The 123,205-nt window shown below is 46.4% G+C and overlaps 2 protein-coding genes across 6 annotated transcripts; one reads left to right on the plus strand and one right to left on the minus strand.

Moving 5' to 3' along the window:
- Nucleotides 1-13,849: 13,849 nt before the first annotated feature.
- On the plus strand, nucleotides 13,850-31,433 carry Plac9 (placenta associated 9). 2 transcript variants are annotated; one of them, XM_075988801.1, is made up of 4 exons: nucleotides 13,850-14,090; nucleotides 26,503-26,600; nucleotides 29,112-29,235; nucleotides 29,588-31,433. In XM_075988801.1, exons 1-4 carry the CDS (start codon nucleotides 13,994-13,996, stop codon nucleotides 29,596-29,598), a joined length of 330 nt encoding a protein of 109 aa, XP_075844916.1. In that variant the 5' UTR covers nucleotides 13,850-13,993; the 3' UTR covers nucleotides 29,599-31,433. The 2 variants fall into 2 exon arrangements, with proteins under 2 accessions (XP_075844916.1, XP_075844917.1); XM_075988802.1 differs by having other exon boundaries at nucleotides 13,859-14,048.
- Anxa11 (annexin A11) lies at nucleotides 31,217-74,884 on the minus strand. 4 transcript variants are annotated; one of them, XR_012912094.1, is made up of 17 exons: nucleotides 74,614-74,755; nucleotides 56,701-56,804; nucleotides 48,063-48,125; nucleotides 46,964-47,079; nucleotides 44,364-44,750; nucleotides 43,206-43,293; nucleotides 42,919-43,013; nucleotides 42,327-42,440; nucleotides 40,590-40,680; nucleotides 40,134-40,213; nucleotides 39,930-39,986; nucleotides 38,223-38,316; nucleotides 34,714-34,809; nucleotides 33,745-33,803; nucleotides 33,452-33,574; nucleotides 31,595-32,135; nucleotides 31,217-31,433 (listed from the first exon to the last, which is right to left on the minus strand). XR_012912094.1 is itself a non-coding variant. In XM_075988800.1 (16 exons), exons 3-16 carry the CDS (start codon nucleotides 48,115-48,117, stop codon nucleotides 32,076-32,078), a joined length of 1,515 nt encoding a protein of 504 aa, XP_075844915.1. In that variant the 5' UTR covers nucleotides 48,118-48,125; nucleotides 56,701-56,804; nucleotides 74,614-74,755; the 3' UTR covers nucleotides 31,217-32,075. The 4 variants fall into 4 exon arrangements, 2 of the variants coding, with proteins under 2 accessions (XP_075844915.1, XP_075844914.1); XR_012912093.1 differs by lacking the exon at nucleotides 56,701-56,804 and having other exon boundaries at nucleotides 74,614-74,760; XM_075988800.1 differs by having other exon boundaries at nucleotides 31,217-32,135.
- Nucleotides 74,885-123,205: the final 48,321 nt, after the last annotated feature.

The raw sequence follows: 123,205 nt of genomic DNA on the forward strand, positions 1-123,205 counted from the left end.
TGGTGCCCCTCGCCCCCCATGAAGGAACTGTGGGAAGTTAATGGATGGATGCTGGTAGAGGGAGTATCATGCTCTTCAGTGGGATAGCCACCGACAAGACACATATTCTAGTAATTAGCCCCACTGATGCTCATTCAAGCCATCATTATTACATTCAGCGGGCCTCCCACCCACCCACAAATACAAAGACTTGAAAATAGGAGATAGTTTAGAACGATGGTGGAAGACACAAAATAATCCCACACTAGTTCAGAATGACGTATAATAAAAGGTTGTTTATTTAAGGAAGACTCAGATCACTGTCCTAGATTACAGCCCTCTGCACAAACAGGAAAGAGAGTCTAGTAGCTGGAAGCAAGAGAGAGAAAGAGCGTGTGCACTCACACACACACACACACACACACACACACACACATGCTTTACAGTTACATTTATAGTGTAAGAGACTGCACTCAAGTGGGATGGTATCTTAAAGGCTATTGGCTGAAGGAGCTGAAGGAGCTCCCATAGCATTAGAAGACAGTTTTCAGTGAAAGGAGGAAGAGGAAGACTAATGAAAGGCTGAACACAACCAAAATTCATTAGGTTCATGTATGAAATTGACAAATATTTTAACAATATCTTTACTGATTCTTTGATAATTTCATACAATGTATCTTGAACACTTTCTTTCCTTTCCCCCAATTCTTCCTATAAGCACCACCTTCACCCTCCCATTCTTTCCCACTCAACTTTGAATTTTCTTTTTTTTTTTTTTATTTTTCGAGACAGGGTTTCTCTGTGGTTTTGGAGCCTGTCCTGGAACTAGCTCTTGTAGACCAGGCTGGTCTCAAACTCACAGAGATCCGCCTGCCTCTGCCTCCCAAGTGCTGGGATTAAAGGCGTGCGCCACCACCGCCCGGCTAACTTTGAATTTTCTAATCCTCTAACCCCCATCAACCCCATTATTTTTGCCCAGCTTGTCTTGGCCTGCCCCAATGTGTGGTTGACCTGCCAGGGGTCACCCAGTAAAGGAAACTGCCTCTCCCTCTCCACGAAGCTATCAAATGCCAACAGCTTCCTTGGCCACTGGTAGGATTTTGTGCCCACATCCTGTGCTGAGATTCTGCCCTGCTTGAGTTTGTGCAGGTCTCGTGCATGCTGTGACAGTCACTGTGCGGTCACGTGTGCAAATGCCCTTCCGTAACCAGGAAAGAGTCTCCTTGCTGCTTCCCATCACCTCTGCCTCTGGCAATCTCGTCCACACCACCCCGCTCTAGAAGATCCCTGAGCCTGTGTGGAAGGGCATATGATATGAACATCCAGTTTAGAGCTCAACACTCTATGGTCTCTTATTTGATCTATGGTGACCATTTCAGGGGTCTCGAAGATATTTTTAGATTGTCTTGTTTTGTTTTTGTTTTTGAGATATGGTTTCCTTGGCTGTTCTGGAAATAACCTCTGAAGACCAGGCTGTAGATTGGCCTTGAACTCGCAGAGATCCACCTGCCTCTGCCTTCTGAGTGCTGGGATTAAAGGCGTGCGCCACCACCATCCGGCTGTTTTGTTTTGTTTTGTTTTTTGAGACAGGGTTTTTCTGTGTGACCCTGACTGTCATGGAACTTTCTCTAGAGACCAGGTGGGCCTCGAACTATAGAAATCCACCTGCCTCTGCTTCCCAAGTGCTGGGACCAAAAGTGTGTACCACCACTGCCCTGCTAAGAGTATTTTAAAAGAACCATATCTTCAAGAACTTCCTGCTTCAACTCCTGAGAATTCTTTACTGGTTCATTGAGCTGGGATTATTTGCCCCAGGACAATCATGGTTCATTTCCTTTCCCTTTGATGCTACTGGGAATGAAATGAGTCAATCAAGAAGAAGTAGAGCTCCTCAAAAGGGAAGACAAATGCATGAATCTGTTCTTTCCAAGGAAAAAGTGACAACAGCCGGGCGATGGTGGCGCACGCCTTTAATCCCAGCACTCGGGAGGCAGAGGCAGGCGGATCTCTGTGAGTTCGAGACCAGCCTGGTCTACAAGAGCTAGTTCCAGGACAGACTCCAACGCCACAGAGAAACCCTGTCTCGAAAAACCAAAAAAAAGAAAAAGAAAAAGTGACAACAGTAGCAGTAACCTCTGAGAGTGGGTGATGAACAGAACACTGCTTTCTTTCCGTTTTCAGGTTAGCATGCAAAGCAATGGCTTTCTTACACAGGTGTCTTTATACAGTAAGGTCCTGCTCAGTCTTTTATTTATTTATTTATTTATGTATGTATTTATTTATTTATTTATTTTTGAGGTGGAGTTTCTCTGTAGCTTTGGAGCCTGTCTTGGAACCTGGTCTGCAGACCAGGCTGGCTTCAAACTCACAGAGATCCCCCTGCCTCTGCCACACCTCCCGAATGCTGGGATAAAGGTGTGCATGCACCGCCACCGCCAGCACCCTGCTCAGTCTTTGATTGCTGCCCTTGTTTGCTCTTGAGAGCACCAGGCCACAAGCAGGGGTTTGCTCCTTTGAGTGACAGCTCTGTTCAGCTCAGCTCCACTTAACAGCTGTGTCTCCAGGGAGCATGACGTCATCTCTTTGAGTCTTCTCTTGCTTGTTTTCCTTTTATCCCCATTCCTCGCTGTCCTCAGTCCCAGGCAACAATTCCTATGCATTAAATATGCAAGTCATATAAACATACATTATTATTGTGTGCATATTTTTAATTTAAATAAAGAGTAATGTATTTGTAACAGAAAGGCCCTATTGTGTTGCCACATGTCAGCCGCCATTTAACACTGGCATCTCAGAAAGCACTCTAAGTACCTGTCTGGTTTTCATTTAATACTTGACAGTTTGCCAAGAAGACCTAAGCTGTTCACATCCCATGCTGCTCCCTTAGAGGGGGAACAATCTATCTTGAAGACAGTACAAGAGCCAACTGATAGCCACTTGTGAAGGGCAAGTAAGAAAAAAAAAGCCATAGCTGGGTGTGGTGGTGCACACCTTTAATCCCAGCACTTGGAGACAGAGGCAGGTGGGATTCTGAGTTCACGGCCAGCATGGTCTACAAAGTGAGTTCCAGGACAGCTGGAGCTACATGGAGAAACCCTGTCTTGAAGAAGAAAAAAAGAAGGAAGGAAGGAAGGAAGGAAGGAAGGAAGGAAGGAAGGAAGGAAGGAAGGAAGGAAGAAAGAAAGAAAGAAAGAAAGAAAGAAAGGCTTAACTGAGCTAGTTAACACAGTTCATCATAGACACCTCCAAATTCTATTTTGATCAATTTAGCTAGGATGGATTTGAAGTACACAGTACAGGGGTTGGTGAAATGGCTCAGCATGTAAGGTGCTTACCCCCACGCTTAATGGCCTGAGTTTGATCCCAGCACACACACACACACGCACACACGCACGCACGCACGCACGCACGCCATGGCACATGTACCTCTCAACTTTTTCCCAAGCTGCCTGTCAGGAGTGTGGAATGACCCACCCAAAGTCATGTTCTCAGCAGTGTGCCTCACGCCCCAAATATTTTGCAAAAGTTTTCCAGGAATAATACATTCAGAGAGAATGGTCCCTGTCGTTAGCTGCCTTAAATCCTACATCCTGTCCATGTCACTGGCACCTGCCTTTGTGCTGTATCCATAGCAATGCACAAATAATATAAGCCCTCTGCAGACCTGGGGCTTCTTAACCAGCCCAGGGTGATCGCAACAGCATTTAGGAAGCTTTAACGTCTGCACAGCCAGGATTCCCAGGCTTATGGTCAGAGTATTAGCCTGTTTCCTAGGAAACTGAAATAAACACATCATGAAGTTTCAGTGATTGAGGTGTCACAACTGTTACCCTGGCACCTTGCCAGTTAGTGAGACATCCCTCCCCAGAGGAGGGTCCTTAGGCAGTATCATCACGTCCTTGGAATCAGCAGGATCCCACAGAATGGCTTCCATGTTAATAAAATGAAATGATCACTCACTGCATGCCAGGTATTGTGCTAATAGCCCTGTTTGCCTTTCATGCAATACTCCTTTAACCCCTGCACACCCTGATGTCCTTATATTTTCACCAAGCTACCTCGGTGGATACTTTGCAAATATTAGCCAAGAAATATTGCTGCTAGTCCAGTTTTTGCAACTTAGAAAACTCCAGCATTTGGGAGTTAGAAACAAGAGGGTCATGAAATCATGTTACACTGTGAGTTCTGAGGAGCCGGGTAGTTTGACACCCTTTCTCAAGAAATCAGAAGCAAGGAAGACAGCGGGAGCTGAATGAATAAGTAGCTTCTTTACAATCAGGACTAACAAATGAGGAAATGAAGGATCACACCTAGACGCCCATGGCTCCAAAGTCTGTAATGTGTTCAGGACTAATTGCCAGACACAAAAGTAAGCGTAGCAAAGTCTTTCCCCAATAGCTGTATATTCACAGTGAAAAGCATTTCCTGTGAAATTCATATCTGAAATAGACTCCACAATTGAGTTCCTTTCATGGAAATGATTCCATTTCTTTGAACAAAGGACCACTTGAGATGCCTCTTTGAAGTGACATCCAGTAGGGAAGTACCAATTTGAGTATTGAGTGACCACTGCACAGTGTCCCTGTGACCTTGTAAATGAATGATCCAATGTGGCTCCTGATTTTTTACCTTAGGAAGAAGGCCTAGGTCAGATATGCAGGGACTAGGCTGATGAGATTCTCAGGCACCAGTCCAAGTTCACTTTAGTAACTCTGAGGACTCCTGGGGTGAAAGGGAGATGGCCAGGCCCCTCCCCTGCATATCCACATAATGTTCTGAACCCCCAGGCCTCACTGTAAGGGGAATAACCCCTAGCAATTCAGCTGTAACTAGCCACCAGGTGCCCTCTGCTGTGAAAGTATCCATACTCGAAGAAACAGACCAGTCACTGCACATTGGCCTCCAGGGACTGTCAACCAAAGACTAGCCATCCTCAATCTGGGTCAAAGTGCACATCAAGAGTCCACTTGGCAGGCCAGGGGTAGCTGGCTGGCTGCGGGGAAATGACTCAGCGTGAAGATCATGTATGAGGACCCAAGTGTGGCTACCAGCACTCAAATCAGGTGTCTTGCAACCACCTTAACTCCAGCCCTGGGGAGATTCATTGCCTCAGGCTTCTGTGGGCATTTACTATACATATTGCTCTCGCATGTGCGCGCTCTCTCTCTCTCTCTCTCTCTCTCTCTCTCTCTCTCTCTCTCTCTCTCTGTGTGTGTGTGTGTGTGTGTGTGAGAGAGAGAGAGAGAGAGAGAGAGAGAGAGAGAGAGAGAGAGAGAGGTACACATAATTAAAAGTGATAAAAACCTTTTTTTCTTTTTTAGAAAACTCACTGGGCCGCAAGTGAAACAGTTGTTGGTTGAAGTATAGGCAGTGCACATGGGTCCTAGTGACCATTCAGATACTGATGTACAGGGATTGCCAACCACGTAAGGCAGAGAATTAAATGTTCCTGACTGGAGGTCCTCTTGCTTATAATGGATTAGTTCTCATCTCATGCATTGGTGAAAGATTTTTATTTTCTTTTTGAGAGTTTAGCCATACAGCCCAGGCTGGCCACAAATTTGTGGTCGTTTGGTTTCTGCTTCTGGGAGCTGGTGAGGTAGGCGAGCATAGGAAACAGTTCAGTACTCTTGGACACCAATTAAGACGATCCTCCAGTGTATACCAAGATCCAGGCTCTTAAAAAAAGGTGTTTGTGTATAATCATCCTACTTCATAGTTTCAAGTCAGTAGAAAACATGGACTTAAAATTAAGTAAACGCTTTTAAAAAATTCTTAGAAATCTGGAAAAGCCTGGTGTGGTATGGTAACATCTATAGCCCCAGCTATAAGGAAGGCTGAGACAGAGTGTTCTCTTGAGACCATAAGCGTGCGTGTGTGTGTTGTCTTAAACGCTATGTGCAGACAAGAATCACTTTGAACTCTTCCAGTGTGCAGAGATTAGAGGCACATGCCACTGTCCCAGTGAGTCTAGTATTTTAAGGCCAGCTTTGATGGCACAGTAAGTCCTCATCTCAAACAAAATAACAATTTAGATGAGGGAGTTTGCACTGGATATAAATGGCCAACACCTATAGTCCCAGGACTGAGGTGGTGGAGGCATGAGGATCAAGGTTATACTGGTTTCAGAGCAAGTCCAAGGCTAGCCTTGGCTGAAAGAGATCCTATCTCAAAACAAAATCAAACAAAAGCAAAGGTATGGAAGAGAAATGATAAATATTTGCTTAGGTCACCTTGATTTGAACATTCCACAACGTCTGTGCACACACTGATGCCGGTAAATATGACAGCTATGTGTTGACTTTGTGTGCAGAGTACATAAAACTATGTACTCTTCTTGCCGGAAGAAAAAGAATGAGATTTTGTTGTGACTGTGTCGCTGGCTCAGTTAAACCCTGCCCGGCCTCCACTATTATCAATTTTCCTTGAACGTCCTGAAGATCTGGCATTGCTCACACCTTTCTCCCCCGAGGAAAGTTGGAATCAGCAAGGCCCTGACTGAACAGCTTTAGGCTCAGAAAAACTTGGGAGAGCAATTCAGAGATGGGTAGAGTTCTACTGTGTTGCCCAGGCTGGCCTTGAACTGCCAACCCTCCCATCTCTTCCTCTAAAGGACTGAGAATACAGGCAAGTGCCCACACCCTGCTTTACTTGAGATGTTTTTATGACTCCATTTTCTAGTGTGGGCTAAAGATGGGGGTGGGGGTGCTGCCTAAGGCTACAACCAGTAAAGATAACCAGGTTTTGAACCAACTCCATAACCAGCAGAAACTAACTCAGATTCTTCAAGTGGTCATCCACACATTGTCTGCAGACAGCTAACATTTTTATGGTGACATAAATGAGATCATCTCTCCAGAGAGTGCTGCAGAGAACATTCCCTCAGGGTTAGGGGTGGGGGATGCCAGCTGCCACCAGTCTCTACAGGGGATCCTAGAACATCTGGGAAAAGCCATGTTTGTGGTGTTAACTGAACTCAGCACTGTGAAGGCACTGCGTGGAGCACCCCATGTGTGAGCACCCCATGTGTGAACATCCCTTGAGAGCACCCCAGAGCTGAGCTGGCAGGGAACACACCACTGTTAGCATTCATCTCATCCCTCACCCCTGCATTTCTGTCTCCCTGCACTAAGGAGATTGCCTCATCCTCCTATACCTCCTCCCTCCTGGGAGTGTTTGGGACAGAGGAACACCTGGGCTGTCGCTCAATAAGTAGAGTGCTTGCTTAGCATTTACAAAGTCCTGGATTCAGTACCCAACACCTCATAGACCAGGCATGGTAGAGCACTTCTGTAATCCCAGAACTGAAGGCAGAAGGATCAGAAGTTCAAGGTCATTCTCAGCTACGTAGTGAGTTCAAGGCTAGCCCGGGCTACGCAAGACCCCGTCTCAAAATAAAATAAATAACTATTTTTAAAACCACTGAATGTCAACATTCTAAGTCTTCTACCTCCTTTTCTTAACCCAATGGAGGCGCCCGTGCCAAACTAGTGACACATTTCCTGACTGTTGATTCTGTGAGCCTTGGACCATCAACTGCCCTCCTTTTGTGCACAGAAAAGCTGGCCTTTTTCAATGCTTCAAGGGGGGCTTTCCTAGTTCAGTCTTCCCTGTGGCTTTGGAAATCTTTGTTTGGTGCCAAAAACAGAGGACAAGAAGGCGTTGTGCATTCCAACCCCCCGCCCACCCCAGCCACTGAGGCTCTTCCAAAGTTGGACAGACCCTCTTGTCCAATCTCTATGCCCAGAAGTCTAGCCAGCCTCTATTTCCTGCTTCCCTTGGCTCCGTGCCTTTGACCATGAGCAAGAAGAACAAGTCCCTGCCAGATTCCCTGACATGTGTCCCCCAGCAGCCCAGGCTGAGGAATTCCCAAAATAGATTGTAGCATGCATGCATGGCCTGAAGCAACACTGGAGCAAACTGCTTGGGTCCCTAGAATGGCATACCTTGGCCACCTCCTATTCCACTGTATGTGGGTTTCTGTGCAACCTGGCAGGGAAATAGGAACTTTCCGGGATGGGGTAGCTCTTCTGGAAAGAGCACTTCCCTCTGTGGGTGGTCTCGAGACCCAGACTGCACAAGGCTCACCACTGCCAGACACCAAATAACCCCACTTGCTTGTCGCCTCCTACACATCCCTGGCTGCTGACTTTCCTGGGGCCTGAGAGTTCAGAGGACGAGGCAGGCTGCACAGATCTCTGCCTCCAACATGCGATCACTTAATCCCTTTTGTATCTGAAACATAATCGCTGATTGCCTCACTGGTGCTAAGAACAGTGCAGCCTCAGCTGAACTCCGTGCTCAAAGAAGACTGTGAGAAAACAGAGTAACAGCGAACAATGGCACTTACTGCCACCACCCAGCCAGCTTGCCCATGTGCTCCACTGCCTGGCAGCGGCCTGGCATATCCCACTAGCTCTATCAGTTGACGCCCACCTCCATTTTCAACGTCAGTGCTCATTTCTGGAGAATGCTGAAGGTGGACTTTGGAGATTGGTGTGTACTGCTATCCTGTTAGTGTTCCTTCGTGTGTCTCGGCTGGCTTCTGTAGGTGAGCACATAAATTTCTTTCCAAACGCTGCAGTTCTGCCAATGTATGGGGTGATTCATGTCCTTCTCGTTCTGGTGGATTTTGTATGGAAACAAGCAAACCTTCTACCACTAGCAATATTTGTCTCTTTCTTTTTGTCTTCTTCTTGGGGAGCTGGGGAGGTGGCTCAGTGGTTAAGAGCACTGGCTGCTCTTCTAGAGGTCCTGAATTCAACTCTTAGCAACCACATGGTGGCTCACAACATCTGTAATGAGTTCTGGTGTCCTCTTCTGGCCTGCAGACATACATGCAGGCAGAACACTATATACATAAGTAAGTAAATCTTTTAAAAAAGAAGAAAGGAAGGAAAGAAGGAAGGAAGGAAGGACTTGCTGCTCTTGCGAGGACCTAGGATCAGTTCCTAGCATCCATATCTAGTTCCAGGGTATTCGATACCCTCTTCTGTCCTGCATGGGCATTGCACATACAAATCCCTGCACCACATCAGGCAACTACAATCGTCTGCAACCCCAGCTCCAGCGGATCTGACAGGTCTGCCTCTGGAGGAAACTGCAGTCATGTGCATATACCCACACACAGACACATAGTTTGTTTTGTTTTGTTTTGTTTTTTTCGAGACAGGGTTTCTCTGTGGTTTTGGAGCCTGTCCTGGAACTAGCTCTTGTAGACCAGGCTGGTCTCGAACTCACAGAGATCCGCCTGCCTCTGCCTCCCGAGTGCTGGGATTAAAGGCGTGCGCCACCATCGCCCGGCCACATAGTTAAAAATAACTTCAAAAGTTAAAAAATTTTAGCTGGGCAGTAATGGTGCATGCCTTTAATCCCAGCACTTGGGAGGCAGAGGCAGGCAAGTCTTAGTGAGTTCCAGGTCGGCCTGGGCTATGTAGACAGATCCTGTCTCAAAAAATCAAAAAACAGGGGCTGGAGAGATGGCTCAGTGGTTAAGAGCATTGCCTGCTCTTCCAAAGGTCCTGAGTTCAATTCCCAGCGACCACATGGTGGCTCACAACCATCTGTAAAGAGGTCTGGCGCCCTCTTCTGGCCTTCAGGCATACAGACAGAATATTGTATACATAATAAATAAATAAAAAAAATCAAAAAACAAACAACAACAAAAATCTTTCCTCTCAGACATAGCATACCTATGGAATGTGAGCATAACACACACACACACACACACACACACACACACACACTGGGGATGGGCTGGGGGTTCGAGGCTTCCCTAGCTCTTTGGTGCCATTGCCACCTCTATCTTTGTGAGACAAAGCCTGTATTTCCAACTACAGAAAAGTACCCCGGAAGCAAATGAATATTAAACAACTGGAAAGAGCGCGCCCTCTAGTGGATCGTGGAAAAAACCCTCTTCATTGCTAGCTAGCCTGGACCGCTGGTAAATAAACATTAAAATATTGATTGGCAAATTCCCCTTCAGCATCTGGTACTGAAGTTGGATATTGATCAAACATGTGTCATTGGCTGGAGAGGTGACTCGGTGGACAAGAGCACCTGCTGCTCTCCCAGAGGGCTTGAACTCTATTCTCAGCACCCACGTGAGGTGGCTCACAACTGACTAACCCCAGCTTGGTGAGGTGAGGAATCCAATTCCCTCTTCTGACTTCTGCCATCAACCTCACACACGCAGCATACACTCACAACACACACACACACACATTGTGTGTATATATATTTTATATAGATATTTTTTTCTTTTCACTTTTTTGGGTGGGGGTGTTTAAGTAACAGGGTTTCTCCTGACTGTCCAGGTTGACTTCAAACTCACAGAGATCCACCTGCCTTTGCTTCCCAAGTGCTAGGATTAAAGGCGTGTGCCATCACCGTTTGGCTATATTTTTAAAACTAGTATTTCATATTGTGGGAAGCCCATGACTACACGTCTATTAGTAAAGGACACCAGATAAACAGTGGCACCTACTGGGATCACTTGTGATGCTTTCCTTTTCATTTTATTGCTTTCTTTTTAATGATTTTAGTTTTATTTTCTGTGTACAGGTGTTTTGCCTGCATGTATGTGTGTGCACCTGGTACACACTATCCCTGGAAGCCAGAAGAAGGTATCCCCTGGGACTGGAGTTGCAGACTGTTGGAAGCTGCCATGTGTGCTAGGAATGCAGACCATCTGGAAGAGCAAACAACACATGTGCCTAATCACTAATCCATATCTCTTTTTGCTGCTCTCAGAAGGAATTAAATGGGTGTTATTTTGTTCATTTCTATGAACTTTCTCAAGTCTTCAATGACCTTCCAAGATCTAATGATATGATGGAGGTAAATATAAATGTAAAAGCAAAATATCCTTTTCATCCCATGTCTAAATATATATTGAATAAGTACAGAATTTGTGGATGAAGAGGAAGAGGCCACCAAGCTGAGGGGACTGGGCAAAGGTAGGAGCAGCTAGTAACAGTGCTTTCAATGTTTTTACATTATATATTTCATTACTTTGGGGTTTTGTTTTCTTGGTTTTTTCTTTGTTCATTCTTTTTTTTTCTTTTCTTTCTTTTTTTTTTATTTCGAGACAGGCTTTCTCTGTGTATCTCTGGTCTTTGGCTATCCTGGAACTCGCTTTGTAGAACAAGCCGGCCTCAAACTCACAGAGATCCACCTGCCTCTGCCTCCCTAAGTGCTGGGATTAAAGGCGTATACTACCACTGCCCAGCATTACTTTGCTTCTTTAATTAATTCTTTTGAAACTAGATTTCATTATGTAGCCCTAGCTGTCTTGGAACTTGCTATGTAGACTAGGCTCACATCAAATTCACAGAAATCCTCCTGCCTCTGCCTTCTGAGTGCCGGCATTAAAAGCTGTGTGTCATCACACTCACCAAATTAATTGATTTTTTAAATTTAATTACTTTTATTCCTGTGTGAGTGAGTGAGTGTGTGTGTGAGAGTGAGTGTGTGTGTGAGTGTGTGTGTGTGTGAGTGTGTATGTGTACATACCACACACTGCTTATGAAGGTCAGGATCTTCCCCAGTGTGGATACAAACCTAGGTGAGCAGGCATCTTTACCCACTGAGTTGTTACATGGGCCCATACTTTGTAATTTAACAATGATGAAGTACCTAATTCGTGTTATTTATTTATTTAGAGTATGGATCTCACTATGTAATTCAGTTTAACCTTGACCAACTACCCTCCTGCCTAAGTCATCTCAGTTCTGGATTACAGACGCGTGTCACCACGCCAGGCTTTGTGTTTTCTTATCTTAAATTCAAAAAATTAGGTGGCCCACTGGCTCTAAGATGAAAAAAAAATCCTTATGGGTTTAGGTTTTTTTTGTTTTACAATTTCATGCCCGTCTAAGCTAAACTAAAGCAGAATGCCCTATACAAATATAGACAATTCTTGGCATTATTGAGACAAATCCTTCCCCCTAAACCTGCTCATCTGGGCATTCTAATCCTAGAGGGGGGCAAGTAAGGTAAGAATTAGATCCAAGTCTTGATGACAGACCTGACAACTCCAAGTGTGTCCTGGAGCGGGGAGATGAGCAGGAAGAGCTCCTGATGTGTCCTGGAGCGGGGAGATGAGCAGGAAGAGCTCCTGATGTGTCCTGGAGCGGGGAGATGAGCAGGAAGAGCTCCTGATGTGTCCTGGAGTGGGAAGATGAGCAGGAAGAGCTCCTGATGTGTCCTGGAGTGGGGAGATGAGCAGGAAGAGCTCCTGATGTGTCCTGGAGCGGGGAGATGAGCAGGAAGAGCTCCTGATGAACACAGGGACCGTGATGTGCAGCATCTACCTGAGGGCGCAGTGACCGAGAGAACACTCACTGCACTTGCAGAGCGCCCAGGTCTGGTCTCTAGCACCCACATCAGGGGGCTCACAACTGCCTGTAACTCCAGCTCTAGGGCATCTAACACCCTCGTCGGGCCTCTGTACTCACTGTAAACACCCACATGGAGACACAAACACATACTTTGACAGCCATGACCCTCAGACGCTCTCTTGACTCTCAATGGGTGAAGCCATTCTCCTGCAAAGGTGCCACCTGCAGCTAGGAGCTCTGTGCTTGGACTCTGCAGATTTTTTTAGAATCAGTGTTCTCGTTTTATGGTTTTGTTGTCATCTGCTTTTGCACTTGTTGGATGGGTGTGTTCCACAAGTGATGCATCAACCATTCACGTTCTAAACTGCAGGAGGTTTGAGATGGTTTCAAGCTCAGTGAAAACAAAAACAAAAAAACAAAACAAAAAAAAAAAACCCAGCCAGCTCTTGATTGAAGATATGCACCCTCCCTCCTTCCATCCTACCCTTCACCCAGCAGCTTGCTCAGCATAGAAACAGAGCTAAGGGTAGCGGTAGTTATCTAAAACATTGGTTGCAGGCAGAGGCAGCAAAGCTAAATTTGAAGCCTGATTCCACATGGCCCAACTGTGTGGCCATCAGCAAGTTTCTTACCCTCTCTGAATATCAGGTTTTTTTAATCTTCGGAATGGCTATATGACAACAGGTCCCTAGTGAGGTTATACTGGGGATGAGAGATGGTATGGCCGAAGAGAACACCAGGGTTTAGCTCCAGTTTATACAGTCTAGAAGTCTCTGACTCTGGCTGTGCTCTCCCTTTTATCTACAATAAACTTTCTCCTCCACCGTACTAGGAACAGTCATGTCCTTTCTTTTTATTTCTTTTATTTTTTTCCTCCATTCACCAAATACTACCTAGTGCACGGTTAACATATTTGCTAACTGCTATGGCTTCAGTTCTGTTTCATCTCTGGGACATCCCTTGCCCTAAAACTGCATTGCGAGTTGTAACTTGTAAGTGATAAAGGTGCGACATAACTCTCTAGATTTGTAAATTCCACCTGAGATGAGTTCACCTACTGCTGGTTTCGTCACTTACTGTGTGATAGGCCAGGCGCCCTCACCGGCACAGACAGGTCGATACCCCGGGTCTGAGTAGTTGTTTGGACACCTTGTAGTATCTCATTCTTTTACTCTTTAGTCTCTTTAGTAAGGAGTTAAATGGTCGTTATCAGTGAGTTTCTGTGGACGGCAGCGCTAGGTCTTCAGTTTCCTCTGTCCAATACCCTGAGCCTTCATTTTCTGGTTCAGAGATAGTGCTTTCAGATCCTGCGCGATCCTGGGAGGGACACAGAGGAAAATCCTCATTTCTGGCCTCAGTCTGGTTGTCTGTGGAATAGGCTTATTCAGAGTAGTGGCCCCAGAAGCAGCCTCCTCCCCCACTTCTCTGTGGGGGTCCAAGGCTGGAGGTGGGCTCCGGGGCTGGAAGGTCTGTCCCGGAGGAGAGGTGGCCTTGGGATGGGATCCTGGGCTGGGCCTTCTCGGTGGGGCTTCTGAAGGGGGCGGGTTCTTTGGAGCCAGAAACCCGGAGCCGCCCAGGAATTTTGGCTGGAACTGCATTTCCTTGGGCCGGGCGGGCGTGATCCCGGGGAGGCGGCTACGGACACACAAGCTGTGCTCGGTTGGCTCCTCGTCATGCAGCCGCTACTCTGCGCCCTGGCCGGGCTCGCTCTGCTCGGCGTCGAGGCGGGTGAGTGGGATCAGGGACCCAGGGACACCCCAGGACGACGAGGTAGGAATGAGAGAGGAACCGGAGACAGAGATACCGGTAGAAGGGGAGGGAAGGAAAGGTGATGGTGACAGAAGATAGAAACACTGTACAGAAAAGGGAAGAGATCGAGTAAAGAGGTGAATAAGAGAGGAGGGACTGAGAGCGGAAGAGGCTTTGAGAATAACGCGTCTGGACGAGAGCTAGAGCAGGGAGTTTGAGAAAAACACAAACAAGAAGGAAAGAAATGGGAATGCAGGAAGAAACCGGGAAAGAAAAATTGGGGCAAATGTGACAACCGGATGCCTAGGAGAGCGCGGGCAGCCTGGGCGGAGGTCCGGTTGCAGGGTGTGGCTGCCCTCGGGCCGGAGCATCCAGGGAAGGACCTCAAAGGGCGTCGTGAAGGAAGAGGAGTCAAAAGGGTCAGTGATCCAAGTAGGGTCAGCACCACCATTGAGGAGATAAATGGAATAAAGGTACCATCTCACCTTCCAGGAGGCTGGAGGGGTTTATAGTGAGGTGAGGGGGCCATCTTCCAGTTTTCCAGAACGATCCAAGGGCTGTGGCTCATCTAGTGGTCTAGGCAAGGAGTGGGCTCGGGCCTTATAGTGCCAGGGCAGACCCAGCACCAAACCTCAGGCCTCTGGCTCTCTTGGGTTCTTGCTCCAGTCAGGCAGAAATGCCTGGCACTAAGGGTGAAGCTCTGACTGTTTTTTCGATGCCCACACAGAGAAGGGAGACTAACTCCCTTCCATAGGAAGTAATTCCTATGGGGCGAATCGCTTTACATGTCACGGCATGGCTTCCGGGAGTGTAAGAAAGACCGTGCCCACCACCAGGGAACAAACACTAATTCTATCAGATCATCAACCCCTCTAGCCCCAGTTTCCCTATCTGTTAAGGAGTGACTGGCATTCTGTGTAACTCAGAGTCTACTCACAAGGCACAAGCTCCTTTCTCCTCCCCTCTCTTAGACTTCTTCTGTCAGCTCTGCATGGGTGGTAAAGATGGGGAGCAGGATTTAGCTGGTGCCTCCCAGAGAAAGGAGCTGTCCCTGCTATGAATCGCTTTTCTTGCCCCTTTGAGCCACAACCGTTTTAAACATTGCTTTCCTTTCTGATATGCATGTTCATTCCAACAGATTAAGAAGAAAGGATAGATGTACCAATGGAGTTTTCCAAGAAACTCTCTCAATCTTCAGACACTATCCCAGCACTTAACTTTCTGAAGATATTTCCAATACTTTCCTTGTACATACTGTAGGGTACAGTTTTTCCATGACTTTTGACTATGAAAATGATTTGGATACAAAAAATAGAGTTTAAAATGACATAAAAATGGATTACTAAAATGTAATTATACTATAAGTATTAATTAAGCAACCTCACCTCTGCTGTCATCCTGGGGTTATTTTAAAGGAAAGTCCAAGCACTGCGTTTATTTTTTAAGTTTATGTGTTTGACAATTTCATGCATGTGATGAATTTTGTCGTTCTCACACTCCTCCCCCATCCGTTCCCTCACTGAAACTTTCTTCTGAGCAAGTCCCTCCACCACTTGCCTGCTTTCTTTTTTATGAGCTTAGTTAGTTCCTCTTTTTAAAATATTTACTTTTTATGTGTGCACGTCTAAGATTATGTACGTGCACCACATCTGTGTGCAAGCCTGTGGAACTCAGAGAGGGCACTGGATCCCCGCGAACTCGAGTTACAGATGATTGTGAACCACCACATGGGTGCTGGGGAATGAACTCAGGTACTCTGCAAGAACAGTAAGCACTAGTTATTTAGCTAGTTAGTTAGCTAGTTAATTAATTAGTTAGTTAGTTAGTTAGCTAGTTAGTTTTTCTTCAAGACAGGCTTTCTCTGTGAAACAGTCCTGGCACTTGTTCTGTAGACCAGACTGGCCTAGAACTCAAAGAAATCCACCTACCTCTGCCTCCCAAGGCATTGCTGGGATTGCGTGCACCACCACCACCAGGCCAACAGTAAGTACTCTTTTTTTGGTGTTTTGTTTATGTTTTCTTCACCCTGTCTGCACGGCCAGCCTTCCCCCTGCACTGAACCACAGCAAGGGTGGAACCTCCTGACAGATTTTTTGTTTTGTTTTGTTTTGTTTTTGAGTTATACATTTTCCCCACTCCCTTTCCTTCCTCCTTTCTCCCTTTCCACCCTTTCCCCCACTCCCAATTTACTCAAGAGATCTTGTCTTTTTCTCCTTCCTAGGTGGATTCATGTAAGTCTCTCTTAGGGTCCTCTTTGTTGCTTAGGTTCTCTGGAGTTGTGGACTATAGACTGATTAGCCTTTCCTTTATGTCTAATATCTGCTTTATAAGTGAATACATACTGTATTTTTCTTTCTGGGTCTGGGTTAACTCACTCAGTATCGTTTTTTTTTCTCGTTTTGTCTATTTACCTACAAGTTTCAAGATGTCATTATTTGTTACTACTGAGCAGTACTCCATTGTGCAAATGTACCACATTTTCCTTATCCATTCTTCGGTTGAGGGGCATCGGTTATTTCCAGGTTCTGGCTATTATGAATAATGTTGCTATGAACATAGTTGAGCACATGTCCTTGTAGCACGATTGAGCATCCTTTGGGCATATACCCAAAAGTGATATTGCTGGGTCTTGAGGTAGATTGATTACTAGTTTTCTGAGAACCGGCATACTGATTTCCAAAGTGGCTGTACAAGTTTACACTCCCACCAGCAATGGAGGAGTGTTCCCCTTACTCCACATCCTCTCCATCATAGACTGTCATCAGTGTTTTTGATCTTACCTGTTCTGATAGGTATAAGATAGTATCTCAGAGTTGTTTTGATTTGCCTTTCTCTGATGTCTAAAGAAACTGAGCATTTCCTTAAGTGTCTTTCAGTCATTTGAGATTCCTCTGTTGAAAGTTCTCTGTTTAGGTCTGTACCCCATTTTTTATTGGATTATTTGTTCTTTTGATGTCTAGTTTCTTGAGTTCTTTGTATATTTTGGAGACCAGTCCTCTGTCAGATGTGGGATTGATGAAGATCTTTTCCCATTCTGTAGGCTGTTGTTTTGTTTTATGCTTTACAGAAACTTCTCAGTTTCAGAAGGTCCCATTTATTAATTGTTTCTCTCAGTGTCTGAGAGTTATATTTAGGAAGTAGTCTCTTGTGTCAATGCAATCAAGGCTACTTCCCATTTTCTCTTCTATGGGGTTCAATGTGGCTGGTTTTATGTTGAGGTCGTTGATCCATTTGAACTTGAATTTTCTGCATGGTGATAGATATGGATCTATTTGCATTCTTCTACATGTTGACATCTAGTTATTCCAGCACCATTTATTGAAGATGTTTTCTTTTTTCCATTGTATGAATTCCTCATCAGCTAAGTTCTTTAGGGAAGTACAACCTTCCTGGTGTCTAGTATCACTACCTCTCCAGATTCCCCAATCTATTTGTTCAGGATTCAAAGCCTTATCTGATGTTCAAAGATGAACCTGAAATTCAAGATGCTCTCCCTTCTGATAGAGGGGCTCAGTCACATAGCTTATTCTGTAACTTTTCAACTCTAAGATAAACTAAAAAGCTCCCAAGAAGCAGGCACTAGCTGTGAGCTAAGGGAGACAAGGACCTGTGCATGCATGCATGCATGCGTGCGTGGATGCCTGTGAGCATGGAGTCTAAGGGAGACACAGACAGGGAGATAGAGAGAGACTCACTATGCCGCCCTGGCTTGTCTGGAATCCACTCTGTAGACTAGGCTGGCCTTGAACTCATAGAGATCAGCACATCTCTGCCTTTTGAGTGCTGGAATTGAAGGTGTGTGCTATCATCACTGAATTCAAAATGCTCTGGAAATTAAACATGATTATTTATTTCTTACAAGGGGAGACAGTGGAGAGCCCCAGTGTAGAACTTCCTTTACACAGTCACACCACCAACAGGGACAGAAGTGCCAGGTGGTTGGGTGCCAATCCCGTCACCACCACCTTTCCGCCATGCAATCTTTCGTATGTCACTTAAACTTTTGATTTTGTAAAGTAATAATAATAATAATTTGGGGTTTTGCTTTGTTTTTAAGACAAATACTTGCTATGTAGCCCAGGCTGGCCTCACACTTGAAATTCTCTTGCCTCAGACTCTCAGGTTTTGGGATTACAGGAACACCTCGAACTCCATGTAGAAAAACAGAACAAAACAAAAAAGGTTTATTTTTTAAGGTGGAGGAGTATATATAATCCAGCACACGGAAGGCTGAGGTGCCAGAGGATTAAGAAACAAAAAAAGAGTGACTATTTAATACCAAATGGTCAGCCCTGACAACATACATAAAAGTAACATTATATAGACTGAACAGGTTACATTTAGGAATATATGGTATATGCACATATGCATATAATAAAATTAATGGGGAAAGGCCATGAATTTGAAATAGGGCAAAGAGGGGTATAAGAGAGGGTTTGGAGGAAGTAAAGGGGAGGGGAAATGTTGTAATTATATTATACCCTGAAAACTAAAAAAGGAAAAAAACTAGAATTAAATGCCATATACATATATGCATTCAGCAAAAAGCTTGGCATGATAAAGGACCACCAAGCAATAGTAACTTAGAAGACAGAGTATGGTTATGTCCATCTTAAGAATAGCAAAAGCCAGGATCCAACAAATGGAACTGGTATGCAGCAGATGATCTAGTCAGGTCAGGGATGCCCCAGCGTCCTTGTTGGAAAAGCCCCTCTAGAACACGGTACCTTCTGACTTTCTGCATAGATTTAGCTCTAGAGAGATGTCCTTCTATCCTAGAACCTGATCCAAGTGATCTTGACTAAATTCTAGGCTCCACACGAGGCAGAGCAAGGGGTTCCCTGACAAACGTGCTCCATCATCCTGAGCCTATATTTGTTTGTCTGGTCAATGCTTTCTGTTATTGTGATAAACTGTGGCCAAAAGCAGTTTGGAGAGGAGTTTATTTCATCTTACAGTCCGTTAAGGGAAGCCAGGGCAGGAATTCAAGGCAGGAACCTAGAGGCAGGAACTGAAGCAGAGGCTGTGAAGGAACACTTCTTACTGGCTTGTTCTCCTTGACTTGCTCAGCCTGCTTTCTTATAGAACCTGGGACCACCTGCCCAGGGGTAGGACTGCCCATAGAGAGCCAAACCCTCCTATATCATCATTAATCAAGAAAATGCCCAGTGGCACATGCCTTTAATCCCAGCACTTGAGAGGGAGAGAGGCAGGCAGATCTTTATGAGTTCAAAGCCAGCCTGGTCTACAGAGCGAGTTCCAGACAGCCAAGACTGTTTCACAGAGAAACCCTGTCTCAAAAAAACAAAGAAAAAGATAATAAATGTCAATCAAACTCTCCCACAGGCTAACCCGAAAGGGTCAGTTCCTCAACTGAGGTTCCTCTCCGTAGGTGACTGTAGTGTGTATCAAGTTGGCAAAGACTAACCTTACCCTAGCTCATTTGTGGCATCCTCCCTGTGGTTCACAAGCACCTTTAGGTGTGGCGTCACAGCAACTCAGCAAAGAAGACAGGGCAGAACAGACAGATCTCTTACTTAACGTGAAGTTGAGTGAGAAGTAAAGAACACCCCATAGACTGTGCCTCTGAGTTCCGATTATAGGCTGGTGAGGTTTAAGTTGGGTGGGTTTGAGGCCTCAGCTTCCTGGGATTTGGAGAGGGTTAGTTTATTATAATTAGTAGTTTAAAAACATATGGGGTAGCTAGACAGAATCTGGGCTCATGTCTAGCCTTAGGAATAGAGCTGCCTCAGAGCCTGCCCTTCAGCCAGTCTGGTTTTGAATGGACACAGGAGAGAGAGATAGTCAGGGGGTGGCGATTGATTGACAGGGGCTCTTCATAGGCTGCAGCTTTACTTGCATCCCAAGGAAAACACTAACTGAGCCCCAAAGAGAAAGCATGGGAAGGACACAGACACGTTTCCCAGTGTCCCAGGAGTCTCAAATTCATTTCCGGAAGAAGACTCCAAACAAAAGAGGGAGATAGAGCACGCCTCTCCCTAAACAAAAACAAAACAAAAGGTATCTTGAAATCTAGCTCTCTTAAAGGGCTTAGGGATCCTTGGCCTTTTTCAGCCAGAGCAGTTCCATGCAGACTTCTTCATACAATCCTTTTAAAATATCATTCCACTTCTTTTTAAGAATCATAATCCACCGGTGGTTTTGAACGCATCACAAATATTTATACAAGTACTGGATGTGGTAACGTTTATTATCCTATTATACTGAATGTGGTCAAATATCATTAACCCCAAGTGGCCAGTGTTGCTGGTAAAAATAGAATATAGCTTTGATGGTAAGTGTGGATACTTCCTCACTGCGTGAGTCCTGGGTGCCTGCCGTGGAAGGGCCGTGACTGGGTGGGGCCATATAGAAGACCAAACTGGTGGCCAAGCCTCTTTAGTTAGTTCAGCCAGTCCAGCACCTCTCCTGATCTCTGGGCTCCCCTCGTCACAGGATGCTGCTTCACCCATGGTCACCATCCAGGGTACAAACAAGGCTTTAATCAGAGCCAGGCTAAAGAAAACAACCCTATACCCTAGGAAATCCATTTCCAACTAACAGAGTAGGGAGGGCAGAAGGAGGGAGGAAGGGGGCTCCCAAGGCCCAAGGAGGAAGGGACCTTGGCTCAGGGTCCAGTGAGTTAACAGCGTTCTGGCCTTTCTGTAGTCGAACTTCCTGACAGTCAGAGAGAGAGAGAGAGAGAGAGAGAGAGAGAGAGAGAGAGAGAGAGAGAGAGAGAGAGAGAGAGCCCGATTTTTGCCTTGCCTAAGTTTTTTTTTTTTCACCAAAGAAGACTCCCCTCCCCCTGCTTACTCAACCTAACTTGGTCCTCTGAGGCCTCAGGCAAATTCTGAATATTGACAAGCTCCAGCCTCTTTCTGGGACACAGAGCCTCAATCCAACCCCAGCCAGCATGGTAGAGGAGACTACAGAGGCCAGAAAGTTAATGGCTGAGGGTGTAGGCTGAGAAGGATCTTCATGGTGTCTCCAAGCAGAGCTATATTGAGGCTCTCTTCAGGGAGGGAGCTCTTTGTGCAGGACAGTTTTTAGGGTTGTGCTCCAAGCTTTCTGTCAGACTAGTCTCCAGGAGGCCTGGATGAGCTCAGATCACAGCTCCATCCAGATGTGAGGGATTAGGGCGGAGGGGAGCGACCTCACTCCAGCCTCTTCCCCTGAGGGATTCTGAAGCCAAGTTAGACCTCATCACAGCTCTGGAGAACAGTGCCTGAGGCCAGTAGAGAGAAGCAGATGCTTGCTGCTCAAGACACCCACAGGCACAGCCTTCACTGGGTAAAGGATCTCAGCAAGCTCAAGTAACCTGGCTGGAGGCCCCTAGCAGAGCATACAGAGACGGTGTCTATGCAGACTCCCACCAGAACAGGCTCATCTTCCCAAAACAGCCTACCCTCGAGTAAGAAGAGCCCTCCCTGCCTTTTCTAACTAACTCTTTCCAGGCTGAGCCCCTGGCTTCAGCTGAAGCAAAATGTGGAGTCCCTTCACTAAGGCTAGTCTGGACCTCTTCTCCTGTCTCTCAAAGGCCATCGCAGATCACGGAGCGCAGCCTTCCAGAAGGGAGGTCTGGACTGAGGATCTCTTCCTCATCCCCACCATTGTATATCTGTCCATTCAGCCCATCATGGCTTCTGTTTTTAGCTAACAATCCCACCAGGCAACTGAGTTATAGTGTAAAAACCGCAAGGGGCAGGGAACATGGCTCAGCATCTAAGAGTGTGTATCACCCATCTGGAAGACCTTAATTCAGTCCCCAGCACCCATATTAGGTGGCTGACAACTGCCTGTGACTTCAGCTCCAGAGGATCAGATGCCCGCTTCTGGCTTCTATGGGTACTTGAACTCACATGCACGTATCCAGCACACAGATGCAGCCACATACATGTAATTTAAGTGTCTGGGTCCGAGGGCTGGTTCAGCAGTTAAAAGCACTTTCTGCTCTTCCAGATGACCTGAGTTCAATTTCTAGCTCCCACAAGGAGGCCCACAACTGTCTTTTCAGAAGCCCCAGAACCAGAGGATCTGATGCCCTGTTCTGACCGTCTCAGACACTGCATGTATATACTGCGCTTACAAACATCACATAAACTAAAAATGAGTTAAATAAACAAATAAAGCTATATACATAAAAGCATATATATACACTCCCAGGACCTTTGCTGTGAATGCCCCGTCATGCTTCTTGCTGTCCCACCAGGCCTGGGTGATTTTGAAATAAGTCTAAGGCTAACATTTTAGCAGGGAATATTCTAATATGGGTCTCTCAAAGACCCATTTTTTTTTTAAATGTATTTGTTGTGTATAATATGCCAGAAGAGGGCACCAGATCTCATTATAGATAGTTGTTAGCCACTGTGTGGGTGTTGAGAATTGAACTCTACTCCCCTGGAAGAACAGCCAGTGCTCTTAACTTCTGAACCATCTCTCCAGCCCCCGAAGATCCATTTCTACAAACGTAGCCAGCACACCACTTATCCTAGCTGCTTTCCTGTTTGGTGTAGGAGGTCCTTCTGTTTATGTGTTGCTTTTGAAGTCAGCTTGGGTGCCTGCCCTATGGAACGTCACTGAGCACTATTGGCAGACAAAGAGGAAGGCTTGCCGCACGACTCAATTAACTGCGCCATCTTTCTGCGAAGCAGTTCGATGGACTTTATTTTGGTTGTTCAGTTATTCCACTTAATACCCTCTGGCACATTTTTGGATCCAGAGCTCAAAGAAAATACTGACAAAATGATTGGACCCTCAAATGTATTACCGGTCTTTTCAAATTCTTCAGCTGCTCAGGCTGATAGGCTGTTGGGGACCTCAGTTTATCTTCCCCAGTGATGTTTACCTGTAAGTACTCTTTTTTCTATGCAGAGGAAGCCTGGCCTGTATTTCCCACTGCCTTGTTTTCTGCCTGTTTGTCTTCCAGCTTCCTGTCAGAGGGAACCATTGTTTCAGGACAACTAGTCCGATTCCTGGCTTCTAAGTCACTTTCACCTATATAGGCAGAATGCCCTTATCTCCAGAGAAGGTTGCTCTTGTACCAGCTGTTCTAAAGCCTGCAGCTTTTCTTCTGTTAGAGGCCACTGTTTAACCCATATTGGTTTCTCAGGTAACCATTTTAAAGGCAGGGCCTTTAGTACCTCTGAAGGTTTGTCAATTTTTTTGTGTTTTTGTACAGCCTAAATGGCTGGTGACCTTTGCTATAATATCTTCTAATATCTTCCCCAGAAACATAAGTTTTGGGGGCTGCAGGAATGTTAATCTGGGTATTCTATTGCTGCAATAGGTCACGACCCCACAAATTCACTGTAATATTAGCTACATATGGCCTTAGTCTCCCTCTCTGTCCTTTTGGCCCTCTGCATTAGACCCATCTCATGCTTTGTTTTACTTGAGATAGGGTTCCAGTTTCTAGGAACTGAACATCTACCTCTTGAAGAGGCATCCGTGTCTAGTAAGCCTTCAATAAAAATGCCATTTATATACACTCTTAGCTTTGGTCTTTGATCACTTACAGAAGTCTGCCAGAATATAGGTTTCCTATGTCCTACTGAAGTGTTTGGTTCATCCTCCACATCCATTCCGTCATCTAGACCAGTATGGGTTTTTACAATAGGCACTGGATTTTTAGATACGTTCTCCACAGTAACTGGGAATGATTGGACCACGTTCATCATGGGGGTCTGCAAGAGGCCCCCCAAGGAGTTTCCCAATGGTGTTGGGTTGTCTTGTCTGTCTTTTGTTGACCTAGATTCAAGTCCAATGTTGGCCTTGCAGCACCTCCTACATATACCTGAAGGCTGAGTCCTCCTATTTTTGCCATTTCCAGAGGAGACATTATTCCTAGGAATTCCTTGTCTATAATCCCTTTTCAGATGTCCTTTTCTACCATAATTAAAACATTTGGTATTTTGATGTCTCCTCATACCATTGGAAGTTGCTTCTTCTACCCAAGCTTTAGTACTATAGTCAAGTATCTCAACATACATTGTATGCAAGATTCATTCATCCATTGGTGCTGATCTGACCTTTAAAGACCCAAGAATCCTTTTGCATTCTAAGCTGGCATTCTTAAAAAAAAAAAACAAACAAAGATTTAATTAGTACAGGTCTAGCTTCTGTGTCTGTTACCCCTATTTGTACAGGCTTAGTTAATCTTTGGAAAACATCACTAAAGGGTTCTCTCTGACCCTGATTAACCCTAATATATGATCTCTTTTCTGGTTTCTGAATCCTGTCCCAAGCATTTAAAGCTGCTGTGCTACATAGAGATAAGGTGTGTTCATTGTAAAGGGCCTGATCCTGAGGATCAGAGTAAAGTCCCTTGCCCAGAATTTGATCTTGGGAAATCTCAAGTCCTTTTGCTTTTCTCTGTTGCTCTAAAATTGAATCGAGTCTTGTGGCATTGCTTTGTTGCTTGAAGCCCACATTTTGACCATTACCCTAATGAAGAATGAATGTATTTCATAAGATACAAATTGCATGTTTAATTTCCTTTAAATCAGTCATACATATAGACTCCCATGTATATTCTTTGGCTACTTTAGGGTATTTGGTGTCAGATGCTCTTTCTGATGATATCACGGGAAAAGCAGGTAAAACTCTGGGTAAGTTTCCTGGAGTTTGGTACATACTGATGAGGCTAAATTTTGTCTTTGTATGTATCTTTTGTCCCTGGTCAAAGAACACTGTATACATAATAAATACATAAATTTTTTTTTAAAAAAAGAAATGATACAGTCTTTACAGACTGAGAGTGTCCAACTAAAAGGGACATTCAGGACTCTGGAGAAGGATACAACCAATTTGACAAATAAAACCCAGTCAATGACAGAGAGTACTGAGACATTGTCTAAGAGAATTTGTACTGTTGAGTGTATTAAGCAAACTCTGTTGAAGGGTTATGATAGATTGACTGACTGAATGTCTCTCCAGGAAGGTAATATGCATGCTATAAAAATTATGTTCAAGGATGAGACATTATCTTCACTGGACAGACTTCACACCTTGGAATCCTCATTGAGGGCATTAAAACAGAACACTGGACAGGAGATCCAAACTCTACAAAAGGCGCCAGTAAAAAAGATTTGAAAAGATTGAAGAAATTATTGAATTTAATGACCAGGGACAAAAGGTACATACAAAGACAAAATTTTGCCTCATCAGTACGTACCAAACTCCAGGATAGTTTACCCAGAGTTTTACCCACTTTTCTGGTGATATCATCAGAAAGAGCATCTGACACCAATTGTAATAATTAGCTCGATTTGGGAAATAACCAGGCTAACTAAAAGATAAACAATTATATTTTTATTTATTATAAGGGGGGAAACTTAAGAAACAGGAACGAGAAGTCCAAGCTCAGCTGTGACGCAAGGGAACCACAGAGAGAGCACCTGGGCCGTGCACCCATTTTTCTCTGGGTCCCAGAAAGCCACACCCTAACTTGGTTCCACCTCTTGAAAATAATTGGTTAACAAAGCTTCCCCATCAGAGGTACATAGGCAGAAGTGTGTCAGGATATATGTTTGCCCCCAACTTGATGAAGGCAGAATTGTAGGCTCTGCTTTTATAAGCACTTAACATAATTTGGCACCATACTCAGGGAATACCTGGTAGGGACCTGATCAGTGTCCATCGTCCTGGCCAGTATTTAATAAAGCTTACTTCAAATTTGTCTCAAAAATTGTGGTAGTGGTAACCAGGTGGGATTAACAGCCCCTACAGTAGGTTACATATCTGGTCCTCTCTCACTAGCAGTGTGGCTTTGGGCATGACCTCTCACCCTCTGTGCATGAGTTTCCTGGAGTACAAAATGAGGCTCATGTCAGGACATCCTCAGCATGCCTCATGGTGTACAGCAGCTCAGACTGACTGGTTCCCAGTGCCGAGGCCGCTCAGTCTCCTCTCTGGATTCTACCTGATACTGTCTGACTTATTCCTTCAACATGGACTCCTGTCGTCACTGCCTTTCTCTAAAGTTGCATCCCTCCACATTCTCTAGATCTGAAATTCAAAGCACTCCCTCCAAATATTCACGGAGGCTCATGGAGGCCTTGGGTCCATGTGCTACCTTTGGTTTTGATCCCAAGACCCTGTGCTGGTTGAATCGCCCACCCACCTGGTTCTTTGCAGGCATTCCAGTTCCCTGGATGGTTTGTCCAAGGAATATTTACATCTCTCCATGTCTTTTGCAAGCAGCCAAACCTTCCCTGTCTTGACTTTACCCAGCCTAAACACTGCCTACTTGATGGCGCCCTCCTGGTTCTGGAGACAGTAGTTAGGGTGGTGGGTCATCTTCGTCCTCCCTCTGCATGTCCTTGTGTCTGACTTCAGCACCGACGTCACTCAAGCCTGGTGTTGTACAGGACTCTCTAGTGCCACAAGGAAACCAATGGCCCCACAGTGACAAGGCTTGTTTTCTCTACAGCTGCTGAGTCCCCTGGTTCCTCCAGAGAAGATCTAGCCTGGAGCCCAGGCTGTGACAGACATGTGGCTATACAAGGCCGTTTAGACATCATGGAAGAGGTAATAAGGGCATGGGAGGGATTGTGAACTTCATGGCCATCTGCCAGCCTTTGTGCAGTACGATCGTCAGGAAACGCAGGCCAGTGCCTGTTTCTCAGCCGCTCTAACTAGGATGTTCAGCTGAGCGATGTGTTATACACCCTACCTCTCAGCATCACTTACACCCAGCCTGATATTTTTTCCAAGTTGGAGAAGGTATAAGTTCCACCATCAAATTTTGTGGAATAACCATGAACCATAAATTGGAGTTCATAAATTTATGTGGGGGAAAGTTTTATCTTCATTCCTGGAAACTTTTAAATTCTTTCCTGTAGTCGGAGGCATACTCATTTATTTCCCAGCCGCTCAGACCAGAAATAAACACACAGAAACTATATCAATTGCAATACTGTTTGGCCGATAGTTTTAGCATATTTATAGCTAGATCTTATATCCTAATCTAACCCATCTCCATTAATCTGTGCATCACCATGAGGTTGTAGCCTACCGGCAAAGTTTTGGCAGGCTTCAGCAGAATCATCTGTCTCCTGCAGCAGCTACATGGATTCTCACTGATTCCACCTACTTTCTCCTCTATCTCTGCTTGGAATTCCTCCCTTACTCTATTCTGCTAAGCCACTGGCCTAAACAGCTTTATTCATTAACCAATAAAAGCAACACATATACAGGACTTCCCATACTACTTTCCTTTTGTCATGTGTGTCCCAGGGATTTAACTTACATGTTAGAGTTTGTGGCAGGTGCCACACATTGCCTGCCTTTTTAAAAAAAATATTATTAATTTTATTTGGTGACACAGGGTCTTACCATGTAGCCATGGCTGGTTTAGAACTCACTATTAAACCAGTCTGGCCTGAAACTCATGGCAGTCGTCCTGGCTCTGCCCTTGAGCGCTAGGACCACAGGCACGGATCTCCCCCCCCCCTTCAGCGTGTCCCTATACGCGCTGGTCTTGTCAGGATGGCAGCAATCACTGGGCCTGATGGTAGACTGTTTCTTAGTGAGTTAATAAGTACATATCCTAAGATATTGAAATTTTGCTTTTTGCGGGGGATAACTCAGTCTGTACAGCACCTGCCATGTAAGCATGAGGACCCAGGTTTCATCGCCAGGACCCACAAAAAAAGTGAGACATAGTGGCATGCCAGCACAGTAGGGAAAGGAAGAGACAGGAGGGTCTCGGGCTCACTAGCCACTCAACCTAATCTAATCATTGCCATAAGAACTCCTGCCTCCAGGCCAAGGTAAGGCCTGTGCGGTGGCTGACCAGGTGCTGGTTGTCAAGCCTGATAACCCAAGTTTGAGCCTCAGGCCTCTCTCTCTTCCCCTTCTTCTTTTTTTTTTTTTTTTGTTTTTGGAGACAGGGTTTCTCTGTGTAGCTTTGACTGTCCTGGGACTGGCACTGGCTCTTTAGACCAGGCTGGCTTCCAACTCAGAGATCTTCCTGTCACTATTGCCTCGCCTAATCCCCAGAATTTTCAAAATGGAGAGAGAACAGACCTCTACTCACTCCCATAGTGAGTGTGCCTCTACACACACACACACACACACACACACACACACACACACACACACACAGCACCGCTAAGACGGACATTTGGCCTTTCTGCTCCCTTACTCACACACACACACACACACACACACACACACACACACACACACACAGCACCGCTAAGACTGACATTTGGCCTTTCTGCTCCCTTACTCTCTCTCTCTCTCTCTCTCTCACACACACACACACACACACACACACACACACACACTGCTAAGACTGACATTTGGCCTTTCTGCTCCCTTACTCCCATAATGATAAAACAATTATTAGAGAGACAAACCATACTCTGTACCCCAAGCTGGCCTGGAACTTGTGGTGATCCTCCTGTCTCAGTCTACTGACTTTTGACCTTACAAACATCAACCACCAAAATAACATGTAGTTTTTAACCTTTGAATGCTATTGTAATGTACTTGATATTCTGTTCTGAAGTTGGGCAGTGGTGGCGCAGGTCTTCAATCCAGCACTCGGGAGGCAGAGGCAGGTGGATCTCTGAGTTTGAGGCCAACCTGGTCTACAGAGACAAGGCTACACAGAGAAACTGTCTCCGGGGGGGAGGGGGAAGAACTTTTATTAGGTTGCCAGCAGGACCTGCAGCAACACACGTCCTTTTAAGCAATCCCTAGGAAAACTTTAAAATCCCAAACCTGTCTTGTAACGAAGATGCCACGAGGGGGCAGTGTGACAAAAGGAATGTGCACTATTGCTGCCAAGTCCCAAACAAAGAAAAAGGTGTTCCCTTTGCATGCCAGGGCAGGGGGTCCTTCAGGGGCTGAAGGGGGCAGCCTGTGATGGTGCTGACTGGGTGAGGGCCAGGATTCCCCAGCACCCAGTTCCCTCTCCACTGCATTACGCTGGGACCTGGGGCACAGTGGAATTTCTTTAGGATATCACTAAGCTAAGCTAAAGGTGGCCCAAACCCCTGTGCTTGACTTTGCCCCGTCCTCCCACTGCAGATGGTGGAGAAGACAGCGGAGCACCTGGAGACAGAAGTGACGGGCCTGCTGGGCCTGCTGGAGGAACTGGCTTCGAATCTACCCCCAGGGCCCTTCAGCCCAGAACCGGACCTGCTAGGAGGTGGTGAGTGGCTCAGGTGGCAGAGGGTCACCTGCTGGGTCTGTCCTCTAGGGCCACTGGCAGCTCCATCACACTGGTGGAGCCAGAACTCAGGGGATGCTATGCACCCCCAGGGACGGAATGGGTAGCACACCGTCTTCAAGTATTCTGGTCCGTGCTCCTCTGTCTATTGTCACCCTGGGCCCTGGCATCCTACTGATGCTCTGAGCAGCCCCCAGATTCTTTCTTGAGTCCTGTGTTTTGGTACTGTTATCCCAAGGGACTGGGAAGCTGGAGGGAGGAAGTTGTTGGGCACAGCAAGGATACCTCTTCAGCATCCTCTGCTGCTCACTCGGGGCACCCCCTTTTCTTACAGATCACTTCTGACCATCAGGGGTAGTGGAACCTGGCAACTGAAGAACCAAGTCAGGCTTCTTGCCTTCCTGCCCCACCTGTGTGAAATAAATGCTACTACTTGGGGCCCATGATTGCTAACAATGACCTCTGTAACCACAGTCCCAACTCCTTCTGCCTTACACCCTGAACCCCACATGTCGTTCTGGCCCACAGACCTGGATAACCTGGCCATCTTTATAGGGACAGACCGCAGAAACGGATTCACACCAAGTGAGACACCTGAGGCCCAGGATGGTAACAGGACACAGAAGGCCCTTTATGTAGCATTGCTGTTCAAACTGTGGCCACAAAACATCAGTAGTGCCACCCAGAAATACACAATCATCTGGGTCCCATCCAGCCATCCCCCGCATCAGAATCTGTTTTCATGTGATCCCCCACTCTGCCCTCCTGGTGGTGACAGGTTGTGTGCCCATTAAGAATCCTGTTCCCTGACTGGGAATCCAAACATACTTCCAGCCTTTTTTTTTTTTTTTTTTAGAAAAAAATCTATTTCGGTAAACAAAGTTCACATTACATAGAATTCACCTTTTGCAGTGGGAAAGGGGGATGCACCATGCAAACTAAGCTGGGACCACGGGTGTACACCCAGCAAAACTTGCTCTTGTCACCAGCACCAACTCTGTGCTTCCTAGTGCTCACTGGGTGACAAAGTCATCACCAGTAATTCCAGGTCATTTTCAGCACCCCAGAACTCACTTCCCCCTCCACCTCTCCCCACTCCCAGCACACCAGAAACCTTTTACCTTCCTGGACTTGCCTCCTGTGGGCAGCTTCTGCGAGTGAAATCAGATTTTCACTGGACATTGCAGAACGTGTCAGTCCTTCGAGTGGCTAAATAATACTCCATTGTATCACCTGTCTGTTCAAGGGTCTTTGGGGTGTGTGCACATTTGGGCGATTAATGCAATTCACAACCCTGGTGCTTAGCTCAGACACTTTGTCATTCTTCCTCCCACTGTGGGGGAGAAGCGAGGATTGGTGCCCCAGCAGCTGCCACTCAGCTGAGGCTTCTCTGGGGTTCTAGCCAGGGCCCAGGAGTCCAGAGAGACACTTGTCTTTCCGGAGTGTCATTATCCCAAGCTTTCTAACATAGGGGAAGTGAGGGGAGACCTCCAGTCAGCAAGCGGAAAACTCTATGCTCCTGGATATGACAAAGAATCCAAGAAATTATCTCTGCTAGTTCCCTGCTCTGAACACCAACGAGCAGAGAACCTGCAGGGTTGGAGCCAAGTGCCCTTCTGACTGGCGTTTCCAAGGGAACACGAGGCTGGGGCACCTCCCTGGGTTGCTCCTGTTCTCATCACTAGTCTCCCTGAGACCACCCCCAGGACCTAGGTGACCAGCCATTCTTTCCACCTCACTCAGGGAACTAACTCTACCACCTCCATCTGGCTTGGGCATCTGTGCCTTGTGTGGATCTGGAGAGCATCTTTTGCAAGTCCTTCAAACACAATCCCTGCCAGTAGCTTATGCTTGGGATTTCCACAGTGTTATGTTTCTAGTTCAACACATCCATTTGCACTAACTAACAGGGCCGGAATCTCTGAGTCATAAAGCGGAAGAAAACAAGCTGGCACCAGAAGAGTTATTTCCAGAATGTTCCAGAGCTAGCTGACTTTAATTTGGAAACAGCTTTTGGCTACAGACGTTCAGGTTTAAGGCACAGTACAAACTACAAGGGTCCCAGTCACTTGCAGGGGACTGGCTTTATTGGGCACGGTTTTGCATGGAAGATGGAACAAATGATTTCTTGGCCTTTTTCTAAAAAAAAAAAAAAAGAGTGAATTTGGCAAAAAACAAAACTCATGCGGCACACGCCTTTAATCCCAGCACTCGGGAGGCAGAGGCAGGCGGATCTCTGTGAGTTCGAGGCCAGCTTGGTCTACAAGAGCTAGTTCCAGGACAGGAACCAAAAGCTACAGAGAAACCCTGTCTCGAAAAATCAAAAAAAACAAAAAAAAACCTCATGACACATTCTTACCAAACACAGTAGTACCTTGACAAGACCTCCCTTTCTCCAAGCAAGGACGGGATATCCACCCGCTGACCACTCCTAGAAACATGTATATAGTAAACACACTCATATGCATCTGCCTGGCAAAGATGGTTTTAAAAAAGCTTACCAATAAAAATACAAAATCACATGTCTACAACAAAGCCACAGCGATGAGGAATGACTGTAGGAGCCAGGAGAGCAAAAACATCTATTCTGAACAGCAAAAAGCTGTGAGGGTCAGGGACATGGCTTGCCTGAGAACTCTGGCCCAGCTGGGCCTTTTCGGCACAGTATGTGGATGAGGAGGGACCAGAAGGAAAGGGCTGTGATTCTAGGGAAGAAATGGTGTGTCTGGGGATACTGGAGAGAATATGAAAAACTGAAGGACACTCTGTGGGCCTTTCCCTGCCAATGCCAGCAGGAGGCAGAGGAGAGCCACTGTCACTGCTCAGTCGTTGCCACCGCAGATCTTCAGCAGAATCTTCCTATAGTCCCCAGAAGTGTCTCCCTGGTGGCAGAAACAAGAGTGAAAGTTAAGGGAGGCAAAGCCACCAGAAGGCCCAAGTGTCCTCGTGGAGAGGCAGGCCTGTCCTCACTTGCTCGAACAAGTTATATCCAGTGATCCCCACATTCTATGTAAAATGAAAGCCAAAAGCCAGGCATGATGGCATATGTTTCTAATCCCTGCACTGGGCAGGTGTAGACAGGCAGATCCCTCAGGTCCCAGTGAGACCCTCAAAACAAACAAACAAACCCCCAGCATTTATGTAGCTCCCGAGAAATGATGCTCAGTGCTGACCCCGCCTCCACATGTATGTGTGTGCGCGCACACATGCATATCCACATTATCTCTCACCTATTACTGAATCAAATAAACACCCAGAGCATTTTAATCGGCCTACGGACCACCACCCAGGCTCCTCAGCACGCTCTTTCCCTAGAGCAGCCACACTGGGGCTCTACTGTAAAGCAATGCTGTGTCCCTGGGGACGTCATCTTTGTGAACACCCATGGTGACACCACTATTGTCGCACCCAATCTCTGCCCAATACCACTGTGCCTTCTCCACCAGTGTTGTTGCTCAGGCTTAGCTAATTTCAGACCATTGTCTGCCACCCTAAGCTCTCTGAAGGCAAGGTTTGTGGCTTCTTTAGCTGTCAGAGCCTACTAGTACCCTGGCCACAATCTGACAGTAATGACAAGTTCTCCCCTACCCACAGCCTCAATCCCACAGCACAGGGATGGAGATCAGCAAGCCCAACGATATCAAATGCCAAGTCTGAAATCCGGCACACAGTGTTTCCTCCAGCATTTGTGGAGACTGCCACCACCACCTGTGGAGGAATCCTTAAAGATGCTGGTCATCGCTTGGGTGGTGTGCAGACAATGTTCAGGTTCATGAGGTTAACCAAGTAAGAACAGCCAGGATCAGACCCTAGGCTGACCCAAGGGCTGAGCTACCTATGTGGTCTCCACTGTAAAGTGAACGGGGAAAAAGCCTCATGCAGCAAACAAGACCTGAGCTTCACAGGTATGAGCTCTCCTTGGTGGACCAAACCTTCACAGAGTGGTAGGGATTCTGAAGGTTAGGGACAGGAAGAAGTAAGGCCTGAGATTTCTCTATGCCATTGGCAGACAAGCCTGTCCAGTTATTAAGTACTGGGGTCCTAGAGGGTGGAAACATGGGGTCACAGGGTTGTGACCTGCCCTTTCCTCAGGATCTTGTGATCTGTTTGGAGGTGACTGGATGAAGAAGCCCAGTAGGCCAAACATAGGGAGAGGGGAAGGAGACAGGGAGGGCCTTGTTGGCCCCCGAGCCCGTACCGTGATATCGTGGTACAGTGACTTGCCATACATCCGCTTATACTCTGCTCGGATATCCAGGAGGTCAATCTCGCTTCGAGACACCATGATGCGAATCAGAGTCCGGTCTTTTGTTCCTGCTCCCTGAAGAGTCACAGAGATAAGAGTATGCAATGGAGCTTCCCACCCTCCCACTTTCCGAGGCCCCAGTCCCTCCCACGAATCTTCTACACTCAGCCCCCTGTGAGCCCCTTAGACCCAGAATACTCTAAGATGTCTTAGATCAGGGATCCCTAGACACAAGCACTACATACCCGCATAGCCTTGTTGAGTCTTTCAGCAAAGAAGGCGGGGGTGTTCTTCAGGCATTTCACTACAAAAGGAACACAGTATGAGGTCTGCAGGACCAAGGAGGGCACACACTGGACATCAAATCTGGCACAACCTACCTACTTCTCTTTCCTGCTGGCTCTGATCCCATGAATATGGCTCCACACGAACCAGGACCATCAACCTAACCCCTTTCTTGGCATCACTGGGCAAAAACCACCAGGACTGGGCAGAGTGGGGGCTTAATGATGAAAAGAGGCACCAACTTCATGGGTGCCTAGGCATGAGGGGGTCAAACAGAAAGACCCTCATGGAAAAAAAGGAAGGCTAAGGGGACGTGGTGTTTTTCTCAGACCATGCAGGGAAATGAGGATCTATTGCCTGTTCTAGTCAGAAAGAGCCAAGAAAAACATACTAAAAGAAATGGGCAAACTGATGTCTCCTAGCGAGTATAAAGAGAGCTGGCGAGGGCTGATGGGCAAGAACCCAACTCCACATTAGGGGGAGGTTCCCAGAGCCTTCTGTAGAGGGCACAGCGCTGTGAGAGGCACTCCCATGCTGGAAGCTCGGCCAGCATTCCCTAGAACGGGCCCTGTTTTGCTGTTGCAAGTAAAAAAAAAAAAATCTTTCCATGTGTTTCTATCAGACAGCTGACAATTGCCTGCACGGATGTATTTTTGGAGGAAACTTGGCAGGATATGAGTCACCTTCCTCCAGGAGAGCAGTTGGACAGGCCCCCACTAATGCCCACACTGTAGCTCCGTTCTGCAGAGCAGCACTGCAAACACAGACTCCTCTGTCCCAGAGGCCGGGGACTCATGGATTCCCACCAGACAGATGGTTCGGATTAACGAGCTCAGATTCCGTGGTTCTCTCGCTACACCACCTTCAACCACAGGACACTGAGCACCCAGTGGGCGGGCAGGCAGGCAAATGAAGCTCCAGACACCTACCCACAGCCAGCATTCCCTGCTCCAGGTCCCCAGACATCTCCCGGCAGATGCTCTTCTCAATGTCTCGGCCCGTCATCCTCTGATACTCGTTGAAAACTAGGAGGAAAGTAGAAGGAACATGTCATATTCTGAATCATGTTCTCTCGAATTTCCATGTTGCAGTCCTGACCCTCAGCACCCCAGGATAAACGCCACGATGGCAGGACCTGAGCCTAGCTAATCAGTGGCATCCACAAACAGGAGGTCAGGTATGTATGTGGACCAACAAATCTCGGTCTGAGATGGCTTGACTCAGGGCCTCTGCCTTTTACTTTTCACACACAACCACAGCCCTCTCCAAGTCCCACTAAGTACTACGGACTTTGTAACCAACAAGGATCTGTGGTAGAGGACTCCACGCTCCTGTATGTCAATGTGTTTTGAGTTTATTTAAGTCACACAGGGCCGACCTACGCCTTTCACTACACTGGCATAACAAATGCATTTCTGTTTTTTGTGTGTGATGGAGTCACATCATATAAACCCTCTGGCTTTAAGGGACCCCCGTCTCAGCCTCTCAGGTAGCTAGGACTACACATGTCACTACCTAGTTTATTTATTTATTTATTTATTTATTTATTTATTTATTTATTTATTTATTATATATACAATATTCTGTTTTGCTTGTATGCCTGCAGGCCAGAAGAGGGCACCAGACCTCATTACAGATGGTTGTGAGCCACCATGTGGTTGCTGGGAATTGAACTCAGAACCTTTGGAAGAGCAGTCAGTGCTCTTAACCTCTGAGCCATCTCTCCAGCCCCTAGTATATTTTTTTGACAATGATATTTACACAGGAGCTTGTTGGACAGCATGTCATCACAAACTATGAACATCTATGTAGGAGGAGACCAGGTGGGGACACAGGAACAAGAGACTCACCCAGAGAGAGAAGCCTCAGAAGAAAACAATCCTAACAAGCTTACTGGCATCCAAAAACTCTAAGAAAACACATTCTCGTTGCTTAGGCCCAGCCCAGTACTGTTGCACGAGAAGTCCTGCCTCCTTCACCTCTGCCCTGGGTCTGCTCTAGTGCAGCTCACAGGAAGCCACACCCTCTGCCTTAAGTTTTATGCTATCAGGGCAGTCGGTCTGCTTACCCATCTTGACACCCTCTGTTCTCTTCCGCAAATCTCCACATTCCCAGCCTGCTCTACCCCACTGTGAGCCATGACCCACTCAGACACAACAACCCACATTGTTCTGTCATGCTGAAAACCCTTCATTATAAACCCAAGAGCTGTTGAGTGCCACGGAACAAGCTGCTGGCTCCAACAAGAAGAAGCAACGCTAGAGCCCACTGACGGATGCTGGAGAGTCAGGTTTAAGAATGTGGCCTCGGAGAAGCTGCCTATGCTCCAGTAGAGGGCACTACATCAATGGACAGAGCAATGTACTGGTGACACTAAGTGGTATAGATGAGAGAGAGAGAGAGAGAGAGAGAGAGAGAGACAGACAGAGACAGAGACAGAGAGAGACAGAGAGAGAATAACATAGCTGGGTGTGGTGGCACATGCCTTTAATTCCAGCTCTCAGAAAGCAGAGCAAGCAGATTAGAGTTTGAGGCCAGCCTGGTCTACACAGCCAGTTTGAGGCCAGCCTGGTCTACACAGCCAGTTTGAGGCCAGCCTGGTCTACATAGCCAGTTTGAGGCCAGCCTGGTCTACACAGCCAGTTTGAGGCCAGCCTGGTCTACATAGCCAGCTTGAGGCCAGCCAGGGTTACCTAGAGATGCTGTTTCAAAAACCAAAACAAACAAAAGAGAGCACATAAACTTGGGAAGAAAAAGTGGAGCATGGATAGGGGAGGGGATAGAGGTCAACTTGATCAAAACATATTACATGAGAATAAGAAATCCTCAAACAATAAAAAAAGACAACAAATACATGTTGATTGAGTACATCTGTGTTCATCCACACTCCATTACCGCATGCCCTGAGCCGGGCAACACCTTTAATTCCAGCACTCGGGAGGCAGAGGCAGGCAGATGGATCTCTATAGGTGTGAGGACAGCCTGGTCTACAGAGCGAGTTCCAGGATAGGCTCCAAAGCTATACAGAGAAACCCTGTCTTAAAAAAAAAAAAAAAAAAAAAAAAAAACCATGCCCTGGGACAGGGCTCAAGCCCAAACTTAACAAACTCGCTCATTGGCCTCGTGTCAACCCTGAGACTGAGGACCTCTCCCGTCCTGTGTGTCCAGGTGGGAGGCCCTGGGACACAAGCTGCAGTGCTATGATCCTTACCTCACCCCTCCCCTGCAGCTCCTACAACCTTAGCTGTCCTATACTCTGCTGATCCTTCACCTGTCTGCTGGCAGGGCCTCTCTCTAGTCTTCCTCCCAAGAAGACCTTCTCATAATCCCAAGGCCTCAGATACTTGAGCCCCCACAGCCCCCAACCTTCCAAGCCCAAGACCTCTCCTGACATCCGGGCTCATCAGCTCATCAGCATTACCTTTCTGTTGTCCTACGCTCTATTCCGCCCACAGCTCCTAATCTCAGCTGAGGGCCACTGCCTTCCCACTTACTCAGCTGATGGAATCCTCGTCCTCCTAAGCCGCCTGATTCCAACACACCATGACCAGCTTACCCACAAGCAGGCTGGACTCTAGTCCCTTCTACCCCAACTCTCTATCCAGGCTACCACTGTCTCCTGCTCAACTGTGAATCCTTCACCCTCTTTTCTTCACACCTGATGCCCAAGGTCACCTAGGGAATCTGGCAGCATGTTGTCGTCTGCAAGCTGAGGGCCCCCCTGTGACTCCTGGCCTTCTCAGGATGAACCCCTAACTCCCTGAACTGCAGCAGGGCTGTCCACCACCTGATCCTGCTCCTGCTACCATCATTCTATCTGCTCCAGATACGCGAAGCCCCTTGGCTGCTCCTGGGCCATGCTGGAAAATCTTTGCACCTATCTTGCTCAGGACTTTGAATCTCACAGTCTTATACCAGAGAGGACTGAGCCAACCCTCCCTGAACTCTATCCCTTCACCTTCTACCTGGTTCCAGTCCGTTCTTTTTCTGTTCCAGGCTGTACTGAATACTTGTCTCCTGACATGAAGCTGAACCCATGAAAACAGACTACACCTGATAGAAACCTACTTTTACATATTCAATAAGTAAATGTTACCCAGCAGTGCGGGAATGTTTTTTCTTTTTGTTTTGTGTTTATTTGTTGCTACTGAGGGGAAAGGCACATGCCCTGTGTGTGAAGGTCAGAGGAGAACTGTGCTTCTGCCCGCTGGACCACTGCTTTCCCCACGCTGACATCCCTCATTTCAGTGCGCGGCAACCCACTTCCTCGTCTTTTCCTTTGTCCTACAAGCAACGTTTGCAGGAAATGTTCTCAGTGTCTTTTAGTGAAAATCCTTTAGTGAAAATCCATGCAGAGACACCAGCCGAATATTCCGTAGGCTTTTTCTCCATGTACTGTCCTGTCTGCCCTCCCCTGGCTGACCCAGGGCTGTCTTACCTGCCACCAGGTGCGCCCGGCTCCTTGCGCACAGAATTGCATTGAACTTGGACTCATCTGTTCCTAGGCGGTTCTCCCCAGCTGCATACAACTCCTGGATAGGGAGGAAGATGCATGTATACAGCAAGTAGGTCCCAGGCTCAGATCACCTAGGCAGCATTTAGCTCTGCAGAGCCCATGGAAGGGCAGGGCCCTCAAGTGGGAGCACAGGTCTTCTGAACCCTGCAAGCTGCGCTTGCTGCAGACCCAGACTTGGCTATCCACATCCTCTCATCTGCCCATGTGGAGCAGAGAGGATTCTGAGACCAGAGCCCAGCGCCACAAAGGAGGGAAGAGAAGCCTGGACTCAAGTCCTAGCTCGGAAGCAGCTTGCTAGATGCGGCTCTGGCTCCTGGGCCTCGATCTTCTTATACAGAAAATATAAGAATTAGATCTGACTTGAGATCATGACTCTGAAGCCCAAGGGGTCTTATGGAGAAAAAGATGAGCGGGAAAACTAGAAGGGACCCTAGCCAGCTCCTTAGAGCAGCACTTCTTAGCAACAGGAAGGAGTGCAGGTCCTTGGCTGACAGGCCAACGTTTCAGGAGAAGCCAGTTGCCAGATTTCTATGTGATATTCATTTCCCAATCACGAAAAGCAGCTTCCCCCTCTTTAAGAAATACTCGGGATGATGATAACTATCATACTTAAAAACCAATTACGAGCCAGGCAGTGGTGGCACACGCCTTTATTACCAGCACTCGAGAGGCAGAGGCAGGCGGATCTCTGTGAGCTCGAGGCCAGCCTGGTCTACAGAGTGAGTTCTAAGATAGCCAGAGCTACACAGAGAACCCATCTCAGAAAAAAACAAAACCAACACAAACAAAAAACTAAACAAAACCAGTCCCCGGAATGGAGATAGCTCAGCAGTGAACCCAACACCTTCTTCTGACCCCACACCACAGGCACCAGGCATACATATAATTCACAGACATGCATGTAGGCAAGACATTCATCAACATAAAAACAAATCTTTAAAAAACAAAAAAAACAGATGTGGGGCTTCCCCCAGCCCTTTCTCCATGGTTTAATACATGTATCATGTTTGTTGAATTGGGCATCAGAGCTTTTTAAGACCTATGAAGGTTTGAACCACAACTATTTGCCAATCAGCAAGCAACCTTACCCCAGACAGTCATGAAGTTAAGGGCACTGATGCCCTAGGACACTGTCAGGTTGAGATCTGAGCAGGTCAAGAAGGGAGAAGAGAGGGCAGAAGCCAGCCTTTCCCAGAAGGCTGGGGGAGGTCCGGCCACCTGCTCAGAAGGCAGGACAGACTGAACTGCCCAGCAGGTAGGAATTCAGATATGCCTCTTCCGCCTTCAACTCATAAAGCAATAATGATGAAGTTTAAGGATTTAGGGCTAAGGTGATAGCTCATTTCTAAGTCCGCAAACTCAGGAGCTGGATAGACAGGCACCTTCACACACCTAACAGTACCTATATGGGAAAGTACCCTATTGCGTTAAGTTCCACACCCCTGTGATCTGCTGCAGCATTTATTACCCTGGGAAACCCAGAGGGCTGGGGGCCTGTTCAAGTATCTGAGCCCCTCAGAAACACGAAACCGACCAGTGTCTACCGCTCTTCCCACCACTGAAAGCAGGAAGTGTGGCCCAACTCTGGTTTAGAGCCCACAGTGGCACCTTGTTGGCCACCATACGTACCTGGACATCTCTCTGCACAAGGGACATGTCCACGTTTGTGCTCTCATCACGGTTTCCCTGAAAGGAAGGAGGCTGTAAGGTCAAGCCACTTTTAGGAAGACCACACCCTTCCCTCCTCATTCATCTGCCAGTGCTTTGATGCACCCCCCCTCTCCTCTCCCGCCTTCCAGTTTCCTCTCCAACATCCCATTGTGAGGAAGGTACCTGAGAGAGAGAGATGAGGAGCCGCTGGAAGTGTCCTGATGTGTCACTTCGAATGGCCTCCTCCAGAGTCTTTTTAAATTCTGAAAGACACACACCAGGCCTGCTATCTCTAAAGATATAGTTAGCAGGGGGAGGGGGGATTGGTATGACAAGGGTCCATGGGTCTCACTCAGACTGGAGGCGACAGGTGCCCCATCGAACCTTCTAGGATCATATAAGTTTATGACTCCAGGCTGATCTGACCTCTGGTCAGGCCTGGCCCAAAGCCCACAAGATTTTCCCTGCCCTTCCCAACCACAGGCACCTGCCCTGTATGTAAACAGCGTGCAGGGCTAGGCTTTGGATCAAAGCCCAGAGAGTTGGGCATGAAAGGAAATAGGGGACAAAGAGGCCAAGGACACTGAGGCTTCGGAAGCAAAACCATCTGTAAAGAGCAGAGGCCAAGGAGCTTCCAACCTGTTTTGTAGGCTCTGTTTAGTTCCTGGATGTGTTCATTACTTCGGGAAGCGAGGATTTCGATCAGGCAGGCCTCATCAGTACCAGCTCCCTATGGTAGCAGAGAATGTAACAGACCTCTTGCTGGTGACTGGGCCCTCACTAGCATCCAGAAGGGCATCAGCAACAGAGGCCCCCCAACACAGACACACATACCGCACTCATGCCTGAGAAGCCAGCTTCCCTCCCAGCCCTAGAAAATGAGATAGGACACAGTAAGCGCCACATGTGGGGTCATCCCCATGCATCAGGAAACTGAATGAGAAAAGGGGAAGTGTACAGGGACTATCCCATGCCACACCCAGCTGAGTCAGGCTGAGGTGCACATCAAAGTGTTTCTGCCAAGTTCTAGCCCTGAGTGAGATAGTGAACGGCTGCAGAAAAAGTCGAAAAGTACGATTGTAACGGATACGAAAAAGCTAGAGTCCCGAGTGAACTGTCTGGAGACATCTAGGGAAAGAAGCCAGAAGGGACAAAAGGAATGGCTGTGCCCCGGACGGCAGGAAGGTTAGAAAACAGGATGGAGGCCTGGCTTTTGCATCAGCCTGAATCTTAGCTCTGCAGCTCACTGTGTAACCTCGAGCAAGTTTCTTGTCTATAAAGGGAGTATATGTGTGCCTACCTCCCAAGGAGTCCTCAGTGGGACTGAATGGGCTAATCTGTGAAGAACATCTAGCTGACGTGGTGTTTCATGATACCATGGCTGGCATGCTACTGACTTACAAAGGATGGGCACGTTTGCACCTTACCCAAATCTCCCTGTATGTCCTGAAAGAATATCCACTGTCTCCTCTCACGGTGCTCAGGGACACAACAGCTATTCAGCACACCTGTGATGTTCTAGCATTTCGCCAACTTCTCCTAAAACTGGAGGTGGGTTCTGAACACTCCCAGGCCAAGGCCATTGTCACCCTGTCTGTCCTTAGCACCCTCTAGTCTACAACAGGCACTGGATTTCAGTGGTCTTCTCTCCCTTCCAGACCACATACAAAGCTCTCAACCTCTAGCGGAGGTGGAATCTGTTGTGCCCAGCATGCCTCTGAGCGAGTAGCTCCATCAGGGTACCATGTAGGGACCCACCTCTACTCACAGGACACACAGCCAAGTGGCTGGAGAGCCCACACAGACCTAGGAAGACAGACAGTCAAGTTAAGTCGCAGGAAAAGGCCCCGTGAGGAATTTGGGTTCTTCTAGAGTTGGATGTCTGGGAGGGGGCAGATGTGGGGACAGACATCTCTGATACTGCACAGGACAGACCAGCAGCCAGGAGAGTGAGGTGGTGCTCAGAAAGCAGTGGAGACAAAGGCAGAAGTCTCTGTCTGTGTTCCAGCCCTACCTCTCCCACCCCTAACTGGGAGGTGTTCTTCTCTGCTGCTCTGGCTCCTCAGACACGCTGTTATTTGCCGGCAAGGGTTCTACTGAGTGAGAATAATCAACAACAGCCTTAAACCCCTTCTGTCACCTGTATCCTCCATAACCCCAGCCTGGTCCTCTCCTGCGATGGAGACAGAGAGTCCCTGTGAGGAATAACATGTTACCTGCCTCTCTAAAAAACTACTATGCGCTCCTTCTAAATCTCATGGGCTGTAGCCAGGAATGCCCAGAAGTCAGGGTAGCCAGCACCTAGTGAGTAGGTAACACATCACTCAGTCCTATGCACACACGTGACGGCAGGCACCCACAAGCACAAGGACACACCTTGATGGCTTCCTTTATCTCACAGACATCAAACAGGACCGGGGTCTTCATCAGGGCCAGGACAGTCTTCTCAAAGTTTCCTGACAACTCTGATTTTAGGTCTTTGATCAAATCCTGATTGGACACACAAACAAAATACACAGATGCAGAACACTGCAGAGGAAGGGGCTGACAGTATCAGTCCAGCCATGGGAAGAAGCCTGAGCAAGAGCACTAACATATTCCGTATTAATGTACTTTACCTAAGACTCAAAACCCAGGGAGCTCAAAACGCAAGCCCCTTAAGCCTTTTCCACCAAAGCTCTTCCATTAACTAAACCTCCTGGGTCCCCTGCAAGCAGAGGAGGGGAAATGGAGGCTGGGTAGGAGGAAAAATGACCGATCTACAGACTTGACTAGGCAAAGCCAAAGCTAGACCCTGAAACAACCCTAACTAAGCCTGCTGTCCATCCTGGAGATCTAGTCCTATGAGGTCCCAGTTCCCGGAAAAGCAGAGTGAGTGGGCCTGTAGCTATGCTGGTTGTAGGCCCTGGAGCTGGGCTTAGGAGAACCAGGCCTCAGTAGTCTTCCTGCATTCCCCTCTGCCCCTCACCTTGCCATAGGCTGTCTTGAAGGACAGAAGGATCTGCTGCCGCTGCTTGTTAGAACGGCTCCCTAGGCAATCGATGATGGCTTGTTCATCCGTTCCTAAGACAGAGGAAGGAGCAGGCATGCTGCGGGTTAAGAGGATGCTCTACGGTGTGGCCATGGGCTCTCCAGTCATTCTCCTGGACATCTAAGACAGCTCTTCTTTCATCTCCGTGGCCAGGCTTGCCTGCCCCTCCCACACAGTGAACTGCCCAGGGATCTGCCTGCCTCTGCCTCAGTCTAGTCTCTTACCAAAGCCCTTCATGGCCTTCCGAAGGACCTCAGCATCTCGCAAGGGGTCAAATCCAGAAGCATCTGTGATGGTGCCTCGGTTTCCATACTACTCAAACAAATAGCCACAGGTAAGATGACCCACCCATACCACCCTAAGGTGCAAGACTCTTCCACCTCCTCCTACGCCCCAGATAATGCCCCCTTCTCTAAGAGCTGAGGTATCTAAAGGAAACTCGACGTCAAAAGTAGTAGACATAAATACCCCAAGGCTCATGTGTCGATGGTTCTGTTTAGAAACCAGTTACTGTTAGAAGTGGTTACTGGGAAGACAGTAGGTCACTAGGAGTGGAACAGGTCCTTGAAGGAGATATTGGGGCCCATGCCCCTTTCATTCTTTGCTTCCCGTCTGCTAGGAGGTATAGACAGCTTTGATTCACCAACAGCTCCTTACAATGATGTTCTGCCCCACACAGGCCCACAGTGACAAGGCCCAAGCAGCCAAAGTCAACCTTCCTCCTTTTAAGGTGTGTTTCCTTCAGGTATTTATACACAGGCTTACTGTTGCCTAGTGAGTGATCTTTTTAGTGGCTAATATGTGCTGGTCATCAAGGCAGTAAGGACATGCTCAGAGAAGAGATAAGGGAGTGGGTACCAGTGCAGAGGAGGAGAGAGTGGGCAGTAGTACAAGGGGAGGAATGGAAGGAAGGAGAGGTAATGGACCCTGTCTAAAAGTAGTAAGCCAGCACACACCACTAGCCCCGTGTTTGGCTGGTTTGGTCATGTAACCATGACAATGAATTCTAGGCATCGCAAACATGCACTGCTCTCCAGAATGAGCCCAGATAAACCCTGGCAGAACTGCTAATCTTCTCTACTCAGAGAGGATTCTGAGAATCCTTTACATTTGTCTAGGGGGCCACATAATGGGCCTGTTGGGCATGAGGCCACGAGACTGACGCCTTAGGAGTCATCTCACACTACGAACAACTAGGGCAGTGCTTCCTGACCTTAAGGAGTATGCCCTGGGGTGGGGAGCACAAGAGAAATCAGCATGGTTTTGCTAAAACAGTCTGCTGTAACTAGACGCCTGAGCTTCTCCTTTGTGCCTTCAATCCCCCAAGGCCTTGCTGGCTGGACCAGAGTCCATCCTTTGAACTCAATTTGGACAGCACTCACCTGGGCTGGAGGAACAGCAGGAGTAACAGTACCGGATCCTGAGTATCCTGGATAACTTGGCACTGGCTGCTGCCCAGGGGATGGCATCGGTGACTGTCCAGGATAGGTCATTGGAGGCTGTCCAGGATAGGCCCCTGGGGTTTGCTGCCCAGGGGGTGGCATGGGTTGGCCTGGCACAGGGGCCCCTGGGTATGATGGATATGAGGGCATCCCAGAAGGTGGGTTTCCCCCTGGGGGTGGGTACATTCCATAAGGAGGGACAGGCTGCTGGGCAGGAGGGGGCTGCCCAAAGCCACCAGGGGGGACTGGAGGATAGCCACTCCCAGGAGCTCCAGGATACAGATTTGGCATGTTGGCACCTCCAAATGTCCCAGACATGTTGCTTGCCTGCCAAGTACACAAAGTAGAGCCTGAGACTCATAGGCCCAGAAAGGCCAGGACCCTGCCTCTCTACCCTTATGGAGTTTAGCAATGGCTCCAGGTAAGGAGCCCCCTACCAGAACCGCCCCTCCCACAGCACTATGTACACCTAGCAATGAATGCAGGCACCATTCCGCTTGCTCAGTCCTATCACCACCCCACTGGGAAAAGAAAGGCAGTCCCACCATGGATGATGGGTACACTTGCTCAGTGAGCAGAGCAACTGGACTCTGACATGGATGGCTCTATATGTAAACCAGACTCTCCAACCCTTCTGGATATGGAAACATGGAAGATGAGGCTGCTTCTTTCAACTAAGACTAATTGGGCAGAGGACCCAGAAAGTAGAGGGGCCCCTTCTGTAGGCATGGGGTGGCCCCATCACACGAGTTTGCTAATAGTCAATTGAGGTAGGTGGGGCTTGGGTAGGCTTGCATGTGCCCAGAACAAAAGACTGAATCTTCACCTCAGCCTCTGATGCCCAATGCAGAATGGGTCTCACCATCTTCATCCCTCACTTCCCTTCGTCAACCACAAAGACCTATTCTTCACTGTCCCCAAGCTCAGCAGGCCCATGGCCATCTCAAGGACTGGCTGTTCCTAGACACTGACATAGCACATTTCTCTACCATGTCGGATCTTGGTTCAAAGTCCCTTTTCATCTCCCACTTTAAGGTCTTCAGTCTACACTGCCCTGCCAGCACCTCTGACCCTTTACCATATTCTATCCCCTCCTCCCTGTACTAGGGATTACATCCATGGCTTCATGCATTCTAGGCAAATGCTCTATCACTAACCATTATATCCCTATCTCTTTTCACTTCTTACTTTGAGACAATGACTCACTATGTTGCCCAGGCTGGCCTTGAACTCACCCTGTAGCCCAAATGGACCACGAACTTGAGATCCTCCTACTTTAGCCTTCCAAGAAGCTAGGATCATAGGCCCATGCCATCAGGGCCATGTTTCTATTTCCTATCTTCCTTACTCTTTTCTCCCCTTCTCTTACCCACCCTCTCTGTTCTTCCTTTTGATTCTTCTCCTTTGAGGCAGGGTTTTTCTACGTTGCCCATGCTGGGCTGGAACTTTTAGTCCTCATGAATTTACTTACAGAATGCTAAGTTCATGCCACAATGCTCAGAAACACCTGTCACTTTCCAATATCGCCATCTGGTAACACACGTTATTTTCTGTCTCCTTTCCAGAGATGCTAAGCATGTGTGCAGATACTCATGGAGGTCAAGGTTATATGCTGTTTACCTTGTTAGAAACAGAATCTATCACTGGCCCTGGGATCACCATGTAGGCTAGTCTGGCTAGTCAGCAAGCCCAGTGGATCTGCCTGTCTTCACTTCCCTAGCACTAGGATTACAAGGACTACCACACCTGGCTTTTCTCAGGAATTGAACTCTGGGCCTAAGGCTGATAAAATAAGCACTTGACTGCCTGGGCTATCTCCCAGCCTAGAGATTTTGTTTGCTGTATTTGGGTGTCTACTAGTTGCACTGTTCCCATTAAGGGCACATTTGTTTTCTGATTATAAGATGCACTCTTCTAGGGTTAGAGAGATGGCTCAGAGATTAAGAGTGCTGGTTGCTCTCCCAGAGGTCCTGAGTTCAATTCCTAGCAACTACATGGAGGCTTACAACCATCTATAGCAAGAACCGGTACCCTCTTTTGGCACACAAACATACAGGCAGACAGAATATTGTGTACACAATAAATAAATCTTTAAAAAAAAATACACTCTTCTAAAAGCAAAACAACAAATAAAAACAAGTACAGCCTAACCTACCTGCGACATGACCGCCAAGTCCCAACCGAAACAGAATCTGTAAGTCTAACACCCCCATACCTCTCCACAACCACCCTCTCTTCCCTCCAGGATTTGTGCTCAGCTCATGAGACATTCTCAAGAAATTTCCCACAGGTACCACAGCCTTACCCAACCTCCCAGAACCAAAGAGACCTGAGAAGATCATCAGCTCAAAGAATCTCTACCCCACATATAGATGGAAAATTGACGCCTGGAGAGGGGCGGTAAGCAGGTGACCCTCATATTCTAAGTTTCTGCTCAGAACTCTGTGCTCACATAGACAGGCATGAGGTATCTCTGGAGCCTTGATCTCTATAGCCCTGCAGCCACTAGCCCAGGGTACCTTGACAGGGGCCTGACTCACCACGTCTGAGAGGTAGTCCTGATTGAACTGCCCTGCATAGTTGGCCACATTATCCAGTCCGATGGGGGGCATGCTGGGAGGAGGAGGATAGGCAGCACCTCCCCAGGGACCGCCACCTGAAAGCAACACCAAACTCATCAGCTCACATGCCTGGCCCAAACAAAGGACAGAAAGGGCTGCAGAGGAACATGCTGCGGTAGTCAAGCAGGGATTCACGCCAATGTTATAAATACCCAGAAAGACTGGAGCAAGAGGGTCAGGGGAAGGAGAGGAATTTCCCCTATTCCAGGGAAAAAGGCAGTTTCAGCCCTCTGTGGGGATCCAAGTAAGCTTTGTCCTCTCAAAACCAGCACCATGGGGCGAGAGAACAGATACAGCTTTGGGCTCTGTGCTGAGCATGTGACAGCAGGGAGCTCCACAAATGCTAAGGATTCTCAGACTGTCAGAGGGCACAGACACCATAAAAGACAGTAGCAAGGAGCTGGCTGGCTGTGCATCCTGGGCAAGGCGCTCAACCACTCTCATTCGTGTTCCCAGACAACTGGAGACGACGACAAGCGTGATGTCAGGCTGCTGAGGTAAGGGCTGAGCCAGAAACGTGGTCTCACCCAGGGCTTTCTAGTCTCGGGAGCATGCCGTCACAACAGCAGAATGTCTGCTGGAGAAGGGACGGTTTCAGGAGGAAGATAAGGCCTGCAGCCTCCCTACGTGAGTAGTCTCCCCTTATCACCACGGCTCTCGGTAGCTACAGGGAGGGACAGACAGGAAGGGACAGTGAAGCAACCCTTGGTATTGGCCTCAGCAGAAGAGAATCCAAAACCATACTCCTTGAAACAGGGTAGGTGATTAGAAGCAGTACTTTGGTAGGCGCTCCTACAGGCTGTCAGTACAGCTAGGGGAGGAAAAGAACCTTGAAACTACCTTGCAAAGGAGAAAGAGTCTCAGAGTGTGGCAGGCCTTTTTCAGCTAATAAGGCCCTCCCAGAACCAGCCAAATCCAAATTGGAGAGCCAGCCCCTGTCCCAATGGGTGACCCCTCTGGGGCCTAAGCGAACCAAACTCCATCTTTTTGCACAAAGGATCCACCCAGGCCCTCTTACCTGGAGCAGCTGGAGGGTAACCACCTGCAGGTGGGGGGTAGCCTGGGTAGCTCATGGTTATACCTGGAAAAGAAGGGAAAGTGTATTCAGATTACAATGAGCATGCTCCTCACCAGGCCTGCTGGGATCTGCTTCTTGGAACACAATGCCCTGCCAGGCCCCTACAGGAGGGATTAACTCCCCCCTGCACCAGTGCAATCCAGTCCACACTTCTCTGCTGGACCTCCAGTTAGGTCAGGCCCACCCCAAGGATACAGGAGGGTACAACCCCACAAGCCAGCGAAGTTCCTTGACAGCTGCTCCCCCAGGCCTGGTCTGCTCTGATAATCATATTCTAGATAGAGCACTGCCTCAGGCTCCATGTCTTCCTGTCTCATCTTTCTTGTCCTTATCACTATCCTTCCCACAGCAGGGGAGAACCCCATCTACAACTCTCAAGCTTGCCACAGCAAACACCCCCACTCCCCAGCCCCAGGATCAGACCCAAACCGCAAGTACAGAGCAGCTGCTGCACAGTCTGTAAATGGCTGATCAATGCTTCTCCTGGGCATTTCATTCTCAAACAAAAACAACACGATTATATAGGAGTCATCATTCAGAACCAAGAGATATGCTCAGGAAAGCCTGTCTGCTACAGAGCACTGAATCAGAGCAAGTATCAAAGCCCAAAGAGAGTTACATGGAGATGAGGCAGTTAGAAGCAGATGGGACACCTGCTCCCACAGTCCTCTGTACACAGATCTTCAGCATCGCCCCATGTCAATTAAAATGCCCAGGAGGAACAGAGATCAGCACAGCCCCACAACCTGCCTGCTCTTGCCACACAACAGCTGCTGCTGCAAGAAGCTCAAAGGTTCAGGGCAAGGTCATGTGAGGAAATTCACGGCCTCGACAGTCATGTCCACAGGTTCTAGGATAGCCACTCTGTTCTCATACATTGGCATCTGAATTATGCCAAGGGATTGTAAAATATCATGGGTTCTACCATCAATTTCTATTCTGAGTAAATTCCCAGGTGATGGTATTGGATCTGGGATTCCTACCTTAATAACTGTCTATAGAGACTGTTCACTTAAAATAGTCTAGTTAATGGGCTGGAGAGATGGCTCAGAGGTTAAGAGCATTGCCTGCTCTTCCAAAGGTCCTGAGTTCAATTCCCAGCAACCACATGGTGGCTCACAACCATCTGTAATGAGGTCTGGTGCCCTCTTCTGACCTGCAGGCATACACACAGACAGAATATTGTATACATAATAAATAAATAAATATTTAAAAAAATAGTCTAGTTACCCAGCATGTCTACCTTGAAGAACTGAGTATGTTGTCCCAAGGACGTTACAGAATTTCTCTACGGTACCACTAGCCCCCACAAAGTGGACCTGGCTTTCAGCCCACTTACTTTGGTCACTGGGTCCAGAGGGGAGAGTAGACAATACAATAGGAAATGAGGTGATACCTTCATGGCCATGGATGGAACTAGAACTGGTAGCCTGTCCTTTACACAGCTAGTCTACTCAGGCCCTCTACAAGAGCAGCTAGTGATCTTAACCACGGAGCCATCTCTCCAGCATACAATCTTTTTCATTTTTAAAGTAGAAACATGCAAACCAAGAGGTGTGGGTACACACATGCACAGACCACCCTTGGCACTGTACACAAGGCACCGAGGAATGCTAGTTGCCTCTGAAAGAAAAACAGGATGGAGGTGAAGCTCACTTTCCATGGGCAGACCCTACGCATTCATGGTTGCCTAATAAAAGCAACTTGAAGAAAAGGTTCAATTCAGACAGACATTTATGTCTAACCACACACGAAGCTACTCCCGGTGGCTCTTTCAAAATAAAAATAATGCACACAGGGTTCATTCAGCTCAGACATCCAGGACATGGGAGGATAGCCCTCCCCCTCCTGGAAGAGCTGTCGGGGAGTTTCCTGGCAGGAGTAGCATCTGTCGCCTGGAAAGAAGCCTACCCTCAAGGCCCATTCTATCTATGATTAATTCCACTGCAGAACTCAGTCCTGCCATGACCCTGGCCCCTTCCCTCCCACAAAACTCTGCAGTCTTTCTTCTCCAAAGATTCATTTTTCACCTGGAATTGTTTGAGCATGCTCCTTCTTCTCTTTCCCTCTGAGGCTTGTCAGGACTTAAAACCACGGACTAGTCCAGAGATCACAGGACAGGATTGCTGCCTGCAATTGGAGTTTCCTGCTCACTGGATGGGAACATGTGGGTTTTCTGGGTGATCGAGCCATCAGGGATTCCTACGAAATTTCTCGTGGGTCTGCCCGTTTTCCCATCCTTCCTCAATCTCTGGCTGTGGTGACTCACAGTGGCCATCTTAGTTCTCTCTCTCAGCTGTTTCATAACCACTGATCTGGTGTACATGGCATTATGTTCCTCTAAGTAAGTGATAAAAATGTGCCAACAGCAGAGACAATCTTGAACTATCATACTGAATTTTCTGCTGATACCTGTTGCTACCACTAGGCCCACATCCCCACCATGTTCAAATGCCAGCTATTATGCTGTTATGGCTTGAATCTGAAATGTCCCCTCCAGGCTCAGAATTTGAATACCTGTTCTCAAGATAGCGTGATATTTCTGAAGGCTGTAGAAACCAGGAGGTAGAGCTGCTGAAGGAAGTAGGCCAATAGGGACAGTCTTTGGGTTAGCTAGCTCCATGCAATTTCCTGTCCTGCTTTCTTGACTTCCTAGTCTACAGTGATGTGAGGAACCCCTGCACCCAACGTCAATATTGCCATGCCTTCTCCACCATGACAGCCTAAACATTCCCTCTCTCAGATATTGTACTCACTCCAGTGAGTAATTAACACACGTGTGTAACACCCTGCAGCTCACCCACCTACTAATTCCCAGGCAGGAGTCACCTGCTCAGAGGCAAGACCCTCGGGCTCTAGTGAGTTCCCAAGGGAACTCAGCATCTAGGGACCGTACCACCCTTCTCAGCTCTAGCTCTCCAAGACAAACAGGAACGCGGTGAGCTACCTGCTACCTTCCACCTGACCGAGGTCTTTCTTCTACTGTATCCTTCAACAGAGAAGAAGACTGCATGGGTGGGAGATACTTCCCACGGCTGAAGTGATTTGGACAGCCAGTCATGTCCTGTCCCATATGCCTGCTTCTGAACATAGCACTCAAAATGGGACACCTCCTGCCTTCTGCGAAGGACAGACACCTGGCCCTGATTCTAATAACCCTGCCTACAGAGAACGTGTAGCCTCTGGTTCTGACTCTCTCAGGGATGTTACAGCAAAAACATCACCCTTCCTTCCTCACTGGAACCATGTAAATCCAGCTGCAGCCCTCTCCAGCTTAAATACATGTGTCTTAGCTAGAGTTTCTACTGCTGTGATAAACACCATGACGAGTAACTCAGGAGGAGGAAAGGGTTTATTTTGGCTATTCGTCATCAAAGGAAATCAGGATAGGAACGCATACGGGACAGAAACCTAGAGGCAAGGGTTGATGCAGAGGCCATGGAGGGGTGCTGCTTACTGACTTGCTACCCATGGCTTGCTCAGCCTGCTTTCTTGTAGAACCCAGGACCACTAGCGCAGGGATGGCCCCACCCACAATGGGCTAGGCCCTCACCCATCAGTCACTAATCAAGAAAATGCCCCGCAGGCTTGCCTACGCCCAACCTTATTGAGGCATTTTCTCAATTGAGGCTCCTCTCTGATGACTCCAGCTTGTGTCAAGTAGACATAAAACTAACCAGCACAATGTGTTTCCAAAACAGACCTTTGTGGAACACGTTAAAACTTAAGACTGCTGGGCCCCCGCTGAGTGCAGGGCTGCTCCTTCACACATGAGCACCCCAGGGGGAACCTGGATCCTGGGAACCAGCAACCCTTAGAACCAAGCCAATAAAGAAACTGGGGGGAGGGCTTCTTTGGGACTGTGAAAGGGCTTATTCCCTAAAGTCATGAATACTCACCCCAGTGGACCCTTAAATTTCAAGGGTCCCCACCACATAGGCAGAAATCTGGAGAGAGGACAAAAGGGAAAGTGTTCCAGAACAGAGTTCCTCTCCCCAGACTCAGTCTCCACCCCACCACAATGCAGAGCCTTGTGCTTTCCACACTAAAAAGAAGAGGTGGATACAGGCCTCCAGCCTGCAGTGAAGCTATTCACACCCTCCAGTGGCCAGCCTGGTTTCTAGGGACAGTGAAAAGGAGCGGTAGTGGTACCAGGCCTAAAGCACCGGTCCAGAAGTAGCCTCTCCTCATGTAGAACAGAAACCACCCCTGGCTGATGCTCACAGGCAGAGTTTGGAGAAGTACTCCAGGGCCTAACAGCCCTTGGCACTCAGAAGCAGACAAGTCAGGCCTGATGTTCCGAGGCGAGGGTCTGCCACTGTACTTTCTCAGGCTGTTGGTTAAAGGGTCTCTTGCTCTCACACAACACAAATAAACAGTTTAAACCACACAGCTCTGACCATCTTTGCTGACTTTTTTTCCTAAAGGAAGAAAGCCAGACATGGTGATACACCCTGTAATCTCAACTGCTCAGGAGGTTGAGGCAGTAGGATGAATCCCTTATGGACAAGGATTTAAGGCCAGTCTGGGCAAACAAACTAACAAGAGCCTGTTTCAGATAAAGAAGGAAAAAAAAAAAACCCCTACAGAATGACTGAATGTATTCCTAAAAGATACATCCGATCAAGGGACTTATAAAAACATAGCAAAAGACCTCAGAAGGCAGCTCACCAAAGGGTATGCAGAGATGACAGTACATGGAAAGGCCCTCAATTTGCCACTGTATATGGAAACAACAAACTGCACAGCTATTAGAATGGCCAGGTCCAGAACAGTGACCCACCAAACACAGGGGTATGGACAACAGCTTCCACACTGCTGTGGGGAATGCTAAATAGTACAACAACTTTGAAAGAGATCTTAGCAGTTTCTTACAAAACTAAACCTATTTTATGAAACCAACAACCGCCACGATCTTGGTATTGGTCCACGTGAGATGAAAAATTACAGGATGGTTGTGTGAGCCAGTCTTTTGTCACTGTAACAAAAATCTGAGTTAAACAACTTAGAAGGAAGAAAGGTTCATTGGACATGCTGTTTCAGGAGATCCAGTGAGAAAGAGTGATGGGGACAGGAGAAAAAGAGGAAGGGTTAGATTTCCAATACACCTTTCAAGGGTGCCACACCAATGTATATCCCACCTACCTCCTGTACACTGGGGGAGGTTGTGTCTCAGAGCTAAATGCAGCAGTGTTACTCCCGACTACCCAACCTCACAGGAACCAAAATGTGGTTCAGCAGATGAATGGATAAACCCCAGTCTCACATCATGAGAACTGAGTATTACTGACATCAAAACAGCAATGAGCCGGGCTGGGACTGTAGCTCAGCTGGCAAAGTGCTTGCTTCTGTGACAGTAGCACTGTATAAACTGGATGTGCTGGTGCCTGCTTGTAATCCTACCACTTGGGAGAAGCAGGGATGCTGCAGGAGGATGATCATGAGTTTACGGCCAGCCTAGGCAAAAGAGGAAGAAACGGTTTCAAAAAAAACCAAAATTGCATAAATTTTATTTCAATACACAGGCGATGGGGGCGCACACCTTTAATCCCAGTTCAAGGCCAGCCCAGTCTACAAGAACCAGTTCCAGGACAGACTCCAAAGCTACAGAGAAACCTTGTCTCAAAAAAAAAAAAAAAAAAAAAAAAAAAAAAAAAGAAGAAGAAGAAGAATACAAGCAGGTTGAAGAAGAAAATCAGAACAAATAGAAGGCCACTATCCCCTCCCCTAACAGTAACCACCAAGCATTCTAACATACAACCTAAGACATACACAATACATGTGTACATATATTTACAAAGCATCTGCATACATAGATGAAAATATATACACACATGTATTTGATTCACATATACAAATGATATACAAATGTTTGAAAATAAGTAAACATTCAGGTGGTATAGTGGCACGTGGCCCACACACAGGAAGCAGAGGCAGGGGATCTCAGAGTTAGAGGCCACCCTGGTCTACAGAGTGAATTCCAGGACAGCCAGAGCTACAGAGACAAACCCCGTCTTGAAAAAAAACCCACAAACATACCAAAAGAAAACAGGTAAAATATTTTCTTTCTTTCATATTCTCTCTCTCTCTCACACACACACACACACACACACACACACACACACGATCTTGTTATGTAGCCCAGACTGACCTCATACACTTTTTTCCCTTTCTTTATAAAATTTTATTTACATATTTAATTTTTATTATTTATTCATGCATATGTGTGTGCACACACCCTGGCACTCATCTGTCCCAGGTGACTAGACAGAGGTGGATACTTTTCTAGCTCCCACTGCCCTGGGTTTTGTCACTAGAGCACCTCACTAGGGAGCCAGGATATGGCCTCAGGTGGCTTTGTCATTGATAACCTGCTTTAAGAGCTTTCTTCCAACAGGCAGAAGAGACCGCACAAGGAACAGGTTTTGAACTGGAGTCAGAGGTTCCCGGATCTTTTAATGTCTCAGAACTTCCTTCCCTCTACTGAACCCAGTTTTCAGGTCAAGGCTGTTGGCTGTGAGGGAAGAGGGAAGCCCCACATGACTAATCCCTACCATCACGCACTAAGAGTCAGCAGAGCCGGCCTAGCACACCATGTAAACAACCCAAATCCAAGGAATGACTCATAAGATGGAGGCACTGATGATCAATGATTGACAGGGAGAGTTTACATAAGCAGAATACGGCTGTAAACCTTCAACTCTCAGCTTCATCAAAGCACTGCTTCAAGGTCAATCTTAATTCATCTGGACCAGGGATTCTTAGCCTGTGGGTCACAGCCCTTTTGGATCAATTTGTAACAATGAAAATACATCCTGCCTATCAGATGTATCAGATATATTAATATTATGATTCGTAATAGCAACAAAATTACAGTTATGAAGTAGCAAAGAAAATGATTTTATGGTTTGAGGTCACCATACATGAGGAATCTGTATTAAAGGGTCACAGCATAAGGAAGGTTGAGAACCGCTGATATAGACCCTATCCACTCCGTTTGTTTCTTTAAGAAAACTCCAGACATTATAAACTATTTCCTGTCTAATTTTTAAGTGCTATCAACTTCAAATGTATGATATATCTCTCTCTCCACTCACTCGCTATAAAACTACATGTTAACCCTGGGTTCCTATGCCAAACACAGAACTTGGGTGCTGGATCATCTTATGGAAAGTGGGAGCACGTGACACTTGAAGGCACCTGTCTGGGAAGGGGACCAGGGACCCAGATCAAGCAGCCCAAGGTAAAACTTAAGAAACAGATACACAGGGCTGGAAGGATGGCTCAAGTAGTGAAGAACACTGGGACAGAATTCAGATTCCAGCATCACAACTATCTATAACACATACCCTTAGGGACTCTGGGCACCTGAACATACATGTGTACACACACACACACACACACACACACACACACACACACACACACACACATGGTGGGGAGTCATACATATTCTCCCACACCAAAATGGAGTTGTGTTTGTGAGTACAGTGTACAGGTCTTTGCTTTTGTGCCACCACTTCCCATGATCAGTTATACCCCGGGTCTGAAACAGTGTCTTACCAGGACTCTAGGGAGCATGGTCAAAGGTGTTTGGTGGGAAGCATCACCTCAGCTCCCTAACACGCCTTTATTCAAAAAGTCTAGATTATTTGCCTGGGGGCTTCACCCCAGCTCCTGGCATAAGCTCCCTCCCCTGGGAGTTGCCTCAGTCCAAACTCCACTTCCGAGAAAGCCTGCCAAACGGTGACCCCTCCCCAGGGAAGGTCAAGACCACTCCCACAGGCTATTTAAACTGCCCCCCAGAGAATGAACACATGGCCTCCGGGTTTCATGTGGTCTCCCCTTCTCTCTCTCTTCCCCTTTCCATGTTTTCCCGGGGCCACCCGGGAGCACTCCATTAAACATGGGCATCTTTTAATTTGGTCTGATTCGGTCTGACTGGGATTATTTGTGTCGGCGGAGAGGCTTGTCTAAGAGAAAATCCCTAACCAAAGGGACTAGCTGGTCATCATGGACCGATGACAATATTTGAGCCCCCCAAGGTCACTCTAGCCTGGGGAAAGCCCCTTGAGCTTGAGATGCTTCTGCACACCAAACCCTGCAGTGCCCAGTTACTGCCTCTGTGCCATGCAATCCTTCTAACAACTTAGGAGGGACGGGACCATGGGAATCTCTGCTTGACCCCACATTCAGCAAGAGCTAACCTGAGCAGACTGAGATCAGCCCCCTTAGTACTGGTGTGACCACAGAAGATAGGCTATGACAGACAGGCAAGGATTAAAGGATCAAAACGCTTAAGCTCACCAAACTTCTATATGCACCTATTTATCAGCTGACCCTGACAGTGATGGGAGGACTGATCAGCCTTCAGGGTCACAGGCCCTTAGGACACCACTGCTCAGTCAAAGGAGTACAGAAAACAGCATTCCAAAGCCTGAGACAAGGCCATCATCATCCTCCAAAAATGTCCCAGATACAGTACCCAGCCCCAATGTCTCAGAACTGCCTATGGAAAGAGCTGGTCCAATATGACTGAGATTACCAGCCAGATGAATGCAGTACTCTGATGGATTACCTGGGCGAGATCAATCCAACTGCAGGCACTTGAAATTAGACGCTCTTTCCCTTCTACGACAGAGTAAAAACAGGAAGACAACACCAAGCAGACAACTGTTCCACCTGTAGAGGAATGGGCCACAAAGAACATGGACAGCCACCAGGGCCAGAGACGACAAGCAAACAGATCACCCCCAGTTAAGGCACAGCCCTGTGTACACCTTGAGTGTCCCTCCATGACAGCTGTAATACTAGACTAAGCCTCCCGTTCACTCCTGCTTCACCCAGAAAGCCCCATTCCTCTCTGTCCAAACCCCACCCTCAGAGAATCTCCAACTAAGAAAGGGAGCCAAAAAGCCCAGTTCCGCATTCTTGGCAGCCATGCAGCTCCTCGCCTGAGGCTGCCAGCAGCCCAAGATCCCACCTAAAGTGGTCAGCTTTTGATCATACTTGGCCACAAACCCAGCTTGTGGCAGACACATCATCACCACCTTGCCTACAGGCTATATAACCTCCCCGCTTTAGTTCAGGTGTATGACTTCTCCAGCCCGATCTCTGGGACTGGAGGGCTCACCCAGGAGTGGCTTTGCTCAGATAAACCTGTTCTTTTATTTTTTTTTCAATTCTGTCTGATCTGGCTTACTGCATCAGTGGAGAAACCTATTATCATGTTATAGAAAACCTATTAGCTCCTAAAAAGAAAAGAAAACCCAAAAATCGAAACAGAGAACTACCATAGGAGCCAGCAAACAAAAGCAAGACCCTGCACAGTTATTTAGGATGCACTCTCATCTAGCAGCGTTATCCACAAGTCTAGGCGCAAAGGTGGGGACCACTCAAGTGTCACAGATGAGCAGATAAAGAAAATGTGCCACTCACTCTGAAAGGACATCCTGGCGCATGCTACAACATGGATAAACTTAAACTCAGCACGTTAAGTGAAGTAAAGTCAGCCACAGAAAGATAAATATTGCCTGATTCCACTCAAAAGAAGGATATTGCTGTCCACAGGTGCTGGGGCAAGAGGGAAATGGGATGCTCCGTTAAATGGGGAGTTATCTTGGGCGATGAGAAATTTGGGTAGTGGTTTCACACAAAGTGAATATTCCATGCTACTGAACTACACAGCTAATCTTAGTAAAAACAGTCAATTTCATGTCGGGTATAGTACCACAAATGCACGCTGAAGTCTGTGGTGATCTGCAAGAGCAGGAATAGCATAATCTATCCAGTAGCCACCCCTCCCTTCCCCTAGACCCCTTCCTGTCTGAGGTCTACGACCAGCCCATACAGCCTGACCAGTGTCTTTGACAGGAGAAGCATCAACCCCCTAAGACTACAACAACAAAACCACCAGGTGCTTACTGTTCCCTCCTGTCTGGAAGAAGGAGCCCAGATAAGGCTTGCTCACTTGTTTTATAGGTCAACACAGTCACCATAGCCACAGTGAGTCACCATAATAAGAGTTGGGGTAGGTTCTCTGGGGCCAGGCAACACACCCAGTCAGCAAAGCAAACTTTGGGGGAGGGGAATGCTAAGGACCTGATTTATGCATGTAGGTAACAGAGCATGCGGTCCAGCTGGTAAGCCATTATGGCCCTAAGAGGTGACTCAGTTTACTCCTACCCACCACACCTCTTCTTTCCAGTTACGGATGGAGAAACTGACAACCAGGGGAAGTGGCATGCCACCATGACACAGCAAGGGACCCAGCCCAGACCCTCTTGCTTCAGTGACAAGTGCTATGATGCAAAGGGTGTGGCATCAGCACAGGTTCAGGGCTCCCTGAGGGACCCTCTTCACCTGGATGCTTCCTTTTACCAAAGGCTCTGAAGGAGTAAGAGTTCTAGCTGGGCTCCATGCCTGAGGCAAGGGTAGATGAGGTGGAGAAGACAGACCAGCACTACAAAAGATGATTTCACACAAGGGCAAAGAGGTGGTCTAACAGAGCCCAAGGACTGAGCACTGCTTACGTAAGTAGACAAAAGATCACAGGACATCTGAAGAAGATCTCCAATAAGAGCAGGAGAGACCAAAACAAGAGACGGCTCAGAGGGGAGCGAGCCATGGAGAAGTAAAGGGAGAGAGGACTATTAGTATGCTCAGAGACACAGAGAGGCATCTACCCATAACACAAAACCAAAAGAAAACTCTGTACACACGGAACAGTAAGAAAGCAATAAGGTGTGTTCAGAAACTGAAAACAGAAGAGATTAAAGTCTCAAAATTCAATAGATCAGTAGCAAATACATGTGTGTATAAAGGGAATGAAAAACAAACAAACCACGACATTTAACAGAAAGGTTAGAAAAGCAAGTCTGGAGAAATTCAGAGATAAAGAGCAACAAAAAGCTGGCTGTACTGAGCCACGCTTGTAATCCCAGCTCTCAGCAGCAGAGGCAGGGGGTTCTGGAGGCCAAGGGCCTAGGTACATAGTGACTCTGAGGTGCCATCTTATCCTGAAAATAAGCAAGCAAGCAAACAACAGTAGCCAGGGAGAGGTTTTAGCCAATAAAGTGCTTTCTGCAAAAGCATTAAGTCCAGAACTTAATGCCCAGAGCTAACATTAACTGGCTAGGCACAGTGGCATATGCTTAGAATTCTAATGTTGGGGAGGCAGAGGCAAGTGGCTCCCTGGGGATCGCTACTCAGCCAGCCAGCCGAGCCTAGATAGGGAACACCAGACTTCACCGAGAGATCCTGAGCGACACCTGAGGCTGACTTCTGGTCTCCACATACATGTGCATGTACTCAATCACACATGTGAAAAACATTAACAACCACAAACAAGTATAAAAAGATGTGGGAATATCAGGATCTAAACAGTGTTTCTCAATTTGGGGGCCATGACCCTTGGGTTCAACAACTTTTTTACGGAGTCACATATTAGACATCCCGCATGTCAGATATTTACATTATGACTCATGACAACAGCAAAAGTAGAGTTACAGAATAGCAACTGTTAGGATTCAGGCACTATGCTGGCCTGGCCTGTCATCCGGCAGGATGCACCCAGGCAGAACCCAGGGGCCTAGTCTGTCCACAGGTACAAAAGGTCCCTTTCAGAGACAAGTCCTGTCTACTCCTGCTCTCTTCCTTTCTGCCATTTCTTTGAGGAGGCAGCATTCTGTCCTTCTCTGTCTTCTTTCTCCCCCCACCCCGTTCTCTTGTTCCTCCCCCATTCCCTTTATCGCAACTCTACACTTAAGCTCACCCACCAAGGCCCCAACTTGCATCGTATTCATAAAAGCAACAAAAATAATTTTGTGGTTGGGGGTCATCACAACAAAGGAACTATATTAAAGAGTCGCAACATTGGAAATGTTGAAAAACAGTGATCTAAAATGATCCCAAGGGGGAGGGCAGGAAAAGCTGAGGCAAGAAAATTATCAGTTATAGCACAAGAACTCTGTGAGGGTTGGGGATGGCTCAGTGGGTAAGGATGCTGGCTGTACAAGCATGGACACACAAGTTCAAATCCCCAACCTCCATGTAGAAAGCTGGCCATGGTACGTATATGCCTGTAAGCCCAGTGCTGGGAGGCAGGCTGGAGACAAGGGGATCCCTGGAACCCAGTGGCTACCAGTCTAGCTCCAAATTCAGTCAGTGATGGAATAGAACACTCTAGAGTTCTCTTCTGGCTTCTGTGTGCACACACACAGGCAAACATGTTTATATACCACACACACACACACACACACACACAAATAAAAATAACATCTATGATGATGATGATCTAAGAACACTGACTAGCACCCGAAGAGCTACTTTAAGTCGAAAGGACCACCTAGTGGCAATCCAATGTCTAAAAAAAAACCATGAGCAAAGCTTATCAACCTGACATAAGAACTCAGAGGCAGAGAAAAAATACTACAAACTTTCAGAAAAAGAAAGGAGCCGAGGTTCTTCGGGGGAAAATGGAATAATACTGAGCTCCTCAACCACTACTTGGAACTATAAGGCAATAGCTTGATGTGGGGTGTCCTTCTATATATGTGTTGCTTTTATTGGTTAATGAATAAAGCTGCTTTGGCCTTTGGCAGGGCAGAATATGGCCAGGTTGGAAGAGATATAGAGAGAATAGGTGGAGTCAAAGAGATGCCATGTAGCTGCCAAAGATGACAGATGCCAGAACCTAACTGGTAGGCCACAGCCTTGTGATGATACATAGATTAATAGAAATGGGTTCATTTAAGCTAGGAATACACCTAACCTATTAACCAAACAGTGTTGTAATTAATATAGTTTCTGTGTGACTATTCAGGTCTGGGCAGCCGGAAAACAAACAAGCAGCTTCTGACTGCAAAGTGGTGCCCAACATTATGGATCCACATAAGACCTAAAAAAGCTTAAGAAAAGAAGGGGGGGCAGCCTCTGATTACAGTAGCCCCTCTTCAACCTCACAATGGATAATAAACTGTTTTCAGCTTTATGTTCCTACAGCTAGCTAACTTGCCCACTACCAACAGGATGCTGGTTGTTTCCAAAGGACTCAAAAATGAAAAGCACCCACCTCCCACTTACTTTTACTAGGAATTTCTAAATTCTGACAAAATGAGAAAGTAAATAAAGAAATAAAAAAAAATCCCACAGTGCAAGGGGAATATAACACAGAAAACTTAAAAAAGAAGACCCAAAATGATAGCTGAGTGACAGATGTGGGGTCAATTTGTCCTGCTCAGAACAACTGGTGTGCAAAAACTCAAGCCCAAGGGGAGGGGTGACTCACTGCAGGAACAGGAAGCTTGGTAGCATGCGTAACCACACAAGTTGCTAGGACAGCAGTGAGCAATACATTCTATAGTCATAATAATGCAATTAACACTGATATACGTATTGATTCCTTATCTAACCAAGCAGCACGTCAGCAAGATAAATTAACGAACAGAACTATAAGCCCATCATTTAAATAAAGACATTCGTTAGGAAAAAGTTATCTACACAGAAGTAGACAAAGGGGAGGGTGTATTGGGAGACAGCGGGTTTCATTTTAAGCCCTTCAGATCAAGATAGCTGACTTTTCTCATTCTGTAAACCACATGTTTTAGAATGTGGCAGTAAGTGCTACATATGAAGGGGACCCTGACACCTAACTCAAAAATGGACTATTTCAGCACAGTTGCAGTACCGTATTCAACAATTCTCTGAAAAACAAAAACTTTTTAGCTAAAAGCTGAAACACCATTTGTCCTCAGTGTTGTACCCTTGCACCTGTCCCTGGTTTTTTGTTTTGTTTCTTTGTTTCTCACCATCTGTAGGCACAGGTAGAAGTCTGGTGGCACACAAGACTTACAGGATTTTAAGGGCCCTCTTAAGGAAAGGATACCAAACACCTTCCTTTATGCCAATGCTATCATGCGGTATGGCTTCTACAGCCCTCCCAGAGCCCAGTAGAGTAGAGATGGGAGGATGAGAGGGATTGGTGATAATCTGATTCTGCCCCCTGCACTGGAAGAGGGCCCACTAGACTCCCCACGACAGGGGGCTGAACACACAGGCAATCCTGCCTTCTCCCATGGGGGGCGGGGAGAGCCTGAGAGGATGGGAGGTAGTCCTAGGGCTACACAAGGACGTGAGGAGACCCACTTCTCTCTAGTGGATGCAAGCAGATCCAGACTCTCTGGGGTCCCTGGAACCCAGCTATCCAGTCAACTGGTGCTTCATGAAGGTTTTGTAGCCCCACCTTCAGGAAGGTTCTATAGCTCAAAGTTGCTTCCTTGGGGAAACAGAAGGGCTGCAAAGAGGATCTGTGACTTAAATATTTTTAGAAATGGAACAAGAAGGCTGGGCCCTCTGCTAATCCATGTTTAACCTCTCAGAGGCTCTCTCCTCTGAAAGGCACCTCCATACTTGCTTGCAGCAGCGAGGGACAGAGGCTGAAATCAAGGCCTACAGGGGCCCTGATCCAATACCACTGTCACATACTCATTGTCCATTATCGGCTCAGGAGCTTTAGTGCCTTCACACCCAGAAGACAGCGTGTTGGACTTTTCTGTAGTGCAGCGGCCAGCCATGCTGTCAGAAATGGAAAGGAAGTCCCTGGAGAACATACAGATCAATCGGGTGTAAGATTCTCTGTCAGGCTGAGTTACACTGGGCCACTAATAAACAGCAAAAAGGCAGGCAGTCCAAAGAACACCCAAGGTACATATGTGATACAAGAAGTCAGGAAACATGTCTCTCACTCAACCAAGCTTAGCAATTTCCATCTTAGACAACTGCTCAGTTGTTCCTATGGTTGGCCATCCTGCTGTCTCCTAGGCTTCCCTGGGGCCACAGGGGGTCCTCACCTCTTTCAGGAAGCTATCTTGACCTTCCCACTCACAATGATGGCTCTTTCTGGAACTCAGTCTAACATGTTCTATCTAGTCACCCCCTTTCTTCTAGTTCCTAGGATGAGCATGTGCATTTCCTCACTAAACAGCTCAGCAATCTCATGGGTGTGTACCATACTGCCACCCCCATTTAACACGCCAGGGAACAGGGCTCTGAGGTCAAGGGCCAGTGTTAGATCACTTCTCCTGGCCTCCCGGGGAGATGATGGCTCCTGTAGACTGTTGGCCTCCTTGCTGCTTCCCACCACTGCCCAGTAGAGTTGGCACTGGGATCCTTCAACATAGCTGCATCCCGCCAGGACCACAAGTACCTGACTCATCTCTCCTCACTCTGGCTGGCACCCGTCCTGACAGTCTGTCAGTAGGCAGGACTCTGGAAATCTGAGGGGCAACCAGTACCCTTCTAGAAGAATCCCTTCTCTGTTCCATCCCAAACAGGATGTGAGAAGATATAGGAACACCCTAGCTCTTCCACGACTATAGAGTCCCACACCCTGGGATCATAGGGCACTAACCTCACCTATGTGGGTCATGGGTGCCATTAAGTGACTGATACAAGCCAGAGAGCCTGCGGCAGCATTCACCAACCCTGACTGCATTTTCTCAGGCACTACACAAAAGGCCCATAGAAGGTGGAGGCAGGCATTCTGCTCCCCACCCACACAGGAGGAATTAAAAATAGCAGAGCTGACATCCATCATTCTCCGGGCTGTGTAGCAGACGCTGCCATCCAAGACTGTCTCCTGGGCTTCATTCTGGGCAAAGCTGGCAGGACAGTAGTCATAGCAATCATTAGAGCCTCGCCACGGGGTTGAGCCTGAGCAAGCAAATCTGAAAGAACCTTCTTAGAAACAAAAAGCCAGTCCTCGGTGGCATTTGGATTGCTCCAGGATTCTGAACCACTGACATTAATTATTTCAGTCAATGGCTTAAAGGCCCAGGGAGCACGAGAGACCTGCCTGAGTTCTCAGGGCTGGCTGGGGACAACAGGACAAGGCCTACAACTCTATCTCTTGCCGTCTTGTCCAAAGCATTTCATCCCAAGATGCCAGTTGTACACTCCAGGCTCTCAATCCCACTCTCCCAGACTGGAGGTCAAGTTGGGAGACATGAAGGTTAACCTGAGAAAAGCAAAGTGAGAAAGTGATGGTGATCTCCTAACAACTGGCACATTAACTGAGTCAGACACAAGGTACCATTTGTTCCAGTGATCTGAGTGGCGACAGAGAAACTGGGGCGGGCTGCCACAAACCTCATCTCTCATGAATGCGAGGAGCCCCAGAGCCCCAGCAAACATCAGCCAGGGCTTACGGGGCTGTTACCACGACAAGAATATAGATCCCAGCGTGTTAACAGACCTGACCTCTGCGAAGAGGCTGAAGACTCTCAAGCATCAACAAGGAAGCAAAGGCCTGCCAGCATGTTCCCAGACCCAAGGGACAGAACTGCCCTGCTGGCTTCTGGCTGCTACAATATACAGCGAGGTTCCCATTCCCTAACCTGTGCAGTGCCAGCTCAGTCAATGGCAGGAGGATAAATGTATTAGTTTCAAATTAAGGAGAGAAGTGGGTGGTGTTCCCGAACCTTCTGACTGTCATCTGTCAACCATCTGCCCTGTCTTGCTTTAGGAACAAAAGACTCACTATAACCTGGCACACAGAAACTCCAAGAACCATGTTCCCAGCTCAGCAGTACCTGTCAGAGAGTATTAGAGTAGGCTGACCTGGTCAATGCAGATAATGAAAGCACAGAGACGTCAGTTCCCAAGCGTGACCCTGGGGCTAGACACACCAGCCCATCCTGGGCACCTGTCAGAATTACAACACTCAGGTGTGTATGCATACACAGAGACACAGTACATGCCCCGGTCAGACCCAGGGTCTAGAACTGTGTTTTATAAGTCTTACACATGCACAAGCTTGAAAACCACAGCCCTAGAAGAGGCTTGAAGCAACATAATGTTGGGAGGCTGGTACCTGGACCACCACTTAGGAAAGTTTCTGATGTCAGAAGAGAGGGAGAGAGGTAAGCCCTCTGTGATAAATGAATAAGCCAGAATCCTAACTGCGGGGATGGAGAAAGAGAAATCAACCAAAGTAGCAAGAAATAAGAAGAAAATAACCTCCAAGTGTAATAAAGCAACAAAGATAACACAGAATAAAATGACAGACAGCCACAACAGCAAGAATGTGAATTCCTCTATCAAAGATAGAAGCCTCCAAGCTGCCATGGCCTCCTGCCACCCCCTTTCTCTCCAAGACCAGACATGTGCTGATTATAAGAAAAACAAATTCTTAAACATAAATGATTTGAAATTCAGAGCAAGACAAAGACATAAAAACTAAGCAAAAATGAGACAGGGAATATTAATATTAAAAATATGCTGATGGTTGATACATTTCAACAGATAAAGTACTTTGCTATGCACACGTGAGGGCCTAAGTTCAAATCCTTAGAACCCACATAAGATGCCAGGTGTGGTGGCACGCGCACCTAGAAATGGAGAAAACGGGCTTGCTGAGTGCTCAAGTTCCGGAGGCAGCGTGAGACCCATCTCAAACATAAGGTACCAAGGACAATACCTGACACCAACATTTAAATCCCCATGTGTGCACAGCACAGATGCACACACATCAAACATACCTGCACACAAGCATGCACACATGCTCAAGGTATCTTAAGGACTTTTTCATAATCCTAGACCACAAACCAAGGACTTTTCCAGCTGTCTTTGTAGTTGTATGTCTTGTCTGAAAACACTGGCCTTAGAAAATGTCTAAGATCAGTTTAAGGGCAAGTAAACCAGGACACTCTAGTCCAGTCCACTGAGACAGAAAAAAGCAGAGTTAACTAGAGGACAGAATCTTCTGCCATTTGGTCCTCTATACCTTTGTGTATTACTACATTGTCATTTCCCTTGGAGGACACGGAAAGTTCAATCTTGTTGCCTCACGTGAGGAAGGAAATGTGGTTGGTCAAGTTGAACCGGTCATACATCCCTGGACACATAGGAAGGGGGCCCAACTGCAAGGGGGGTAGGGCAAGAGGTCCTGCCCCCGTGATGGTATAGTCGGTTCTGCTATGGTTCTGCACAGTTTGTCCGCTAAAGGCCCACCTGGTGGAAGCCTGACCCTCTGTGGAATGGCACTGAGCTGAAAAGTGACAAAACCTTTAAGAGGCGAGCTGGGTGGGATGTGGAAACCGGATACTGTAACACCAGCGGCCTCATCCTTCTTACTTCTCCTTCCTACTCTGTCATTCTATGATGCAGCAACACCGCCAGAACACTGGGCTTCATTTGTCACTGGTTTATCAATTCTCTGTATTTGTTATCCACCTTCAGATGTTCTACTGTAGCATCAGAACACAGACTAAGACTTCCAGGTCCCTTCCCTAAAGTTTACAGGTGAGTCTCATTTTATCCATGCTTCCGAAAGGCCTGGCTGTGTTGAGGACAGGGTCCGCTGGGCCACTGGCAGGAGAGGGCACTCGTAGTATCGGCAGGTTGAGAATCAAGACACAGCTCCCAACTAGACAGAAAGCACAAGAGTATAGCTAGAAGTCTGCCCGGGACATTGCCTCTAAATGCCTGAGTCTAGCTGTTTTGTCAAGTGTGTTTTATTGTCAGGTGGTGGTGGTGGCACACACCTTTAATGCCAGCACTCAGGAGGCAGAAGCAGGCAGATCTCTGTGAACTTCGAGGCCAGCCTGGTCTACAGTGCAAGTTCCAGGACAGGCTCCAAAGTTACACAGAGAAACCCTGTCTCAGAAAGAAAAAAAAAATGTGTTTTTATTAATTTTAGGGCTGTAAGGAAAGAGATTACCCCTACCTCTTGGTTATTTCTTCTCCTAAAATATAAATAATATAACCCCGAACATCAAAGACCACACAGTACGATCCATGAAGCAGCCCTGAAACACCTGTCAACTCCAAACATGATAAATTACAGTGAAAATTATTTTGGTCTGTTTTTTGTTTTGTTAAGATAAAGACTCACTATGTAATCTAGGCTAACCTTAAAGATATGGTCCAAGTCGGTCTTGAACTCATCAACCTCCTGCCTCAATCTCTCAAATACTGGGATTACTGGCCCATGCCACCACAATCAGTTGTACAGTGAGAATTTCCATATACCTCTTAGTGATAAGAAAAAGTCAAGTTGAATTTGTAGGTACACTTTAACACAAGGTAGTCAACCACAGAGGATTTAATGCAGTCTGAGATATTTGCTTGCTCACTAATCACAGCCCACTAAAACCAGGACCCAGTCACAGCCCACTAAACCCAGGACCCAAATATGAAGCAGTCAGTCTCTCCATGACACTACATTGTAAACGGAGAAGGAGCTTTTCTGTCCTGATCACCTGGTCTCAAATAAACACACAAAAGCTTATATTAATCACAAAATACTTGACTTATAGCTCAGGCTTATTACTAACTAGCTCTTACAATTTAAACTAACCCATTTCTATTCATCTATATTTTGTCACAAGGCTTATGGCTTTACCTGTCCCCTAGCATTTTGTTTCTCTGGCAGCTGGCTCACATCTGTCTCTCTCCCTGACTCCACCCTTCATCCTCCCTTTATTTTCAGTTTGGCTTTCCGGCCTACACTTATTCTGCCTTACTAAAGGCAAAATCAGATTTATTATTAACCAATGAGAGCGATACATATTCATAGCATACTGAAGGATTACCCCACAGCACTACATGACCAACGTGGAAATTCAGGACAGTTTTTCTAAATAATTCCCAGATTACAGCCGATTTACAGAGACCAAAGGACACCAAAGGACAATGAAAGGTGGGCACTTTGTATGTGTGGTGGTTTAAATGAAAATGATACCCATAGGGAGTGGCATTATTAGGAAGTGTGGCCTTGATGGAGGAAGTGTGTCACTGGGGGTGAACTTTTAGATTTCAGATGTTCAAGTCAGGCCCAGTGTCTCTCTCTCTCTTCTTGCTGTCTGCTGTCCAGATATAGAATTCTCAGCTACCCTTCTAAGCACCACATCTTCCCAAGCACTATCACCATGATGATAACGAACTAAGCCTATGAACTGTAAGTCAGCCCCAATTAAATGTTTTCCTTTATAAGAGTTGGGAGGATAAAAAAGAAAAACCAAACAAGCAAACAACAATAACAAAGAGTTGTGGTTGCGGTGTCTTCACAGCAATAGAAACCCTAATTAAGAAAGTACGGAAATCCATCTGCTAGCATTATACCCAAAGGGCAGTGTTGGGCATGATGGGCTTCTCAATGACAAGAAAACAAAATAAACTAAAGAAGGAACGGATAAAAGTTGAAATGGCTCTTGAACAGAAAAAAATAATAAATGTATAATTAAAATTCTATTGAAAGTAGCTAAAATCCCATTTCTTGATTGAGAGAACTTAAATATATTCTGGAGCATTCAAAGTAGACAGTTTCTTTGCCCCAACTCTACCTCAAGTCAATAAAAACAGGAAAAGAATTCATTGTGCCCTAATGAGGAAAAGACTGAATAAATTATGGCAATTCTGTACTGAGAACATTCCACAGCTGCTGACCTACAGCAACAGTATCCCAGACACTGTCACAATAACCAAGTCATACACAGAAGCTAAGGGATGAGGTACAGGGACTGAGGCCATCCACAGTCCACTCTCCTCAGGTGAAAAAGAACCAACACGGGTGAGCTGAGGAAACAGGACCCCGCACTCTCTCGTCCTTTCACACAGTGGCTCTCATGAGGCTCTGCACACATCTGCTCCAGCTGTTCCTTCCTGTCACTGGCCATTGCAGCAACGCCGCCGGTGACCCCTCAAGTCTACCGAAGCAAGACAACCCTGGTTCCTGTGACTAGCTCCTCATTTTCCTTTACTCAGTTATTCCAGGGAGTTCTTAAACATCACCATGCCCTTGGCTTCAAATATAAATATAACCTAGACAAAATTGCCCAGGTTACATCGTCTCTAGCCTAGACATTTCCCCCAACTCCTAGATTCTCAAAACAACTGAAATGCAACTTGCATGAAAGAACTAGAAGTTAATGACCTTCCCATGACCTTCCCAAACTGGTTCTCAACTGGGATATCCGGGGGCAAATCTAGTGCTGTGGTAGGCTTGGAGGCCCCTGAAGATGGCTATCAGGGCTCTGCAGAAGCCCATTAAAGGAAAGCATTCTTCCAGATAAAAGATGGATTCTACCTCTGGCCCTGGGCAAACAGATGACATTTTAATCTGCTCCAAAGATTAGATCACTAAATGCTATAGTGGGCCTGTCAATCACCTGGCCAAGAGACCATGCCTCAGGAAAGCTAATTCACCCTAAGTCATGATTAGGAGGTGGGAGGAATTCCCTTAGTGGAGGGTACTTATCCCCTGTGCAGTCACCCACAGAGCTTCCATCAGGTAGCCCTGTGACCTTCCACCTTTCTCCATTACTCAGAAAAGCACAACTTTCCCCCTTGTTTCCTCTCCTTTTCTCTCAGATATTGGCCAAAGCCTGGGCATGCTCTTCCAGATTCTCGAGCTTTCTCACCCTTTTTCTCTAAAGCCTCCCTCCCCTCCTGCCATGCGGCTGCTTGTCTGCCATGAGGCAATTTGCTGACCCGTTACTGAACCTGTTTTCTTAAAAGCATGACTTCTCTCTTCCTCATCTCCATCCCTTCCTCCTAGCAACTACTGAGATTCAGTTTTCCTGATCTGTTGTTTTTCTTTCCAACTCTAATAAGGATGTCCTTGAGCACCCTTCCAAGTCCCTTCCTAAATTCTTTTATTAACGAACTGGCTGGACAAGCAGTGGGCACTCAGTAGATTTCAACAGAAACATGCCTTGTCACCTAATTCCTAAAAATAACTGTGCCCTTTGTGGTGGACGCAGAAAGCTCTCGTCCCTTAACACTAGCCCTGCCCCCCTTATACATCCCTTTCCCCCCAAAATGCTTCCCACACCAGGCTTCATGTGTCTGCTTGCCTGTGAAGAGTTTCCAGTTTCTTCTCTACGCCCACCCTGAATTCTCATCCCTCTGTCTTGCAAGCCAGCCTCCGCCTGTGGGCTCAGATCCCTGAGCCCCTCAAATGTCTTCTTTGCTGCCAAGACAGTGGGACCTTCAAGAGCACAATCTCAAAACAACTACCACTAATGATCAAAGAGCCAGCCATGACTGCGGCACGCTTCACTTTCAGCTTCCTGGTTCCTCGGCGACATGGCGACAAGCCCACAATATCAATAAGATCATCACAGCTCTCGCTGATCTCCAAACCCTTCCACAAACATCTTGTCATATGACTCTCTGTTGGAGGCAACCATTCGCCAGCCAGAAAACCGGGGCCATGTGGCTACATGGTTCATTCCTGGTTAGCCGGCAGATAAGACCTGCCCTTTAATCCTCCAATTCTTTTCTATTACCTTACACGCGTGGGTGCTATGCCTGCATCTATGTATGTTCACACTAACATGACTGGTGCCCGCCAAAGTGGGAAGAGGACATCAGATTCCCTAGATGTCATAGATAGCTGGAAGTGGCCATGTGGGTGCTGGAAATCAAACCTGGGACCTGGTTTGAATAGAGAACTGTTCCCATAGGCTCACATTTGAATAGCTGGCTTCCAGTGGGTGGTTGTTTAGAAGGATTAGGCGTGGCCCTGCTGGAGGAAATATGTCACAAGGGGCAGGCTCTGAGGGTTCAACATCATTCTCTCCGCCTCCTACTTGTAGGTCAGAAGACTGAGATGTGAGCAGTAAGCCGATTCCGCTGCTGTTTGACTTTGCTGTACCATCATAACTCTAACGCTCAGAAAACATAAACGCTTTTTTATAAATCACCTTAATTGTGGTTTTTCTTCCCAGAAATAAAAAAAATAACTAATATCTGGGTTTGGTTTTTTTTAGTGATTTACCTATTTTTATCTTATGTACACTCGTGTCTGTATGAGGGTGTCAAATCCCCATGAGCTGGACTACATACAGACAGTGGTGAGCTGCCATGTGGATCCTCTGGAAGAGCAGTCAGTGCTCTTAACTGCTGAGCCATCTCTCCACCCCCCTAATACCTACTCTTAACCACTGAACCAACTCTCCAGCCCCTGTCCCCTGATTGTTCAGCTGTCCTCACCCTATCCTTTCTCACATCAGTGTAGGCAGAATTATCAGAAGCTGACCACTCCACTGTACCAGTCTTCTCCCCATGACCCTGGGACCTTTATTTCATGAGTGACATCAACATGCCTGATGTGGGCTAATTGGTTTTAGAGGTTAACAGAAGGTTTCATTCCAAAGCTCAACAACTCTTCTTACAAAGGCCAACTCCCGCCAGGGAAACCTAGATCTCCCGGATCTTCAGAGCTGTCCTATCTGAGCACTACTCAAATTCCCGATGGTCTGGAGGGACAGTGGGTTCGTGAAGAAAGAATCATGGAAACTGGAATATGTTCCCTCGACTGTGTCTTCAAAGCACAGCCACACCCAGACTCTCCCATGCTCATGGGACCAAATGCCAGGAACTGCTTTGGACTCAAGAGGGAGAAAAACAGCTAGGAAGGGAAGAAGAGAAAGCCTCAGGCCTTCTGGGAACAAGCATGCAATCCCACTCAGCCTGGGTTTCTCTTCTGTCTTCCGGGAGAGTTCCCTCTCCCTGTCATCCCAAACTACTTTCCTGGGTCACAAGACCCAAGCAATCACTGATCAATCAAACCCTTTGAAGCAACTGAACTGAGATGGCCCTTCCTCTTTTCCCTGTCATGGCTACAAAAAGGGCTCAAACAGCTGACTTGCTTGTTTTTGTTTTAAACAAATGTTTCAATTCTATCTGTTTGTGTGCCTGTGTGTGCACAGGCATAGGTAAGCCACAATTTAGAGGAGTCAGTTCCCTCTTTCTACTATGAGAAAACACAAGATCAAACTCAAATTGGAAGGCTCAGTGGCAGGTGCCTTAGCCACGGTCTCATGTAGCCCAGACTGCGCTCAAATTCACTATGCATCCCCAGGAGGATGCTCAGTGGTAATTACATTTCCTAATTTTGTGTGCATGTGTGCACTGGGGTAGGGGAGTGCAAACCAGCTTTCCACTTATGGAATCATCTCTCTAGCCCCAAATTCATTCTGTATCTGAAACTGGCTCTGAACTCCTGATCTTCCTGCCTCAATCTCCCGAGTTCTGGGATCACAGGTGTGAAACTCCACACCCAGGTCTTCCAGCCTCTCTCCGTCCCCCAGTCTGGATGCATTTCTCCTTCACTTCCCCCCATTCTCTGCCCATCCTACAGCTCCAATACTCAGGCCACAAAGACATGACTTTCTTGCCTGCCTCTCACCCAGCTGAAATTTCCTGAACGTTTCAAAGGGAAGGCTCATCATAGGCACTTTGAAAGACCAAGCGATAATCCAGAAATAGTCTCTGTGCTCCAAAGACTGAGAACGGCACAGGGGACAAGACACCTGGTCACAAATCCCTTGAAGCCAATGACAGAGTGAAGGAAAGAACGCATGTCTTGTCCTTCCTACTGGGAAGCAGAAGCCATTGGAATGGCACGTGAATAACAAATGGGCAAAAGAGAGGAAAAATGGCAAAGCAGTGTGGGCCAAGACAGGGCGGTTCAAGCTGGCTGCACTTCCGCTCTTGCTGTCACTGGCTGCATTTGATCACTAACATGCCAGACCTTGCCTAGTGTGTGATATGCCTAACCTGAGCACCATCCAACTGGGATGCACCAGTTGCGACCTGTTCTAATGGTCAGTACCTGAGCACTGTAGAACTGTTAAAAAAAAAAAAACATTAACATGCTGGGCATGGTGGCACAAGCCTTTAATCCCAGCACTCAAGAGGCAGAGGCAGGTGGATCTCTGAGTTCCAGGTCAACCTGGCTACAGAGCAAGTTCAGGACAGTCAGAACTACACAGAGAGAACCTATCCTTTAAAAAAAAAAAGTAAGAAACAAACAAAACAAAAATCAAACAAACCTCAAGGGGCTAGAATGACGGCTCCGCAGTTAAGAGCGATTGTTGTATCCAAATGGCAGTTCAGAACTGTCTGAACTCCAGTTCAAGGATATCCAAGGCCCTCTTTCTGACCTCCAAGGGTACCAAGGCACTAGACATCCACATGGTTCAGACATACATGCAGGGAAAAAAAAAACCATACACATAAAACAAAATAAAATATTTGCTAAAAAAAAAATGTGAGCCGGACAGAGGTGCTACATGCCTTTAATCCCGGCAAGTGGGAAACAGAGACAGGTGGATCTCTGTGAGTTCAAGGTATGCCTGGTCTACAGAGCGAGTTCCAGGACAGGCTTCAAAGCTCCACAGAGAAACCCTGTCTCAAAAGACCAAAACAAATAATAAATAAACAATAGTAATATAAATAAAAATTTTAAAACATTAACTTGCTGAGCAAGGTAGCACATGCACTTAAGCTCAGCACTCAAGAGGCAGAGGCAAGATCTGAGTTTGAAACCAGCCAAGGCTACATCGGGAGACCTTATTTCAAAAAGCAAAAAAAAAATCAACAACAAAAAATGAACTGGTTGAATCCTCACAATACGTCAATGACATATGAATTATAATTATCCTTATTTTATGGATGAGGAAATCAAGGTGCAGAGATTAATGACGGATGGGGAGGGATGGAAGAATCCAAAGTGGGCACCCCTATGTTAGAGCCACAGACTGCCCTCCGCTCACCTGGCCTGGTTAGAGAATACTAAGCACAGGCAAGCACCGAAGGAACGGCCCTCCTGGAATTCTCAACAACTGAAGCAAGGAAATAAGGCACAATGGGAGCAAGCTGAGCCTGTCCAACCTTTTGACAACGACACACTGTCATCTTGTAAGTTTACACCCGAGAAAAGCTCAATCCAGTTTTTTTTTTAAAAAATTGATTTTGGTTAGGGTTTTTTTCCTAATTTTCTTCCCTCACTAATGTAGCCCCAGGGCACGCCTGCTCGAAAGTCCCTACTGAGCCAGCGGGCAGGGCAAGGCAGCAGGGAGCAGTTAGTGGAGGCCTATGAAGGAAGTAGACGATTTAGGCTGACAATCCCGAGGTTCGGTCCGAGAAACACAACCTCCACAGACGCCCACTGACTATCGGGCAGGGATTGAAATCCCCAGAAAGAATGTGCCTAGCTTGAATTTAGCTATCCCTCCCCCACATCTGTTTGCTACCTAGTTACGCCTGAGCCCACGGGAAGTGGAGAACCAACCCCAAGAGTTCCTCGGGACTCTGGAACGGGGGCGCAAGCGGGGGCGCAGGAATTCTAGCTGGATAAACGATAAGGAAGGCAGGCAACACAACACTTAGCACGATCCCTCGTTCTCCAGACCGCTTGAAAACCTGCCTTATATAAACCCCGGGTGGCAGGTCCAGGAACCCGCGCTCTGCAGTTCCGGAGCAAAGTTCCCAAAGACAGCCTTCTCGGCCGGCTAAAGCTTCTCCCGGAAGAGCACCGAACTGAGGAGACCGCAACCACCCTCAAGCCCGCTGAGGTCCCCAGGTTCACCTGCCCTGACTCTGCCCAACTCCGGGCCCTGGCCTCGGGCGACCCTCGCACTCCGCACCGAGCGCGAACACTCAGCTCAGCACGCGCAGGCAGCCAGCTGGGACCCTCACTCACCAGTCACCGGGGACCTGGGAGCTGAGTTCTACTTGGAGCTCCTTCCCACTGTCGCTTTTCCTTTTCGGGATACCGACCCGCGACCGACTGCGTACCACTGGAGGAGCCCGCGGGGCGGAAAACTCTACGGGCGCGGTCGCCTTAAGCGCGCCGGGGCGGAGCCACGTGGGAGAGGTGGGGCCTCTCTGGAGGGGCGGGGTACGCGGGACCACGCCCACAGGTGAGGTCTGCGGTCTGCGCTCCTGCGGGGCTCAATAGGAAGCCTAGCGCCTGCTCGCTGTGCAGAGGCTCTCTAGATCCCTAGAGAGTGGGACATTCATCCGGCTGTATGCTTTTAGACATCTGACAGTGAAGAAAACTTTAAAAGGTCACACCACGTGTACTGTAGGAGAAACTTCATAATGGAAAACATTACCAACTGCCTCAGCCGGGAGATCAGGGCCAACATCAACAGTGATTTTCTGTCGCATGGTGTCTTCCTCTCAATGACACATGATTCAGTGTAATCGTGCAAAAACGTCAGACAAGCTCCACTTGAGGAATTCACGACTGTCCAAAACTGTCAAGGTCATCAAAAACAAGGGAAGCCTGAGAAGCTGTTCCATCAAGATATGAAAACTAAACAGTGTGACATCTTGAATGGGATCCTGGGGAGGGGGGTTATTTTAGGTTAAAAAAAAAGACATTTGAACATTTTAATAACAATACATCAGTATTGGTTCATTCATTATAGCAAAAACACTAGTATGTTAACGACAGGAGAAAACCCTATTTATGGTAACTCCATGTCTTATCTTCCTAATCTTCTCTATAAATCTAAAAGCATTCTAAAAGTAGTGTTTGGGGTTATTTTTGTTTTTTGTTTGTTTGTTATTAGAGAAAGGTCGTGTAGTAAAAACATGATTGTGTAACATATTTAAATGATAAAAATTGAGAGTCCTCTTTTTTATTTATCCCCATCTCACATTTAGGCACCTCCTTCCAAGTATCTGTCCAACATTGTGTATGTGTGCATTGCTTAGTATGCTTAAGTAAACGGGTTGTTTATAAAACCGGCTTGCAATATTTTTTTCCTCTCTGTATCTTGTGGAGTCTTCAATGGGCGCCTCTGGATGAGTCAGGTTCTTCCTAAGGACTACACAGTATTCTCTCCACCTGGTGTGTGCTTCTTTCAGTGCCGACTTTTGACTTGCAAATACGTCATTAGTCATTTGTATTTCTGGAGCCCAATGAACAGTAGGAGCAGGAAGAAGCCCTAGTAGTAGGCAGGTGCTTGGCTGCAAAGAGGGGTGGGACCTCCTGGCTACTGCCACACAGACCAGTCAGTCAGCTCTCTGGGGCTGTCATCACCGTGTATGCTATCTCTTCTCTCTCTCTCTCTCTCTCTCTCTCTCTCTCTCTCTCTCTCTCTCTCTCACACACACACACACACACACACACACACACACACACACACACACAAACACACATACACGCACCCCTGCAGGCACAGCTCCTTCCAGATTGGATAGCTTACTACCAACAGGAATGGGTGGGCAAGTGGGAAACTCAGGCCAAAGGCTCCATAGAAAGCACCTCCTGAACAAAAGAGGAGAAGAGGGGCAACAAGACCAGGAACTGCTCTATTATATTTATGGGGACCTTGGACTCATGTGAAGTTCTTCACCAAACCAACTCAGTACTGTGGGGAGATTAGAATTCTGCAGATTCAAAGGCAAATTACTTTATCGTTGGTTAGGTTTTGCATTCCAGAACCCCCATTCTTTATGTGAACTAGCATCTCATGATAATAAACAAAAACCTCTTAAAAGCTATTAATTTAGAATTAACATCTTGTGGCAATAAATAAAAACCTTAGATACTATTAACTTAGCTTCCACAGATCCAAGAACTAAGAATGTCATCAGATAGCATTTGGGGCTATGACTTGTTAATCCCAAAGATTTGAGGAGAAAGACCACCAACAAAAATCATCATGGCCAAATTAATTAAAACCAGCTTTTTTAAAAAAAAATGTGTACAGGGGTGTTAGGAATAATCATAAGATGAGCCTCTCCAAAGCAAATAATTCCAATCAGACCAAATTAGACCAAATAAAAGATGCCCATGCTTACTGCAGCGCTCCCTGGTGGCCGGGAGAGCATGGGGGGGGGGGAGAACCATGCAAAACCTGAAGACCACGTGTTCCTTTTTTGGGCAGCAGCCTAAAGAACCTGTGGGAGTGGTCCTGACCCTCCCTGGGGAGGGGTCAGTGCTTGGCCAGACTTTCCCAGAGGTAGAGTTTGGAGCAAGGCAACTCCCAGGGGGAGGGAGCTTCCAAAGATGGTTGCTGGGTATTACAAGGGGCTTTGTCCCCCAAGGTAGGGTTCAAGAGGTCAGCCTTGGACTTAGAAAAGATAAGGACTTTTATAGCATAGGGGTAGAAGGTTTTCAAATGAGGGGTTTGTCAGGCAAATAGGTGGGGTTACAGGAGCAGAACTAAGTATAAGAAGTTGGTCACAACTTCCTGAAACAAAAACATGATTGTAAGGTGGTCATAACGTAATCATAACTGTTATGCTCAAATCCGCGAAGTCTCCGCAAAAGCCAACAAGGAGACTGAGTCCCGTATGTAAAAGCAAAGAGCCTTTATTTTAATCAAGTTTGCAAACTCGGTCTCTCCACATGTCTAACATATTGGAATAAAAGGAGAGCCCTGAGCTCAGTTAGAATTGGTTTTTAGAGTAATAAAGGTGGGGGTGAGAGAGGCAGGGCTGTTACACAGAGAAGCCCTGTCAAAAAGAGAAAAAAGAAAAAAAGGGAGAGAGAGAGATGAGTAGTATAGTTTGTCTTCACTATAAGGTGGCTTTCAAGTCTAAAATGGAGGCAGGCTGACTTATCACTGCCTCTCTGGAAGACCCACCAAAGTATTTTAAATTTGCCTGGTTTGGCTTCCCTGGTTCTGTAAAGCCATAGAAACTCCATGAAACTGCTTTCCTATATTTCCAGCCTCACCTTTTTACTTTTCAACAAATCTGCTGGAGCCCTGGCTCAGAGTCAGTGAGGTGCTAGGGGTTAACAGGCACTACAGAAGGTTTACAGAGTCCCAGCCCAAAGGGCAGTGGCAAGAGTCACCCAGAGAACACTGGATGGGTGAAAAGGTGTGAAACTTGTGCTTTAATCTCAATATGACATTTACTAGTGATGCTGTCTTAATCAGTGTTCCATTGCTGTAAAAAGACACCAATGACCACAGCAACTCTTACGAAGGAAAACATTGAATGGGGGCTGATTTACTGTTTCTGAGGTTTAGTTCATTATCATCCTGGCAGGAAGCATAGCTGTATACAGGCAGACGTGGTGCTGGGGAAGGAGCTTGAGAGGTCTACATCTGCATCCACGGGCAGTAGGAAGAGAGAAAACACCTCTGGGCCTGGATTGGGCATTTGAAACCCCAAATCCCACCCCCAGTGACACACTTCCTCTAAGAAGACCACACCTCCTAACTCTACTCCCTAAGCATTCAAATATAAGACTGTGGGGTCTACTCTTATTCAGGACACCCCAGATACATGCTGCCAGTTTGGTTTACTTGCCTATAGTCTTCCAAAGGGTGACCCAACTTCACTGTGCTCAGGGACGACACAGACACAAGAGAAAGTAAAATGCCTTAAAGAAAGTCCCTGTATAGAGCTCTGGAATAGCATGGTATTGTCCATGCTTTCTTATATCAAGCTATTCAATACATAATGGTTGAGTGCACCTGAGGTGGCTGTCCCAGGGCTTGAGGGCTCAGGGCACAGGTATCATTGAAAGATCCTGCAAGAATGCTGGGCGGGGGGTGGGGGTGTAGAGTCGCTTGGATTTGATACCCAGAGGACAACTTATTTAAAGAAAACAAAAAAAGAATTTGTGCCAGAGAGATAGTTCAGTAGTTAACTCTAGCTAGACATGGTAACTCAAGCCTTTAATCCCAGCACTAGAAAGACAGAACTAAATGGATTTTTGTGAGTATCCTTAATACTTGCTTTAGAAACACATTTTCAATTTTTATTTACAAATTTATGAGTTTTTTTTAAGAAATCAAACTTTTTTGTTGATTTCTCCCTTTAGTGTTTGGAGATAAGAAAATCCACTCCTTTTAGAAGGACATCTTTCTTGGTGTCCTCATTTTTGGCTGTCCCAGTTTTTGTGAGTGTGGCTTCACAGTACATGTAAAGGTCCACTTGTAAATCTTCTTGTGAATTTTTCAGGCAGGCTCTTTCGGCATTTAATCGAATTTTTCCTTTTGTCTCCTGTTCAATCCACTGATATCCAAGAAGGTAGATTTGTATTTCCCACTTTTATTGCTATCCAACAGCAGTGTTCATGTGGTTTACATCCTTTCTTCTCTCAGTATTGCTATTTCAGGTTGTTTCTTGGAAATAACATCAATTTTCACAAGGTTTCAAAAATTCATCTGAATATCAACCTTTAGGTAATGCATTTAATCAGTTCATATTGATAATGATGCACAAAAATATTTGGATTCGTTTTTGCCTTCTGTGCAAGAGATACCATATGTTCACCTAGAACTCATTGTAGTCTTGTGAATTAATGCATGCTGGAATTCTTCCATCTTGACTGGGAGACAGCTGTTGCCCTAAAACCTTCAAAGTTTTCTGTTTCCTCCATTCCCCTCAGAGGCTTCCCCTGGCAGAGGAAGACCCCTCCAGGACCCTTTGCAAGACCATGTGGTTTCCAGAGCATCAAACTCAAGTAATAAGGCTTAGTATAAAGCAACTTTATTCTCTGAGCCATCTCATTGGCCCTAAATATATAATTCTGTTTTGTTTTTGTTTTTTGGGACAGGTTTCTCTTTGTAACCTTGGCTGTCCTGAAACTCACTGTGTAGATCAGGCTGGTCTCAAACTCACAGAAATCCACTTGCCTCTATTTACCGAGTGCTGGGATTAAAGTTATGTGCCACCCAGTATAATTATTAACATTAGAATCCCCATATTTGAAAGAAGAGTCAATTATCAATGTCTTTATGAAGAAGGTTAAAACAATTATGTGAGGTGTAGAAACAGGGTTGCGTTTGTCTAGTGTGAATAGCTGCTGAAGATATCAGTATCTGAAAGTTCATTAATATTTTACTTTAATTAGTGTTTTGTTAAATAGCGACTGCTATTTAACACGCTGTGCTATCTAAGACTTCCCTAATGATCTATATTGAACTTGTCGTTACATTTATCTTTATGTGGCGAGTGAATTAGCATGTGGGTACATTCATGTGGAGGTCAGGAAGCTACTAGTTTTCTCCTTCTACCATTGGAGTCCCAGGGATCAAATTCAGGTAATCAGGTTTGGTGGCAAGTACCCTTCCCTACTGAGCCATCTTGTCTGTGCTTTCAAAGTTTATGTTAAGTGTTCATTTATTGTAAGTGTATAGACTGACGATATGACCACTCCGTGGCATGGTTAGGGGAAGGTTTTCAGTGTAGTTATAAGAGCAGGGCAAGACAGGTGTCTGACCCAACGAAGGACCATTAATCAAAAACACCCTTATTCATGGACAAAGGAGAGAGCATGTGCAAGGCCTGAGTCAGCCCCACACATGTCTCAAGGACAAATTCTGCAACCTTCCCCCTTCTGAGTTATGTCTGGACTTGCCCAAACCTGCTCAAGTCTGTCTAAAAATATTAATTCTGAACCTCAGCCAATTGAAAGCATCCTAGCGTCGCTGCCACTTGCTTGACCAACTATGCCTGAGAAGACCTACCTGTTCCTGAAATTGCCCTAGCTGTGCTTAAAAGAAGCCTGTGTGTGCTCCTCCATTTTGTACAGGTGTTCAACCCCTGGTAATAAACACTCTTTGTTCTCACATACTATTTGAGTCTGGGATCTTCCTTCAGCATTTTCTTGGACCCTTACAAGACACTGAACAGGAAAACATCAATGTCCCTTGATGTTATAGCTGATTCATAAAACTGTATAGAAATAATCCCAACATTAACAGCTATCATTCAAATTTTCATGTTAAAAGCCACCGTGATGCCCTATGCTTATAGCCCCAACAACTAAGAGGGTGAGGATCAAGAGTTTGAGGCCACCATGAGCTATGTAGAGATCCTTTTTAAAACATAAAAAAATAGGTGCATTTTCAGTTAAAATAGCTAACGTTTGCAGGATGTGGTAGCACAATCTAATCCCAGCAGTGGAGAAGATAGAGAGTTTGAGGTTAACCTGTGCTACATAGCAAGTTCCAGGCTAACCTGGACTATATAATGAGACCCTGTCTCAAAAACAAAAAGGTGGTGGTGGGGAAAAAGGATCTGGGGATAAAGTTCAGTAAGCGAACACTGGCTTAGCATGTAAAGGCTCTGGGTTTGATCTTCAGTACTGGAAGAAAGGAAGGAAGGAGGAAGTGAGGAAAGGAAACAAACCATGGACCATCCACAGAAAACTGAAGCATCTTCTGTTAGAAGGTGGAGCTATGAGGCCTCGATGACCCATTCATCATATGTTGAAGGACTCCCAAAGTTCCTCCGGCAGAAAAGCTCAGCTCTGCCTGTGCGAGCACCCTTGACCTTGCAGTTACGTGCTCTTCCTGATGCTTGAGTTTTCATAAGAGTGTGTCTGAGTGCAGCCCCAACTCAGCTTATTTTTAAAGTATGACTCATCCCTAATTGGCAGTGGAAAGTACCACTCCAAGTAGAGTCTCAGTCTCACAGCCACGCTGTGCCTTTGAAAGGCTGAGCATGAAAACGTTCTCTGTGGACGAGTGCCTTCGGAGCACTCCCCGTGTCCAGGCTTCTGTTCTCAAACACATGACCGGTTTAGTAGAACAACCTAACTGCGTACCTGCCTGCCTCCCATCGAGTCCTCGAGGAATTACTTCAACACTTTTGCGCTTTGATTGGCAGCCCTCAACCCACACGGAGGAGCACTAAACAGAAATGTGGTTTTTGAACTTGAGTCCCCTCTCTATTTAAGGGGTGGTACTGAGAATGGGGACCCTCTACAAAACTCCAGAAGAAGATGCTCTTTGGTCTCAGCAGATGGAGCAGGCAGCCTTTAAATACTCAGCACCCTGCAATGGATCCTATTTCTCTCTCCCCATCAGCTGCTGAGAGCTATTGGAAATGATGGGAGACCATAGACACAGGACTAACGACAGTTAAGGGGTACAGGGCAGGGGTGTGTGTCATTGGCAAGATATTCTAGTGATGGAGGAAGGTCATTGGCTAATAAAGGAACTGCCTTGGCCCATGTTATTGGTTAGGACATAGGTAGGTGGAGTAAACAGAACAGAACGCTGGGAGGAAGAGGAAGTGAGGTCAGACTCGACAGCTCTCCTCTCGGGAGCAGACGCCTCAGAGAGAGACGCCACGCCCCGCTCCCGGGCAGACACACGCGATGAAGCTCCGACCTAGAATATTCCCGGTAAGACCGGTGCTCACAGATTATTAGAGATGGGTTGATCGGTATATCAGAATTAGCCAGTAAGGGCTAGAGCTAGAGGGCCAAGCAGTAATTAAATGAATACAGTTTGTATGTTGTTATTTCGGAGCATAAGCTAGCCGAGCAGGCAGCTGGGGTGTTGGGGACGCAGCCCCGCTGCGCTCATATTACTACATTCTAGAGCTGTGGTTCTCAACCTTCCTAATGCTGTGGCCCTTTAATACTGTGGCCCTTTAATACAGCTCTCCATGTTATGGTGACCCCCCAACCATAAAATTATTTTCATTGCTTCTTCATAACTGTAATTTTGCTACTGTTATGAATTGTGATGTAAATTTCTGATATGCAGGGTGTATGACATGCAATCCCTAAAGGAGGTTGACCCACAAGTCAAGAACCACGCTTTTGTCTTCTTCCCTTGGCCCCCTCTCTTTTGCCCTTCTCTCTTGGTTTTCTTTGTCCACACTCTCTTTGTCTTCTTCTCTCACCTCCTCCCTCCTCTCATGACCTGGTCCAGTCTGTTGCCCATGTTCTATCTTCTACTTTCTCTCCCTGCTCTGGATTCATCCAGATACCTCTGGTTGTACTTTCCCTCATATCTACAATAAAACCTTTTCCTCAACCATACATTGGAGGGATCAGGTCCTCAGCATAGACAGAGATAAGAACACCAAAGTCCCTGGCCTTGAGTGGCTTTCGTGCCTATTGAGTGTCTGGGACCCTAGTCTCTCAAGCTAGTACAGCTGGAATGGAAAAAGACCCCATGTCTCTTAAAGACACCCTGATACTCCTGAATCATGGCTATCCCAGGAGAGAAGGCAACTAGAGCTCTGGTAACAAGCAGAACCATACCTGGGGTGAGCCCCTGTGTCTCCCTCTCCAGCCTGCAGCAGCCGTGTTCTGCTCACAACTACTGTTCACTGCGCCACTAGACAAGGAGTCAAGTTCCTTTCCATTGCGTCACATTCACATTGTACCTGGGACTAGGCAAGGTGGTTCTTAATTTTTGTGACCTACAGGTTTGGTTTTGTCTTTTTCCCAGTCTGGATCCAATAAAGACAAGCAATATCATAGAAAGTCTTACTTACATCTATGCATTTTGTGTGATTATGTATGTAGGCAAGCGTAGTTTGTGTGTGGAGGTCAGACTACAACTTTCAGGCGTCGAGTCTTCTAGTGTGTGAAGCTTAGAATTGAACTCAGATCGTCAGGGTTGGCACTAGGTGCCTTTACCTGCTGAGCCATTTCGGTGGCACCAGGAATGGTTAAATTCTGACAAAAGCCTAAACACATTCTGTAAAAAGAACCTTATAAAACTGCCCTCCTACACCTGAAAAGGATAGTCCCAGTAAAGAGAGTTTTAAGATGGAAGCTCCTTCCTAGGCCAGAAGGCCAGACTGTTGATGCTGTGATTGCTGAAGCACCCACATGCCAGGGAAATGTGCTGGAATGCCTGGGCTAGCACTGGTCTGCAGTCACTGGCCAAGATGGAAATAAGCATTCAGGGCACCCTTGAGCCATGATCACAGGGCAGGGGCATGGTCACGTGGAAAGAGTCAGGGCTCTGGTAAGAACAAGAGGCATGGCGCACACAGTGGCTAGATGCTGGCAGTAGTCAGAGACGCCTGAAGAAACTGGCGATTCCCTCAAGTGTTCATTGGTTGAATGGATGATTTAAGGAGAGGGGAACCCAGCCTCCATTTTCTATAAGCCACAGGAGAGGGCCCAGAAGTTGGGTGTTTAATTAAGCTGTCCCCTCCCTAGCTACATCACTTTGAAGGAGAGAAAAGACCTCTCAAGTGCCACTTCTGGCAAGACTCTCCCTTCTATCTCAACACTCTATCTTCTAGGTTTTTTCTTTTTAACTATTTATTTGATTTGTATATTTAGTGTGTGTGTGTGTGTGTGTGTGTGTGAGAGAGAGAGAGAGAGAGAGAGAGAGAGAGAGAGAGAGAGAGAGAGAGAGAGAGAGAGAGAGACTGTGGAGATGTACAGATGTACACATTGAGTCGGGTGCTCCTGGAGTCCAACAGAGGGTCTCATATCCCTTGGGGCTGAAGTTACAGGAGGTTGGGAGCCATCCATTGTGCCTGCTGGGAACCAAACTTGGGGTCCTCTGCAAGAGCAGCAAGTGCTCCAAAGTGCCCAGTCGTTTCTCCAGCCTACTTCATCATCATCATTAGGACCTTTATCCCTGTTTGTATCTGCCACTCAAGCAAGTCTCCACTTTTAGCTTCTATTTTTCTTCATAGCCCCTAAACTCAAGCGAGGTACAATAGAGCCATCCTGCCTGTTAGTCTCCCATGTCAGAGGTAGAAGTTGTCAGGTCCAACGGAAGCTCCACTTCCCCCAAATCCCATAAGGCAGAAAGAACAAATGGCAAACCAGAGCACAGGGCCTCCAGGCTCCTCTGTACCAGTTTCACATTTCAAAGACATGGCTAGCTAGATCCCTAGTTCTTCTCACCTCCTTCCCTACCCTAAACTCCCTTCAGTTCGGGAACTCCCTCAACCCAAGCTACTCCTCATTATAACCTTGTTATTTCAGCTATGCTCCCCCCTTGCCTCCTCTTCCTCTTCTTTGTCTTCATACTCTGTCTTCCTCCTTCCCTCTCTCTTTCTGACCCTTTGACCCCCCACTCTCACCCTGTCATTCTCCAGTACTCTTCCTCTATGCCTCCCTCCCCCTTCTCTTCTAGCTAGGTCTAATCTACTGTCCATATTTAGTCTACTTCTTTCTCTGCTCTGGACTCTTCCAGATGCCTCTGGCTGTTATCTCCCTCATTATCTACAATAATAATTAAAAAAACCCTTCCCATTAACCATACCATAGAGTGCCCATGTCATCAGTTTATACATCTGGTGCCAAAACCAGGAGAGGCATCAAGAGACTCCTTTCCAAGGGACTGGGCCTCTCCTGAACAAACCAAGCTGCCGATTGACTCTCCTGGGGTTTGGATCATTTGTATCTGCTGGCTTCTGCCACCCACTATACTCAGTTCCAGATTTAGAGTCTGCCTCTTCAATCGTTTCTTCCTTCTACCTGCTATGTATGCTTCTTCATTGTGACTCAGGTCGTCTCTCAGTCTCTCTGGCTCCTGGAGTCTGCTACACCCCATGGACGTCCATCCTGTGGTTCTGTTTCTCTCCTGGTACTTGGCCAAGTGTCACCTTGAAGCCACCTGCTCTGGCTCCTGGAGTCTACTATTGCTACAAAAGGTGCACAGGTACACCAGGCAGCTTTTCTCTCGTCTTCCTGAGAACCTGTCACATGGAAAGACATATCCCTCCTTTGTGACTTAGGACATTTCTCTCACAAGTCTCTCAGCTGGCTTGGGGATGCCCTGGATTGAAATTTTTGCCACAAAGACACTTAGTCTTCTCTCTCCCATCCTTGCTCTCCCTCCCCATATACTCTCAGCTTCCTGGAGTTTTTTGGAAACCTTGTTCTCATGGAATTCCTGTTTGCAGCTCTTTCCCCTAAGCTCCCTAGGAGCCACCTGCTCTGACATCAAAACTTGCTTCCAATATCTTAGTGATTGAGGGGCCGCTAAGATAGTGGAATAATCCCTCTGCCAGAGTTCCTATCGGTGACACTTTTTCCTTAACGTGTCCTGCCGCGTCTTCTCTCCTGGGTACCCTGTCTCTCAGATGGCTACTGTCTCTACAGCTGTGGGCTTTTCCCATTCAGAGTACCCCTCATCTGCCTTTGCTAATCTCTTCCTCTTCAGACTCAAAGACTGTGAGACTGTTATGTCTTCCAGCAAATGGCTTTGGTCTCAGTACAGTTCAATTGGTGACTTAATTTCCAGATTCTCACAGTGCTGGAACTATCTTGGGTAAACTGTCTCTATCCACGTAGACCAGTCATAAATCCATTGGTGGTGTAGACTAGCCATAAATTCCTATGCAGTGTGTCACTGACCTCAGGTCATGAGATCTGCCTGACCACTTAACTACCATCTTTCTGCTTCTGCAAACAACACTTGCTTGGTACAACTATCCACAGCTCTTCCATTTCTCTCTCTCTCTCTCTCTCTCTCTCTCTCTCTCTCTCTCTCTCTTTCTCTCTCTCTCTCTCTTTTAAGACAGGGTTTCTCTGTGCAGTGTTGGATGAACGGGAACTAGCTCCATAAACCAGGTTGGCCCTGACTTCAAAGAGATCTGCCTGCTTCTGCCTCCTGAGTGCTGGGATTAAAGGTGGGCTCTATCACCACCTGCCCTGCTTTTCTGTATGATACAATTGTGGGTTTTTCCCCCTTTAAAATTTAAACAATTTGGAGGTTGGGGTTCCTCCCCGCTAATCTGCCCAGGACAACTCCACTTGGAGCGAATAAAGGCTCCATTTAATTTGACTTATTCAGGCTTCTTGGGTGTTTATTTTTCCTTCTCCCCACAACAGAAAGGTTAGTCTTTTGTTGTTCACTATTCTGCTGTCAACAAGGTGGCGTGTGGTAAAGAAACAAACAACAAACAGAAGATCTTCAGTGACCTCTACTCTTGTCCCCAGACTTCCCTGCAGATTGACCTTACTACTATCTCCAGGCCTCACTGCCTTCTCTCAAAATGACTTATCCAACTGTCTTAGTTAGGGTTTCTGTTGCTACTATGAAACACCACGACCAAAGAGCAAGTTGGAGAGGAAAGGGTTTATTTGGCTTACACTTCCACATCACTGTTCATCATCGAAGAAAGTCAGAAGAGGAACCTGGAGGCAGGAGCTGATACAGAGACCATAAAGGGGTGACGCTTACTGGGGTGCTTCCCCTGGTTTGCTCAGTTTGCTTTCTTATAGAACCCAAGACCACCAGTCCGGGATGGTAAAACCCTCCCACGTCCAACACTAATTAAGACAATGCCTTACAACTGGATCTCATGGAGGCATTTCCTCCCCTGGGAACTTACTTAGTGGGTTCAATGAAAGACACAGAAAGCATTCCACAGAGCTCTAGGCACAAAGTATGTGACTATGCCGCCCCTTACATCCCTACCTCGGAAATGTGCAGTCTGCTCCTTTGGAGCCTTGTTACCCTTTTCTAGGCTCTTCTTGATTATCCTCAGCATGGCAGTTTGTATCTTCTTTAGCTTTTAGGTTACTTGCTACACATATGTGATGATTGGAACGAGAATGACTCCCATAAGGTCGCATACTTGAATATTTGGTTTCCAGGCTGGAGAGATGGCTCAGGACCCAGGTTCAATTCCAAGTGCCCACAACTGTCTGTAATTCCAAGATCCGACACTCTCATACAAACATTTAATGCAGGCAAAACACCAATGCACATAAAATAAAAATAATAAATTGGATGCTTGGTTCCTACTTGGTGGACTATTTAGGAAGGACTAGGAGGTGTGGCCTTGTTGCAGAATGGGGTGGGACCATTGGGGTGGGCTTTGAGGTTTCAAAAGCCCATGCCAGGCCCAATTACTCTTTCTCTGCCTGCAGATCAGGATGTAAAACTCCCAAGGCAGTGCCTGTCTGCTTCCTGCCGTGATGATCACGGACTAACCCTCTGAAACTGCAAGCAAACCTCCAATAAAATACTTTGTTTTGTAAGTATTGTCATGGTCATGGTGTCTCTTCACAGTAATAGAACAGTAGCTAAGAGAATATAGGAACTGAAAATTCCTTCGAGGCAAAGCCAAAAGTGCACTACATATCTTTCTTTGTTGTTGCTGTTTATTTGTTTATTTTCCAAGACAAGGTTTCTCTGTGTATCCCTGACTGTCCTGGAACTCACAGAGTTCTGCCTGCCCTGCCTCCGGAAAAGGCATGTGCCACCATGCTTGGATTAGAAAGTACACTACAGTTCAATCAGAAAACCTGACCTTGCTCTGTGAACTTGAGCGTGTCTTTGCCTTCCTGTTGTTGAGCCTCAGGCTCATAAACTGCAGTGAAACTCAAGGTGCAGTTTCTGCTCCCTGCATCACAGAGTTGCTGTGACACTCCACGTTTACTGATGTAACTGGCTTGCTAGGAATGAAGATGCTCTGAAGACACCCTTGTAACTCTTAGTCTAGCAACCAGACCACTGAAACAGGGGACCCCAAACAAATGGAAGGAATCTCATACTTATCTCAGAAAGGGCTTACAGTTTCTCAGTTCACGTGACGGAATGACATTGGACCCTGACCGATGATTCATCAAAGGTGGCCTGGACCACACCTTGGTCTGACTGCCGTGTCCTGCGATCTCTTGCCTGGAAGGTGGCCTGAGGCAGGGTTGCTGTTGGATTGCTTGGCCCCTCTTCTTTTGATGACTCATTATGTTAGTCTTTTTCTGCTTTCCTCTATTAAGTTGGTTCTTTTAAAAAAACTTTATTATTTTGTGTAACACACACACACACACACACACACACACACACACTGCTGTCCAAGACAGTGGATCTTCTTGGGACTGGAGATACAGGAGGTTATGAATTGCCTGATATGGGTACTGGGATCAAACTCCATTCCTCTGAAAGAGAAGTGCACTTTTTTTTTTTTAAAAAACAGCTCAGGCATCTTGCCACCCCCTAATTGGGCTCTTTTTATTGGTTTATTAAGGACAAGCGGCAAAACTGGCTTGGGGCACAGGCTGACCCCCAATTTCTGTAACACCAAGGCCTGCCGTCTGAAACTGGGGCTCCTTCCAATGCTTACTCAGTGTTTTCAGCAGAGGTGGAGTGTGGGCTCCAGAAGCTGCAGTGTTCCTTGCCACCTACTTGTCTCCTGCCAAAGCCTGCAATGGGGAAGGAGTTGGGAGCCAGGAAAGCTAGATGCTGCCCTCTGCTGATCGCTTTCCGTGTAGCAGCCATCTACATAACTCAACTTCTTGTTTTTTGTTTTTTTCTTTGGTTTTTCGAGACAGGGTTTCTCTGTGATTTTGGAGCCTGTCCTGGAACTAGCTCTGTAGACCAGGCTGGTCTCGAACTCACAGAGATCCGCCTACCTTTGCCTCCCGAGTGCTGGGATTAAATGCGTGCAGCACCACCTCCCAGCAAAGCGGGGTTTTGTTTTGTTTTTAAACATATTACCAACATGTTTTCGTTTATTTGTTCATTTGTTAGTATTCATTGTAAAAAGAAGTGGTTATTTTTAGTCTGTTTATTGGTTTATTGGCTTATCATTTTGTCTTTCCTATTAATGCTGTTTCATTTTGTCATCTACTCAGGATTCTAAACAACATGCTTTCCCTGCTCTGAACTACAAGGATTAAGAATCCCTCTACCCCACTCATCCACAAGTTAGAGAATATCAATATATTCTCCCATTGTGTTGGTCCCCAATACTTTTCCAGATCTACATTTTTGTGGGAACTCTCCAAATGTCACTCACTGCTAAATCAAAAGTTTACAATAATTATTTCCCTCATTATGCATGCCTGAGACACTTCCTAAGAGTACTTTTTATTCTTTTAGTTTATTTTTTGTTTCTTAAGACAGGGTTTCTTTGTGTAGCCGTCCTGGCTGTCCTGGAACTAACTCTTATAGACCAGGCCCTCGAACTCACAGAGATCCGCCTGCCTCTGCCTCTCAAGTGCTGGGATTAAAGGTGTGCGCCACCACTCCTGGCCATTTATTGTAATTTTTTTACATACTTAGCAACTTAAATAAAATACTTATTTTCATTTTTTGTGTGTGGGTGTTTTGCCTGCTTGTATGTCTGTGCAATACATGTATGCAGGGCCTAAGGAGGCCAGAAAAGGCAGGAGATCCTTGGGATTGGAGTTGGGCAGTTGTGAGCTGCCTGTGAGTGCTGGGAACCAAATCTGGTCCTCAGTGAGAGCAGCCAGTGCTTTTCAGTCCTGAGTCATCTCTCCAGTCCCGTATTTAGTGGGTTTATCTCCAAATAGAGTTTTATACCTCCAAATCAGGAACACACTGATTTTCCTCCCAGGGGCGACTTCTTGATTGTCTTGGAACTTGCTGTGTAGACCCGACTGCCTCTGCCTCTGGAAGTGCTGAGACGAAACGTATGTGCTAGGGTGCCTGGCCTCAGCATACCCCTAGCTGCTCCAGTCCCTGGGACAGCTATTGACAGGTGCTGCTCTTGTCTTAAACCTTCACTTGTCAGTGAACAAGGCGAGTTCTTCTTCCCTTAGACATTTGTACTGAGTTCTCCGAGTAGGAGGGCAGAGTTGTGTTCCAGGACAGCTGGAGTGCAGCTGAGTTATTTTAGCCTTGAGTTTTTCCAGGCCAACACCACTTGGCAATTTCAGGACCCTTCTCATCTCACAGCCCTTCTTCCCCATCTGCCTCACTGACAGCAGACTCCATGCAAGAATGGCATTGGTACATGCAGTGTGTATGCATTCACGTATGTGTGTGTGGGGGGGTATTTTTTACTTATTTTCAACAACTATACTTCTTCTTAGCACAAAACTGGGTTCTTAGAAGTTCCTCTGCCCCTGTATTTGTATATTCTTTTTCATGACTGTACCCTAACAGTCAACAATACAAAACTGAACTTCAAAAACAATCCCAGGGCTGGAAGATGGCTCAGGGGGCACAAAAACACTTGTCGCACAAACATGAGGACCAGAGTTTACGGCCCCATCACCTACATTAAAGTCAGGCATAGGGAGCTCCTGGGGGATCAGTAGTTAGCCAGATTAGCCAAACTGGCTACTGTAGGCTCAGTGTCTCGATCCTGTTCCAAGACAATAAGGTGGAGGGACTGGAACGGTGACCCAGAAGTTAAGGGCTCTGATTGTTCATCTAGAGGACTAGGGTTTGATTCCCAGCACCCACATGGTGGCTCACAACTATCTATAAGATTAGTTCCAGGGTATCTGATGCCTTCTTCTGGCCTCATTGGGCACCTGCACTCTCTCACACAAGACATAGACACATAATTAATAAATAAATAAATCTAACCTTTAACTCAAGCGCGTAAGAGAAAGAAGAAGGTGGAACTCTGAGTTCAAGGTCGTCCTGGCCTAAGTAGAAAGTTACAGAACAGCCAGGATTTCATAGATACTCTGTCTCAGAGGGAAAAAAGGAAAGGGCTGGAAAGAAAGGACAGAAGAGATGTCTCAGTGGCTAGAATCGTTGGCCGCTCTCTGAGGGGACCCCAGTTTGATTCTCAGCACCCACATGGTACCTCGTAACCATCTGTAATTCTAGTCTAGCCTTTGTGGGCACTACACACGTGCAAGTTCACAGATATACATGCAGGCAGACACTCATACACATAACTATTTTTTTTTTGGTTTTTTGAGACAGGGTTTCTCTGTGGTTTTGGAGCCTGTCCTGGAACTAGCTCTTGTAGACCAGGCTGGTCTTGAACTCACAGAGATCCACCTGCCTCTGCCTCCCAAGTGCTGGGATTAAAGGCGTGCACCACCACCACCCGGCTAATAACTATTTTTTAAAAAGAAAATAAGGTGGAGAGTGATGGAGATAAATGTTAGAGCATCAACTTCTGGCCTACACAGGCACAGGCATGGCTGCACACACACACGCGCGCGTGCACACACACACACACACACACACACACACACACACACACACACACACCTCTAGCTGCTGCGGAAGTAGCTCAGAAGGTAAAGTACATGAGGATCTGAGTTCAGTCTCCAGAACCCAGGCATAGTGGTGCACACTTGTAATTCCAGTGCTTCAGAGACAGACACAGGAGGATTCCTGGGGCTTGCTGGCCAGCCAGACTAACCTACTTGGCTTGTTTCAGACAAGGGAGAGACATGGTCTCAAACAAATAACAAAAAAATCAAGGTGGTCAATGCTTAAGGGATAACACTTGAAGTTGTTCTCTGTCCTACATACACACACATATACACATCAACACATACACACATACACACACACACATTGGATATGAGAAAAAACTAGCAAATCGCACAATATACAAAAGACATTATGATAATCAACACTGACCATCAACCTTACAAGATCTAAAATTAAAAAAAAAAAAAGATCTAAAATTACCTAGGACACAACACTCTGGGTGTATCTGTAGGGAACTTCTAAATTGGGTTCATTGAAGTGTGAAGATTCACTCTGAGCACGGATGAGACCGTTTCATGAATTGGAGTCCTGCATTGGATGGAAAGGCAAGGAGGTCAAATCCAGACAAGTAATAGCATCCATCCTTTTCTGTTTCCTAACTGTGCATACAGTGTGGCTATCATTTTAGAGAGCATGGAGCTGGCAGAACACTACAAATCAAAGCTGGGCTCAAGGTTTTGTGGCTAAGTTGCAAGCAGCATAGAGGCCCACAGCCCAAAAGTCCCATGGAACCCCAGGTAATTGAGACCCCAGGTTTCACAACAACTTGGGTTGAGTGACTGTAGCTTCTGGATTCTTCCCAGACCCCTGCCTGGGCCGGTACTGCTGCCTCTGATGGTATTGTTGGGGCAGGGACAGAGGAAAGCCGGGCATGGGCTGGGAGGGGAAGTCAACAGCTGTTCCTGGGCTGAGGGCCTGGGAAATTTGAGCCCAGCCACAGACTGCCTCAGGCAAGACAAAGCCAACTGCTGAGTGCTAGCCCAGTCTCCCCAGCAGTCCCAGTTACCTCAGCAGCCTTCCCTGCGCCCTGGACATCTGCAGGCTGCAGGCCGCTTCCCTATCTTCCAGATCCATGGGGAGAAAGTGGCAGTGACAGCTGTGTCCCAGAGCCTGACCCCAGACAAGAATGGCATTGGAGCAGTCTGGCCTCCTTCCGGAAAGGCCTTCCCTTTCCTCTTGCTTCTGTGCCTGAGGGAGTTGGGATTGGAAGAAAGGAAGAGGAAGGACACTTGTGTAGCCCACCAGGTACAAGAGCACCTCAGGCATTTTACCTCCTTCTTAAAACTCTCTCAAGGTCTTTGTTATTTATTGCCTTAATTTAGGAGACAGGATCAGAGAAGTTAAGGAACTTTCTCAGAGTAACTCAGTGAAAGTGTAGAGATCAAAATCCAGGTTAAAACCAGTCTACGCCTGCATCTTGACGCCCATCTGGAATGCAAAGAACCAGAAGGAGGTAGCAGGTTGTCCCTTAGCTGACTGAGAGCTTCTGGAGACCCTGACTGCATCAGCCTGCCTGATCTCCTCTGTCCTTACCACTAGGATGGGCTCTCCAGCACGGCCATGGCTAGTTTACCCTTTGGGGCGATGAGCAAGGGCTAGGTCAGTTCTGCTCTCTTGTCGGTAGGGTTGGCTCTCCTTCATCTAAACCTGCAGGGCCTGCTCTACCATGTTGCCTAGGCATGGCATGGGGGAGGGGTCATTCTCCAAAGTGCCGCAGCTGGTAATGGGCAGGGATAACTCTCCGACTCTTATGATCTCAAGGCCAGCTCTCCCACCTGCCTCAGGTGTATGTGGGGGAAGCCTTGTTCTTCCTTTTTATTTTAAGATTTATTTATTATGTATACAGTGTTCTACTTGCATGCAGAAGAGGGCACCAGATCGTGAACCCCCCAATGCTTGCTGGGACTTGAACTCAGGACCTCTGGAAGAGCAGTCAGTGCTCTTAACCACTGAGCCATCTCTCAGCCCCATCTTGTTCTTTCTTAATAGCAGTTGTTATGTGCAGGTTATTTACCAGCTCTCGGCTCTTATCTCTTTTCCATAATGTAGAAGTGAGACTCCAATAGATTGCTGTGGGGATTAAGTGAGATGCTATGCACTTGCCTATACTGTGCCCGACGCCTGGCAAGCTCTCTCCAAGTTCTTTGTTCTTGTTCTCATTTCTACCTCAGATCCTGTGACCTGCCCCTCCCAGAATCCTTGGCAGCATCCCGTTCCTCAGCCTCTCACATCCCTAAGACATTAGTCAGCAGCCAGACATCTGCGTGCTGGCCAGGGACACTAATTTTTCTGCACTATTGCCCCACGCACTGATAAGACTGGGCCCTTCTCAATGCAACAGCCTTTCATCACTTATCCACCCCAGCCCCACGTGTTCCTCTCCTCCCTGTTCCAGACAGCTGCAAAGCAGCTACCTTGGCTAGCTTGCCTTCCATTCTTCCCTGACAGTGATTGACCCAATTCATACTCCCGTGTTTTGGGCATTTAAATGGAGCCCTTCTGTAAGAACCTGTCTGCAGTCAACTGCTATATTTGTGGCAGATTCTGATGGAAAGTCTCCCCTCCCAATCCTAGCCACCATGTCACTACTATTTGCTTCTTGTCACTCAGCAGACTTTTCTGCTTGCAAATGTGGACGGTATCCCTGGGCTCTTCGCTTTCTGACCTGTAGACTTGAATAAGACCATTTTGGAGACATCAAGGGCTGTGGCGTGGTGGACCAAAATGGGGGCCACGGAAGCACAGAGGAAGGGCAGGACCTAAAGCTTTTGGAGAAGGCAGGTTGAGCCAAACTTGCTTGCTTACCTCCCGGCCAGCAGAGGATTTCCCCAGTCACTGCAGATTGGAGAGCTTTAGTCTGCAGTACCGGCTTTGAACAGTAGGGGAGGACCAGTGACTATTCTTGGGCTATTCAGATGGGCAGACCCAGGGTTCAATCCCCTCTTAGGTCCATTTGAGCTGCAGGGAACATCAGGGTTCTGGGCTCTCAACTCAGTTCTCCCCACCTTCTAGGAGGTTCCTGTCCAAAAAGGCTGAAGAACCGCTGCTTCCACTTCTCCTCCCCAGAACTGTCTCATCTGTCCTCCTTATCTCCCAGGGCACAGCTTCTTGGGCTCTTGAGAAGAAATCTGCATATGTATCCCTCAGAGCTTGTGTGTCTTCTGACAGGATAGCCTGACAACCTCAGAATCAAGGCTGTCCATGTTCTCAGCTCTTGCCACCATTACACCCCCTCTCTTATATATATGGCAGAAAAATAGGTGATTTCTAGCAATCTCTGGCTTACATCAGGGTTAAAGGCCCTGTAGTAAAGAATCGGACAGTTCTGACACTCGCCAAATTATTTGACAAGCAAGGCTATTTCCTCTTGTTAACACCTTACACCTCGCTCAACAGAGACACTGGTGACTCCCTTCAGCTCATGTCCCCCATCATTAGCTCCAGCACTGCTCAGCTCCCTCAGGAAGACATCCCAGATCTCAGCAGTACACCCAACGTGTGTCTTCTTGGGCCTTCAGCTCCAGACAGCCCTCCCCTACACTTCACTTTTGGTGGCTTTGGGAGGCTTTTGATGTTCCAGGTCCAGCCATCTCAGTTAAGGGGCCAGCTCTCTCTTCTCCCTTTGCTCTTGTGTGCAGCAAAAGCACCAATCCCCCCAAAGAGACCCTCCAGGGAATAAAAGGACTTGGCTCATTCTACCTCCCAAGAGTTTAGTCCACTGGTTCCATCCCCAGTAGGTGGGCCTTCTCTCCCACTCCCCACCTCCAGTTCATCTTATTCATCAGTTCTGTCTACGCAGGACACAGGCTGGCTTGTCAGCCACTGTCCTGGGCCATCTCCAGAGCAGCAGAGTGAACGCTAGGGGCTCAGAGGGAACTGAAAACCTCTGCCCCTCAAGTCAGGGTCACCTGAACTTCCATCAGCTAGCACAGTGGTTCCAACAGCTGGGTGTGTCCTTTGAAAGATCATGTGTCAGAAATTCAACCCTCGGTCACATGGTCATGGTCAGTGTTTGGAGACGGGACATTTAGCGAGTAATTAGGATTCGATGAGATCACGAGGGTGAGGTCTCAGGATGGCATTCAAGTTTATACCAAGAAGAAGAAGGCTGAAGCCAGCATGGGGGCTGCCTCACCACGATGCACTCTGCCGTGTTGGAGCTCATCACAAAGCCCCCTCCAGATTCCAGTACTGTGCTCGGGACTCCCTAGCCTCCAAAACTGCTAGCCAAATAAATACTTAGACTTTATAAATTAACTGTTCAGCGTTCCATTATAGTAACAGAAAACAGACCAAATCAGCCTGCAAACTCATTGTACACGTGGCCTGTATGAAGTACACACTAAGGCTCTTAACTTTTTATTTTAAATTTTTTAAAAATTTCACTTTTATCATTATTATTACTATTATTATATGTGTGTATACAATGTGTATGCATGTGTATGATGTATGTGGATATGTGTGATATGTGTGTATATTAGTGTGTGCTGCGTGTGTGAGTGAGTGTGAGCATGCTTGTGGAAGTCAGAGAACGACTTCCAGGTGCTGGTTCTCTCCTTCCACTGTGGGATCTAAGGATCCAGTTCAGGGGCTGTCATGTATAGCAAGCACCTTTGTCCAGTGCCTCTTTTCTCCGGCCCACTCACTACCACCCGCTTGTTAGAAAAGCCACTTGCCTTTCTCCCACCACCTCCCTCTTTTTTATTGGAAGAAAGGAATCCCGAGATTGAGATCTTGAAGAGGCTTGTAACAAATGATGTTCTTCTCTCTGCCTGTTCAAAGAAGCAACCGAGATGCCAGTCTGCATTTCTTACCTAGCGCTCTGATAGCCAGTGCTATTTGACCATCTTACTGCATTGCTAAGATTACTCTTCCTCTCCATTTTCAGCCCAGGGCATAAGAAAGCCACCAACAAATTCTGGTGGAAGAACAAGGCCAACGCTCAGAGGAAAGAGAAGTTTCTGATCCCCCCCCCCCCCAGGATTATGCTCGGTAAGTCACCTGGTATAAGAGATAAAGCAGCAAAATGAACACTCCAGGTGTTTGCCAGGCACAAAAACTGCTTCACAGTGGAAAGTTACAAAGGAGTATCTGTATCCAAACTGAGGGTGGATTCTTGAGAGCGCAAAGCCAGCCTGGGCTATAGAATGAGACTCTATCTCTAAACAAGAACAAATTTGGGAAGTTTAGAGTCAACTCTGTGTACATTCATAGTTCCAAGACCCAGCTGAATCAGGAGGGTCTCAAATTCCAGGACAGTCCAAGCTGCGTGTCTCAACACACCCAAAATAAGTAAATGTATTGGGAAGCTCAGCAGGGATTTCATTGTTGTCTACTGTTTTCATAGCACTTTTTGTTAGTATGTCGCCCCCCCCCCCCGCCAGGTTCTGTACTGAATGTGCACACACAGAAGATGTGGTGCCTGGGTATGGTGCTTTAGGCCTGTGGTCCCTGCTGTTTGGAGGACTGAGACAAGATGATGGCGGCCTCGGAGGCTAGACGAGGACATCAGGTCTTCTGGAACCGTACCCACAAATGGTTGTAAACGGCTATGTGCTTCTTTAAACCTGGGTCTCTGAAGAGCAGCCAGTGCTTTTAACCTCTGAGCCATCTCTCCAGCCTCCTGCATAGGAGTGTTGGGTAGTGAATGAAGATACATAGAAGCTTATTGAGGGTAATGATGAGTTCTCTCTCTCTCTCTCTCTCTCTCTCTCTCTCTCTCTCTCTCTCCCTTTCTTTTTTTCTTTCCTTTTTCTTTTAGGAGACAGGGTTTCTTTATGCAGTCCTGGAGCTCACTATGTAGATCAGGCTGGCCTTGAACTCACAGAGATCTGCCAAGTGCTGGGACTAAAGGCATATGTCACCATGTTTGACTTACTCTTCTAAGAAAAAAAAAAGGAAGCTGTAAAAGAGCAGATTATAGGTGCACATCTATAATCTCCACCAAGAAGGCTAAGACAAGAGGATTGCCCAGCCTTGCTTGTTTGGAGACAGGATCTCACTATATAATCCATGCTGTCCTCAAATTTAAGATCTTCTTGCCTCCACTTTCTCAGTGGTAGCATTGTTAAAACTTACTTCCATGTGTAGGAGTGTCAGGCCTGTATTGTATGTATGTATGCTATGAACATGCAGTGTCTGCAGAGGGCAGAAGACGATGTGAGATGCCCTAGAACTGGAGTCACACAGTGGTGAGCCACCACATTGGTGTTAAAAACCAAATCCAGGCCTCTGCAAGAGCATCAAGTCCTCTTCACCTCCGAGCCGTCTCTCCAGTCCTTATTTTTAATAATGTTGAGGGAGGGGAGGGATGGCATTGAATTCAGGTGCCCTTGGAGGCCAGAGGAGATGGTTTCCTGGAGCTGTGGTTATAGGCAGTTGTGAGCAACCCCACGTGTGTGTGCTGGAAATGGAACTTGGGTTGTACGCAAGAATGGCATAAGCTCTGAACTTCCCGGCCCATCTCTCTCTCTCTTTTTTTTTTAAAGAGTCATTAAAAAAAAAAGGCTGTGCAATGGTGGCACACACCATTGTGCCCAGCACTGAGGAGGCAGAGGCAGGCAGATCTACAAGTCTGAGGCTAGCCTGGTCTACAGAGTGAATTCCAGGACAGCCAAAGCTACACAGAGAAAGCCTGTCTCAAAAAAATTATTATTTTGTGTTTGTATATACGTGTGTGTGTGTGTGTGTGTCTATGTCTGTTGGGTCTGTTGCACAGGGAGGCCAGAAGTATCAAATCCCCCTAAGTCTGGAGTTACAGGTAGTTGCCAGTTGCCTAACATGGATGCTGAGAACTAAGTAGTGTTGCCTTAAAGTTTGCTGTCTCTAGCTTTGAATATTATACCTCATGGTTTCCTTATCTCATATCTTATTTTCACCATAGGATACACCTGGCATTGGTAACATCCACTCGGGTAAGTTTCTGAGCAATGTTTCTATGTCTGCAAGATAATTTTGGGTGTTTTGTTTTGATTTTTGATTGTTACCGGGTCTCAATTTGTAGCCATGACTGGGGATGGCCTGGAACTCAAGATATCCGTCTGTCTCTGCCTCCTTAGTGCTGGGGTTGAAGGCGTGTATCACCATGCCCAGCTATTGTGAAACAGGTTAATCCTTGAGCTCCTGACACAGTTCTTTCTTTAAAGATTTAATGATATATACAGTGTTCTGCCTGCACAGGTGCAGGCTAGAAGAGGGCACCAGATCTCATTATAGATGGTTGTGAGTCACATTGTGGTTGCTGGGAATTGAACTCAAGTCCTCTGGAAGAACAATAGGTGCCCAGTGCTCTTAACCTCTGAGCCACCTCTCCAGCCCACAGTATGTGGGTTTAACCTCTGAGCTATCATCTCTCTGGCCCCAAGACCCGATATTTTAAATGAAAGGCAGTGTTGTTGGTGTTACCCTGGACCCTGGATCCTTGTGCTAGTTTGAGGACTGAGGAGTTATAAGAACCCCAGGCTACACACATACACATCCTGCTCTGGGTTGGACGGCCTGAAACCTTTGAACAGCTGTAGGCGGCAAGCGGTGTCATCAGGATGGCGGAGGACAGCAACCTCCACGGTGGGAAGAGTGAGGAGTCTGAATGCCACCACAGCGTCTTCAGGTTTGGAAGTAGCAGGGAGCTACTTGCTTTCCTGAGACTTTGAAAAGGGCCAGTGGGGAGAGGCACAGAGAGGAAGAAAATTTTAGGGTTCAGAGATGTTTAAATAAAGGAAACCAGTGAGTGTTAAGTACCGGACAGAGGCTGAAAAGTCACTAGTATGGAAAGACTTACCTTGTTTAAATAAAAATGAAAATCATATTTTTTCATCTTTTTAAATTCATTTTTACATACCAACCACAGTTTCCCCTCCCTTCTCTCCTCCTACTTCCCCTCCCCACTGAAAATAAAAATTTTTATTTAAAAATTTTTTTTCCTTTTTTATTTTAATTTTTTTTTGAAGAAAGAGAGATAGAAGATGAAGTTGGGGGTGAGTGGGAAGGAGAGGGAGGATCTGGAAGGAATGTGAAAAAGCAGCAAAAATATAGTAATATAAAAAACATTTTTTAAATATTTGTATCTCTTTTTCCTTTCTTTTTTAAAATTTATTTATTTATTAAAAATTTCCACCTCCTCCCCTCCTCCCATTTCCCTCCCCCTCCCTCACTACCGTCCCCCTCCCTCTCCAGTTCTAAGAGAAGTCAGGGTTCCCTGCCCTGTGGGAAGTCCAAGGCCCTCCCTCCTCCATCCAGGTCTAGGAAGGTGAGCATCCAAACAGACTAGGCTCCCAAAAAGCCAGTACATGCAGTAGGATCAAAACCCAGTGCCATTGTCATTGGCTTCTCAAACACTTTTAAATAAAAAAAGGAAATAATAACTTTAAGCGTAATGTGCTTGATGTTTAATCAGTTGTTTTTGATATAACTGAGTATCAAAACAGTTTTGGGAGATAAAAAATTATTCTGATGGCAAATTTAAGCATTGAGCAGATACAGCTGTGATGAAAACAGACAGAAATATCCCCACGAAAATGTAGTTATTAAATGTAGAGACTTCAGGGACTTTTATTATCCTTAAAAAACTAGATGAGCTTAGGAATAAAGTGGAATAAGACAACATGGGAGAAATTATAAGCTACAATAAAAATGATAAAGGAAATCTAATTATAGCATTTGTATTAATTACATAATAAATTATATCTACATAATCATAAGAATGTAATATTGCTATTAATTTTTGTGTGTGACAAAGTCTTGCTGACCTTGAACTTGAGACCCTCCTGCTTTAGCTTCCCAAGTATTGTGATTGCAAGTGTGCACCACCATGCCCAACTGTTTTCTGTTTTTAGAAGCAATATATAGACAAGCGTAGACGCTTAATTTTTTTAGCAATGATTAAAGAAGCAAATGTAAATGCTAAGGATCTTAATAATATAACAGTTAAGTGTATAACTAATGTAACATTTATGTATAAAAGCATAGTTATAATGATATATAACTTTTAACTACAACTACAATAAAATATATAATTATATAAATATTATATAACTGTAATAGACTTATTAGACAAAAATAATTAAATACAAAAAATATAAGAAAAGTTTGGGGTGGAGAAATGGCTCAGTGGTTAAGAGCACTTGTTGTGTGATTATGAGGACTTGAGGACTAGGGTTGGGTTCAGCACCTATGTCAGAAATTAGGCTTCCTGTGCATACTTGCAATCCCAGCCCCAGAGAAACCAGAGGATTGCTGGAGCTTGTTGGTCTCTTGCCTAACCAGAACCCAAGCTCCAGGTTCAGAAGAGATCCTGCCTCAAATTAATAGGCAAAGAGTGATAAAGGAAGACAGTCATGTTTTCTTCTGGCATTTTTACTTGCATGCATGGGCATGCACACACTTACACATATGCACACACGCACAGGCACAAACAATATCAATAAATAAGTCTTTTTGCTTGTTTTGTTTTTCAAGACAGGGTTTCTCTGTGTAGCCCTGGCTGTCCTGGAACTCACTCTGTAGACCAGGCTGGCCTCGAACTCACAGAGGTCCATTTGCCTCTGCCTCTGGAGTACTGGTATTAAAGACATGTGCCTCCAACGCCTGGCTAAATAAATAAATAAATCTTAAAAATTAAAAAAAAAGGCAAAAGAATTAATAGCCTAATTCTCATTAGGTATTTTTGAGATACTGACAAGAGATAAAAATTTTAAAAAAGAAAATAGAAATAAAAGTATATTGTCAAGATGTCTAAATACAGCTGACAGTGGTGCTATAGCTACATCAGTGACGGGGCATGTGTTGGTGCCTGTGGTTGAGCAAGTGATGGAGCAAGTGATGTATAGCTACATCAGTGACGGGGCATGTGTTGGTGCCTGTGATTGAGCAAGTGATGGAGCAGAGAGGAGAAGGGAAGGCATTTATACGAGCTAAATTCTCACTTTTGTTTCTTGAAACTGGTAAACCAAGGACTGGGTCCAGATGGGTTGACAACTTGGTGGTAAAGTGCTTGCAGGCATGAGGACTGGAGCAAGGATCTTCCTCAACATGGAAACCAGTCATTGTGATATGTGTCTGTGAGCCCAGCACGGGATCTCCTGAGACAGGTTGATCTCAGAAGCTCATTAGCCAACGAGTATGTCTGAAATGGCCAACTCATTGATCACTGAGAGACCCTGCCTCAAAAAATCAGGTGTAGAAACAATTGAGGAAGATGCCCAGATGTCAACCTTTGTCTTCCACATGCTCACACACGGACAAGTAGACCTGAACTCCACCCCCTGTTGAACCAAATTCACAAACATCTTATTTAGATTTATAGAGGCTAACTGCCCAAATAAGCAAAAACACAAACACTCAAGATAATTTACACAGGAGAAGTGAAATCAAGGGGAGTGAGGTTTACTCAAGAAACAAGTTCATCAAACATGAAAATGTATAACATTCCTTGGTTTAAGAAAATACAGTGAGAGAGGGGGACTGGAGAGATGGCTCAGCAATTCAGAGTTTCCTACTCTTCCAGAGGACCTGAATTTGATTCTCTACAACTATAACTCCATCTAACACCCTCTTCTGGCCTCCTTGAGCATCTTCATCCATGTGTGTGCACGCACACACACACACACAAACACCCCTAAACAAACAAACAAACAAACAAACAAATAAATAAATACAAAAAATTGAGGAAAATACATTGTAGGGACTGGGGGAAATTATCACACAGTAAGTGGAGTACTTGCTGTGCAAACAGTCACAAGGACTAGAATCAGGGTCCCAGTGCCCACTTAAATGCCAGGCAGATGTGGCAGCCTGCCTTTAATCCCAGTGCTCAGGAAGCAGAGGAGGCATTTCCAGAACAAGCTGTCTAGCTTGACTAGCTGAATTTGCTTGCTCTGATGAGACAAGTCAGACATCCTGACTCAACGTATAAAGGTGGAAATTGACTCCGGAAGAGACTAATGTGTCAAACTTTGGCCTCTGCACACCTTAAACACATACATACACAAAAAAGAAAACACAAAGTAAAGCACTGTTTTCACGGGGTTTGTTTGTTTGTTTTTAGATTTAATAATGGTTATCAATCCATTCCTATCAAATCGATGAAGAGACTGAGGTTAAGAGACTGAGGTCACAAAACTTGGGGTAGAAAGGGCAACCCTAAGAATCCTTCTCCCCTCCTGTGACTTACCATCACTCAGGCCTCTCTGCCTGCTATCTGTTATTTGCTCTGCCCAGTGGGTCCTTCACAACTCCTTTCCCTGGCCCGTGCCACCAATTTTTTATGAAGAAGTCTGTAAGTCCTCCATGACTATGTCCCTTCCACAGTATCATTGACATTTGGTTGTCCATCTGTTTATCCATCTGTTTTTCCATCTTACTGTCCCATTTGTCAGACTGAACTCTTCAACGAGAAGTCTGCACGTGGCCACCCGAGCATGGCCAGCAGGTATTTGGCAGTACATTAAGGGTGAATGGGTAGAGTGTGCACACTTCAGAGGATGCTAAACTGCTGGTTGGTGGCCTGAGGACCAAATCCTGGCCACAGGCCTGACAGCCAAGGAAGAGGATGCTTCACCAGATCCAAATTCATCCCTAAGGGACCATGTACTCTGCCTCCCTCAGTTTTCTTCCTCATCCCGAAACTTATCTATCTACACATCTCAGCACTCCCCAAGTCAAACTCAAGAGCCAAGCGAAGTCTCCCATATGGGTTGAATTAAATCACTGAAAGACTTATGTCCTGGAGTCAGCAGGACCGGAGGAAGACTTTCAGAAAGAAACCTGACCTTCCTCCTCAGAGAACTAACTCAAAAGAAAAACAATGAGCTAGTCAACGCCATCCAAAGGGGTAGGGAATGTGGGCAGTGAATGACGGAAGAGGTCTTTGCTGACTGCGAAGGTTCTGAGTCCTGGGGCCTCTTTTCTTACCTGGGTAGTATGGATGGAGAGTGGTTCAGTTTTATGGTGGACACTGAGTGAGGCAAATGAGAGGCAGGCAGTGTGTGCAGAATTGAATAGACAATTATTTTACTACAACAAACCCAGCTACTTCCTCTGTGCCCTGCCCCCAACCCTGCAGGAGGCAACCATTCTCAATCCCTTTTAAAACAATTGTTTTAGATTTTTTTTCTCCATATCTCCATTGCAATGACTTGTTTGCATTAATGTTTCTGAAGTTTCCATTTTAAGCCTTCCCAATTGACTTTTTTTTTTTTACCATGTGAGATGAAGGGGCTGGGGTCTCATATATGTCCTCCATCCTTATCCTCTATCTGTCTCTCTGTCTCTTACACACACACACACACACACACGCACACACACACACACACGCTTCCTGTGCTTGCCCCCATTACGACTGTGTTCTAACGCAGCAGAGTCGCTTTTAGGATTTACATCTATTATAATTACATAAACAGTATCCGTTGCTTAGACATAAGCTTCACCACCGTCACCTTTTTCTCCCCCAAGCCTCTTTCTGCTGGAATTAGTAATTATGATTTTGTTCAGTTGGGTTTTGCATTGTTTAGTGAGGTTTGTTGTCCTCCCCCCATACACACACATTGTGTAATCCGTCCTCTTTCGGTGGCGTCTGGGAAGCCAGCCCTCTGCTCTGTGGTCTCTCCCCTCCTCCTAGCTGGCAGCTGTCCTGATCTCTGCACAGTCAGCCTCAGGGATCCTCTTTCGTTTTCATCCCCCTTCTCTCCTGGGTTTGAGCTCCTGCTGTCTAGACCCCAACTCTTTCTTTTTCCCAGTTTATAGCCTCATTTTTAGTGGGACATATCCCTTACTAATTTTTTTTTAAAAACAGACAATGAAGTAAATATCTAAAGATTATTATTTTTCCACCCTCAAACTTGATTGATGGCTTGGCTGAGCACGGAGTAAAATTCTACACAACTAGAATGCTTGGGAATGATTTCCTTTAAAACCTGCATCCAGCACTTTCTCTAGTGCTGGCGCTATGCTGCTGGCCGCTTCTGCTTCTAGCCAGGGCCATGTTTCCGAAATCTTTAGCACTTCTTTTTCGATGACCCGGGAACACACAACATTTGGGTATAGGAGATGCTCTAGAGTTATTTTAGGGTGATTTTTCTGTCTGTTGTTCTCTCTGATTTCTGGTTTCTGGTGCTATGATTATCCAAATGTTGGACCCTGAGTGGACGTCCATCTGTCTCAGCCTTTTCATCCTGATTTCCATATCCGCATTTTTGATTTGACTTCATCTCTCCTACTTTTCCTTTCTCTCTCTCTCTCTCTCTCTCTCTCTCTCTCTCTCTCTCTCTCTCTCTCTCTCTCTCTCTTTTCTTTCTTTAAAGTTATGCATGGTGGCTCAAGCTTGTCCAGTCCTCAGGAGACTTAAGCTTTTGTGTTAGCCAGGGCAACATTGAAACACTCCTAACAGGGACTAATACAACTGTTCTGTAGGTATTTAGGATTCCTCCATGCTTCTACGTAGTTTGCTAGCCCAGCTCTTTTTAACTTATGGCAAAAACATTTCACTGTCTGGATGCACCACAGTTTATCTAGTCACCTGTCAAAGGACATTTCAGCTGCCTCCAGCAGGGAGCAGTCATGAACAAAGTAGCTACACATACTTGTGTGTAGGTTTTTGTATTGTCATGATTTTCAACTTTAATTTAGTGAGAAATGGTGGGCGTATCTTCCCAAGTGTCGCTGTACTCTGTTGCCAGCAGGGAGTGAGGGCTCCTGTCCCTACCCATGCTCAGCAGCATTTGGTGCAGTGGTGTTTGGGGTTTTTGCCATTCTAGGAGAGTCATGGTAGTGAGTCATTGTGAGCACCTCTCTATTTGCTTGTTTCCTGTTTGTTTTCTAATAGTTTGGTCTCCCGGATCTGTGGAACTATGTCCCAGCAGATACCTCAGATGTTCAAAATCTCAGACAGCACCAAAATGCCTGGCTCCCATCACACTCAATGACCTGGGGGAAAGTTGAATTTCTATCCGATCAGTATGAGAAGAACAAGGATTCACAGCCAGCCCACAAGTTTTAACGGTATACTATAATGTAAGTTATTCCAAATTTTTGAACCATTTATTCTAGAATGTTCTATTTACTGTTTGGAGGGTGGCTGACCAAAGATAACAAACTTTGGAAAACAAGATGAAGGATCAAGGGGAAGTTCTGTCTGTCTTTCTTTTAGACATCTTTCATCAGAGCAGTAGAAAGCCTAACAAAGACAAATGAGGACCAGGCCTTGGGGTATTGCTATGACAGAATTGACCATGTGTTTGGGGGAAAATCATGGAAGAACTTTGAAACTTTGTCTTAGAAAAGCCGCTGAGGGCTCAAAGCTTGGTAAACTATTGAGGAAACTTGGAGGGTGAGGTTGAGAGCAATGCAGAAGATGGAAACCAGGCTTATCCCAGGGCTTCCTCCCAAGTGTTGGGATTACAGGCATGTAGTAGGAGGCCGCTTGTTTCCAGCTGCCCAGACCCAAAATAACCACACAGAAAGTGTATTAATTAAATCATTGCTTGGTCCATTAGCTCTAGCTCCTTTTTGGTTAACTTATATCTTAATTTAACCCATTTCTAGTAATCTGTGTATTGCCACGTGGCTGTGGCTTACCGACAAAGTTTCGGCACCTGTCTCTGTGGCTCCATGGCTTCTCACTGACTCTGCCTCCTTTCTCCCAGCATTCAGTTTAGTTTTTCCCACCTAGCTATGTTCTACCCTATCAGGCCAAGTAAGTTTCTTTATTAACCAATGGTATTCACAGCATACAGAGGGGAATCCCACATCACAGGCATATGCTACAATTCCTGGTTATATGCTAGCTTTATGTGGTTCTGGGGACCAAACGTAGGGCTTCATGCATGATAGGCTATCACTTCACCCTTAGCTTCTTTTGTGTTTTCTTTTTTTTGAGGCAGGGTTTCTCTAAGTTGCCCTGGCTGTTCTGGCCTTAAATTCAGAGATCTGTCTGCCTCTGCCTCCCAAGTGTACCATCACCTCCAGCACCAACTCTTTTTTTTTAAAGATTTTATTTATTTATTATGTATACAACATTCTGCCTCCATGTATGTCTTCACGCCAGAAGAGGGCGCCAGATCTCATTACAGATGGTTGTGAGCCACCATGTGGTTGCTGGGAATTGAACTCAGGACCTCTGGAAGAGCAGCCAGTGTTCTTAACCACTGAGCCATCTCTCCAGCCCCCCAGCACCAACTCTTAATAAACCTCTTAAAATAAAAATATGTAGATGTTATTTTTGTTACCTTAAAATAAGATTCTATTTTTAAAAAAAAGACCTTCAAAGTCTGGTATGTTAGCTTGCAGCTTCTAATCCTAGCACGTAGGAAGCAGAGGTAGGAGGATCATGAATTCTAGGCCAACCTGGGCTATATAGCAAGACTCTGTCTTAAAAAAAAAATACAAAAACCCTGCACTTCTTGGTCATTAAAGATCTAGCCTTTTAACTTGAAGCCTATTCAAACAATGGATAGTTTGAAGGAATTTTACTATCAGAAGCTATTTTGGTAGCTTTTGTCTTGTTTTCTGAGATGTGTCTCTCTATGTAGTCCTAGCTGTCCTGGAGCTTGTTGTGTAAACCAGGATGGTTTTAAACTCACAGAGATCCTCCTACTTCTGCCTCCCAAATGCTGGCATTAAAGGCATGCACCAGCATGCCCATCTAGTAGCTTTTGATTAAATTATCCAGGAAAGTCCAGATTGAAGATAGCATTCTTGAGTATTTATTTTCATGTATATGCATGCTTTGTTAGCACACATATATGTACACCACATGTGTGCTTAGTGTCTGTGGAAGCCAAAAGAGGGCATCAGATCCTCTAGAACTGGAGTTACGGATGACTGTAAATTGCCATGTGAGTGTTGGGAACCAAACCCAGGTCCTTGGCAAGACTGGCATTCTATTTGTTTTCTGTTGCTGTGGTAAAACGCTGACGGAGATCAACTTGAGGGAAGAAGGGTTTGTTTGACTTAGAGGTTTCTGTTCATTATTGAGGGAACTCTGGGATTGAACTCAACTTGTCAGACTTGGTGGCAAACTGCTAAGTCATCTCACCAGCGTGTTATTTTTGTTTGAGTGTTTGTGTGCATTGTGATGTGTGTGTGTGTGTGTGTGTGTGTGTGTGTGTGTGTGTACATGCCACCGTGGTTGCTTCTCTTCTTCTACCATGAGATTCCCAGGGATTGAACTCAGGTCATCAGGCTTAGTGACAAGCCTCTTTACCTACTGAGCCATCTCACCAGACCTGTTTTCTTTTGAGACCGAGTCTCAATATGTATCTCTGGCTGGTCTGGAAGTTTCCAGTACTTAAAATAGATTATCTATCTTCATCGCATCCTGAAATCTGCTAATATCCTAAATGATTAAAAAATTGTATGCATTTAGGTTCATTTTTTTTGTTCTGTAATGTCCTGTGGATTTTAACAAACGCATCATAAAATTACCATGCAAAATAGTTTCACAGCCCTTGATGTCCCTGTTTGCCCATCTTTCCCAACCCACTTGCAATCGCTGAGTTTGCTTCCTTCTCTGTAGTTTTGCCTTTGTCAGAATGTCATATGTCAGGGATCATTCAGTTCCCAGCCTTTTCAAACATGGCTCATTATAACAGGATGCATTGAGGATTTGTGTACATCTTTTCAGACTTGGTAGGTCTGTTCCGCCAGATGGAGGAATTGCGGTTCTCTTTCCCTTCACACACTGCAGGGCGCATTGCTTGGTTTCAGTCGTGGGCAATTATGAACAATTTGTGGACCAGATTTTATGTAAGTACAAGTTTTCAATATTTGGGAAACAGTTGACCAATCACTTCTCTTTCTGGTGCCACCTCCATGTTTATCTCTAACAGGAAGAGAGCCTCCTGATGAGTCCAGACTGTAAATCAGCTTGCTTCTCGCCAGCCACATCACACCCCCTTCTCATTATTCCGGTGAGTTTCCTATGTTGTTTCCATACCTCTTACTGTCACTTTAAGTGGAATGGAGTGGTGGAGTGGAAGTGTCCAATTTACTAACTAGTTAGTGATGGCTCCCTTTCCAGTCCCTAAGGCTCAACTTTGAGTTCCCCAGGCATAAGGAAGCTTCTTGGACTCCTCCCCTACCCCACCACCGTGGCTATGATAAAATGCCTAAGGATGAATATGTTACAAAGAAAAGAGGCTTACTGCGATGAAACCCATTACTTTGTATGGTAAACCTAAAATTCTGATATAATAATAAAGGAAAGAAAAGTATTTTACTAAGCTTAGTGCTTTGAAGGTTGAAAGTTCAAGACTGGGTAGCCCTATCTGTTCAGCCTATGGGAAGAGCCACTTTGACTGGGTTGCAGCTTGGCTGAAAATAGAGAGGGGTCACTTCTATGCAGAAGAGGCCAGTTGCATAGTGTGTCTTAACACTAAACCAATGCCAAGGAGCCAACACTAATCCCTTCCCAGAAAGTACCCTATGATGTGACCATGCCGCATGACTTAAAGGTGCCACACTCCCTCAGTGCCACCACACTGGAGGCCAAGCTTCAAGCATGTGAATCCTTTGGAGGGGCTGGTCATGGCATCCTAACCCTAGCTGACAGTCAGGATATTAGTGAAGTCATGCCTTCTTTGACCCCAGGTATATAAGATTACTCTGTGTCTACAAGTCCCCAACCCCTTGTCCCTGTCAGGTTCAAGGTCCAAACTTTTGCCCAAGCTTAGGATTTTGTTGGCCGAGACCTATGGAGCGAGCAAGGCTCAGCATTCTGAGCTGGAGGTCTCAGTGCATGGTATTATCTGGCTATGGTTCAGCCTAGAGAATGGATGCAAATGGGGAAGTAGCAAGGGTGATAGACGCAGCAGGAGCACCATGAATGGATTTGTGAGTGTTTCTCAGTGAGAGCATCCTAAGTACTTGGTTTCCATCCTGAGCGTGTGTGCGCGCGCACACACACACACACACACACACACACACACACACACCCCACACACAAACAAAACAAAAACAAAACCAACAAAAAGAGAATACGTGAATGATCATGACACTCAACCTCTTGCTAGTCTCTGCTTGGCACACCACACGCATTTCCTAACAGTACCTTGTGGCCAGTCTTCTGGGGAAGTAACAGAGATTTTTTGGTGTGGGGTAGAGTCAAGTAGGTAATGATGAATCAGTCATTGAGCAGAGCCACCTCCCTCCCCACCCTTTCCAGCCTCTGCTCTTTTCTCTTGCATTTTTCTCGCCACCGTGACACTTTCCCCTGGAGGATGCCAGTCACATAGTATCCTTACCTACAGCCTCATCCTTAAGACTGTCCTAGTGACATCCCCAGCTATAGTTCTCTTCCTGAGAACGTGCTGGTGGAGACAGTGTACCTCAGTAGTCCCAGCATATGTATCTCCTGCCAGCCCCTCTTCCATTCATAGCTATCTGTTTGGGGTTTCTTGATGGTCCCTTGTCACATTTAGCTCAGTTACACATCTTCTCTAGTTTCTTAGAACAGTTACGGATTTATTTGATAGCATCAAAATATCTTTGTTAGGATATTTTAGCAAAATTTGCATGAAGGAAAGACAGGTGTATGATTCAGGCTTGGAAGAACAAGGCACCTCTCCTTTCCAGGGCTACTGTCCTTTTTTCTCATCTTCTTCCGCCTCCTCTTCTTTTGCTTTCTTCTCCATTTTCTTCTCCTCCTCTTCTTTTTTCTCCAGCTCCCCTTTCTCTTACTATTCTTCCTCCTCCCCCACCTACCTCTTTTTAAAGATAAGATCTGTAGCCTAGGCTGACTTTGAACTCAGGACAATCTTTCTGCCTCTGGTTTTCATGTACTGGGATTACTGTTCTGAGCCACCATGTCTTGTTCCTGGATTTAGACTTGAAGAGCCCTGTGACCTGCCTTCAGCCAGAACCTTTTGTGGTTTCTTTGCTTATTGTTGTTTTTAAGATACAGTTTCATTATGCAGGCCAGACTTTCCTTCTCCTGGGTGCTGGCACTAAAACCAAGTGCCACCATCCTCAGCTTGGTGTTTTGTTTTAAAACAGCAACTCAGTATGTATCCCTTACTGGTTTAGAACTGGCTCTGCAGACCAGACTGGCCTTAGACTTGCAATAATCCTCCTGCCTGAGCCTCTTGAATGCTGAGATTTCCAACGGAAACACCGTTTGAACAAGCACAAGATTATCTTCTGTGGGGGGGAAATGATTGCCAACTGCTCTTCAGAGCCAGTTGGGGCCTTTCAGCTGTGGATGCTTTTCTTGGGGATTGTTTAACCAGCTCTCCTCCTGCACTACCAAGCCATTTTCTGTTGGGGTCAAGAACCTCCCAGTTGTCCTTTTTCCTCTCTGAAAAACATCCTAGGGGTTTTATTCCCCAGGGAAGGACGGGCTGAAAATCCGGTTCCTAGGATGAGTCCGTAGCTATTTAACCAATTACTTGGGTTTAGGCAATGTTCCCACTGTCCTCAAGCCCGTGCCAGTAAACTCCCAGCTCACAACGCACACGCCTCCTCCTGGGATCACAGCTACCCACCACTTGCACATTAATCTTTTCTCTGGCTGCAAGGAGTCCATGGGAATGAATAAGTTTAGGAGTGTGGATTGTAGCCTGGGTCATAGCCCAGAGTCCACCACTCAGTTGCTGTGAGATGTCACACAAGCAACTTCACCCTGTTACATCTTGTGAAGTGGGAAGTGGCAGTCATAGTGCCTGCTTCATGGAGTTTTGGGGACGATCAATGAGAAGGGTTCAGAGTAGTCTGTGCTCTGCTTAAGTTAGTTCTAGCCTTCCTGCCTCACTTCCCGGAACAGGCTTCCTCTGAGGTCCCCCACCCTGGCTCTGGAGCTGCTGTTGGCCAGTCTACAAGGATCTAGAAAGCTAATGGATGAACGCCATCCTGTGAAGCACTGGCCAGTTTCTACGCAGAACCGATGGCCTCCATCACAGGGAGGAGCGCCAGTTCCCACATGGCTGTGCTGATTTGGAGGGTGTGACCTCTAAGCCACCTCCTACACACTGGCTCCCACAGGATCTCCAGTGCCTGGGGAGTCCATGTGTTCTGTGGCATCCCTTGCTGAATCTAAGATGCCCCAATCTGGCCACAGGCACTCAAACCCCACACCCAACCCTGGCCCTGACACCACCACCCCCCATACATACTTCATGGGAAATGGGTAAAGGAAGATAGTACACACACAGAGAGAGAGGGGGATCAAAGGTCTGGAGCATCCTCAAGTAAGTCTCATTCTACTGGGACAAGTTACTTTGACTCTCAGGGCCTCATCTCCCCTCTGGGAAAAACTGGGACAGAAAATCAGCTGTGGGGTGCATTGAAAACCCAACGCAGTCCTAGAGGGCTGCAGAGCTTCCCAGGGAAGGTGGCCCTTGGTGTTCCTCTGAAGCTGGAATTCATTGATTTTTCTAATCCTGAAACAAATATCACACTTATAACTTCCCCATCATCTCACCCTCCCTCCAGGCCCTCTCCTCTCCTTTTTCTTTTTAATTCTTTTTTTTTTTTTGAGAATTTCATACACAAGTACACAGCCCTTCCCTACCCCCTTTCAGAGGTCCAGGTGGTTTGGGTGGATGCTTGACCAAGGGGAACGATTTTAGAAGCCTAACTGGTCAAGGGTCTCCTAGCATTGGAATTAAGTTGAGGCCAGATGTCTGGTGATACTCAACTTGTAGGAAAGCAGAGAAAAGCTTTCAGGCTGGAATGAGAGTGTGACATAGTTGAAGACCGGCAGCAGCCACACTGCGGGAAATTTGAATAGAGTCAGCTGGGAGAAGGGCACCGTGCCTCCAAGTGGCTCCCCGTCAGCATCCTCTCTCTCATATGCCCTGCACCCATGGGCACCATAGAAGCTCTTCTCTTTTGTTCAAGCTGTTGTGACAGGGCTCTAGTTCTACTCCCCTGGGTATTTGCATCCTTAAACAGCCTGAGATGAAAAAAGCCCATATCCACCCATAGAGGGTGCTGAAGAGACACTTCCTGTTGTGGCTCCTCCCCCACCCCTTTTTTGAGACAGGGTTTCACTGTGTAGCTCTGGCTGTTCTGGATTGCGCTTTGTCGACCAGGCTGGCCTTGATCTCACAGAGATCCACCTGCCTCTGCCTCCCCGGTGCTGTGATTAAAGGCGTGTGCCACCACCGTCCAGATCTCAGCCTTCTTTGTACTTTGATATAGGATTCACATGCAGAAGAGTGGCCCCTTTAAAGTGTGTTGTTTCTTACTGTAGGCCTGAGTTGGGCAACCCTTAGTAGTATTAAATTTCAGATCATTTGCAGCCCCAAATGAAGTTCCATGCCCATTAAGCAGTCAGTTGCCATTGTGCTACAGCTCTCAGCCCTTGTGTTCAGCAGATTGCTCTCCGGGTCCATGAACTTGCCTATTTCAGACGTTCAGTTAAGTAGAAACCCCCTCCTCAAAAAAAAAAAGAAAAGAAAAGAAAGGAAAAAAAGTAAAAGAAAAATCAGCCTTTCCCGTATGGCTTTCACACTCACCCTAATATTTTCTAGGCTTGTCCATGCTGTACCAGTAGCAGCAATTTATTCCTTTTCTTGGATGAAAATTAATGCCCTTCCCCCCCACACACACACCATGGAGTTTGTGGTCATTGTCTCTGATAGTGTGTGCACTGTTGCCATGACCCTCTGTGTACATCTGAGTCCCTATTTTTGGTGCTTCTGGGTAGATACTTATTGCTAGGTCATGTCTTAATTCTGTTCACTCTTTTTTGGTTTGGTTTGTTTTCGAGACAGGGTTTCTCTGCATACCCCTGGCTGTCCTGGAACCCTCTCGGTAGACCAGGCAGGCCTCAAACTCAGAGACTGGTCTGCTTCTGCCTCCTGAGTTCTGGAAATGAAGGTGTGTGCCACCACTGTCTGGCTTCTGTCTCACAACCTCCATAATGTCTGTCATGACTGCATCATTGCCCATGTCAGAGTGCAGGCTTCAGCATCTCCACATCCTCCCTAATCCTTATCGATGTAAGGAAGTATTTCATTGTGGTTTTGATTTAGATTTGCATTTCCCTGACAAATGAGGTTCGGTATGTTTGGGGTGCCTTTGCATGATTCATTCATCTTCTTTGGAGAAATGTCTAATCAGATTATTTGCTCCTTAAAAACAGACATATTTATCTTTTGGGGGAAGCAGACAAGGTGTCATATGACTTGCCTAAGTTTGCCTCAAACTCCATGTGTCAGCTAAAGAAGACCTGGAACTTCTGCCTCCTGAGGACTGGGGTTACAAGTGTGCACTACCACACTTGGTTTATGAGGTTCTGGGCTTAGCTCCCACGAAAGCATTCTACAAACTAAGCTACATTTTGTGTGTGTGTGGGGGGGGTCTGCTTGTATGTGCGCATATGTATGCTGCTATACTCACATACGCATGCACACATAGAGGCTCAGAGGTCAATGTCAGGTATTTTCTTCTTCTCTCTACTTTATTTTTATTTTTTTTTAATTTTCACAGTTAAATAATTATGAAAGAGTATGTGTGCTTGATGTTTGTATAGAGGTCAGAGGACAATTTGTCATAGACGGTGGTTACTTCTTTCCACCATACAGGTCCTTTGGGTCAAACTCAGGTCATCAGGTTGGCAGCAGGCATCTTCACCTGCTGAGCAAACCCCTCGTTTTATTTCCTGAGACAAGGTCTCTCAATGAACCTTCTCGCTAGACTGGCTGGCCATGGAGTCCCCAGGCTTTCCTGTTTCCTCTGCCCAGCACTGGGCTGATAGCACAGCCACCACATCCAGCACTCCCTGTGACTGTAGGGACCCAAATTTATGTTTTCATGCTTGCACAGCCGATATGCTCCCCGTGGAGCCATCTCTTCAGCGCCTGCATTATATTTTTATTAAAGAGCCGAAGTCGTTCTTCATCTATTGTCCCTCTTGAGATATGTGAACTGAAAAACGTTCCCCTTGTCCTGTGCGCTGCCCTCTCACTGCCTTGATAGCATGTTTAGGAACACAAAAAATTCTCCTCCTCATAAAGTCCCCCTTGTCTACTGGGTGGCCACATGAGCCTTTGGTGTCATATTCAGGGCAAAAGTCGTTTTCCCCTCTTCAGATCCTTTCCATTTGCTGAGTTTCAGATCCTTCCTTGTGTTTGCAAGCCTCGCTTCTAATACTTGCCTCTTGAACAAGTTTATCCGTCTCTGATAACAAATTCCACAGGGGCAGTAACCAACCCTGAGAAAACAAGAGAACAGTATACAATTAATTATAGCTCTTAATGATGACTGTTGATGATGATCAAGGGTTACCAAGTTCTCCCCTGGGTCTTCTTCACACTGCAGAATAAATCCATTGTATTTTCACAGATGATGACCCTGAGATTGGGGACACTGTGGCATTACAGTAGAGGGGATCCAAAGATGCTGTCTGACTTGAGACAAGACCACCATCCATCCTGGCTTCCTATCAAACTCAGGACAATGCTTTTGTAGGGAGAATGGTGTGGGCTCCTGCTCCAAGGGGGAAAAATGTGGTGCCTGCACAGGGCCAGAGCCCAAGGCTCTGAATCCAGGCTTGAGAGCTGTGGCCTCAGGAAGGCACTGCTTAACTCCTGATCTTGGACATTTTGCCAGCTAGAAATTGGAGCCTATCCCTATAGGGATATTCCCAGATCAATTGAGAACCTTTGCCAGGGCACAGGAGCCCACAGCATACCAGCCTCCGATTCCAGGCCTTCTATCCTTACTGTGCATCTGGACAGTATTCCATGGCAAGCTCTGCCCTTGATTCTGTTGGGGCCAGCGTACCTGCTTGATTCTGAGGCTACAGGAAGAATCGAAGCTTGTCATGTCGGGTTGCCACTTAACTAAGATGATGCTGAGAAAAACAAATCTTATATGACTGAGAGAATGTGACGGCAGCATCACCGATGGTAGAGCGAGCATATGAAGGAAGACAGGCAGCAGCCACAGAAACAGCTGACTAGGCGGGAAACAAATGCAGGTAGAGGAGGGGAGAAGCGCTCACGATTCCGGAGGCTAAGAATTCACATGGCATGCCAACGAACCCAAGATGTCACTCTCAACCCGAGACTGAAGTCGCCGAGAATCTAAAGTTCTGCTTGCTTTAATCTTATCATCTCTGTTTCAAGAGCATAGCCAGAATTGTCCCAGTTTGCCACGCAGACAGTAAGCAGCTCTTCTCAGCAGGCCCTCCCATCCCTTGCCTGGATTTAGTATTTTGTTTGCTTGTTTGTTTTTGGTTTTTCACTTTCTGAGACGTGTGTGTGTGTGTGTGTGTGTGTGTGTGTGTGTGTGTGTGTGTGTGTGTGTGTGTGTGTTTAACAGTCCTAGCTGTCTTGGAATTCACTTTGTAGACCAGATTGGCCTCAGATTCACTGAGATCCGCCTGCCTCTGCCTTCCAAGTGCTGGGATTAAAGGCATGTGCCACTACTGCCCAGCTACTCTCCATTTTTGTAAACAGAAATTTCTGTCCCTCCTGGTCCTGTAGCTGTTCAGTCCCAAAGAAACACACAGAGGCTTATATTAATTATAAACTGTTTGGTCTACTAGTTCAGGCTTATTATGAATTGGCTCTTAAAACTTAAATTAACCCATAAATCTTGTCTATGTTTAACCATCTGGCTTGGTACCTTTTCTCAGTAAGACATTATCATCTTGCTTCCTCTGCTCTGTCTGGTGACTGTGTCTCTCCCTTCCCTCTTCCCAAAATTCCCCTAGTCTGGTTGCCCAGCCTATACTTCCTGCCTGGCTACTGGCCAATCAGCATTTTATTAAACCAATATGAGCGACAAACCTTTACAGTGTACAAGAGCATTAGCCCACAGCACCATTTTCTTAATCTAATATCTCTTATTTATTCTCTGATACTTTTATGCACGTAAACAACTCATCTTCATCACATCCATTCCAACTCTCGTCCCCCACCCAGGTACCCTCAACATGGCCCCTTTCCTGCTCCATGCCTCTTCTTTTTGTTTGTAAATAACACATTGAGTACATTTTTCTTTCTTTCTTTCTTTCTTTCTTTCTTTCTTTCTTTCTTTCTTTCTTTCTTTCTTTCTTGCTTTCTTTCTAAGTAACACACTGAGGTCAATCATTGCTGCCTGTTGGAATGTTGACTAATCTCATTGGCTTGCTCTTGGTAGGTATCCATGGCTGTAGTGAGTTCACATGTGCAATGGTCGTTCAATGTCCAGCATTTTACAGCCCTCAGTCCTCTAGCTCTTATATTCGCTCCACCCTCTCTTTCCTGGTGTTTCCTGAGCCTTAGGAGAAGGATCAATTGAGAGTGCTGAGCACTCATTGTTCTTAGCACTTTGGCCACATATGGGTCTCTGCATTAACTGATGCCCATTGAAGAGAGAAGCTTCTTTGGTTTGAGGTTGAGGCCAGCATATTCTCTCTCTCTCTCTCTCTCTCTCATCTATCTATCTATCTATCTATCTATCTATCTATCTATCTATCTATCTATCTATCTAAACACAATGTTTAACAACATGCTCACTTAAAACAGTTGTCAGTACTACCTTGGGCCTATGACTGTCCTTTCATAGACATGTAGTTCCTTCTGTGGCTCAAATCCAATTACAATCAACAGTCAATAAGACAAAACAACAGCCTACAGAATGGAAAAAGATCTTCACCAATCCCATATCTGACAGATGACTGATCTCCAAAATATATAAAGAACTCAAGAAACTAGACATCAAAAGAACAAATAACACAATAAAAAAATGGGGGTGCAGACCTAAACAGAGAACTTTCAACAGAGGAGATGAACTCTCAAATGACTGAAAGACACTTAAGGAAATGCTCAACTTCCTTAGCCATCAGAGAAATGCAAATCAAAACAAGATATTATCTGTCAAAATGGCCAAGATCAAAACCACTGATGACAGCTTATGCTGGAGAAGATATGGAGTAAGGGGAATACTCCTCTATAGCTGGTGGGAGTGTAACTGTTTTGGAAATCAGTGTGGCGGTTTCTCAAAAAACTAGGAATCAATCTACCTCAAGACCCAGCAACACCCCTTTTGGGTATATACCCAAAGGATACCCAATCATACCACAAGGTCATTTGTTCAACTGTGTTCATAGAAGCATTGTTCATAATAGCCAGAACCTGGAAACAACCCAGATGCCCCTTAATTGAAGAATGGATAAGAAAAATGTGGTGCATTTACACAATAGAGTACTACTCTGCGGCACAAAATAATGACATTTTGAAATTTGCAGGCAAATGGACAGAACTAGAAAAAACATATTGAGTGAGGTAACCCAGGCCCAGAAGGACAAATATAATATATACTCATTGATAAGTGGATATTGGACATAAAGCAAAAGATAACCAGTGTACAGTCCACAACCCCAGAGAACCTAGAAAACAAAGAGAACCCTAAGAGAGACATACATGGGTCCACCTAGGAAGGAGAAAAGGACAAGATCTCCCGAGTAAATTGAGAGCATGGGGGCAACAGGGAGGGTGGAAGGGGAGAGGGGGAGTAAGGAACGGGAGTGGGAAAAATATATAGCTCAATAAAAACAAATGAAAAAAGAATGTGGCTATAAGCCCATTATGGGCAGTGCCATCCCTAGGCTGATGTTCCTGGGTTCTCTAAGAAAGCAGACTGGGTAAACCATGAGGAGCAAGCCAGGAAGCAGCACCCTCCATGACCTCTGTATCAGCTCCTGCTTCCAGGTTCCAGTCCTGCTTGAGTTCCTGTCCGACTTCCTTCAGTGATAGACTTCAATGTGGAAGAACAAGTCAAATAAACCCTTTCTTCCCAGCTTGCTTTTGGTCATGGAGTGTCATCACGGCCATAGAAAACCTAACTAGGACAGTTGGCATTTATGATGAGCTCGTTCCTTCATAGTATTAGTGCACTCATGAGGCATAACCCTCTTTTTCTGAGATGCTGGGGACTGAACCCAATGCCTCACACATTCTAGGCAGAGACTCAGTTCTTGAGCCACACCCCCAACACCCCATTACTTCTTGAAGGCTCCACCTCTCCACACTGATAGTACAAGGACTACATATTCAGGACACAAGCCTTGGGGCACGTTCAAATGTAGCAGAGGACACAGATGGCCAGCATATGCTGGCAGTCCCCGCTGAAGCTCCTTGCCATTGTTCAAGCCCTGTGTCTCTGAACTGTTCCATAACAAGCCCTCTCATCTCCATTTCTGAGCCCGTAAACCACAAGGATGCACTGAGTTCCTTACTTTATCCCATAAGTAAACAGAAGACTGGCTGTGGCGCAGAGATGAGTGAACAGAGATTATAGCTGCCAAGCAGCTCACAGTCCAGTGGTGGGCTGGCTGGGAAGCAAGAGAGGGTGGGTTTTACACCTGTTACATCATGGGAACACTGAAGACTCAAGAATAGAGGGGAACTGTTTAGTGGGTAGGAGCGAAGGTGGGAGCTATGATCAAAACAAGACACTTTTCAGCTGAGCTTGAATGGTGAGCAAGACTCCCTAAGAAGGCTGTTCCAGAGGCATGGGCAAGGCCAGTTGTCTCAGTCATCTGGAGGATGATGGCATCCATGTGTGTCAGAGCTGGGAGACAATTCAGGTAGAAGGTGGGGTCAGGAATCAGATAAGGACAAGTTCTTGAATGCCATGCCCAGTGACTATTGGATTTCATGCAGATAACTTCCATAAAAATAATCTGAATATGAAAGGAAGATATGGGGTGACTAGGGAGGAGGCACTCAAATTGTCAGTCCTTTGATATGGACAAGAATTTTCTCCAAGTAGCTTGGAGAGTCCTGGCCACTAAGCTTCAGGGTAGGTATTTTAATCCCAGTTCCTAAACAAATGTCCCATAAGTCAAAACACAGAAGGATTCCAGACTTCTTTCCACTGTTGTGATGCACAGAAGCCCATCTTCTTGTTTGGACCATTAACCTTGTATGACCAGGCATCTCTGGAGTGACCGCTGGAGACCCGAGGTCCTTCCAGAGGTGGAAGCTTGCTGACAGACCGTTGATGGAATGCATATCACCTACCTCTTTATCTTTTCATTTCTTGAAAACGGATGTAAAATCACAAAGTGGGAGCAGAGTGGCTGCTGCCCACCAACTCCTCTTTGGAGGATGCTCCTAAGCCTGTCTCTGTGACTTCCAGGTACCAAAAGTTTAGGGGATTTTGCCAGATCGCCTGGGCCATATGTGCAGGCCGTCCAGGCCTCCTGTCCACAGGTTGTTCCTCCCAAGCTCATCTCTCAATGCTCTGCAGCCCTAAGACCAGGCAGGTACCCACTGAGGCCTTCCAGTAGCAGGCCCTTAGGCTACCCAGTCCTCCCTGAGTGATCCTGGGTTTCAAGCAACAGCAGGAGATTTTTTTCTTTCCATCAAGATATTGTTCCAGCGGGATACTCAGCTTGTCAAAGTCTCATAGCTGGGAAGAGTTTGGTCTCTAATGGACCAAGCCTTTCCCTACCACTCAGAACCTACACCCTGTAGGAGACTGAGCCCAAGGTTGGTGAAGGTGTTACCCTTTGCCCCTCTCTTCTCCCTCTTCCTCTACCACCTCTCTCTCTCTCTTTCTCTTTCTCTCTCTCTCTCTCTCTCTCTCTTTCTCTCTCTCTCTCTCTCTCTCTCTGAGTTGGGTGTGGAATACAAGGCCTCATACATGCTAGACAGTCTTCGACTGAGCTACACTCCCAATCTCTTGCTGCTCTCTTAAAGGCTGTGTGAGGGCTCTAGTGTGGTCAGGCTGCTCTGCTCTTATGATTTTACCATCTGTTCACTGCAGAAGGACATCTGGGGTCAGTGGGGGCAAAATCTAGCTAGTGTCCTGTAAGCTGTGTGCTTTGATGACAAAGGGCTGTGTCCTTGGGTAAGAAGTTGCCTTCAGTATACACATGCTTGGAAGGGGAACAGAAAGCTGGGTGCGAAGTCATTTTCATTTTGCGGATCCATGCCAGCTTCTTAAAAATAGGGAGCTGGAATGTTGCATTAAAGAGAACCTGAAGTCAGATTTGGGAAGATCTGTCTGCCCTGGAGAGAGCTGTCCTGGTGGGGGATGGGACAGGAGCCTGAGTAAGGAAAGCATTTGTCATTTGCCCTCTCTGCTGTAAACTGACACCTTCTGTGTCAACACACAGCCTAAAAGCACCCAAGTGCCCGACCCTGGCCCAGGGGGAGAAGAACCTCAGGTTTGTTCAGTGGGTGCTTCATTGTAATCCTGCGCTATTTGGGAAAACCAAAAGATCTGCAGACTTCTGGATTCTCTGTGTGATAAATCACCACGCTCTGTTTTGCAGCGAGATAAGCTGCATGGCTTGTATTGAATAGTGAAGCCCCATCTCTCCTGAACATCTTTTGCCTCACTGGTCCCAAGTGAAGACTGAATCCCTCCCCAGGGCCCAGCTCCCTCTACTTCCTCCATTTCTCCTGTTCTTTTGACCTCAGAGTTCTTGTCTAAAACCCTATTAGGATTTCTCAGACCCATATCCTGGGTGACTACAAGACAGAGATGTCCCTGCTACTTCTTCCCTTATTTTCTTAGACAGCAAGAGTATTATTGTTATTGAGATGTCCAGCGTCACCCTTCTCTGCCACATGGTTGCTAACAGCTAGCAAAGCTAGCTCCACTAGTCCCTGGAGAAGTGGGTAGGGACGAGCTAGCCACCATCACAGTTTAAAAAGAAGGTAGGAACCTGCTCAAGGGTCTCTAAAGCCTGATTTCTCCCCATTGTCCCACCTTGTGGCCATGAACCAGAGAGGATCCCCGGGTGTGAAGGAGGCAGACCCCTAGTTCCCCTACCCCTAGTTCCAAGGCTATCAGCAGAAGCAAAGCTGCCAAACTGGGACAAGTAAGGGAACTCAGGGTATGGTCAGGAGCAAGTGACTTAGTAATCAGGATTACTGTGTGACCCCGGCAAGTCCCTTCCCATGCTTGGGCCACATGCTTTCTCTTTTGTTAAAGTGTATGTCTGGGCTGGGAGGCACAGGGATGGGTCTGGCCCAGCCTATTGGCCTAGGACCAGTCCTCTGTTGCCTTCCGTCACTTCTACCCACAACCCCATCCCACCTCTTATGCTATCTCAGAATATTTGTGGTATTTCTCTCCAGCAGACATCGGGGGGCTGACCTCAGGCCAGCTGGCTGCTAGCCATTGAACAAACTGACCATAGGCTGTTCACATTTATTGATCATTTATCGGGTACAGAGCCCACATATTGAGCAAGTATGCTAATGACAGAGAGAAGGAGAGACTTGCAGATCCGCAGAGGCCACCTAGGCTTCCAAGGAGCCCAGTCTTGCTATCCTTACATCTGCCTACCTCTCAACCCACCAAATATTTCCCTACCAACCCCTGCCAGGCAGTAGGCTCTGGGTAGAAACTGCAAGGAGAGGGAGGGGAGGAAGACACAGAGGTTACCAGTCAAACAAGCACAAGCACTCTCCTGGCGTCAGACCATTCTGGAGGCCAGGAAGAGACCAGTGTCTCTCTCTAAGAAGGTATCAGACATGTCTCAAGGTGGGAATGGGACAAAAGTGTCCTGTTTGGCTAGCACCACCTTTCTACTCATGTCTGGCGACCTCTGTATGACCTCTAAAGGAGTCTGGGACTGTAATTCACACTAGGGGAGAAATGTCAGTATTTTTGACAGCACAGGGCAACTTGATCAAGAAAGCTAGGGAGAAAAGAACTGAGTTGCTGGGTATCTCAGGCTCTCCGCTGGGCTTCCCAACTCTCCACTGTGCAGTTGGAAGATATCATCTACCTTTGAAAAAATATTTATTATTTTACCTTGACTTTGGGCATGTGAGAGGGAAGGTGGGGTGGGGGTGGCTATAAGGGCATGCTGAGTGCAGGCCCTCGAAGAGACCAGAAGAGGGTACTGGTGGTTATGGGCTACCAGACAGGGACACTGGGAGCCAAACTTAGGCCCTCTGCAAAAGCAATACTTGCTCTCAGTTGATAAAACCCCTATCTCTCTAGTGTTTATCACTTCTCTTTATAAAGTCTGTAGAGGGTGTTTTCAAATCCTAACTCATATTTCTAGAGACTCAAAGTCTCTAGCAGAATTGTAGAAATGCTGAGTTGTGTTTTGTTCTGCTGGAGCCAGGGTCTCATGTAGCCCAAGCTGACGTTAAACTTCTGGTCCTCCTGCCTCCACCCCCCTGATGCTGGGATAAAAGACATTTACCACTATATTCATCTTATAGATGTGTCTTTGATGAGTAAACGTATTGAGATTTTATTGGCATACATACTGCCATTTGAATTAATAATTGTCGCTTGTTTGATAAATGAATTCTTTCAAAACATGGAGCTCTGAGATCAAATGGGATCTTGGTTGGTGACCCCAGACAGTTCTTGGTCACCACTGTCTGGGCCAAGCATCTACAGATGATCTGAGATGCCCTGGCATGGAGGTTAGTGGGGGGAAAGTGGCTTTTCCTGAAATAACTTCTACTTACCAAATTCAAGCTTCCACTCAATAAACACCAAGTTTGAATATGATCGTTCCCATTTTACAGAGAACACAGGCTGGTTGGCAGAAGTGAGGTGGCTATTCAGAAGTCCCTTTTCTGTCACTTTAACTCCAGGCTGAATGGCTCCAGAGCCAAACTGGAGATGGAGGTGACTTGAGTACCCCCATAGGGTAGTCAGTTCCTCTCAGTGGGAACTGAGAGACTGGACATACATAGTTGTTAGGTCCCAGGATACGGGGCAGCACACACCATCCTGGGACCCTGAGGT

This window comes from Microtus pennsylvanicus, chromosome 10 (genome assembly GCF_037038515.1).
Source record: "Microtus pennsylvanicus isolate mMicPen1 chromosome 10, mMicPen1.hap1, whole genome shotgun sequence".
Taxonomy (NCBI): domain Eukaryota; kingdom Metazoa; phylum Chordata; class Mammalia; order Rodentia; family Cricetidae; genus Microtus; species Microtus pennsylvanicus.

Excerpts from the sequence above, each read along its gene's own strand:
- Plac9 (XM_075988801.1), top strand. The coding sequence starts at position 13,994 with ATGCAGCCGCTACTCTGCGCCCTGGCCGGGCTCGCTCTGCTCGGCGTC. Across the intron at positions 14,091-26,502 it reads GGACACCCCAGGACGACGAG|CTGCTGAGTCCCCTGGTTCC; the intron begins GTAGGAATGAGA and ends TTTTCTCTACAG. Across the intron at positions 26,601-29,111 it reads GTTTAGACATCATGGAAGAG|ATGGTGGAGAAGACAGCGGA; the intron begins GTAATAAGGGCA and ends CTCCCACTGCAG.
- Anxa11 (XM_075988799.1), bottom strand. The coding sequence starts at position 48,117 with ATGAGCTACCCAGGCTACCCCCCACCTGCAGGTGGTTACCCTCCAGCT. Across the intron at positions 40,214-40,589 it reads AAACAGAGCCTACAAAACAG|AATTTAAAAAGACTCTGGAG; the intron begins GTTGGAAGCTCC and ends TGTGTCTTTCAG. Across the intron at positions 32,136-33,451 it reads CACTGTACCACGATATCACG|GGAGACACTTCTGGGGACTA; the intron begins GTACGGGCTCGG and ends TTCTGCCACCAG.